Raw genomic sequence first — 136,252 nt, forward strand, 5'->3', positions numbered from 1 at the left:
ACCAACATGTAAAAAGAATAAAAAATGATTGAAACTTTAACCAGCCTGACTATGCAAGTAAAATATATCCCGTGGCATAGACTGATGAATAGAGCACTGTGACAGTGCTAATGCTCAAGACGGTAAAAGAAAAGGGAATGGTACCCTGAGAACAACGGGAGTGGGGAAGAAAATTGACAGGATTAGGACTCCTGCTTAGTACTACAGATTGTCATGTTTCTCCCAAATACATTAGTCATTATTATTGTTGATTTTGCTCTGCTGTCTTCCAGTAATACATTGCACACTTTCCCCCTACTAGCACAAAGGAACGAGTTCTTTAACTACATAGTTTTTGTGACAGCTGTTCTGAGATCAGTTGTCCATTCATTTTAGATGTAACAATTAGATGAAAACTTCAGGCCTTAAAATCTGTGAAAATGATAAAGCTTGGTCCCTGACAGTGCTGAACACAGAAATGGAAAATGTTCAAAAGAAATTATTGGACATTCTATTGACTAGGCTGGTAGGTAACCAGTACACATAATTGTTACAAGAGCAGGGAAACAGGCAAAAGCTGGATAATAAAATACTTGCTTTGTTCGGAGTATTTGAAATTTCTGTAGTTCTTACAAAAGTATGCTCATATATAACCATTCTAGGTTAATTTAAGTTTCAGAGAACACTGGACTCTAAATTGTCTTCTGGGAATTTTAGGTCAGAACAGGTAGCCATCAGAAGACATGAGAGATTAACTATCAGAAGCAGAAGTGACACTTAAAATGTCCTGCCTTGAGTGGTCTTGTACAAGAGGTTGTCAATCACTGTATAATTCAGACACTGTCCAAGGGCAGCATGTATTGCAAAGTCACCTGAAAAGTGCCAGTGTCCCTTCTGAATACTATTTATGATCTATTAATAAACTCACATATTTTAAATAAGTGGCTCTTCAATGTTTCCCACACACAATACCGAAGGAACACCTTAAAGGATATTCTTATTATTTTTTCTTCAAAATAAAAATATTTTCATGTTAAAACAAAAGAAAGTTTACCTGTTTCTCACTTTCTTTCATATGGCTTTATTTTTAACTTTTTTTTTCAAGATTCTTCCTTTCTCCACAGTGCCTATGACTTAGATTTCTTTGTAATCAATTAGGTGGAATATACACTTTTCATTTACATTTTGGAAGTTTTCTTCAACTTTTTTTTTTTTTTTTTCAGTACAGTCTCACAGAAAACCATAAACAGGAGCCACTGATTACTGAAGCGATTACTATTGATATCTGTAGTTGTCAGGACCTGCCAAGATCACAAGGCTCATCTAATGATCCTAGAAACTTTCTTCATTATTTACTAAATCTTGCTGTCTTTTCTTTACTCATTGCAGAAGTGAATCTTAACAAACATTTAACAGTGAGATATGCTTATCACATATACAGCAATGTTGTGACTTAACTGTACCTACAGATTGTTTACTATTAATTTTGCTTTAAAGCATTGCAACTTGAAGAAAGTGACAGAAGTATTATTGTTATAATATTGTGAATTATGTGAATGAGAAGGACATAGGAATGCTATGTACAGACATCTGCTGTAGCACTTGCACCATGTTTTCAATGCCGATGTCACAAAAGGAATCTAGACCTAAACTAGATTTTAAACCCAAACGTTCGCCCCAGATGTACTTTCAGTCTACATTAATGTAAAAGGTTACAAGAAGACAAATTAAAATAATAATAACAATAACACACAACATGACCCTTCATGAGAGAATGTGAAATCCAAACACAAATTGGTGATCTCCCACAGGAAAGAGATTTCAGAACATTACAACAAGTTACAACAGGTAAGTGCACTGTAAAGCTTTCTGATAAAGTGTCAGCTAGCCTTGTGAGGCATACCAGCACACAGAGCTCTGACCAAGCAACAGAGACCAGACATATCATAAAAATGTCATATTGGATTTCTATTAGGGGGAAAGTTAAATTTGGTTCTTAAAATACCATGAATGGTTGAACTAAGGATACCTTTCATACAGGAATAAAATGAGACCATCTTGCTCACTCAGTGTGGCTACTATGACTTTTAAACCACTCACACAGCAAAACTGATAAAAAAATAACTCATTTAGAAAAAAAATAAAATTTTACCTTCTACAATATGACTGAAGATCAATCTACTAAATGTGGTAAGCAACTAAGCATAAGCCATAGCTCTCAGTGCTGAGTGCTTCTTAGTTTACAGTGTCTCCTAAGTAAAAGTAACGTTAGCTGTATGGGCATTGAATTCCTGACATTTCATAAGCATACACATAGAACACAGCTGTACAATTTAGTACCATAAGTGGGAAACACACAAAGAAAAATGCTACATCTTGGTTGTAACTCATGTTCACAGTATGTTTTTCATACTAAATAATAATAATAATGATTTTTTTTTTTTTTTTAAAAAAAAAGGCAGCTTTTTGGAAGGATATGAGATGTGACAGAAGTAAGAGAACATCTTTTTAACTCTCTAGGTAGCCCCCTTTCTCCTTCAGAAAAAAAAAAAAAAAAAAAAAAAAAAAAAGGTACAAAATGAGAACTCTAAAAACCTAAATGTGCTGCAGAAGGGATAAAACCCTTGCATCTTGCATCTGAGATGCAAGAATGTACTGAGTCCTGTTCAATTTGTACTGAAGTCAAAAACATCACATGAAAGCAGAATTTCCCAATTATTAATTCAGGATTTCACCTCAAGTACTCTTTTCTCCCCCCTAAATATCATGCAGACAGCCTCAAAATCTAAGAAAAGTAGTCAGAGAAGGAGGTAGAAAACATACAGTATCATCTAAAACTGGAACTGGAAAGTGTCTTATAGAAATTATGGAAGAAGTAGATTCTGAGACTGAATTCTTTGCTTTTCCATTACTTGCTTCAGAGAGGAAAATAGATCATCTTACAGTATCCAGTGATGTACTCTGGCAAAGGCATTTTGGGCCACAATATACTTTCTATACTCAGTTTGCAAATAGGAGACCTTACTCACTAAATTCATACGCTATTTTCTTCAAGTATACAGAATGGAAGATGTGAAACCATGAAAATCATACTCAGACTACAAGCACTTTGTGGCAAGCAGCTTTACTGTTTGTTTGTCAGACTGGCGCCTTATGTGAAAGTCCTACAGATGTGATTCCTTTATAGTTTAAATAAATTTTAACAATTTGTCATTACGTATGTTGATCTATATACAATAATATGCATTTTTAAAACAACTCCAGAAAAGATAAATATGTTAAATCAATAACATATTATCAGATGTACCTGCTATCTGAGTAATGATGGATTCTTCTGTATTATTTTAAGAAGCACCAGCCTAATAGCAATATGCTCCTTCTGGCACCAGACTGGAGCCCTATCATATCTGCAGTGTGAATCTTTATTGCTCATTCTTCCCCAGTTCTGCATGCAGATGTCTCATTGACATCAATGAGCTCCATGCACAAAGCTAGCACAGAATACACAATAGAAACCTACTTGCACAATGCAGGAGGGCTGTGCAGTTTGAGTGCTTTAACAGTGACTTTCAATAAACAGTTCTGAAATGCACACATGATAGCAGTGAAATTCATCTACTGTAATGCTGCTGCTCCTTGGCCATTCAGGACAGTTTGTATCCTGTCACCTGTTTGTTTAGATAGAGTACTAAATGAGACAGGAAATATATTTTACTCTGTGCTTTACACACTGTAGATGCTGTCATTCCACCAATAATGTAAGTGAATAGTCGAATGGTCATTCTTAGTTTGCAGTTTAGTAACATTATTTCTAAAGCACAAGTATCTAATACGTATACAGTACAGACAGAAGTAAAATTCCTTATTCATATAATTGATAAAGATTGCTTTCATACTGTGAAAACTATACCAATACAAAAATTGAATCTTTAATTAAACAAGAATCACTGCTATGTTATTTTATACTGAAATATACTAAAACCATATCTACATAAAGCATAAACTTATTTTACCAGGAATTCAAATGATGCGGAAAAGTAAAGGGTCCCATATCCAAAATAAGGTCCTTTCTTAAGCATTTAGTGAATCTGGTGATTCAAAAAGGTACAAGTACATCCTTGATGACTGAATTCAAGAGAACTGCTACAGTATGTTGCAGGAAAGCAGTAAATATGTCCAGATTTGCCATGCCAGTGTGCCTAGAGAAATTACAACAGGCTCATTTTCCACAGATTATTAAGGACAGCACTCAACACTGGACAAGTTGAGCCAAGAAGTCCTCCGAGTTTCGAAAAAAATTTAAACAAGACAATAATCAGAACTATGTCTAGGCCACAAATCACAACATTTTGAGCTCTAGAGTGAAATAAAACTCAACTCATACATACTTTAATAACAGGGACTGTTTAAAAAAAAATGGATTTCACATCAAGGCAGGTGATATAGTTGAATATTTATGTGAGTTTCTAGCAAGTCCCTAGCTTCCAACTTTTGTCTGCTTTAAAATGTGTATTCTCAAACATTGTATATTCTCAAACATCGCTTCCAAACCTCAGCTGAATACACACACAAGAAAAAATTCTTGTACAAAATTGGACCTTCATATGGTATTCAGTAACAACAGTACACTAAGTGGCACTTCTTTTCTGTCCATAACACTTTTTAATCCTAGATATTTGTATATATATATATATTTACTGCCTAGTTCCTTGTAACTATTCATCAGAGTCACTAAACCAACATATCAAGCTTTTGAAAGTTTCCATTTAGAAACACTTCTGCAGATAAGTACATCTATCAGATAGGCATTTTCTGCTCTTTACCCATATTTTTATTACTAAAAACGTAAGCTTTCTGGCAGTGGTTTGCTACCCTCAGATGACAAACATCATAATCATATTTTTGTAAAGTTACAGTCATTCCTGCAAACAGTGGCCCATCCAATATAAACCATACAGTTCAAACAGAAGTAGATAAACCCTACAGCCATAAAGATCTTTTTTCCTTAGTAATATGTTCAGGTATAGCAAATGAAACAGATTTTTCCCATTGGTGGCATAAATAAGGTTGAGGAACGAATTGTCTTCAAATCAAATATTTAGTTTTCTGGAGCTGTCACATCTCTAGATAAACCAAGTATATAAGTATATCTCATAAAGTTCAGCTTCTATAAGCTTTGTTAGTGAGTGATTTATATTTAGCACATCATCTATTTGGTCATATTCTTTTATTTCCCTTTAAAACACACAGTCATGTATATATACATACATACATGTACATGTAGCAATTAACCCCACAGATGTATACATTCAGCTTTCCTTCAGGAAAACTAGAACTCATAGTCATCTCTTTACTTCCACAAGACATCTTAATGACTGAGATTTACAGAGCCACTTTTTATCATGTGACAGCAATGATAGGACAACAGTTCCTTTTGCATCCTTAGACCGAAGATGTTAATGCTATTTCAAATATCCTCTTCAGAAGGTCAACAAGACAAATCTTGCTGTTCAAATAGCAGTCAAAATATCAAGGGAAATTTAAACATTCTGGGTGTCACAACTCAAATTTTCAGTATACATAAGAAATCCAGACACAAAATATTATTTTTAATTTTAAAAACATTTTTCTGTTATTAAAAGGAAATACGTTTCAGCTCACAGTAGTGGTTTGGGCCATGAAAGGGGAAATACTTGGACTTTGGATCAAGATCTCAGTTCAGCTCTGCTGTATGCATATCCATTTATTTTCTGGGGCTTTGATGTAGGGACATTTCTAATGTAACAAAAGACAAATTTAGGAAAGTTTGTGTAAGGATATTTGATTATTTAATAGCATCCACTAGGAGAAAAAGAAAAAAAAAAGAAAAAAAAAAAGAAAAAAAAAAAAGAATCTCTGACATATATTTGTGGTTTTGTGATTGTACCAAGTGTTAGAGACAGCTTCTTATTCAAATTACTAGCTCCATTTTTTCTCACCTCTTCCCTCTTGATGTACGACAAAAACTGAAGCAGAGACAAAATTCAAAGTATGAATTTTGTGTAAAGCAATGAGGATAAATACTAGTTGAGCACTAGTATAAAATCATGTGTTTCAAAGATTAAATTCTTAAAAGTTCATATCAGTATTGTGAGGCATATAGAACAAAATGTACTGGTTGAATAACAAACAATCTGAGAGAATTCAGACATTCTGAACTGAGTCATTTTCAGGACATAAAATGTACAAAAGACAACTGAATTGGCAAATAAAACTAGCTATCTACTCATGCTGATATCAGTTATACCAATGTAGTAGTGATTAGTGTAGTAGTTATACCAATGTATGTAGTCCATATGTTCAACATCTACTGATGACCAGTGGGGCCCTGAAGTCTGTTTATTTCCATTTTCTACTTCTAACAGCAGTGATAACTGAAGCACATGGTGTATCTAGAAGATTAATCATCTACTAAGGTTAATGGCCATCAGCTGGGACTCAAGTCACATGCCACACCTAGCACATCATTTATCTCAGGGAAATATTAATCCCTTCAATTAATATTGCTTAAGTAACTGCATAAAAAAAATAAAAATAAAAAAAAAGCTAGTCTTTAAATTGTTTAGAGAAATTAGGACTTTTCCACTATTGTTGCTGCCTGCCTCTCAGTCATCTAGTCATCCTTCAACCTCATACTTCATTCGCTCTGTGGAGAGGACTCCTTCTACTCCAGTGAGGTTTTGTTATGACCCTGGGCAAGTTGAAAATATTCTGAGATGTCTAAACATCTGCCGACACTGTAGGAAATCCTTTTTATTTAGCTTTTTCTCCCTTGCTGATCCAGGACTCAAGGTATACCTGCTCGTTCTGTCCCTATGACTGCTTTTCTGACCTCCCTGAAATATTATCCATTCCTACTCTTCACTCCCACAGTGCTGTGGGAAATAAATATATATTTATTCCTGCCATGTTTGTGAGTTTTCCCTGGACAAAAAATCAGGTCCTCATAAGAAGTAAGCAAAGACTTCAGGTTTTGGTCTGTAGTACACATTTTTTCTGATATTATTAGGAATGTCATGTAAATGGATTTAGAAATCTTGCTCGTTTGGAGGAGGGTTGGGGGGGGCAATAATTACAGATATCAATTGAGTATACATAGTTTAAGTGGCTAAATTATGTGATCCTCACCCATCTTCCACCAATTTAGTAATTTGATGAGCCAGATGTTACATTTGGAATATCATTCGTACAAGCCATGAAATGATATTGCTTGAAGCTTTCTTTAAATGTATTTTTGCCAGTAGCCCTTTGGAGCTGTGATGGAAGCAAAATTCACCACTACATCCTGTAGGGAATGACAACAGTAAAAAGCCATCTTCACAGAGAATGAAACTTGTTTCTTTCAACTTCGTGTTCCAAAACTGATGTATGTAGGCTATTTAGCTCAGCCCTCTATCGAGCTTCTCTCTGTAGGCACCAGGCAGAAACATGTACCTCCAGGTAGTATTTTATGCCGATTGTTTTCATTACCTTCCTTCAAATTAGAAAAATCATGCTTTGGCAGAAGTTATTTCTCTAACCTGATTTTGGGAGTTTACTAAACAAGAAGAGTCCAAACTTGTAGGCAAAGGAATGGAATAAATGACTTCCATGTGAAAAGTGTCTTTGGATTAAGCAGCTTGCTTTTACTGCCTACCTGCCTTTGTAGGTTGTGCAGTAGAGAGCATTCAGAAATGGAAAAGAGTTTGGGCTTGTTTGTGATGGTAATTAATACTTTATATAAAAAGTTATTTTTTGTACTATGCAATGGAACAGAACAGAACTATCAAAAACAATCCTATCTCTTTGGATACATCCATTGACTTTGGAAGTAACAGAATCATAGTCTATTATTGTACCAAAACCAGTATAATTAAAGACTTTAATGGATTTAGGAAATCACTGATAGGATAAGTAATACATGCTCACTGATTCCCACAACTAATCCTAGATTTTTTTTCCTGATTATATCATTATTATATTCTCCTTAGTCTATCTCTGTAAAACACTACCATAAGTGGCTAAAATAAAAAGAATATCATGAAACATACCAATAAAGTAAGCAACAAAAGTAAACAAAAAAATCAAAACAACAAACCATTGGCACCGGATGCAGCCTATTCTTATCTAAGGCTGCATGTTGCTGGACTGTAGCATGCAGACCTAGCCCTGAGTACCTCATGCTTCTCTTTTTAAACAGGAGAGGGAACAACTTCTGCTCCCTCATTTCACCACCAGGTCACTCTAACTTAATAGCTCTCTAGTTAGGTGACACAGATCCAGTTGTCTTCATAGCAATTCCAACTGAAGTCCAGAGGCACAGACAGAAATCCAAACATTTATTTTTGGTAAGATTTGGGACCAGAAATGCAACTGGAGAAGGGCAACAACTGAAAAGATGTCTGGAAACTGCTACTTTTACTGTCCCTTAAAAAAAAAAAAAAAAAAAAAAAAAAAAAAAAGGCCACAGAAAAAAATTAATTGAGAACAGACAAAAATTGACCACAAGGTGTCCTTTTTCAAGTTCCTCAAAAACAGAAGGATGCTTCAGATAAATAGAGATTTATTTTTTTTCATTTCAAGACACAAAATACACACATATGTGTGTGCACAAACACAAAATACATTTCATAGAAAATGCTAGACTGATTTACATCCTACATCATGAGCTAATCCTAGAGCAACTGCAGTCAGTTGCAAAATTCAGAACCATACAGAGTAACAAATTGACATTACTACTCAGTAAAATAGTATACACACAGACTTGCCACATCTCATGCACTACAATGTGAGTTAGGCCTGTCTAATATATCTATTGACAAGTACCCACCTTCAGTACCTCCAACAAGCGAAGTGATACACTTCTCTTGCTACAGGAAGCACATGCATCACTTACACTTGCCTTCACTTAACAATTTCATTGTAGTCCAACACTTAGTAGGCAAGAAAGTTACAAGTTTGATGTATGCACTGAGAAACCTGGTGACAAAGACACCTGGCTGTGCTGTGCACTGTGTGAATGAAAGCACACAGGACTAAGATGTGGGGAAATTTACAATCTGTATTTATCAGAAAACAACCTGGCGGGCATGGGCTATTGGTGATTGTAACTCAAGACTATAATAATGTGCACTGGAAATTTTAGTAGGACAGTGTACTTGTGGACCTTATACATAAAGCTCTGATTTAGATGGATTTGAAATCCAATATTTATTTAAATACATATATATTTCAAGGCCTAAACATAATTTTGTACTAACCAAAGGAAATATGAAGAGCTTTGATTTGACATCTGTTAGCCATCATTGAATTATACAAACTGAAAAATTGTGGGTAACTGAAATGGTTACTTTTAAAAAGTCAACCAATATTTACAAAGGGTTTTCCTAGCACAGCCATAAAAAGTAGCCCAAGAAGAATGCAGCATCCAAACAATTAAAGTGTGAATCCATGGTAGGTCATGGTAAAATGCATTATAACAAAATCTGAAATGTACAATATAATTTTTTTCTCATTGGCTCAAGTTCATTAGACTGTATTTTCTTATGTTTTTAGCTCATTAGAAATGTTTTCAGATATATCTGTTACAGTATAAAGTTTCTTTATCTGATTTATTGCTACTATTTGTCATTTAAATTATGATGTGCCTGGAGCCTAGACAAGAACAAAGCACATTATGGTAGGTGTAGAAATAAACATGCAGGCTATCTCGGAAAGCCAAAGCCAAGCCAGAGGGGATAAGATAGAAGTAAAATTTGTGGTCTCTTGCTCTACAAGGCATATCGTCTAGATTTCTGATATGTCTTAGGCATTCATGATAACATGAAACAAATTAATGATTATTACTCATCAATATGGTTTACAAGCATCTTTAAAAAATAATAATAATAAAAGAATGTCTGAACCATTGTTTCTTCCATTCTTAGGTGTATACCTCACATTACAAACAAACAAAAACACTGTTTCTGAAGAAATACTGTAAGAATATTTTTTAACTTGTCAGTAACAGGAAATAGTTCTCACATAATCACAGGAGAGACTTTGTCTGTTTATACTCCCCCTTTTGTAACTTGCTAAAGAAATTGGTTTTAGCTGGAAGCAGCATGCAGTTTGAGGGTATAGCATAAAGTAACTGGACCCAGTTTTTCAGTAGGCACTCTTGGAAGAAATGCACTTCTATATTGGGTCTGGCTGGGATGTTAACTTTCCCTGCAGCAGCCCATACAGTGCTGTGCTCTGCACTTGTAGCTGGAACAGCAGTGGTATCACTCCAGTGTTGTGTCTACTGCTGAGCAGTGCTGGCACAGCATCGGGCCTCTCTCTAACCCTCCTGAAGGTTGGGCAAAAAGTGAGAAAAGAAACATTACCAGGGAAGCTGCCCTAAACCAGCCAAAGGGCTATTCCATACCATGTGATGTCACACCCAGCAATAAAAGGTGGAAACAGGAAGAAGAGGGGAGGGGTGGGCTCTCGTTGCAAAAACGTCGGTTCTCCTCCCAAACACTGGCTACGTGCATTGAGGCCCTGCTTCAAGAACATGGTCAATCATCACTCATTTGTGGGAAGTAGAGAGTAATTTCTTTCCTCTGCATTTCCACATAGCCTTTAGTTGTTTTGTTTGTTTGTTTTCCTCCCTTTTTTTCCTTTCCCCCTCCCTTTTCCCCTTTCCTTTTTTTTCCCCTTTAGTTAAATTGTTTAGTTCATAATAATCTTTCCTTAATTATTATTATTATTATTATTATTTCCCTTTAATTAAATTATCCTTATCTCAACCCGTGAGTTGTTCTTTGCTTTACTTCTTCCCCTCCTCATCTAAGGAGGGGGAGTGAGAGAGTGGTTGTGGTGTTTAGCTGCCTAGCACGGTAAAACCACCACAACTTCATCTGAGACACTTTGCAGTTTTGATTGTACCTTCTGTTACATTAAATCTAAACCCTTTTGCAGAAACCAGCACAAGGAATTTTGTTTTGAGATCTTGTGTGAACTTGAAATGGTATACAACCCTACAAAATAAACGTTGTTTACTTGATCTGTTAGTGATTATGGAAAGCCTAGAGGCTCTGCCCAAGAAAGAAATCCAACATAATGCACCAGGATGCACTAGAATCAAACACAAATGCTATTAACCCAAAAGGTATTCAGAGCAGACAATGTATTTTCTGCAGCAAATGAAGCCAGAGGAAAAAAGACCATCTGTAACACACTCTACTTCAAGGTAAAGCACCAAAGAAATACTGTTAAGGGTTAGCACTTGATTTGCAAGCAAGCTGGTCTAAATACTTTCCTATCATTATCACTGTTAGAAAATTATCTACCATAACTGCTATCTATGTAAACAAGAAGTTGCATGTTTCTCCTCCCTCCCCAACCCTAACTTCAGCAATTGTTCTGCAAACATTTCCACTCTACGTTCATAAAGTTAAAAAGGGTGTTTCTGATACAAAGTCATTTTCTCAACTCCATTTTTAAGAGACACACAATTTATGTGGTAATTTGCATGTCATCTTATTCTTGACAACCACAAAGCTTTAAAGTGAGATTATGAAAAATGCCCCACAGCATGTGAGCAGACAGCAGGATAGAAATGCTTATGTGCCCAGCCCTCAAATGGCAGTTCACAGACCTGAATCACTCTTTTTATATAGAGTCGTCATTACAATTAACGGGAACTTATTGGGAGAGGAATTGCAGCAATTTAAATATATATATATTTATATATATGTACATACACACATATATATGTGTGTATATATATATATTTGCCTTTATATTATAGTGTGTGAGCCCGTTCAACATCCATGTGCAATCTTTTTCATGCTACTTATATAGCACCCTAGAAATAAAATATTTAGCTACGTCACAGCATAAGTTGGACTGTCAGCATTGCAATTACCTGCAAGAACCTTGTTTGAAAAATTGTGCTTGTAAATGATGATGTAAATATCAAGATGTTCGTGCTTTTTTCCAATGACATTGTGGTGGTTTTATACTGCTGGGCAGCTGAACTCCAACACACTGCTCTCTCACTCCCTTTTCTCAAAGAAAATTAGGAGAAAATACAATGGAAGGGGTTAAAGGGCTGAGGTAAGGACAGGGAGATCAATCATCGATTATCATCACGGACAAAACAGAATCAGCATGGGAAGATTAATACAACTGCAGGGGAACTGCTGCTGTATGCCTGGAGCACCTCCTGCCCTCCTGCTGCACTGCTCTTGGGGGCTGCAGGGCTGCCTCTCACCCCTCTCTCCCAGCTGCTGTTGCCCAGCAGTTCTTCCCCTTCCATAACTCTGCTCTCGCAGAGGCCCACCCAGCATCACTCCCTGGCTCAGCTCTGGCCAGCAGCAGGTCCCTTTTGGAGCAGCTGGAGCTGGCTCTGCTCTGACATGAGGCAGCTGCTGGGCTCGGCTCACAGAGGGCACCCCTGCAGCCTCCCTGCTACCCAAACCTTGCCACGTAAACCTAATACAGACATTTCTCAGAAGTCCATAAAAGGACTTTACATTAGGTTTACCTTTATTACAGTAACTTTACAGACTATGTGACTTATTTACAACACCACCTTGCATAGAACAGGCTCCATTTGTAATTATAGAAATGTTCCGATTTCATCCTTGCCACAAAGTTCTAGCACAATCCTAGACAATGCTCAGTCCACTGCCCAGCCATATGAAGATTTATACAAAGTAGAAAATATTATCTGCCCAAAGCATTTTTAGAGACTCCTTTGGAATACCTTGTAAAAACAGATGAAATCCCCATGTTTGGCACTCCAAAACAAGTAGTCTGGTTATTAGATGCCTCCAGTAATTTGTTCTCACATAGTTTTTCTCAGCTGTCAATTTATCACCATAGAGTCATAGACGGGGAGAATATCCCGAGCTGGAAGGGTCATCAAGTCCAACTCCTGGCTCCACCTGCACCACCCAAAAATCATGTGTCTGAGAGGATTATCCAAATTCTTCTTGAACTCCAGCAGGATCAGTGACATGACCACTGCCCTGGGGAGCCCATCCCAGTGCTCAACCACTCTTTTGGTGAAGAACTGTAAGAAGTTTGATTACCTGAAAATAATGGAAAAGTGAGACAGCTCAAAACTTGAATCACAGCATTGCTTTAAATGCCTGTTGGTTCAGGGACTGATTTAGCGTTCTGGTAGAATTAGTTTACCAGTGATAAAGAGGATTACCATTTAATCTGGGAATTTTCATACCACAATATCCATTAACCTGTTGCATGTGTCCTGTGGGATGCATCCTCAGAGTATGGTCTCAAAAAATGTTCCCATAATACAGTCTCAGGGAGAATTTGTTTGTTAAGCTTCACTCTCGAAATTTCTTGAATCCCGAATAGGTTACTTGGATGGACTTAGTTCATAGTATGCTTGTGTACTTCTGTATACAGAAATTAAAAACAGTAAATTCTCCTTGTCTCCTTGTATGAATATCCTCTACCATTGCTACTAAGAGGAACTCCCACAGATAGAATAACTGCCTATTTTTCTTGGCCCTGAGTGGGATTTCATGGCACCTAAAACAAACAGAATTAGTAAAAAATCTGACATTGCCAAGTGGCACTAGTATTTGTCATAGTCCCAAAACCTGTCTTAATTCTACCACATTGGAAAGAAAGGTGTGATATCACAGGGAAGATAAATAGAAAGTCATTGCGAAGCTGCGACCATAAGCTATAAGATTCATAAATGTGCGATATTAATACAAATTAATACAAATATTAATACAAATTACTTCTGAAAAAATGAAGTCAGAATTACTTCTGACTGCATATAAAAAAAAAATACAGACTAGTAGACTATGGTGCAAGGAAAGCTGAAGAGTTCAAGGCAGATGATAAGTTTTTGTTTACAGAATTGCTAATTCATGGGTAACCTGACTGCACCACTGGAACAGGGTCAAGTAAATGTATAAACATTCCATGTGGAGGTATATCAAAATCTCTATTGCCTATCAGTCTGCAGGAGAAGAGAAAAGGGTAAATTCAGAAGAGCACAACAGCAAGAAAAAATGAGTTCTCCTGGAAACTGCTTCAGTGTAATTTATGAGAGATATGAGTCGTTTAATTTATATTTACATACTGTCTTTTTACAGTAAACCAGGAGAAAGCGATAGACTCGAATATTTCTTCAAATAAATATTCTCCTTTGAAAGCCTCAGTTTCAAACCATTAGAAGTATTATACTGTTCAGCTGTGAATCCAATACTGAAATGGTGAATACAGCATCAGCAATCCAAATAGTTAATCAAGTACAGAAATACTTGTTTGCCAATCAAAGCCACAGTACCTACATTTTGGGGTATAGTTTGGACACTCAGCTCATTTAAGCCAGTCACTATCTCCCCACCTCCACCTCACATCATAATTCATCTTTAAAGCATCCCTTTTCAGTAATTTATACCTAAACCAGAACACCTAGTAAATTTCATTTTTACATTTCCATCTTCATGCTTCAGTTGCATTCCTATTAGCATGCCTTTTTCTCTTTATATCACAGATAGAATGATTCCTGTGTCTGAGTAAACTATATTTACTGACAACATACAATATACATGGACTGTCTATGTACATGTTAGTAGCATTCCCAGTACTTTAGAAGCATTGATATATATATTTTAGAAGCACTAATATATATATATTTATGCGTATATATACACACATATACATATATATATGTTAAATATATACATATATATATATATATATGTTTATTAAAAAAAAAATCACCAAAGAGCTCAAAGACAGTTTTAAAGGAAGTATAAAAAATATTTATGCTTTTCAGGAAAGTAAGGTAATTTTTCAGATCAGAAGGGGCAATAACACTCTCTCTTTTTTAGTGGATTTATTTTCAAGTCCAAATCCAATTCCAATTCCAAATTGTGTTTGTGGGTGTCAAGAAACTATGAGCTCAGGTATAGATGTTACTGTTTACTGACTGAGCTTCACCAATTTCCTCTTACTTGTTTTCTCTGTCCTGTCAGGCCATTTGCTCTTTACCTTTGTGTTTTTGTTGATCTTTGGTACTTTCAGGTACCTTGGGAATAAGACAGACAAAATGGTAAAAATATCTTTTCACTTGTCAGCAGAGAATAAGTGACATGAGAATAACTAAAAGTCAATAAAACACAGGATTTTATGACAACAGCTTTCATAGCATTGTTTTTGACAAAAGACACGTTCCTGATGGTGCAGTTTGATAGCACTTAAATCAGTTATCTGTAGGAATGTCTACTTCAATTTGAGCCACTGGCTTGATCATAATGAAAGAAAGGTAAGGTCTGAATAGGAGTACTGGCTTCATAATTAACAAACAAACCATTATTAATAAGGACAAATGTTTGTTATGACAAAAAAAAAAAAAAAAAAAAAAAAAAAAAAAAGTAAATCTTGATGTCATTGAAGCAGAAGGGAAATCAACACAAGAGGTTAGCCAGGCTAAGGTTACAGCTGAAATATTTGAACTCTATGGAAGAAAAACAGTTGAGGCAGCGAGAAGGACAGGAAAAAATGCTTTTTCAAAAGGCCACATAAAAGATCTGAAAAATGGTTTCACACAGTGTGTTAAATTAGAGTTTTGGCTTGCAGAGTAGGTGTAGGAAAACTATGTAGGAAAAATAAAGCAGAAATTTAGAAAAATATATTCTGATTATTTTAGATTTTTTCCTTTAATTTCAATTAGACTTATGATTGTACATATATATTTTAGAAGTTTGAGGATCTCTGAAAGCAGTAGACAGAATTTTTGCCCTGACATTTCATCAAGTTTCTAGTGTGCAGAAGTAATTTCGTATTTTCAAAGGGACTTTAACAGTACAACCTTGTCATATACTATTTAGTATTGTTTTTCAAATTCTGAACAGTGCTGTGTATAAAAATAGTTATTACTATAATTTCCCAAAATCTTGTGACTTCTTACATCTGTAACTATTTCTTATCATCCTATCATTGGAAACATCTGCTAGGTATTTCAACGAAGTCGGTTTCTATTGATCTTGTTTCTAATTATGGCGTCCCTGCAAGCCAGCTGACTTAGATGACTGCATCAATAATTTGACCTCTAGAGGAAGTAATTTGGAAATTGCTTGTGACCTTTTGTATAAGTAGCATTAAAAAAATGCTTTCAATTAGCTTTTTGAAGTTTCTGAAGATAGTGAGTTGTAGTGAGTTTATGTGGCAGGGTTTGGGTAGTGGGGGGCCATAGGAATGGATTCTGTGAGAATTCAGAAGCTGCCCCATGTTAGATAAGGGGACTGCTGCTGGCCAAAGCCAAGCCAATAAGTGATGTTGTTTGTGCCGCTGTGGGAGCATATTTAAGAAAGGAAGGGGGGAAAAAATACTGCTATGGAGCAGCAGCAAGGAGAGAGAGAGGAGTGAGAAGAAGCCCTGCAGCTCCCAAGAGAAGTGCCGCAGGAGGGCAGGAGGTGCTGCAGGCAGGCAGGCAGCAGCAGTTCCCCTGCGGGCTGTGCAGGGAGAGGCCCATGGTGGAGCAGGCTGTCCCCCTGCAGCCCATGGGTCCCCCATGGAGCAGACCTCCACGCTGCAGCCCCACCATGGGTGGAGGAGCCCCCGGTGGAGCAGGTGGATGTGGCCTGGAGGAGGCTGCGGCCCATGGAGAGCCCCCGCAGGAGCAGGCCCCGGGCCGGAGCTGCAGCCTGTGGAGAGGAGCCCACGCAGTGCTTGAAGAGCAGTGCTTGAAGAGCTGCTGCCTGTGGGAAGCCCCCGCAGGCTCAGTTGGGGAAGGACGGCATCCCTGGGAGGGAACCCACGGGGAGCAGGGGCAGGGAGGGACTGTGAGGGAGCAGCAGAGACAAAGTGCTGTAGACTGACCGAAACACTCATTCCCCTGCACTGCTGGCTGGGAGGAGGTGCAATAAGGTAGATAGGGGGAAGTTGTCTTAATTTCTTTCCTTTGTTTCTCATTGCTCTATCTTGTTAGTAATGGGCAGTAAATTTCTCTAATCTCCCTACACTGAGTGTTTTGCCCATGATGATAATTGTTGAGTGATCTGCCCATCCTTATCTCAACCCCTGAGCCCTTTGCATCGTATTTTCTCCCCCTTTCCCTTTGAGGAGGGTAGAGTGAGCGAGTGATTCTGGTGGAGCTTGGCTGCCCGCTTGGATAAGACCACCACATGACTGTTATGTATCAGTGGCTAAAACTGTATGTGAATGTTTGTTAGCTGAAGAACCCCATGTAGAAATTCCATGGAAGATAGTTTGCAGTGCCTTGTCTATGTATCTGGTGAAATAATTAGGATGTAGTCATGTAATTTCATGTATTTTTGACAGCACCTATCTTTAGGTTAATGTTAAGGCCTAATAGGATTTAGATGAAGAGACCTGATACTTGCAGTCTATGGGGCAACTATGCTTTTTAAGGACACAAAATTTATGCTGATTTAAGCTGGTATACAACAGAATTTAGGATTTGCTAGTTATAACTCAGTAGCAACCATTTTTGCTTGTCTTGCTAGGGTTAACATTTGTCAAAGTAAATAAATAATTTTCAAAATAAATAACAGAATCCCTATGCAACTAAAACCAATAGATAGTCTCCATTTCCATTAATGATCCTCTGTGGAAAAATCTGTGAAAAAACTGAGAATCTAATTCTTGATGTGAAGCTGGGAATGAGCAGATTAATTTGGCTTGGTTTTCAGGTTTCAGACCTGGTACAGTGTGTGACTTCCAGTAAAAGTTACAAATACCTCTGACTAATATACACAGACACTCATTTGAGCGTAAGAAGGCTGCACAACACTAAATGAAGACATATTTGATAGACTTTAGAGAAATCAGATTCTGCTGGCGAGAATTACATGTCTATGTCACTTTCTACCTGGTGCTTCCTTTTAACTTGTTATTTAATTTTCAAATCTCTTAAAGGGGAAAAAGAACTGGTACTGATAATTTTGCTCAAATAGAAAATCAGAAGAATGGCTAAAGCCAGGCCATACTGCTATCTTTATTTAGGCATCAACAAACAGCCACACAAAATGACAAGTTCTTTTTGAAACTCAGCCAAATCTTCAAGAAGCATGCATAATTAGGTGAGCCTCTTTGTATCAGGACAGCTAATGTTTATTAGCATGTAGATGCCTAATTTTTTCCTGCATACAAATGCAAAGGGCCAAATAATTTTTACTATATAAATTATTACTCTGTACATTATTTTTTAAAATTTAAAATTGTGCTTCAAAATTAATTTGTAATCCAAATCAAAATGCACAGGATATCTATATCAATTGGTTGTCCATACATGCACCTGCTCAAGAGAGAACATGCATATTAGCAGGTCCTGTAGACTTAAAATACAATTTTAAATTATATTGCATTAAAAACAATTATGAATGCAGTAAAATAATGCAAATAATACCATTACTTTGGACATTTTTGACATTTTTTTCCTCCACTGCAGACACAGCTAGAGTTCAAGTAACATGTAAAAAGCATGTACAGTACTGCAACGGTCCAAATGCCGTGACTAGCTCCTAAAGGTTAGGGAAAAGACATAGGCACTGTCAGTTACTCAGAGAGGTCTCTGGCAGCACACTCATGCAGTTTCTCACAGCCTTTGGGAGTCATCCAAGTCTACTTCTTCTTCAATTCAACTAGGATGTTAGCACCTCACTATCCCTCAACAAAAAGTTCCACAGCTGAAGCATTGCTTATGAAAAATGTACCTTAGTTTTTTTAAACCAACTATTCCATAGCTTTGTCTGATGATCCACGTAATTCTTGCACTGGGAGGAACAGGAGATAACTGTTCCCTTTTAATCACTCCCATTCTTTTCATGATCTGTCAACCTCTATCAAATTCCATACTCCATCCTTTCCTGACTAGGTACTTAGTCCATGTAATGACTCTCAGCTACAGAAGCCTGAGCAACCTTCTCTTTCATGTCTTTCAGTATCTTTTTCGATCCTAATATACACTTTGACGATAAGGAGAGGAGGGAAGGGAATACAGATCTGCATGACTATATGCACCAGGTATTTACATAGCAAAATAGTTTTCAAGCTTGTTCTCTACTCCTTTTCTAAAAACTTTTACCATTAAACTTGTTTTCTAATCTGTACTCAGAGGACTTTTGTATAGGACTTTTTGTGGTAATGCCAAGATCTCTTTTTTCCTAAGTGATAAAATCGTGCAGGTCAGCATTAACTTGTCTACCCACGCTCTTTACAAAATTTCATGCAGGCTAATACCAATGATCCTCCATAAATGGTAAGCTTTAGTTAGAAAGCTTTTACAAGAATCTTAGCATGAGCACTGGCAGACTTTAGCTTGCATCTATTCCAGTTGTGAAGTATACAATATGCCAACAGCTCACCATGGTTCCAGGACACCATAAATTGCAGTGCTGGAGCTTTAGACAACAGACCAAGAATAAAGACTCCAGTTCTTTTAATATGGGTAAATTCAAAGAAAATCCACTCAGTGTTTAAATATCCATTTTAATTCTTCTCTCCTACACACATACCTGCACACTGACTTATAAATTCAGGTAACACACGGGTGGAAGAATAAGGAAACATAAATTAAAACATTTGTTAATCATTTATATAGACTCTTAATACCATAAAACTGCTTTGTCACATTGCTGCTACTGGCATTGTATTTCATCATAGTCCATAATAAGCAAGTAGTTTCATATGCATGGAAACTAATGAATTTTCATTTCCTGTAATGCACGGCTCACAAAGAACCTCTGTTCAGGTAGCTAAAGAACAACAGGTTTCAACTGAAACTTTTCCTAGTGTCAGGGCTTTGATTAAAACTTCTCCCTGCCTACAGTTCTTCAGATGTACTCATCTGCAAGCTCTGAATGCCCCTGTCTTTCTGTTAAAGTACCTGCATGGTCTCCTCCTCCACCCAGTCTTCACGAAAGTTTTAGGAATTTAATTTTTGAGAGTTGTATCCCCCTGATGGTTACAACTGAAATGCGTCACCAGCTTATAAAATAATTTAAACCCCATGGACACTATTTCCGAAACAAGTTTTGGGGGTTTTCGTGTTATTGTTTTTTGTTTGTTTTTGTTTTGTTTTTGTTTATATTTTTATGAAAAGTTTAGTCTTGTAGCAATGACAGTTCCCTCACAAGCTAATTGGGTTAGGATTTTGTTTATCTCTTTCTCTATGCTGCAGTAAAGAGAAAATAAAAACATTTTCGTTACCAGTAGGTCATGAGCTAACTGCTTACAAGTACTGCGACTGAAATGAATTTCCCTGCCTAGCAGAAACAGAAGACATCAGACTTTTTAGTGTGCTACCCCAGGGGGATATCTCCATGCCACAAACCATATCATATGTCTCCATGTAACTGGGGTAGAGATTTACTCTTTGACTGTTCACTCTTTCACGAAGATGGAATGCTTGAGCAAGCCTGAAGAATGTCACAGCTGAAGGCTGACGTGCAAAACAGCAGTTGAGAGAAAGGACCCTGGGCCAGTCTGGAAACTGAGCAGTACAACCTTGCTCTCTGTCAGAAAATTTAGGAGAACAGGCAATTGTCACTATACAACACTCAAGGAGCTAGAGCCTCCCTAAATGTAGAGTGAAGTGTTCCCCCAGCTGAAAAGAGACAACAGAAAGTGTTGGTTTCTGAGCAAAACCTTCTACCTCTATATGCAGTATGTATCCCCTGGAGGCTGGGGATTGATTTGGGTCAAATCAATTTATCTCTGTTGGCTTTGGAGGAATAAATACTACTTTTGTTCCATTCCTATAATTTCTTTTTCCCATGTATTAAATGACTGCCACGATACCTGCTTGTTTCTGAACACAGCATCACGGTAACATTGTGACTTTATGACTTTATGCAATGTCAAACTGCATCCAAGCAGCATCCAGGCAAAGTACCAAGGATAGTTTTGAATTTGCAAGTTCCAGTGTTGCCAGTGATACCAGTCGTAGTATGGGCTACCTGCCTACCATGAGAAACTAGGTAAGGGGTTTGATCTGTTTCAAACTCAATGAGGTTATATACTGCTGCAAATAATCAAACGAGCTGGAAACTGGCTGACTTGTGGCCATCAATCCACATGCTTTGTTTTGCTGTTGAATTTTGAAGATGCTTTTTTTTTTTTTTTTTTTTTTTTTTTTTTGCCAGGTCTGACAGCACTTTTTAGTTGCAGACATTTGAAAAAGAACTTTGCTCGGTGATTTTCAGTAATAGCATAAGTTCACAGAAATGCAGCTTCTTCTGTTTCATAAAAGTCACTACTATCCTCTTTCTAGTTTGTCATCCTTCTGTTTGTAAATACAACACCTTATGTTCCTGTTCATTTCAGTGAGTTCTTCTTTCCATCTCTTAATGCAATGATTGTGCCATTAGAATTCAAACCAGCCTGTAGAGAACCATTTTTGCATCTAGCAACAGATAGACAACTTAATCTGAAGAAGATCTACTTAACATTTCTCTTTCTACATCAGTTGGTTTGTGTAGAGAGCTGGAGTGGTAATACAGTTTCTGTTTTGCTGCCTGCTTTGGTTTGTTTTGTAATGTGTTTAGTTTGCAGTTTTACATATCTGTGATGGTAACTCATTGCTGACAATAAATTATATATCTGTTCCTAAAGAGACAGAGCCAAGACAGTATAATATTCAGACCTCCTCTTCCACATATACTATTCTCTGTCATCAGATGCTTCCTAAAAGCAGTGTTCCCTAAGTGTGTAAGCACAATCATGAAGTAGTGTCCTGTTGAGAAACAACTTATTGTAACAGCAACAGCCTCAGCACTACTGAACTGCATGTGATTGATGGCAAAAAGCAATTGCATTGAGGTCTACAGAAGACTTAAAAAAAAAAAAAAAAGAATGCAGGTACCGCACTAGACATGGTCACAAGCTTACACAGGGATAAGAATATTCATTACTGACATCATTTATACAACTAAGCAATAATAAAAGTATGAAAAATTTGGCTTTATGGAAGATAAAAAATAGTGAAGCTAAAGCAAATCTTTCTGCAACTGTATCTCATCATTAAATCATAAGCTCATTTGACTAATGCTTGGAACAAGATAAGGAAACACAGGACGAAAAGATATGAGAAATATTCTTACTGTCAGCATTACAATAGCTGACATTAAACTCCTGAAAGAGCAGGAAGCTTAATCTAATTAACATACAGTAGATAATAGGCCATGATGTGTCACCTCTCATGCAGTTCTTTTCTCTTTCATCCAGTGCTATGATATGCATTTGAATATTAGGTCAAAGCACCCAAATAATTATTTTCTACAATTATTTTTCAAGCTTTGATTGTAATATTTCTTAATTCTTGCAGATGCCCTCAGCAAAAGCAGTTTTTACCAGCTACGGATCATTGATTCTTCAACATTGATTCTTGCCTGTCTCCAAAACCATTAAGACGTCTCACTTCAGTCCTCACTGATGCTGAAAAGCAGTGTTTGAGAACATGACCACTGATAAAAAGTATTTTTATCTGTTAATACCACACTCAAAACATATTCTTTTAATATATTATTTCTAGGCAGATTTCTGCTAGTACGTGTCTCTGCTTTCTGATCAGCAGTGTGGGTTGCATCTTCTGCTCAGGTGCACTGTGAACCTGCAGAAGGTACTCAGCCTTCTCAGGCAGCTGAAATCTTTCTCAGATCTCCAAATTTTAGTCACAGATGTTACGGCTCAGAAAATAAGAAGGAAAAGAGATTGGGATTAACAATGATCTATGGATTTTAAATGTAATCTGCAGGAAAAAGATGGGGAAATGAAATACAGAAAGCAAACGCAATGAGTCTCAGTACACTGTTCCACACAAAACAACCATTGCCTAAAGATTTTCATAGCTCTAAAAGGGCAAGCAAAAAGCAATCACCAAATGAGCTAAATAAAATAAAATAAAATAAAATAAAATAAAATAAAATAAAATAAAATAAAATAAAATAAAATAAAATAAAAAAGCATGTCAGACATTATCAGTGTATCAGTGCACTCAGTGTAGGCATATGCATCTGAAAGATACTTATGCATTTATCAGGAATGCCCGGAGGTTCCAGGGGGCTGATGATCAACTCTTGTTTAGCAGCAGGACTGAAATAACTGAAAAGAAAAAAAAAATAATCACACCATTCCTAAGCAAGCATATCTACAAACAGACTGGGCATAAGGCAGTCTAGAAGAGCCTCCTTCTGCTAAGCTAACAACCTAATGACAAAACAATTACTAGGAAATTTAAAATTACTTTGTAATTTTAATTGCTACTTAAAACATCAGTAGCAAGATGTCATTTTAGACACCAATAATAATATTCATCATATTGCAATAGCAGACACTAGATTTGAGGCAAATTGTTTTTCCTCAGTTAGGAGTCAAACCTCTGGGTAGGGCTTTCTGCCCTTCTGTTAATTGAAATCAAGTCAAATTGAGGACATTCAGCACCTTGCTGGGATCCACTGATTTCTCAGATTCACAACCGCAAACTTTTTCCATTATCTCAATGAGTAGGTTGTATTCTTGGTTAGATTAATCATCCCCTACACCCCCTCCTCCAAGGACAGTTGCAAATATGATTTCTTTAGTTGCATTTTAAATGAGAAAGCCTAAATGGCTTCCAGCTATGGCTGAATATAAAGTTAAATAGATGTCTCTTGCTCTGTTTCCTGAGGATGAGTCACCTAAATTGTTAAAACAGCGGAGTGACATACACAAGTAAGAATAATAATGTCCTTGTTGGTGATAATTTAATGAAACAAGCTTATTAGTCACTAGGGAATGACTGAAGTGTTGTATATTTAAATTTTCTGAGTCCATTTTATTATTACTATTTGATGGGTGTGTATCCTCTCATTTCATTAACCTGGTTATAACAAAAATCAAAACTGGAGGACAATTTAGATTACAGAGTAGATTTCGAAGAAAACTGTGTGTACCAGCTCGGTGTTTGCATATACCCTCATGATTACAGAAGTCTGTAATTTAGCTGTATAGAGCAGCCAGTTAGTCCCTCTTGGTGTTCGTATCAAACTATTCTAGTAAGATAGATGTAAAAAGTCTAAGTAAATGAGACAACACCAACACAAGACTACTAATCCCATTGACTAATGACTTGTCTAGATGTTTACTGCATCTAGTCAGTACTCATTTGAAAAGATTGTCCTGTTTTTGCTCTTCTTTGAGATTCTTCCTGTTAACTTGTTCCCTCTGCATGTGTGCATGTTCCTGCTAACTTCTGAACTCAGCAGCTGACTTCAACCCAGTCTGCCCAAACATATCTGACAAACGTTTTTTCGGGTGGCAGTATCAGGCTGCACAACTCCAAGCACCCTTTTCTTCTGTCCTGCCCTTAACTGTACCAGTAAAATTGCTTGTGTGGCTGTGCACTGAAATAAAACCTCACAGGGATGCTCTGGGTATGTACTGGCTCGCTGAGCTTGCTTATTGTCCCATGCTACCCTTGCTAATAGCTGCACCAGCACAACTAGGTGTGAAAAAGTAGTGGGTACCTGTAGAAAAGAATGGATAGAAGTTGCTACTGTGCTAAATTTCTGCCAGCAGACTAAAAGATGGCAGCTGGGTAGAGGAGAGGGACACTATTAATATCCTGAACAAGGGAAACAACTCTGCATGAGAACACCTTTTATTGGACATGAAAAAAAAAGAAACACCTTGTTTCTCTGTGAACGTGTTTATAAAGGTTTTTATCTTTCTCAAGTTTCAGCATTCAAAGGGTTGCTACACCTTTACATAGTTTGCTCATGTCAATCGCAACCAGGAAGCTGTCTGTACGCACAGAGCCTGAAATGTCTCAGTTGGCAGAGTAGGAACGATGTTCAAGGTCTTCTGAAGGGCTCAGTGAAAAAAAAAATAAATAATAATTTTGTTTGTTTGTTTAGCTTGCTGATATGCACTGATCAAGGTCTGCTTAAATTTGGAGAGTCAGATCCAGGTGAGATTCTCTGTTGTCCTCTGAGAAGACTGTGAAGGGGTAAAGAGTGAGAATCAGAGCAGCCATCAGAACTCCCATTTCCTTAACACATTCCTTGGAAACACTGAGGACTTCTATGAATCCAACACTTCCTTTCCCTGAACCAACAGATCTCCTTTATGGGGCTTTACAGCCAATCTCAGCTGTATAGAGAGAAAGCTAGAAATAACCAGCATGGTATTTGAGTTCCGTATTAGCTGATTCCCATTGGTAGGGGCAGTCTTGCTGAATATCCATGATGTTAGGAAGGCTTTGCAGCATGAAAGCAGATTACCAATTCTTTAACCTTCAAAATACACAGTGTGTGTGCTTGCCCAAAACATGGACACCTAAATCTGGCTGGAAAGATCAAAAGCAGAATGGCTTTCTTGAATTTATTTTCACTACAGTCTGATAAACAGTAAAAAGATACCAGAACCTTTGCTAGTGCGGGAGCACTAAGCACACTTCTGATTCAGGCTTTCAGCTAGGACAGCTGTGGAGGCAGAGCAGGAGCTCTGAGTTGATTCTTCCAGTGTTCAAGACAGGACTGTGTATATGCTTGTAAAAAAAAAAAATAATAATAACAACAAAAAAACAGCAACAACAAAACAAACAAACAAAAACAGAAAGGCACAGGCTAACTAAATAAACAATTTCTTCTGTTAGTGAGAAAGTGACCTGCCAGACTCTGGGTTTTATACATTTCATAGAATCACAGAATGGTTTGTGCTGGAAGGGACTTTAAGACCACCAAGTTAACAGCCCCCTGCCATGGGCAGGGACACCAGGTTGCCCAAAGCCCCATCCAGCCTGGTCTTGAACACCTCCAGGGACGGGGCAGCCACAGCTTCTCTGGGCAACCTGTGCCAGTGCCTCACCACCCACAAAGCAAATAATTTCTTCCCAATCTCCAATCTAAACCCACCCTGTTTAGTTTAAAGCCATACCCCCTTGTCCTATCACTACACTCCCTGACAGAGTCCCTCCCCATCTTTCCTGTAGGCTCCCTTTGGGTACTGGAAGGCCTCTATGAGGTCTCCCCGGAACCTTCTTTTCTACAAGCTGTCCCCAGCTGTCTCACTCTGTCTTCATAGCTCCAGCCCTCTGGTCATCCTCGTTTCTCTCCTCCATATTTGTTTCAGCCAGAGGAAACAGATTCCCAAAGGATCGAGTAGTCCTAATATCCTCAGGCCATGCTCTTTATGGGGACCACTGAGCAGCAAATGTCAGTGATCAGTCTTGCTACAAGATAATTGACAGGAGATTCCAACATTCCTCCCAAACTTAGTAAAGAAGAGCATGTTTGCTGTTACAATGAACAATCTCACACACAACAAAATCTTTCTGCAGAGGAGAGCTGTTGGGGAAGAAAAATATGGCAGTTGGGCTGTCATCACCACTGCAATTATGCAGCAACCGGGTCTGAGAAAATGTTCAGGTCTACAGAATTCACAGAGCTATTGGCTAAAACTTCCCAGTTCACCAGAAACTGCATTTAAAAGTTCCCTTATGATAAGGAGTACATTTGCAAATCAACATTGAGCTGATTGTTAATACCCGTTATATTCTATATTTGCATGATTGTCCCACTGGATCATCTGACCATTTTTTTTTTTTTTTTCTTTTGAGATGAAGGAAGCTTGCCAGGACATGCAGCCTATGAAAAAAACACAAGTCCTCAGACTGCAATGTATAAATCACTCCAAAGTGGTAAAGGATTGGCACACACCCAAGCTGGAACGTCAATGAGTGGTGAATGGTGGTCTGCATGTCAGACAACTGTTGCTGCTGAATGTGGTGCATAGGGAAAAAAGAAACAGGAATCCCTAGTTTACAGTGTACTGGTGCTCAAACTGTCAGATTACTGTCTGACAGACACATTCCTTTTTCTTTCCAAAAACGATAAGAGGTACAGTGTGCAGGCACCAAATAAATCACTGCATAGCAGCTGCTCCACAGGGCTGTGTGCTTAGTCCCATACTGTTGTGGCTGACACCAGATAATTTCCAATAGGTTACCCCACCTTGTGACAAAGAGGAAAAACTGCCTTGTTTTTATGCATTGCTGTACTGCAGGGCTTGACATAATATAAGCTCACATCCTGTTTATCCCACTACAATTGGTAATGCCAACAACAAGTTTGAGAATGGGATCAGGAGTTAAGGTTTTATTTTTCTCCTCAGTACAAGCCAGAAATATTTCCAGAGTCAAGAGAGATCTTGATTTCTGGTAAACTCTTCAGCATGCCTCTAATTGCATTCAGCTTTAGTATCAGCTCACAAAGGAACACTGCACTTTGATTTAGCAAAATGAATGCTGGTAGATGGCCAGAATTTGAATTTTGTAAAATATCATTAGTTATCCTCAGAAGTGCTGTCTCTGTGCTATTCTGAGGTCTGAATATTCAGATGAATTAGAAGGAGATCTCAATTTGCTAAAAGACTATGCAGCTGGAGAGTGAGACTTGCTCATCATTGCCAAAAGAGAGAGCAGAGCATGGCCCTTTATATAATAACATGAGATTTTAATGGGATCCAGAGTTTGGTGATAAAGTTTTCTGAGACAGATGTTATCAGCTCATTTTGTGACAAACAGAAAAACTGATGGCAACTGCCAGATACTACCTAGGCTGCCTTTAGTCCATTGTCATTAGACTTATCGACCCCGAGCATTTTGATTGGAAGCAGTGATGTGCGCACAACTGACTCACAATGGATTGTGTGTCTTAGGTTTGCATTATGGTTTCTGTCTGTGGCATCCAGTCAGGCTTTGACCTTGCTCAGGAGACAGACAATTGGAATTTTCCAGCACTTTCCGTGCACAAGCCCTGTATAAATGGAAAATTACAACCATAGCTGGGGAGATGAGTCAGCCAGTCTTCACGACTCCCAAGTATTCCAGCAGAAGCAGACCCCAAAGCAGATTGTAATAAGAGATACAGAACATCATTTTTTTCACAAGTCTGAGAATGTATTTCAGTGATACTACAGGACAGGGTTGCCAGAGTCTGTAGAGTCAGGAAACAGTCAGTATAGAATATCCATTTCTTGCTGTAGTTGCTCATAGAGACTAGCAAAAATAGTTGCTAGAGTGGATGGTTGAAAAGTCATGGACATACATGTACACACCTTGTTCTGTCTGTATATTTTGTTTTGTTTTGTTTTGTTCTGTTCTGTTTTGTTCTTTTTTCTTTTTTTCCTCAGAGAAGTAGCAAGCATAAGTTTGTGCCTAGTATGGTACTAACACAGAGATCGTGTCAGACCAAGGAGATCCACCCAGGACCATTTGTGTTCTGCAGTCACAAATCTCACAGAGATAATAAGCAACCTTGCCAATCTTGGAGCCATGCAAATGTTCAGCCAACATATGAGAAAGGTCAAGGTCTAAGACGACTGAAATCACAGGTCTAGGATTGTCTTCATTCTGCCAAAAGCACATTGCCCCAACACTCAGCACTTGCAGGAATCACACAAGCGTCAGTCTTCTCAATTAATATAACTGGGCTGCAATTTCATGAGAACAAAATTGTGATGAAGAAAACGTGTTTCAGCACACAGCTGCACTGGCAGAATGTTACTCCAAATATTATGCTTTTGTTAGCAGTCATTGTTCATGTTTTAAAATCCCTGTGCCCTTACAAGAGCGAGATGAGAAGAGTCCTCTGACATTGGAACTATGGGGTCCTGATGAGCTTTGGCAAGGAAGAAGAAGGCTCGGTATAGGCTGGCCTGGCAGACCCAGTAGTGTCATGCCCTCATACTGCTCTTTCCTGGTTTACAGGAAAGTCTCCTGAATCATTCCTTGGCAGATGTAATATGTGATTATATAGCAAATATTCCTGTTGAAAACAAAATATTCATTCTTCTACATGAAACCTATCCACAACAGGTTCTTAACAAAGCAACATTTTATTCTGCAGGTATTCAGCACAATTTTTAGGTATGTGTATGTCTTATACTTTCTTATTCAGACAGTCATGTCACTATTACTGCAGTTACAAATTACGTTCTAAAAATAGCCACAGAGTTGTCAGTTATCAGTCACTATTTACAACACACAAAGGTTTATATTCTTTAGCACATTTAATACTTACTGGATTTATCTTTTCAGATCATTAAAATAAATGGCATTCATGTCTGAATTTATTCAGTTTTCTGTCACAAGTTTCTAGAATTGTGCCAGACATTTCACCAATAATAGCTACAATTTATAAGTTTTTTAAGAATTTTGTTTATATTTTGGATTTATGACAAATGAAGCAGAGAGAACACACCCAAACTGACCAACTATCACCTGAAGTAATGATTTACTTTCAAAATCATGCCTTCAACTTCTCAAAGGTTGAATTCTGAGTCTTCTCTATATGTAGTCTCTATTCCCTCTTCCCTCTCCAATAAATAATTTGTGGACTCCACCTATCAGTTTGCTCATATGTAATTACATTGCCGGCCAACATATATATTCACTTTTTACCACACCCCAAGAAAGTTCTCAAAATGCAGAAATATAGATAAAATAGCTGTGGTTACAGAAATAAATAAAATAAAATAAAATAAAATAAAATAAAATAAAATAAAATAAAATAAAATAAAATAAAATAAAATAAAATAAAATAAAATAAAATAAAATAAAATAAAACAAAACAAAACAAAATAAAATCATAACGGTATGTTTCAATACATTGCTAACGAGCAAGTGACACACAAACTGTGCATCATATGAGCTCCCGGTTTTCCTCTAAATACCACTTCCTGCTGATTATAGGGATTCTGAATTACCCCTCCCCGTTTTATTTTCATTAGTAAAAGAAACAAAATTAAACATGGCAAAAAACAGCTCAAGTGTAATGCCAGTCCTACTTGCTCAGAAGTCCTTGCTGAGCATCATTATACTTATCTCCAAGTCAGTTTTTCCAACATTATTTTTCCCCTGTGTGATGTAATAAGATACTCAGAAAAATGACTGAAAATTCTCTCCACATACTCTTTCCAAGCAATGTTTTCAGTCAGTTTCTAGCACTACAATTTTCCTTTTAATCAAATACTCATCTTTAGTCTTGTCTCAGTAGTGCTACATGCAGGTACAGACAAATCACAAGGACTATTGCCATTATCAGACTGGAAAAATTCAGCATCTAAAATTTAATCAGATCAGAAATCAGGGCATTCAACAGATGGGGTACACTTTCTAAAGTATATAGAACAGTAGGTAAGCAATGACTTTTGAGTAACTCTAGACTCTGGAGTTGTGGTGCACAGGAAAATACAGTTCCATAAACTAAGGTATCCTTTCACTGATGTCTTTTTATTTACTCTAAAAGAAGTATCTTTTTCAATATTTAAAAGAAAGGAATTAGAAAGCAGAATTCTCAGCAACCTGAAGTCTCAAAGCAGTTTGGAATCGTCAGGTAGGATTGATCCCTCTTCCCCATACTGTGCACAGAAATGGAATCAGGAGGGAAACCTACTTCAGCTTGCAGAGTAATTTTGTCTTTGTGAATTTTAAATTACATTTCCAACTTTAAAAATATGAATTGATGAAGTATCCCAGAATGTAAGTCTGACCTTTTGAATTACTTCCCTTGTCCTGCTTTTGTTATCTTGCACTCGTTGCCTAGTAGACTATCCCACAGACAATAATAACATTGGCCTTGATTTCATGATGGTGTAAAACCATCATGAAAGTTTGCTTAAGTTATTGTTTGGGCATCTGGTCAAATGAATGCCATTCTTTTTATTTATTTATTTATTTGCTTGTTTATAGCCTTTTTTTAAAACTTCACTAATAATACGTATGTTGACTGCTTTCTCCATTGATCCTTTCTCCATTTTACTGGATCATAATGATGCAAATGAAAGAATTTATCAAACCTCCAAGAAAGGCTATAATATATCAGAAATTGTGTTTGGTAAAATGGCACGTCCTTATAATGAACGATCTTTGAAAATATACATGCATCCGATGCCAAAATTCTTCTTTTATTTTGACTTTCTTTTTTTTCTTTCTTGTTGTTAATCTTTTATTTTTGCATTATCTTGCATCAACTGTGATGAATGCACCTGTCAATTATTCTCCAAAGTAAGAACAATAACGACAGTGCATAATGAAACATATGTGTTTGCATTAAAAGCAAGTTCCTTGTATTTAAATGCACTTGAACTGGAAGGAAAACAGATGCAGGTTGCAGGTATCCAGCTACAAACCATTAGTAGCACAGCATTCCTAGTATTCCCCATTGTACATAACATAATCTCCACACCTCAGCCTGTCTTGAAACTTTACTGGCATGATTACTTTAATTAGTTGTTGTTTTTTTGTTGTTGTTGTTGTTTGTTTGTTTGTTTGTTTTGTTTTGTTTCCATTGAACTATTATGATGATAACTACGCTCTAAGAACTAAGTATCTTTATAGAAATAGTTTCTCTACAAATAGTATCAAAAAATGCTAGTAGGGTCTTTGGACAGACAATATGCCCCTTATGCCTTGGAGTCAGATCAAGGCTGCAACTGCCTCAGAATACCACTGCTGAATAAAAGATTAAATACTTAATTACTATTATGAATACTGTTACAAATAAGTCCACCATTATCTTTTCAATTTGTGTTCTAAGTCACCAAGTGATTAAAAAAGGGTTGTAGGGTTCCTTATTACTGGACCCATCTCATTACAGGGTGAGCCTTTGAAATACCCCTCACCATTGGCACTGAACAGTTCCAGCAGAAGAGACCCAGAAGAACCACCGATGTCTTCAAGGACACTGGTGACATATCAGAACCAACAAAAAGTTGGGGGTAGCCTTAATTAACCAAACCTCAAGAAAATGAAGAGCTGGTATGAGGAACCACATATTCCCATATAATATTAGAACCTGCAGTAATCTAGTTTGTTTATTGAGGGCGTTAATCTGTACAGAAAAGCAGTACTGTAAAAAACAGCTAAGAAAATTCCTTTGGACCTAGTTAGTGCTAGAAGTTAATCACTTGTGGAAAAATCAACAGTAGTCCTTCTGATTAGAAATTTGAGTGTACAACAGTCCAGGAGTCCTGAAGCGTCAGTACCTGCACTCTTTCAGCTCACACCTCGTGTTTCCTTTGGGTACTATATTTGAAGTGTATGTGCCCCAGCTGAGCTACACAGCAGTGCTTCTGCATTAAAGTGATGCTTACACATCTCGTCAGCTCCTGTTTCAGTCACTGGCCATTCAGTTCTGCAATCTCAGTTTCTATACCTTCACTGTCCATGCTGTTCAAGTTGAACAGAATTCCGATTATTCAAATAAGAGCTTCTTTTATTGCCAGAGCGCAGCCATTCACATAGCTTAGTGGTGTGCCAGTGTAGAAATACCCCTATGAAAATAAGGCATCTCACCAAAAAAAAAAAAAAAAAGTCCGTTTCTAGTCCCGTCTATCAGCAAATAAATTTCAATAAGTATATTGCTCAGAACACTTTTCCCTTAAAAAAAAAAAAAAAAAAAAAAAAAACATTAGCATAGCAATAAAGCACAACACCTCCCCTCTCCACCAGCTATTCTTCTCAGCATTAGCAAAGCACAGCCAGAGGTCTCTGGACCCCCATCTGGTCCTACTGACAGTACACCTTTGAACTGCTGCCGAAACCTGCTGATAGTAACACAGGCCACATGTGGAGTTGATAACCAGCAAAAGTCTCTAGCTGTTCCAAGAAAAACTGTTATGCCCACTTAGTACTAAATTCCTTCTCAGTAGTGCTTTGGAAAAATGATTGCTTAAGTATACAAAATGCTGTTCTACATGCAAGCTACCTACCACCAGGGACATGGAAATAAAAGAGAGAGATCAGGGAGATTATATGGGAGAAACTGCAGCCAAAGAATGGAAGGGAAATGTCATTTTATTTTTAATTTCTGACTGACACTGTGAAAAGTTAGACTTTAACTTCTCCATCGCTGCAAACTAGAGGTACTCACATGGCCCTTATGTCTTCGGAAAACTAATCCTCTCTAGAAACATGAGACAGCTTCACATTTGGCATATGATTTTGATGCCCTAACCATTTGATTATCTGCTTTAATAGATAATATTTCATAGGGCCTCCTCAAGTGCCAAAATGACTGCAAGGTGGTTTGCACACTTCATTCTCCCTGTGTGATATGCCCCAAGCCTTTGGGAATTCTTCACAGAGACAGATATTTGCTAACCAAAGGTCCATGCTGTTTTGGTTTTGTTGTTATTTTGTTGTTGTTCTTTGTTTTTCTTGAGACAGAGGGAAGATCGACATTGAAAGACCTCGTTAATATCTCATTAACTAACAAAACAACATTGAATGATCTTTGTCTTACCCACAGCCAGCCAAGCACCCAGGTCACATTGTCATGGGTGCTGGTGGAGGGGCTGCATCAGGCAAAGCAACACACTAAGCTCCAGGAGGCAGGTCAGTCCCAATGGGCAAAGACTCTGTATGGCTTCCCTGGAGTACACAGCATAGCCTTTACTGGTTTTGTTTCTTTGTTTTTCCAGTTCCTCCTCTGGGTCTAGAAACAGTGTAGCTCAAATGTACTAGTGTCCTGGTTTCAGCACTCTTCTCATCCTAAGCCAAAACACAACATTCCACCAGCTAATAGGAAGAAAATTAATTCTGTTCTAACTGAAACCAGGACAACTAGTGCTTGAATTTTTTTCATGGAGCCTCACTAAAGAGAAGATAATTTATGAGAACTTTGATTTTGTTAGCTGGAACAAAAGCTTATGCCAGCTTATCTTACTATCCGAACTCAATCTTCTAGAGAATCCTAAAAAAATGTGCCAAACCACCAAGAGTATGGCTGTTTTCTAAAGCAAAGCTCTCAGGGCTACCATGTTGTCACCACAGGAGGCACAGCATGGGGCACCCGGTCATGGTGCCCATCTAACAGCCACCATGCTTTGTTTGAAGGCATGGCAGGGCCGAACCCGTTAGTTCTGCAGCAGTGCGGGTCTGCTCTCCATTCCCCAAACCGATGTCCTGGGACACAGGGCAGTGATGAGCTGTGGATCTTCTCAGGGCACTGCTGAGAGGAAAGGAGGAGACAAGTGACCTACACAACGTCTGCCCCTCCGTGGGGCTAGGGTCGGCCAAGTTTGTTATGTGAAGCCAGGGATATAACTCCATGCACCTTACTCTGTATTGTGCTTATACAGCAAGGTTTTGGTAAAAGAGCCCAGCAGCTGCCCCATGTCAGATCAGAGCCAGTTCCAGCTGCTCCAAAAGGGACCCGCTACTGGCCAGAGCCCGGTCAGTGAATGACAATGGTTGGGCCTCTGGGAGAGCTGGGAAAGGAATGAGAGAATGTAGAGAGAAACCAATCTGCAAAAACTTTGCATGTAGCCCATGGGTCCCCCATGGAGCAGATCTCCACACTGCAGCCCCCCCATGGGTGGAGGAGCCCCCGCTGGAGCAGGTGGATGTGGCCTGGAGGAGGCTGCGGCCCATGGAGAGCCCCCGCAGGAGCAGGCCCCGGGCCGGAGCTGCAGCCCGTGGAGAGGAGCCCACGCAGGAGCAGGGGGTCTGGGGGGAGCTGCCCCCACCCGTGGGGGACCCGTGCTGGAGCAGTTTGCTCCTGGGGGATGGATGGATGGATGGACCCCATGGGACGGAGCCATGTGGGAGCAGTGCTTGAAGAGCTGCTGCCTGTGGGCAGCTCCCCAGGCTCAGTTGGGGAAAGACAGCATCCCTGGGAGGGACCCCACGGGGAGCAGGGACAGGGAGGGACCGTGAGTGAGCAGCAGAGAGGAAGTGTCAGGGACTGACCGCAGCCTCCATTCCCTGTTCCCTTGCACTTCTTAAGGGTAGGAGGTAGAACAGGGTAGATGGGAGGAAGAGGTGGTTTTAGTTTGCATTTAGTTCTCACTGTTCTAGTCTGTTATCAATAAGCAATCAATTGCATTTATCTCCCTTATGCTGACTTTGTTTTACCCATGATGGTAATTGCTGAGTGATCTCCCTGTGCCTATCTCAACTCATGAGACTTTTCTCATTGTATTTTCTCCCCCTTGTCCTTCAGAAAAAGAGGAAATAAGAGAGCAGCATGGTGGTACAGAGCTGTCTACCAGTGTTAAACCTTGTAGGGAGTAGAGGAGAAACTTAATATTCATCAGTGCTCAAGGACCTTATGGTGAAAGTGCTATGGAGCAACAAAAAGCTATGCTACTGCAGCTTGTATAGGTTCTTGTCTGTACTAGTAAGGCAAGGGAAGAAAACATGCACAAAAACCCTCAGCTGTCACCTCTGACACGACTGTCAAGTAAGGTAACTCTCAGATCTTGTGTGACGAAGTGGTTTGAGTATCAATACACATTGAAGTGTTTGCTTTTAATCCTGCTAATTTCTGGCAATGACTCTTAATGTAATGAAGAGCAGAACCCCTCACCCCGCCAGCCTGCTGCTCCATCTCCCTAGCAAGAGATCCATTGCTAGGGCCAATAGGTCACGGCCATGGGGGCCCCCTCTGACACAGATGCTGCAGGCTGCAGATAACCTACATGTATATGAGCTGTGCTCCAGGCCTGACAGACCTCCCCCAACTTCCAGTGGTTGACAGAGGCATCTTGTGCTGCCCAAAGTGTTTCGTGATAACAAGAAATATTACTTTGCATCTGCACAAGGGCTCACACTATCTCATTGCTTGAACCAGCAATTCTTCAGTCCTCTTCACTTTTTTTTTTTTTTTTTTTTTTTTTTTTACAGGTGCCAAGCGATAAAAACAACCTTCTCAAGGTTACACAGCTAGCTGGTAACAGAGTCAGAGGAATAAATCATATTTTCTCAGTTGTCATCCTTGCTACCTCCTGGCCTTTCTGCTGCTCTCCAGCTTTCTCTCAAATTTCAGCAAGTGTCTCCTTAGTGAACCTGTAGGATCGTGACTACTGGAAAGGGCAAGCAAGAGCAAGCTAGAGGCAAGCACATGACAAAACAGAGGGATATCTATAACACATCCTCTGTACAACTATATGACTTTGTAAGTGCAGCAATGCAAACAGTATAATGACCTCAAATTCCAACCTGTGCACTCTCACAAATACTCTGTGAAACCCAGTCTAAGGGTGGGATAGAAGCCATTGTGCGTGGACAGCAAACACAGGCATCAGTACACATTTCTTTGATCACCTGCAAATCCCTCATAACTGTCTCAAAGCATGAATGGGTTGAAAGAATGGGAGCTCTATCTTGTAAAGGATGGACAAAAGCAATCCCATATACTTCTTAAAGGATTATGCTAAATAGGCTTTACATAAATATGAAATTTTTACTAGTTACTTAAGTTATATTTCCATTCACAAACTCCTCATACATACACTTTCTTAATGAGCTAAGATTAGATTTTTTCCATTTAATATTTTGTCTTATATTTTGCAACATAAATTAAACAAATTCTGATAACTAATAAATACCATCCATCCCTACACCAGCATGAGAATGTGAACACATTCAGTCACATGTGTGCTGTTAATACAATACATCCATACAACCTGCTGTGACAGTGTCTTTCTAGATTCACATCTTCTCTTACTCCCCTATAGCTGTGCAGAGACCTGTAATCTGTGATCAGTAAATCAGAAAAATGTGTTCTGTTACAAAGGTCATTCACACCCAGAGGAACTCTTGATTTTTTTTCTCTCACTCCAAAATAGCAAGTCATTATAGCTAACATATTATATGTAGCATGTATATACATCAGCATACTTTATGTCCCTCCAAAATATACATACATTGTATATTAGTACATTATATATACAATAGCTCAGCAGTATTTTTGTATGCTTGCTAGTATTTATCTTAACTGAACACTAAGAAATGTGTCATAGTAATATACAGCACCCTGCCTGCAATTTCAAAGCTAACAGTCATGCCTGTATTTCAGTCTGGCCTTTGGCAACTCAGCTCCACTTTGCTTACTAGCATTAATAAAATACTCTCAGACAAACACAGCATGCTTCAAAAAACAGCCTATGTACCATCAGCACTCTCTGAGTTAGGTACAAAAATGATTTAATCAATTTCAGTAGTGCAGGTTTAAAATTTATTCCTTCCTACATGTGAATTTATCACCTTAGTGGGGTTCCATTATATACTTTGTTTTGGCAGCTTCCTGAACAATATAAATAAAACTAGGCAGAAACTCACAGGATTAAAAGAATTTCTCAGATCAATATTTTGTCTAAGAAATTTAGGACTTTGTCACATAACATCTTTTCTACAGGTGTTTATAATTACATATATAGAGATGGATAAGTTTTATAAAACTTAAGACTCCAAGTTCATCTCTGATATTTTATCTAAGAAGCACATTCTTGATGCCTTGTGTGTATGACTATGTTTAGATTTGCTTGCAGTTAGGAATAAATTAACTCCTCTTATTTTGGTTTCACAAAATCATAGAATCACAGAATGGTTGAGGCTGGCAGGGACCTCTGAAGGTCATCTTGTCTAAGCCCCCTCCTCAAGCAGGGACACCCAGAGCAGGTTGCCCAGGACCACATCCAGATGGCTTTTGCAGATCTCCAAAGAGAGAAACTTGAGAACTTCTCTAGGCAACCTGTGCCAGTTGCATGGGTTTACCATGCCTTCTTTATCTGCATGATAAAGCAGTGTTCAGATGGAGTCTCCTGTGCTCCAGTTGGTGCTGATTGCCTCTTGTCCTCTCACTGGACACCACGGAAAAGATCCTGGTTCTATCTTCTTTGCACCCTCCCTTCAGGTAGTTACACACACTGATGAGATTCCCCCTGAGTTTCCTTCTCTCCAGGCTGAACAGTCCCACAGCTCTCAGCCTCTTCTCACAGGAGAGGTGCTCCAGTCCCCTGATCACCTTGGTGGCCCTACATTGGATTCTTTCTAATATGTCTAGGTCTCCTTTATACTGGGGGGACACAAAACTGGACCCAGTACTCCAGCTGCAGCCTCACCAATGCTAAGTACAGAAGAAGGGTTACCTCTCTTAATCTGCTGGTGCCTGGTGCAGCCAAGAGTGCCATTAGCTTTCTTAACAGCAAGGGCACATTGCTGACTCTTGGTCAACTCAGTGTCCACCAGGTTCTTTTCTGCAGAGCTGTTTTCCAGCTGAGTGGCCCCCAGCATGTCCTGGCACCTGGGGTTGTTCCTTCCCAGGTGCAGGACTTTGCCTCTCTTGCTAGTGTGGCTCTGTAGTTCGTAATTAAGGCAAACATTCTAAATTATGCACTTCTTAATATCCAAGGGATTCTTTGGTCATGTATGCTACATGTCATGTTGCTGTCATGATACATGGTGTATGTTAAACCAGCTGACACTAGAAATTGAACTGGCAACCTGTATAAACTAATATTCAAGATACATCACACACACTGTCCAATAAATTAGGTAAGTGGATTTTCAGGGAATATGAACCAGTAAAAGCATATGTCATACACCTTCCAAATCTGTTCACTCTCTACAGTAAGCATTGCTGTGCAACTACCGGTGCCAATGAGAACTGATCAGAGGCTCTCCTATCAGCATGCCGTGCAGTTTAGCCTCCAGTTCCTTTGAACTGCTGTCAAATTGTCTTCCTTTCTAGGTCTCAAAAGAATCCTTTTGCAACATGGTAGGTCTTGAGGAGCAGCCAGAATATGGTGAAATTCTCCTACAGATTCTCCGTGTTTCCACATCAATAAACCTAAGCAAATTTAGAAAGAGTAATACATCCGCAAACAGAGTGCTGTCATCCAGACAGAAATGCCCAGGCCATGGGAGTCAGGAGCACAGAGCTGTAGGGGTTGGAGGGCATCATCCCACAGTAACACTGCCTTACTGAGCATGGAGTATGTTGTGGTATGTAGCTATATGACTAAATTCTTGAGATGAGTCTGCCCTGCTACTAGCCTAAAAAGTATGTCTCTGTAGTGCAACAGGGAAAGAATGGGACCTTGGGAATATTTCTCTCAGCAAAATGTTCGTGGCAATATAGAAATAAAATAAAGAACAACTGAACCTAAGGGAGCCTGGATCAACCCCTTCCGTTCCAAAATAATAAAGGCTGAAAATGAGGATGAGAAAGAGAAAAGTGAAAAGACGTGAAATCCACTGCCACAGAGAACAACAGTTATATAAAACTTGCTTGGAGGTTAAAGAAATTTTCTGGTTGCGCGGTGCTGCTGACAGTATCCAATTACAGGCAGGAAAATGAAAATTTTGGAGCTTGAGGCAATAGCTGATTGCCATTACCCTTGCACCCTCTCCCAGGAATTTTCTTTTTAAGCTTAAGCATCAGATGAAGGGTATAGCAGATGTTCTGCAGCTGAATATAGCTGTACTCACCAGAATAGGCTGAATAACCTCTTTTTTGTAGTCTTTGTCCAACTCAAAAGGTAAGGAGAGCTTCCATCGCAGAACGACCGCTGCTGGACCTCCAAATGCAACTCTGTGCCTGCGGAAACTTACAAATTAAAGGTTCTAAAAATGGCCCTGATTTTATACTTCACGTGCTCACCTTTCTAGAAATTTAACGCTCCCAGTTAAATTTTAACCTAAAGGGAAGAAAGTCACCTAATCAACAACACCATTTTTTTAAATCTTTTCTAAGTTTTTTGTGTGTGTGTGTGTGTGTCATTGGTTGTTGTATTTGTTCCTTTTTTTTTTTTTTTTTTTTCCCTAGATGTTGCCCACAAGGACTCTTACTTAATGACAGTGTCTCAGACCACAGCTCAAATAGGTGTGATCACCAAACACTTGTTTAACAAGCAGTAACTTCCATTCCCAAGACACAGCAGGCATTTTCTTCTCAGTTCTGTCTGCTGTTGTTCCCTTGCCTTGTTGACCACCTCTGGTGGTCTTAAAAATTCTCTGTGGTTTCATTCTGTTAGCCACAAAAAAAGTGCTAAAAAATAAAAAAAAAAAATATACCGATTAACTATTTTAACCATTTAAAGGGTCAGAATAGTGGATTCTCCTAGACACCAGCTTGAATAAATGGACTAAAGTGCCCTCTTGTGTTCCACAATGCTAAGAGAGGCTTAAAAGCATTCTGATAGAATACAGTGTTGAGACAATTTTCTTAAGAAAATACTAAATAGCATATCAACTATTAAAATATGAAAGAACACAGAGACATTCAGAAAATATTTTCAGGACCCAGATAGCTAAGCTGCTGTCACATTTCACAGTGCAAAAAAATATGCTAAAATAGCCTAAGGTTGATCACTTGTCCTGTACTTGTCATGTATTGTACTGACTCCACACTGCAACATTTATATCAAAGTTACAGCATAAATCAAGAAAACATCAGCGGAACAGAGTTACAAAAATAAACCTGTACTGAAAAGCCCCTTACATTTTTGCTTTGTTTCATTTTCTGAAGTAGTAACTTCAGATGTGTAAGCAATACAACAATTTTTTTTTTATGTTAAAAACAAACAAACAAGCAAACAAAAAACTTTAAGAAGTTGCAAATATTGGTATTAAACTTGCTTCCTTTTTTTTTTTTTTTTTTTTTTTTTTTTGTCAACTACATTTCTCTTGTGAGAAGGGATTGTCCTTGTGAATGAAGTCTGAGGGGTCGGGTACTGAAAAGTTTCTGTAGTTTGCTGTGCTTTTTCAGGATGATATTGTAGCACATTAGATTTTAGTGTTGATGCTCAGATCCTGCTTCATCTGTTCATTTTATGGAGGAAACGGCATGAATGATAACAGCAATTTTATTGTTTATTTATGAGGGAGGAAAATATTTAAGCACCACATTTACTTTGGAAAAATTAGTCATAATTTGTATACGCACTCAAACCTTCATGTGTCTTTCCCTAGGAATATGCCTGCCACAGCCAGCTTGTCAAGAAGATAAAAATCAGGAGCTGTGCGCAAAGCCCATGCAGTAAATTCAGAGGATTGCAGCAGGAACGGGCACCCTAACAGCATCCACCAACTGTCCTTGGCTGGCAGAGGCACACGGCAGTGCTCATTGCCCAGGCTGTTCTGCTCGCGGCACAGCATCCCTCTTCAATTACTCCTGCTTTGCTCTGTCCCCACATTTTTGACAGGCAGCTCCCTGCAGATCTTTGTTTTAATATTTCACGGCTGAACTGGAGCAGTTGTTTAGGGAAGGAAATGGCGGTTTTAATATCTGGGAAATTTTTGCCTGGAGGCAAAAGGGACTTTCCCATTAAAGTGGTTGGCTTAGAAATAGTTGCAGAGATCTAAATGTTCATTTTTTAGGTTTCAGTTCTGACATATTGAGATGGATGTAGCACTTGACACCTTTCACTTGAATTGTTTCAGTTCTCGGGAGAGCCAGGAAGTTTGCCTTCAGCTCATGATTTTCCTTCAGATTTTCATATTCTTCACAACTATAAAGGCTCACTCTGAAATGAGAGAGTTCTGCTTCAAGAGACCTACACAATGCCCATCAAATTATAAGCTAGAAGAGTCTCTAACCACAAATGCAAAACTTGTTTACCTATAGCAGGCAACGGGATTGGGGGATTTCTCTATTTTTTTTTTGGATCTACCAACATTCAGATCTTGGCATGTGTGCAGAACAGGGCTGTTAAAGCCTTTATACTTCAACATCTTTGCTGTTTTGTTTTGTTTGTTACGTTTTGCTACCATTTCTTTCAGCTGTTGAAGAATTGTGCATGTCCTCTGGACAAAAACCTGTCTGAAAGTCCAGAAAGCATGAAAGAGCAATTCCTATCATTTAGCTTACCAGCATGACCTAATAACCTGCTTTCTTCTCCCAAAGTTGGACATGTATAATATTTTCTTGCTATACCCTCACTAAACACTTGACCCAAAGCCTTCTGACTTCATCAGAACTGCTCCCAGTGATGTGTTGAATGAAACCCTGACATCCCTCTGAACTAACTGCCCAAGAGACCAGAACTGCCAGCGATGGCAGACTGGCATGTGTACATCCAAGGGAAGAGAACACAAGAGAAGTCATCCACAGTCACTCTTGCAGGTGAACGAGGATGAATCTTAAATATCTCTGCTGTCCCCTTCTCTCTATAAACACCGTCACTGAAGTAAATAAATGGATATTATAACTATTCATGAAAAAAGGCTCAGATGTGAAATATGGTTTGAGCTATAAGATTATTACAATGAAGCAGTGCACTGTCCTGAATACCATGAAAATAAACACATCTTGCAAGACTGAACAGTAAGAACATACGATGAACTTAAAAGCATACCATTTTGTCTGCTTTGGATTAAAGTATTAGCAAAGTTTCTGATGACGTAATTATGAAGAATTTTCTAAACCTCAGTTTCTTTTTATTTAAAGAAGTTACTAGATATCTTTTATATCTACTCAATATGGATAATAAAGTCAGGCTGCAAGACTTGGCTATCTGTTGTCTTTTTGTTTGGTTGGCTTTGCTGCAATATATTAGAAGACACGTAATAAAAAGAAATAAGAGATGTCAAACAGGTTTATTTCTTTTTCACTGAATGCATTTTACTATGGAGGCAATACCAGTAGAATTCTCATTGGCCCTAATTTGATTGTATGCTTCTATTGAGATAAGTTTTCACATGCATTTGCAATCAGCAAAACTTTTAGGCATGTGCTTAAATCTCACAGGCTTACAAGACATATTGAAACTTTACTTCAATTCCATATCTCTGCAGGAATCTCACTGGAATGCTCTAATTTTAATGCCCTAGATAAATGTTGTAAGTTACACTTCCAAAGGGATTATCCTTTCAACTGTTTTAATTTTGTGTATGTTTTTACTCCTCTGGCTGTGTCAAATGCTGGTCTTACAGAGCTGACAGAATATCTGACTGTCTTCATATATTTTTGTTTTTATTCTGTACTAAAACACTACGTATAGTCAAAGTAGCAGTGAAAAAAAAGGCCTTGAGGTCTGGGGCCTGAAGAAAGGGTACATAATTTATTTCCCTTTTGTCGTGTTGGGATTTGAGCATTGAATTACAGGGCACTATGACAAATGAATCTAGTCAGCCATGTTAAGAAACGATAAGCAAAGAGTTTACTGAAGTCAGAGGGAAGTCAAGAATTCTGTTTGTTCCCAAGAGATGCCATGTCTGCTTTGATAAAAATTTTCCATTTGATTCTCAATATAGTTACCAAAGATAGGTGAATTTCAAGTGCTTGCCTTACTTTGATTGACATTCTCATAAGCAAAATTAAACTGATGTTAATGAGTATAGCTCCAGCTAAGTCAATGGTACTAAATAAATCCTTAGGAGCTGAGCATTTAGCATAGCATATATCCTAATATGATCTCAGATATTTTGGTCAAGAATCAGACCTGAGAAGACAAGTGCTTCTGTAATTAATGGTAGGTGCTTCCTGCGGTAGGTTTGATTGGCCCATAAGTGTACTAAATCCAAATCAGCACAAGCTACAGAATGGAACTGAGCACCTTCTGCCAGAAGCTAAAGAGTGGGGCCAATCTATATATATGGAGAAAGGCACCAGTCAATTGGCGTGAGCATCCCAAATGACTGACCATTTATCTTAGCCCTTGAGAGGACTGCTCCAAGTGTGTGTTTTCTGGTTTTGACTTTTATGCTTTCTCATGATGATTTTGCTTACAGTTTAAAAGAATAAAAAGAGAGATACAACACCCCAAATAAGCACTTTTGCAATATAAAATAGTGAGAGACCAAGCTGCTAAATCACCTGTTGTAGGACCATCAGTCAGACTTGTAGTGTTTTCCCAACACTGCCACTAACATTCTTGTAGTGTTTCCCTAACTCCACACACATTTTCATAATTCATTTCAATTGGAAAGCCTCTAAACCCAGTTTAACCTAAGTCACCAGAACAACTTACATGACTGCACCCACAGTCTCTAAGAAAAAAGAAAAAAATATATATGTTGACTACATAAAAAAACAGCAACAACATCAAACACGTCTATGCTGCAGACACATGAGCAATCACTGTGCTCCAAAGGGCAGCTCATTCTGTCTAGCTGAGGTTCTCAAAGAAAATGCATGTGTCCTACAGACAAGGCTCTCAGGTCAGCCGCATGTCCAAGGGACAGGCAGCTGCAACTAAAAGCCACCAAACTGAGGACAATACCTAAAATCAACCCAAAATCCTAAAACAGAAAATGACCAAGGCTGTGGGAGCAATACTGTGGACTGGCATGTGTCCAAAAAAGGGGAGCCCAAGAAAACCATTATACTTTCACCATCCAAACCTGTGATCTCAAGCAATTAAATTAAGTACCTTTGACAAGACCTATTTTCTTTTAGGCCATATTGACTGACATTAATTATACTGCAATCTTTTAACCATTCCATTATTTTTTTTTGCCACAAATCAATGAAATATTGACCTAAAATTACTCACTTACCTTTCTAAAAATAATTTCATGACTTTCGCACTGCCTTAGTCTCTTGGAATGCACCCAGTGATAAATTTACAGAAGTTGTAGAAGTGGCCCAGAGATTTCTACTATAAACAAGCCTTTTTCAGTCATCTTTGTACCATTGTTAGACTTTAAAGGATATAAGAGGCCAGAGAAAATGGAGCCTCCAAGTTACACATTTCCTTACCTGGGGGTGTTTGACAGCTCCATATCAATGGCTGCAGGTGGCTGGAGCCATCAATCTCATTAATCTCAGGTGGCCCTCTTGGCCATTCTCTCCTCAAAATCTTAATGAACATTAGGGTGCAGTCAGTCCTAACCTGAGAAATTTTTCCTCAGGCTTTTCAGTTGTCCCTATGAAGAAGGCCCTGGGTGTTGGGAAATCAGTGTGTCTGTATATCCAGGGGAGGGAAGAAGATCTGTCCTACAAAATGTGCTGCAGATTAGGGGGAATATGAGACCATTAAGTAAAACAGGCATGTCACCCTCCTTTTTGGCCCAACTCTGGATTATAAACTGCTTGAACTGTGCTCCTCTGCTGAACATGAATCTTAGCATTTTACAGCTTTGTCAGACCATTTATTCTTTGATTTACCCCTCTCCATACATCGTTCCTCTTACTGAAGCAGTTCTGCATTTCTGGCTTCTTATAAATTGATTTTTCTTTCAGGACCCTGGGTTTTATCTCCTCTTCATTCTGAACATCATCTCGTTGCTTTCAGAAGAGCCTTTTTCATGATTAATAACATAACAATCATACCCCTCACAACCCTTCTTTCTCCAGAGATGAACATGATAGTGATGGTGATGATGATGATAACTATAATAACAAAAATCTAGTGTATTATAAAAGAGTAATAGAGAGGAGGGAATAGGCTGCAATAGTAGTTAGTCTCTATAACATAATTAATCCTTATAGCAAAATGCTTGACAGGCTGGTAGAAGACTTGAAAATCCCAATCATAAGAATTAAAGTGACTGAAGGTAAGTGGTATATCTTCAGATGAGTGTAGCTGGTGAGTTTCTTTATGCAGTGATTCTTCATGTAACAGCCTTATCTCTAAATTTCAGGACAATCCAGCAAACTAAGCGCGTTACTGACATCTACAGAGGGAGTTTTCACAAGTCATACTTGCTTTGCTATGCAACATGAAAGCAAAAATGCACAGAGTCATGTAGCATTTCCAGTGAAGATACGCCAAGCAGTATATGAATCCCAACACTGAGATGGTCCTTGGCTAGAGGGAGAACAGTGAGGAGCATCTCAGGCACACTGAAGTCAGAGGTAAAGCTATTTGCAAGGCCAGTAAGAACCAGATTTCATGTTTATTTTGCCAGTATTTGATGACTGCAAATAAAATGCATTTTTTCTTCGTAAATCATCGACCATACAGCAAGGCTTGCTGTCTGTTCAGCACTTTCTCCCCCATGGTCCAGCATCTTAGCCAGTGGAAGCCATTGCAAGAAACATCTGGTTTAATGGGTTTATTATTATTTTGTTATCAATCGTTTTTTTTAAAGATAAGAACTGTATTGACAATTCTGCACTAAATATGTACTTAAATGTCATGTCACATGTATCCTTTCAGACTGGAAACTGTCTCACTTGAAGTAACCTGTAAAGTGCTTTTAGCTTGTTCCTTTTAGCTTGTCTACTAGACCACAAAATCCTTCATCCAGGCTGGATATCTGAATGCAAAAGAAGTGCGACAGTAGCCAAGTGTGCAGGAGAGCTGGGTATTGGAAGCACGTACGTTTTTATCTGACTTAAAAAAGATCGGTTTTCACTCTCCATCCAGCTATAAGAGTAAACCTAACAATACAAGGAGAACTGAAATCTAACAGTAGTGATGGTTTCTGTCTGTTTGCTGTGATCCTGGCTGGAGGAAGCCTTCTCCTTACTTTATTAATATTAATTCTTATGTTTCCAAACAGCAATAGAATGTATATTTCATTCTGTTTTCACAAAGACAACCAAAAGAATGAATTTCACTTATCCAGGCTGTGCAAGGAAGCAAACTAAGGAGCAAAATGGTCCAAGTTGGTCAGGTTGGGTATTCAGATACACATCTCTATTGCAAGTTGTCTTTTCCACTTGAACTGTGGCAAGATGATCCAAGGAAAATGACGTGCTAATAATGGATTGAGTGCCTGAATTAGGAAATGTGAGACATCAGCATAGTTTCACTTTACTTTAGGCAGAACTGGGAGTAAGAACAGAACTTTTTTTCATTTTTTTTTTTTTTCTGTACTTAAAAAGGAGTCTGAGAGTACTGCCAAATATAGAGAGAACATCAGCATCTGAACTGGGGATCTGTCATACAACAGGCACACAGTCATTAACGAAAGAGGGTCACGTTCACAGTTGATGTAAGTGGACACAGCATTTTGTATCTCAGTGAATCCTCATTTAATCAGCAGAGTAAAGTGATATTCTCAGCATCAAGGACAAATACTCAGCTCACAAAATCACCATTACCTCCAGCACCCTTGTGTGCTAATTTTCAGAGTGTAATCAAAGTTAAGAAATCAGACAAGAAAGATGTTGCAAGTCAGTGTGCCAAAAGGGGTCTGCCTCTTCTAATAGGAACTTTGACCCTATTGGTTCATTAAAAAAAAAAAAAAATAAGAGGCAAGTTGGCCGTTCCATTACCAGCTGGGTTTCTGTTGGATATTATGACTGGAGGAACCAAATCCAAGGCTCAATAAACATATTCCAAACTTCATAGAAATCCATCTAAGCCTTAAGGCTTAGGGAGACATCTATGTAGCTGCACATAACGCCCAAACACAATGCATTATAACATAAGGTAGATACTGACAACAAAGAAGGAAGAGTTTCCATCACCTTTATTGCCCAGAGAAACCTCCTATGAAATGATACAACAGAATACTCCAAGGTGAGGAAGCTGAAGCACAAGCATGAACATGAATGCACATTTTCTGTCATTCCTCACGCATGTTAAGAAACACCTTTAGCCTCCAAAACATTTTATTTTATTTTATTTTTTATAAACAAGAAAAATCATTGGGGTAGACTAAGTCCTTAAAAAGCATTTTAGCAAAACAGTTATTACCGTCATGTATATCTTGCTCAATCCCCAAAATACCAAAATACCTTGCTAAAAAGGCCCTAACACAGACCTGGCTGCGTTCTCAGCAAGGCACTATTTGGTTGACAAGCAGTGATTAAGAAGCACGGCAACAACCTTTTTCTGAGCACAGGTAGACAGCTGCTTGGTACACACAGGTATTTGACCACAGGGCTACAGTCAAGCATTTATGTGGTCTGAAACAGAGTCTGTTATATTTCATCTGTGAATACACATAAGAGATAGAATCATGGAATAACAGAATGGTTTGTGTTGGAAGGGACCTTAAAGACCACCCAGTCCCATCCCAGACCAGACCAGGTTGCCCAAAGCTCCATCCAGCCTGGTCTTGAACACCTCCAGGGATGGGGCATCCACAGCTTCACTGGGCAGCCTGTGCCAGTGCCTCACCACCCCCAAGTGAAGAATTTCCTCCTAACCTCTAATCTAAATTTCCCCTCTTTTGGTTTAAAACTATTCCCCCTTGTCCTGTCATTATCTGAATGAGCAAAGAGTAGCTCTCCATCTTTTTTTTTAAGGCCACTTTAAGTATTGAAATGTTGCAATAACGTCATCCCAGAGCCTTCTCTTCTTTAGGCTGAACATCCCCAGCTCTCTCACCCTTTCTTCATAGGAGAGGTGCTCCTTGATCATCCTTGTGACCCTTTTCTGGACCTGCTCTAACAGCCCCACATCCTTCTTGAGCTAGGGGCCCCAGACCTGGACGCAGCACTCCAGGTGGGGCCTCACAAGGGCAGAGCAGAGGGAGACAGTCACCTCCCTACACCTGCTGTCCACCCTTCTGTTGATGCAGCCCAGGATGCAGTTGGCCTTCTAGGCTGCAAGCACACACTGCTGGATGATGTTGAGCTTTTCTTCCACCAGATGAAACCTATTTCCAGATAGATTGGAAACAACCAGTGTATATGTCCTTCAGAAAAGGAACTTCATTAAATCTTCTTCTGAGGTAGTAATATAGGATGGATTGAAGAGACTGAGCTTGGGATGCTTCATTGCAATTCAAAACAAAGAGCAAAGTGTCCTTACACAAAATTAAAACAAACAAATGAACAAAAATATCTAATTTTGTTCTTCTTAATAGTTACCTTCACAAAGCAGTAACTATGATAACATCAAGTCCTGAATCACAGAAATAAAGTAATGTTTCTAATGTCTCCTTTGCCCAATATCTGAAATTAGAGAGAACTTTCTCATGTCAGCTGAATGATAAGAAAAATAAATAAATAAATAAATAAACATGTTAAATGAAGTATTTTATAAGCTAAGGGCCATTATTAGGGTATCTTTATAAACATCCAGGAAGAAACAGATCTTAGAGAATGCTTTCCCTAAATGATGCTGTAAGTAAATCAGAAGTAATGCACAGGATTTGCTGGATTAAATTCTGCAGCCTAAATTAGTCTGTGTTCCAGGGTTAGATAATCGCAGTGATTTCTTCAGGAAAGGAAACAGTTTCTGTTATGGATTCATTTATTATTTTAAGAGGATGAAAGTACAGTTTAATAAATTTTATTAAGTACTGCTGGGAAACACAGATAGAAGTTTAATCTCTTTAATTTTTCATGCAAGTTTTTATTAACAATGGTGTGTAACTCTGATACATATTTTTTCTAAGCTGATCTCTTTTATTAGTGGTATTTGAAACAGCACTGATTGAAATTTGTGTAGTTAACCAGTGAAATTGAGTAGGTCTAGGGTAAGTAAATGAAATATGAGTAATATTAGAACGTTTGCTTTTAAAACTTCTTTCTTTTTCTTCTTTTCTGGAAAACATACTTATACCAGCAAATCCTGAAAGAAAACAAAATCATTTTAAGACAACAAGAAGAGTATAAAGGCATATGAAATTGCTTTTTGATCTTCATTTACCATATGTGATTAAATTAAACTATAAATTTTGGCATTGCAGTTAAGTAGACAAATTTTCCTGAACAGAACCTTTACTTCAAGTCACTGTCATCTTCTTGACATAATGTCTAATACCATGCACAAAATCAGAAGAAATGGGTTAACTGGAAAACAAAGAATAGGTTGTTGGGATGGTCAGGGAAGTTTTATGACAAAATTGAGTAAATATCTCAAATACTCATATGCAATATTAATACATGTAGATAATAATCGTTACCCACATGTGAAAATACAATGGAATTGTGTGATATATTGTGTCCTTTCAATAAATATATATATATATTTTTTTCTTTTTCTGTTCTTGTAAAAGCTGCAATGCTCTTGAAAAACAATATATCATTAACAAATGAGTGAGTTTTGTCTTTTGACCGTCTCTCTGTCTGATAATCTGGTAATTTATCACTGAGGGGACAGTCAAGCACTGGAGTGTGCTCCCCAGAAAGGTGTCACAGCACCAAGCCTGCCGGAGTTGAAGAAGGTTTTGGACAGCACTCTGAGAGATATGGTTTGATTTTGGGGTGTTCCTGTGTGGAGCCAGGAGTTGGACTCAATGATCATCATGGTTCCCTTCCAACTCGGGATATTCTATGTTTCTATGATTTACATACAATCGTCTGTGCAATTGTGTAGGCAAAGATGGAACTTGGCAAAGGTTTTGTTGTTTCCTGGTGTTACCTGGGTATAAGGTCCCACTCATGATTCAGGCTTGTGGGAGCTTGTAGAGTTTGTGTGCTATCTCGCCCTCCAGTCTGGATTACTTTAACTGTAGGCACCAACATGAAAAAAACTCCTCTGTAGAGAAAATTCTCTGCTGCACCCTGATTCAGAAGCAGGCATTGGCCATGAAAACCCATCCATTATCTGATGAGCAAGCATCAGCAGATCAAAAGAGTAAGCCACCTAGTGATAAAACTCACTGCCAGAAGAGACTTTTAAAACATATCTGTAAAAACAACTCAGGAAGTAAAATCAATTGCCATTCTATTATGCAATATATAAATACATATTTTTTTAATAAAATGCTGGGCACTCACCCTGCTGGAGGAGACTGCTCTGGAAGTCAGGACTGATCAGTAGTGCTCAGGCTCCCAATAAGCTGCTTAGCATGGCATTCAGAAAATTGCTTATCTTGTTAAATTACAGCGTAATCGTGGGCAGAATCCCACAAACTTGGCAACATTTCTTATAGCTGATGCCAACCAGAAGATACTGAGGCTGAAATAAATCATGCAAGAGAAAATAAATGAGAAATAATATATCACTGTACGCCTCTATTGGTATTTGGATAGCTATAAAGCATCTAGCACATAATCATGCATTACATTTACTTAATGTAGCTTCATTGCCAAAGAGGTTACCCTTTTCCCACTGCACATTGCTCATTCACATCCATGCAATATCAGCCATCATCCCCTTAAAGAAATGGCCTGGAGGTGTGATGAAGGGTCAGCTGCTGGTGGCAGCATGGCCAGAAACATCTCACACCAGCTCTGGGGCTGAAACATTGCAATACGGGACTACGTTGTTATTCTTTACAGCAAATGTGACTTAGCAGCCTTGACCTGAAACAGATCCCTTTTTCACTTAATCATGTCACAGTGCTGACAGCAGAGTCCTTAAATAAGACACAGATGCTCCAGAGAAATGAGCATGCATGTGTCAGAAAGGAAGAGATGACTGCAACAATTTCTGAGTTAATTGTAGGGTAGACTTGTGATGCTCCTAATTGGGGCTAAGGAAATAAGCTACAGAAAAAGCAGAAAGACAGGAAAAGCAGGTAAAACACAGAGAGCAGGGGAAATACAGAGTCAGCATGTTGGATCACACGGATATGTGAATCATGCAGGACCAAGGGACACTGCAAAAGGAGGACCTGTCAAAAAAAACTCGTCTCCTTTCCTCCAGCTCTTCTCAAGCACGCAGTTTATGCAAGCAGGCGTATCAAAACCCGGATGCTGAGAGTCTGGCTTGGTAGTGCCAGGTGAAATAACAGTTCTCTTGTCAACTGCGTCAAGGACATCATTTTTTTAACTTTCATCTGTTCAACTACAAGGTTTCTGATTTGCCTCCAGAAAAGCAGTTTCCTTCTTAAATTCATATTTTTTCCTGCTTATGAAAAAAATATGTACATTTATTTTCTGAAATTTAGGTACAGGAGGTCATCAGGAGTATGGGCAAAAAGACATCAATAATTCAGAATGGATCCACAAGCTCTCATGTACAAAACTTGAAGCAGTTCTGGGCTCTCCCCAGGCCTGGATTCAGTCTGGGGGCTGTCCTCCCATAAAAATAGGAGTTTCTTGTGAGGGTCTAGGGTTGGGGTTGGGGGAGCAATTGACATGATAGAAAACATGACTTTTGGAGGTGAATTAAAGAAATTGGAGAGGGGGGCTGTATTTAAAAAAAAAAAAAAAAAAAAAAAAAAAGAGGAGATGAAGGAGGAAGGGATGTAATAAGCATCTTAAAAAAGTCAGGGGACTTCTGCATAGAAAATAGAGGAGTTTTGCTCTTCACATCCACCATACATATCATCTAATCAAGCAAGCTGTGCTGTCCCAGGACAGGGAGATGCTCCAGGACTGCCCAGGGACCCACTGGCGACTCCCACTCTGGGTAGGGCTAAGGACATGTTAACTAGCTCTTTGTCAGGGCATAGCTATCAGTGCTGCCCCTTCACAGCATGGCTGTCACCCTTTTGGGTAAATTGTTGGAAAGTTTAAGTCACTATTGTGAAGCAATCACTTACTGAGCTGATCATGGACAAAAATAAAAATGTATCTTCTATGTGTTGAGAGAAATAAAGTAAAAAAAAAAAAAAATCACAGATATTCTTGCTGCCATGCTTGTTGGCTGGCAGAGCCGGGCAGGGCTACTTTCCAAACCTGAGCAGTTGTGCTGCTTGAACAGGAGATTCAGCGAGACTCAGATACCCAAGGAGTTGCTTTAGCAGGCCACGGACGCCATCTAGGCAGCAAATGTGAAAGTTGTTCTCTCAGCTGCAGAGCCTGCAATGCAAATGAGGGCTGTGTCCCCTTTACACCCGTTTTTTTCCTTAGAGGCCTAAAAAAATGTCGGCGGGGCCTTCCCCAGGCCCCTGTGTTGCTGATGAGTGTGTCCTGGGGGAGCAGCTGGCACCCTGGGCAGGACACTGCTGCCCTGCCACGAGGGGTGCAGCAGGGAAGGAAGCTGGTACCAGTTCAACTCCCTGCTCTTAAGTGAAAAGAACGGGGTTTCAAAAGCACTGCTCGTAACTCAGCACTCCTACAGCACAGGGCAAGGCGTGGGTGCTTTTTGGGCAGCTCATGTACCCACATGGGCACCCGCTGACCTGCGGGGGAAGGCAGGAAAAAATCTATTTTATTATCAACTGGCTTACTCCTCAGCAAGGCCAAACGAGCACACGATTTTCCTCCATTACAGCGTCCCTGCTGTGTATGTCCCACATGCTTGCGTGCTGGCCAGCCTTTGAAATCTCTGCTAGCCAAATGAGACAAGGTACAGGAGCATTTTTTAACCCCTGTAAGGATGTATCCTGCCTGGTACTTACTGTACAGCCAGTGCATGCATCCCGCAGGTGGTTCGCGTGCTCAGAACCGAGCATCTCAGCACCACCACAGCAGATCCGGACCGGGTGCAGGATCTGAGACCCCGCACCTCCCGTCACACGGGTGAAGAAGCCCACCCAGCCTGGGCAGCAGACCTTCCCACGCCCGCAAGCAAAATTTGGGCAGCTTTTCGGCTACAAAGGGCCGACTTTGCCCCTGCCGTGGTGTGCTGGCCGCCTGCCAGCCCTGTTCCCCCCTCCCGGTCCCCCCGGTGCTGCCGGCGGAGCGGGGCTGCCACCTCCTGGCTGCGGGGCCGGGCCGGGAAGGCCACATTTCAGCAGCATCCTCGGGATGTGGGGGGATTTCAGTGGGGGCACTCCCCACCGAAAGCCGTTTTCGGCCACATCTATATGTGCTGGCTCCTATATGGGCGCCTTTCAAAGTCATTGGAGGGTCACGTCCCTTAAAAAATCACCCACCTCGGATGGATGGCCAGGCATGCCGAAGTTAAAGCACACCTCACACTCTGGAGAATCATTTTTTAAAAATGTTTAGCACTGTGGGCGTTTGAGACCAGATACCCTTTGGAACAAACTATTCAGACTATTTCTAGCTTTCAATCTGCTAAGTATATTTGTTCATTTTTTTCCTACTGCCATTTAGAAATATGCTGCCGTTATAGCAGCTAATTTATATTCACTTTCAATGAAATATATTGGGACTGCAAGGGGGTTCCCTCCATCCATACATCACAAATTTATACACCAGCTTTAACATCTGCAGCAATTCAGCATGTGACTTTGAACAGTGCAGCGTATTGTGCATAGCTACAGACTTTATATTTAAACACGTGCTTTTTTTTTTTTTTTTTTTTTGTGGCAGGGGGAGGCTCTAGGGTGACCTCATTGCAGCTTTTCAGTATCTAAAGAGGGCTTATAAAAAAGATGGAGAGCAACTCTGCTTTTTCAGATAATGACAGGATAAGGGGGAATGGTTTTAAACTAAAAGAGTGGAGATTTATATTAGATGTTAGGAGGAAAATCTTCACTCAGAGGGTGATGAGGCACTGGCACAGGCTGTCCAGAGAAGCTGTGGATGCCCCATCCCTGGAGGTGTTCAAGGTCAGGCTGGATGGGGCTTTGGGCAACCTGGTGTGGTGGGAGGTGTCCCTGCCCATGGCAGGGGGTTTGGAACTGGGTGGTCTTTAAGGTCCCTTCCAATCTGAGACAATTATATGAATTATTCTATGATTATTTTCCCAATTCCCTTGTACCTGGTACTCCAAGTAGAAATTCATGTTCCTTAGTGGTTTACATGATGTATTTTTTTTTTTTTTATGGCATTATGCTCCATAATCAGATTTAACAGAAGGAAGACAAATCTAAACCGCTGTTGCTTGTCAGAATAAACCGACAGCCTTCTTGATCTCCAGTTGGCAGAGAAGCAGCACCCGCTGCAATGCTCCCTGTGCTGCTGGCCAGCTGCCCCAGGGCTGGGATGCGGGCAGGGCCCTGATGGCACGCAAGGAGCCCTGCCTTGCCCCTGCCCTTCTTCTGGGAGAGGTCCTGCCATAGCCCCACCTAGTTTTTAATTTTTCCCTAATGATTTGCCCCAGGCTTCTGCCTTATGGACGCCCTGGGAGGGCAGCCAGTCTCATCCCCTCAGACCATGTGTGTCCAGCGTGCCCATTCAGCTATTCCATGCACCACCACCACCACCACTGTCAGCAAAGCACTTAGCACTGCCCTCTGCTCACCTTCAGACTGGTAGCAAAAAACAAACCAGGCCATGGACTGCAAACGTTGTGTGCAACACGTGATGTGCAATGGCACTGCCCAGTGGCCCAGAAAATGGGCTCTGGTGCATCAGGTGGATGTGCTTCGTGCAGAATTTGCTTCTTGCTTCTCTTAAAGATAGATAAAAAGAAGGTCACTGACTAATACAGCTTTCCAGTATTTAATGAAAATGTAATAGCTTTGAGGAATAAGAGACTGAATGCCTTACTTCGCTACAAATTCTGTATAGGAAGAGTTCTTTCTGCTTTGTACACACAGGTGTTGCAATGGCCAGCTGCACAGTTTAATGACGGCAACTTAAAGGGTCTGAGTTCATGATTTATCTCCAGGTCTGACAATTATATTAATTATTTTATTAATTTTATTAATTGAATATATTAAATAACTATATTACTAAGACCTGGAGATAAGCAGAGCTGCTTCTTCCTGCTATCCCAGCTGCAAGCCTGCCAATTTTCAAATTAGGGCCTGCGCACTGGAAGACTGACGACTGCACAGTGTCACAAAAACCTGGCTTTTCAGCTGCAGAAATACTTATTTCAAACTGAATCTGAGCATTTAGGCAAAAGCAGAGGCCACTATGCTAATTGCCCAAAGCAGGAGGTTGAAAGTCCAGCCACAAGCCTGAAACCCACCTGAAGTCACTGCGTGTCACAAGGGTTATGCAATGAGAAGCAAAACACACCCAAGAGTGAAGAGGGGCACAGCAGAGAGTTGTGGAAAACAGAGGAGTCTAAGACTTTATTTGCAAGAATCTAGTGTGTTTTTTATTAACATGGGACAGATCGTGGCTGTTGTTAAGTAAAGGTCTTTGTAATTCAGCAATATCCATGTGGTCCAACATTCATATCCCTCCAGCAGAAAGTTAATCTGGAGTTGAAAGGAAAGTATTTTCCTTGGCTTCTTTCAAGGGTCTTTTCCAGAACTGATGAAACTCTGTGATGAGGACTTGAACTTGTGCAAGCAAGATGCATTTAAATTACATTCTCAAACCTGGTTTTGTTCCATTTGCTCCTCTTTGTCAGCCTTGTTGTATGGTACATGTGCTGCAAAAGCAAATGACAACTGGCTGTTCTGTCAGTGGAGTACACTTTCTTAAGCATGGGGAAGCTGAACTTTGCTGGATTAGCTATATTCCAAAATGAGAAAGACGATGTGAAATTTTCTGATTCAGACCCAAAACACATTTTCTTCCTCTTCTTTCTAATCCTACAATGAGTTTTATTAATTTGATGTGCAAAACTTAACAAAAAGCAAAGAGAACCTGAAGTTTGTTAATATTAATTTTGTCAAATGACAGCTATCCAAGGATCAAATCAGATCTTGTAAATGAAGGTGTAGAACACCTCTTTGATATGTAGTTTGATATCTTGTAATGTTTCCTATCTTATTGCTTTGATAAGATAGGAAACCCAGCTGCTAAACCAAACAACCTAACATTGATTATCTGCAAATATTTCTTCCCATATTTATGTCAACTACACAGTATTTTGTGTGCATTTAGACCGAACCTACTATAAGAAGGAGAAGGGCAGAGAGATAAATGTTCTGGTCAGTAACTCAATTGTGGAAGAGGGAAGTAAAAATTGGCAGGCTCCTGTATGACAAGATTATAACGTTCACTAAAATTTCTGTAAAATTTATGGTAATATCCTTTTTTATCTTCCAGTTTCTTGAGAGCTGCTCTCCTCTGATTTCAGCACGCCTTGGAACAAAGCCCACCTTGTGACTTCAGCCCATTTGGCTTGAACATGACTTGGCTTATTCACACATGATGTAAACCTGCGTGAAGGAAACCTAAGTAAACTTTGTAAACTGGATAGATCCAGATCATAACAACAACTATGCAGGGTTCAAGAGCATGGTTAAAATCCCATCTGCATTGAAAATGATAAATGATTATACCTGGATGAGACATCTACTTTTTTAGTGATAGTTCAGGAAGGTGCAACCTAAAGGGTATTGAGGTCCCCCCTTAGTCTTTTGTCTTTTTTTTTTTTTTTAGTGTATTTTAATATTGATTTGAAAATAGAGAAAGTTGGGGGGTGAGGTAGTTCTTTTGGTTTGATTGATTAATTGATTAATTATTTGTTTGTTTTGCAATAAGACTTGCTTGTATTGTCACCAGGAATGAAAGAGGCAAAGGGAAATCACATTTTGTGCCTTTTTAAAAAAGAGAGAAGTAAATATAAGAAAATTGGTATCTTGCTTAAAGCATAAAAATAACAAATGTCAACAAGTGACTAAGAAGGGACTTTTTCTTACTGATAAAGAATATTTTTATTAAAACAGAGTTCATCTTAACGACAATTTATGAACTTACAGCAGATTTCTCAATAATCTGTGTAGAAGTTGGCAAAACCAAACCTAAATTTGTCATTGCAAACACATTCCAAATGTGAGCAGTACTGACCTCAGCCGTGAAACACGGTATAATCATGACTCTGAGTAGCATTGGGGAAGTGCAAGCTTTTGGCTTAATTTCCAGCAAGTCGGTCCCCGCAGACCTACTCTCTTTCAACAGGCTAAGTGTTCCCTAGCATAAAAGATGTTGAAAGTAAGAATGTGTTTTCTCTGGTCCTTTGCTTCTCAAAGCCTTTTGATTGTCACTCTCCAACATTCATTTGCATTGTATGTGTCATATCAAAAGGAATGGCAGCCGGAGGAGAAGTGGCTTCTCCACCAGGTTTGCATTTCAAAGAAGAACCATTTCCCAGATTAACTTCAAAGCTGCCAGCCCTTGTGCCTTCGCATTCATAAATGCTCCACGGAGGATAACCCGATGCTACCAGCGGTGTCGGAAAACACATTAAAACCCGGGCTGGTCCCATGTCAAAGAGCACCTCACGGGTCTTAAATCCTGTGCCTCTCCCTTGAGAAGCAAATAGGTGTTTGTGAAACTGCGGACTGTACAAAGCAAAGCACGCACTGACTATACATGAGCTTCACAAAGCAGGCCGGGCCTGTCTCCCAGGAAATGCCGCCAATGGCTGCTGAGGAACCACACAGCCCATCTCCCCTCATTATTTTAATGCCTACTTCTCAGTCAATATGCCTCGATTATGGGCGCTTTAAAACATCTCCTTGCTCCCTCCTGCTGCCCTGGTGCACGGTCCAGCCTCACAAACACGTGCAACCAGCCCTGTGGGGGTGCACCCACAGCAAGGGCTCCCAGGAGGACAGATCTCCCCAGAAGTGCCCGGGGGTGAGCTGGGAGAAGCACAGCGCTGCAGCACGGCTGCAGGAACTGGGGCTTAGCACTGGGGTAATGCTGGGTGCCGTCAGCCCCTCTTCGGAAAGGAAATTGGTACGGCTAACAGCTGGACTGGAACTAAAGTCAGAGTGAAGAAATCAGGATTTCTTAAGCAATACAGACAACAATTTTAAAAGGTAGTGATGGGTCTTTAAATTTGAAAAGAAAAAAAAAAGCTAGGCTTAAGTCTTTTTTATTCTTTCCTTGAGTAGCTGTAAATAATGAAATACTAAACCGGGCAATAAGTAAGCAAGTAAATACGTAGGCTTTTCTCCTTACCATATGTATCACCCTACAAGTGGTTATGTGATCTCCAAGGGCATGTTCTTTGCACTGCCTCTCTAAAAACATCATTCTGTTTGCATTAACGTTAGAAACCCAGCTACTAACTAGATAAGAAAACCTGGGGAGAAGGAAAAAACAAATAAAGGGGGAGATGCTTGGAAGTCAGTGAAAGCAAAGCCTGCCTGCATGGTCAGGGTCTGCCCTTTCAGTGCCAAAACCACTGCCATGGACCCAACACAAATGATGGGATGGCCCCAAGGAAGAGCCCCCTAGGCCCATGCATGCTGGTTTACTGGCTGCTCGCACGACAACTTAAAAGAGGGGTGCAGGAAGATAAACTCATGTTTAAATGCCATTTGATGTATTTACACCACAAATCTGCATGCTGTGTGCTACTGCCCTTTGATTGAGAAGCAGCAGCAGCAAGCCAGGCTGAGCACGGCGCTGCCAGGCGCTGGCTGCACACCGGGAGCTGGAGGGGGCAAGTGTAAGGGCACGATGCTAGGAACATCTCTGAACGGGCAGGCGAATTGGGGTATTTAAAGGAGAATTAGGATCTGCAGAGAGACGTCTGACCAGTACATCCTTTCCTCGCTAGTGTCTTGACAATGCTCTTTTCGTAATGTTTTGTATCTAGAAGAAACAAAGTGCTCTGGAATGAAATTAAAATGGTGCCAACGTGGTATTATAACTTACTTGTTCTCATAACAAGTCCCTCTTCATCCCTACTTTTATATCGTACTAGCACTCTGAAATGGACTCCATTGTCATTGAAACGAAAAAGCAACAATTAAAATTTTGAGCTGGATTCGCTTTGTGTAACTATTTGCCTATTTCCCTGTCAGGCAGGAAAAAGACACCTGGAGCAAGACTGAATTCACACCTGCATGAATACCCTGCAACTTCAGAAGGTACCTGACAGTGCAGATGCCTGACAGGTGGGGAAATCCTGAAGAAAACCATCCTGTTGGCTCTGCTGAGGTGTGCTGACACTCCTCCACATCCCCTCTGGCTTAGAGCTCGCAGGTACCGGAGGAGTTGCACCGCCAGCATCACCTGAGGTCCTCGTGCCTCTAGGGCGAACAGCCCCCTCACCAAACACACCCCCAGGAGCACCCAAAAAGGATGCTTCTCTGCCACCTTGCATATTCCAAATAACCGGGTGCAGGGCGTGTGCTCGGCCCAACAATGTGCGACACCACAAACAAGAGGGCCCTCAGAGCTGCCAGCATCGCTTAAATGTCAGCGTTTCCTAACACTTTATCAATGAGTAGCTTAGTTCCAGAAACAAAGGGACATGTGCAAACATGTAAATGCATATATCCATATGGCTACGTACAGGCAGGTTCAGTGGTAAATGAAATGAAGTGCTCCCAGTTTTCCTTAGCCAAGTGGCTGGCTCAGAGCCTTGCAATTGTCTCATGAAATGACTTCTCAAATGAATTCTTCATCTTAATTTATCGCTTAATTTGGTTTTGGAGGAGTATTTATTAGGCTACATCTTAACGGAACTTTTTTTTATTATTATTCTACTGGTTTAGTTATGATGCCTTGCGGCATAATATAACTAAAACCAAGGATGACGACCCGTTTATATTGTATTAATACAAATAAGCTCATACTGCAGTTCTTTTTTAATACAGGATGGAGAGATATCTGTGCAGTGATTCAGTAAGTTTTTCATTGTAGATGGGCATTGTGGGCTGCCCAGAGAAGCTGTAGGTTGCTCAGGGAAGTTGTGGATGGCCCATCCTTGGCAGTGTTCAAGACCACGTTGGATGGGGCTCTGAGCAACCTGGCCGAACTGGGGGTTGGATCTAGGTGGTCTTGAAGGTCCCTTCTGCCCCATACCATGCTATGATTCTGTGATCTTCAGCTGGCCAAATATAATCGTTTTACATTATGACATTTATGAAGGAATGCACTGAACTTCCCTGTTTTAGCCTACCAGGTCACAGCAGGTTCCCGACCCCAGAAATAACCATTTCTGACCAATGTGCCCGTGGGCTGTATGTTTTCAGCAGCACTAGGCAAGAACCTCATCTGCCTGCTCTGTTCAGCCACCCACACAAAATGGTCAGTCACAACCCCTGGGGAAGAAAATAGCCATTTTCTGTCTCCTCTGACACCTTCTATTGGATGAAAGCTTTCTGTCTACCTGCACTTTCTCTCCATTTCCCTCATCAAGGTTTAAGGACAACCGTATTTTCCCTCCTTCCCACATTAGTTACGTTGCATGGAGGAGCAGAAGACACGGCTGCTGCTGCTGTTTCCAGGTCTGAGAGCACATAGCAGAAAATGCAGTAACTGCATCACAGCCAAGTTGATGTGGTTGTAATGGAGCAGGAGAAAGAGATGGGCAGAACTTAACTGACAGGCAGGAAAGACCTGATTTAGAAAAAAAATGCTATTTTCAACTGTTCCAGCCTCCCATTTCTTCTTCACCGATGTCTTACTGGAAGGGAAGCAAGAGGCAGGAGAAATGCAAGGGTTAAGAACAAGGACTAAGCCTGTCAAACCAGGCAGGCTAGCTAAAACAAACAGATCCTTTCATGCCAAGTTGGATTTCCCAGTGCAATGTTTATAGTTGGGCAATAAATACACAAAAAGCCTTATTATTTCGGCAAGGAGCTAGAAATATCCTCCAGGCCAAGTCAAAGCCATTTCTTTCTAATTTGAGACTCCCGTGCAAACTGAAGCTCTCTCTCATGCCGTTGTGCAGTTTGTTTCTCTGAACCTTAAAATAAGCTTTCAGAAAACTGGCGCTGAGCAAGAGCTGAGCCAAAGACCACTCACTCAACACCTTAGCCTGCCCCTCAGGGCAAGCATTTCAGGAAGTGTCAGTAAACTCCTTATTCATGTGCTGATGTGCCTCCAAGAATGTCCTTCAGCCTGAGTCTTTTTTCAAGCTTCCTTAGCCACCCTTCTAGTCTTTACGGTGTCAGTTTTACTCAAAGAGATAAACAAACCTGTCATTTTTACCTTTGAACAACGTACTTGACAATGGCTGTTGTATCAGGAAGTTGGGAATTTTCAGCAGCACATTGCCTTTCTTTTTCAGTGCTCCTGCTTTCCCAGCAGTGTGAGCCCTTTTCTCATAAAAAAGCGTGGACACACACACCGTAGCTGTGTTTTAACCACATTAACATTGCTCACAAGACGCTCACTGCAAACAGCCTCCAGCTGCACACACAACACGCCCAAAGGCAGGAACCAACAGAAGCTGTAACTTACAGCACCCTGGAATCAGTAACATCTCACAGTGCAAACACTGAATGAACGTTCAGAGATGCAGGTTTGAGCACTGGCACCAGTTTTCAGAATTGCAGACCAAATCAAGCACGGTGCTGGATCCACCCAACCTCACTGAAGTTGCTTGGCTGGGCTGCTCACGCTGAACAGCCTTTCTTTCCTGATACTTCTCCCCTCCACTGACTGAAGAGGGAGTCTTGGGCACCCACATTCCTGACACCTCAAGAACCTGATGTGGCAGATGGTCCTACCTAGACTCCTTCCTTCAGCAGCTGAAGAACAGAGGTACCAGGTAGGTGTAGGTGCAGACTTGAAAACCACAAGCACTGCTTTCTTCCCCCAAGTCACTTGTTTTCATCTACTCCCAGAAACGTTACTTCAGCTGAGGTACTTCAGAGATGGGATATAATAATATGAACAGCCAAACTACTGTATTTTCAGCTTTTATTTAAAAAAAAAAAAAAAAGGAAAAAGACAACACATTTACATTTCAGAATATTTTTAAATAAGGCCTTTTTGTTAAAGCTTTAGATATTTAAAAAGAGTCTACAATATTCACACCTGCATGGAGCTTTGCAAATCACACAGTAGTCACCAACAGCTATATTGCACAAAGATCCACACAATATCACACCATTCTTAGCTTAGTCTACATCGTAAAGTGCTGTTTTGTATGAAGAAGCTTGTTTTGGAAAAATAAGTATCTGTATAGGCAAGTACCACTGAATTGTATTTCTGAAAGGTGACGCTCCCACTGGAGAGGAAAAACATCATTTGCCTCTGACATTAAGTTTCTATTTAATAAGCTGGAGCAAGCACCGTGTAGTACTGCAATGAACACATCCAAAGGATTCAACACCAGAAGTGTTATCAATTTTTAAACTCAGAATGAGATAAATACAAACAGACATATCAAAAGGCAGATAAATGTTAAAAGTAGCATCAGTCTGTGTCCAGTAAAATAAGTAATTGCATAGCAGGGCACACCTTAAATGAATGTAAGGTAAAGCTACAGCAGAAAACAACCCGGAATTCTTCTTCCCTTACTTCTGTATTCTCAAACCAGTACTTTATTTTATTTTTTATTTTTTTAAGTAAGCAAGCCTTAGGGACAGTCTCTATGTATCTAAGATGATGTGCATAGTTTATGAATATTTTCAAGAAGTAACAAAATGCTAAAGCCTGGTGATATTGGTCCAGATGCTTCCAAAGAATCCAAATGTGGAATTGTGGAGAGCTAACTAACGCAAAACCTGTAATATAGACCAATTTCTGAAACAGAACAATATAAATTAATGACATATTTGTCTGTAGAAAGAGATTTGATCTGGGGACAAGATTGGGAAATCCAATCCTATAATCTGTAGCCTTAAATTGATACTAGATTTGGCAGATAAATGGAAAAATGACAATTATGCATTGGGACAAGTCACAGCTACTGAAAACAGGATCTGGTCTCCTGAGTCTGTTTGACTTACTGAGCTCACAAGAACATGGATCTTCGAGTCAGAGCATACTAAAATGTAAGGGTTTTCAATAGCTGAGTAATTAACTACGGTTTAATAAATGGAAGGAACGGTACATGTTTAACAGAGAGGAAGAGAATTGATGTCCCATTACAATATAAATTGTTGCAAGATCTGGAAAAGGAAGCAAACAAAATGGACTGCAGTTGTGTGCCCTATAAAATTTCTCCAAACAATCAAGACTAGAAGTGACTGGAGAATCAACCCTTGGTACTTGCAGTACTTGCAGTACAAAGTGACTAGGTAAGCTGGCAGATGAAACTCAACCTTAAATGCAAGCTAGTGCCTCAGGTGGAGAAGCCCTGCATGTGCACATCTTGTTCACAGCTAACCATAAGGATTGTGTGGAAAACACTGCAGAAGTAAATCCATGCACATCAGCTTAATACTTGGCCAAATATTAATATTGGCCAAAAAAAGGCAAATACAGTTTTAGGACTACAGAAAGAAGCAAATCCCAGGACTTTTGTCATTCTTCACAGAAGTGTCTGTACAGAGTCCGTCTCAGAAGGCAAGAGAAGGAGAGGGCAGCAGGATGCTCACATGGACAGAATTGCTTCTATTTAGTGAGAAACTACACAGGCTACAAAACACAAAGGGATGGGTACAACAGGAGAGAAAGGCTATGACAATTATTACAAAAGGAAAAGACTTACAGAGTAACAGCTAAGGGACAAGTTGCCATTTCTCCTTCAGGAGAAAGTTCCACGAGACACCCGCTGCTTCAGCACTGCTGCCTGAGGTATCAAAGTGCTTCTCTCATCAGCAGGCAAAAAGCTCTACAATTTGCTCCTACATGGCATTAATAAGGCAGAAAACGTTTGTGGTGAGACACACGCAAGAGGTTGCCCTTGCTGAGCCTTTCTAGCCCCCAAAGAGCTGTCGTGCTCACCTCCCACCAGTTTTCCCCTCTGCCATTTTTTTCTGACAGTGGTCACTGGATGGAGGCTTAGGAGAGAGGACACTGAGCGGGGCAGACTCGTCAGCACAGCAGTTCAGACAGCAAAGCACAGCTAAGGTTTTGCACTACGACTTACATTCATTTAAGTGTACTGTGATTTTCAGGTCCCAGTTCATTGCTCTACAGCTATATACAGGTACTTAGTAAGCATACTTCACACACATCCATCGAGATGCGACATGATATCCCCAATTCAGAAAGCACCAAGTGTATATTAGAAACATCCTTCACTTCAGATGTTATTTTTCCACAGTGCAAATTAACAGTGCAAGTACTCAACTGTTTGGTTTTTGTTTACATAGATTACTTCCAAACAGATGCAAGCACTACTTCATGATACAGTTTTTAAACATAAGAACAGAAATTTGAACAGAAACATCCCTTAAGGCAGAAATTGAGTCTCAAAACTTAATCAGTGCATTTTTATCGTTATTACTAAAAACAAGCCATTACTAGATTAAAAATTTAACTTAAAAACACATTAACAGAAGTACCTGAATTTTTAAAAGTTTGCATGTTACTAGTGATGGTCTTTGCTTTTGTCCTAAATACCAGGTTACTATTACTCACACATGCAAATACTTCTGATTTTGGACTCTAAAGTCTGTTTAAGGTCAAATTGCACTTTATATATTTTATGTAGCCTACACTAAAAACCTGGAAGAGTACAGAAACTTACCATTATACCACCAACTATACAACAGGTGTCAGAACTAGAGTTTCAGCTTACAGTCACATTAAACATATACGAAATACAGCTTCTAATGTAATCTCCTCCTTCCAAAAACAGCCTAAATGTTCCGCTGCAATTCTCATTTCTCACTGCTTTGTATTGCATTTGTGCAAGAGTTGTAGAGTGCTCACAGAACCACCTCCAGGGTGCTCACTGGTTAGTCAGAAACCATTGCACCCCTCAGAGGCTTCAGGCAGATTTCTTAAAAGAATAATGGCAATCACACATTGTCAGCTTTGACTTTATTAAATGCAAAGCTGACTGTGTAAGGATTTAAGTTACATAAAAGGCAGATTTTCACCCCAACAAGTGATTTTGGTTGCTAGCTGAGCTTCCTCCCCACCTCCCCCTGGGAGGAAAGTCTGTGGAGATCAGCATTGCACAGGTCATAAGGAAGGCAGGAGAGCTCCTGGAAGAACATTTCCTACTGGTGGAAGTGTCTGGATCATTTGCTTGGAAAAAAAAAAAAAAAAAAAAAAGAGCATGAAAAAAAAAAAACTCAAAAACATGATCCAAAGGCTTGTGTGCAGCACTTAGGTATAATGTAATTAATCAGGACTGAAAACTAGGGTAGGACACCTCTGCTCTCATATTCCATCTCAAAACAGCCACAGGAGGAGATCACCACCCTACAGGTCATCCTGGTACTCCAAATACTTTGTTGCGATGGCTTCCTCAAGGTGAATTGCTGCGCTACCCATTAAGGCAAACGCTGGGTACATTAAGCCCGAGCAGTCCACCTCGCACTCGTAGAGGCATTTCATGCGGCCAGCGTCGTAGAAACCCACCTTGCCGCTGTCACAGTCAAGGCAGATCCCCAGGCACGAGGGCAGGGGGAGGACTCTGCTCGCTGCGTCCTTGGGGTCAGCAGCGGCCTTGGGGATGAAGAACTTCTTCATGCCCAAAGTGACCAGCGTGAAAGGCTGTGATGAGTCAAAGCAGGCATCCTCACTCCCGCTGTCATGGCCACTGTCTTGTTCATACCTGGAATGGAAAAAACAACCATTTGCTTGTCAGGTTTGGGCAGCACTTGTTCACACTGCCAGCTCTGTGAACTAGAGAAAACATTTCTGTTAGGCAGGTAACAACCCGTGATCACTAACAAAACCTCGCGGGGCAAAAATACACCTATGCTGGAAGGGAAGATGCATTTCATAGGGGAGCGCTCACTTGGGCCGCTTGAAACACCTAATAAGAGCTGAACGCTAATTGGAATGAGACCACAGAAGGCTTTACTAAGGAACTATTAAGTAGCAGATTTATCTGAATGTATCTACGCTAGGTAATCATTAAAGAGCCTATAGGTGTAGCAAATTAGTTAACTTGGGAAGTAATTTAGCAAATATGACTCACCAGTACAGGCAGGATAGGTTTAACTTTATTCACACTATGTTAAACAACATCAATAAATACATTTAACATCAATGTTGTCTGGTGAGTTTTTCATGCTGCTGCCGTACTTTATTGCCTTCACAAAACAACAATTAATATTTTAAGTTTTAAAGAAAATCACACTCTGCCTGGAGGCTTCCCTGAACACCTGTGTCCCAGCAGGTAGCTGGGGGAAATCTGTAGCCAGATCTGCTCAGTCTACATGTTTTCCTCCAGCCTCTGTCACCAGATAAAGATAGACCAGAGAAGCACAAGAGCCGATATTATTCTGTGCAGACAAGTCCTGTGTAGATTTGCATTTTTGGTGGTGATTTATTTACTTTTATGGATGAGCAATAGCTGAAAGTCACAAGAATATCTGGAAACCAAGGAAGAAAGGAAATCCGGAAATCAGGATTGGATTTCTCACTTTGCAGAAAGGCTCCATCTGACTAAACAACTCGAGACACTGGCATTTTTGTATGTTGTATAGGAGAAAGCAAATACATCTGTTACATTAAAAGTTAGAGTCCCCACGCAATACTCTCCCAGCCTTCAGCTCCTACATACATCCAAGCTTACTACAGATGTAACTGAGAGCTGGAAACCTTTGTGTTGGCTTGTCCTCTGTACTTTGGCTTGTGCTCAGTAGCACTCCCAGTGCTGTATGTAAGCGTATAGCCTGAGAGAAACCAGTGGCTTGGAATGCATCGTGAGTGACGCAAGCTACAGCGAAGACACACAGATACGCACGGTGAACGTTGCACCTCTGACTGGCTGCCAAATCCAGCGTGCTGAGGGAATTACGCTTAGTGACAATTAAGCACTGCTTCAGCCTTGCAACTGATGGATTTTTCCCCCATTTAGCTTTAACTAACACATCTTGACATCTGTACAAACCTGACTCCTTTCCGAAAAAGAAAGATAAAAGGAACCTGGGTAACTAGAACACTTTTCTACTAATGGCAGGGAGCAGGGAGAGCAACAGCACAACCAGCACACACCATATTGCTTCAAGCTATTTTCCACTGTTTTGGTTCATGTTAGTTATTAACTGAGACTAGATTTGCTCTTTAAAATAATTTTTTTAAAAGTCATCTCCTTATATAAAACATATAATGCACAAGCCTGCAATTTACCTTGGGCTGGTCACATCATGGGTATTATGGAACAATTTCTGTATCTTGGCGCTAGAAACGACTCCCACTTTCACCAGGTAGGAATAGGCTTCCACACGAAAGGCCCAGAAGTGCTTCCCTTTGGCAATCCCAGTGTCACCAATGATGTAATCCAGGGTTGTGTAGCATCCAACCTGTATGCGTTCAGCTCCTAGCAGTAGAGGAAATCCAGCTCTACTTTCCACAGCAGTTCTTCTTGGGTTGAGCAGTAGACGTTCACTGTTGTACCCGCACTTGTCATCAAAAAGAAAGCTAAAAACTAAAAAAACAGTATTCCAAGAATTTCTTGTTAGTTATGTATTTCTGGCCTTCTCCCCTTATAAACTACATTCTAACACATTAGCATTAGAAATTCTCATTTCTAAAAGCTACCAGGAATGTCATGCACGCTAATAGTTTCGGTATGCAAATTAACCTGTTTATTAACAGTGCTTATACACATGTATGCAACCAATAATGAAACAGAAGTCTGGGAGCTACTGGAAATCAGCTAACAGCTCTTAATGCCTACAGATTCAGCACCTTGTGGATATAAGAAAACATAATACCTGGAGCGGGAGGTGTATGCAAAATAACTACTTTGCTCCAAGGGCTACAGATGGACCCTTTGTATCCTCGAACTCTAAAAGCATAGCTGCTGTCGTCATCAAGATCAGATATGACTTTGCTCTTGCTGCAAACTTCGATCTCCTGCCACATCACATTCTCTTCTTCTCTATTAAACTTACGATACTCGAGAACATAGATATCAGCTGCGTCTGTCTTCCCAGGGGACTCCCAACTAATCACAGCTTTGTTGTATATTCTGCTCTGCTCCTCATTGATTTCTGGTATTTCCAGACCTGGAATGCCAAACATTAAGGAGAAAATTCCTGAAGTTTAAATACTTAGATATACATTATTTTAGAATTTCCACACAAGCCTTTGTTCAGCAGCTTAGCACAGTGGAGAAAAAAAATAATCTGGAACACGCAGGTAAAGAGTGTAATTTACCATTGGAATAGAAGGACAAGTCGCTAAGGATCTGTTCTTGCTTGGCAGTGTCCACCACAAAGTCTTCAAAAGAAGACTCAGCTGCTGGTCTGAAGCTCTTCAGAGATTCAGTAGCTTTTTGAATTCTGAAAGTACACGAATGGAGACACAAGAGAGAAAAGAGTTTGTGTGGATTTTTAAAAATAAAAACGCTATAAAATAAAAAGCGCATTCCAATTGTTCTGTTTTCATGTACTTACTGAAGTCTCCCAGGAATTTGTCTCACTAGACAGAATTTAAATTCAAAATTTAAAAGCCTTTTGTATACACATGTGAAGATAACAAACAGATGACAGAGTATTTTTGACTGTTTGGGGCATTATGTTCGAAGAACAAAGTAGATGTGAAGTGCTAATGGAGAACAACTACTAAGATCAAAAGTTTAAAGCCAGAAGAGACCTGTTTGATTAACTTGCAAATAACTGATATAATCACTGAACAAAGGAATGTGTCAGTGAGCTGAACGGACCACCTTCCCATTGCAGTTTTACTAAGCAGGACTGGATGTTGCAGAAGGATAAAACCCATTCAGTGCACACTGTAACGTGGTAATTTCTTCTGAGCTGTACCTGGACCGGTCACAGGGCTCTGCAATACAAGGTACTGCACTCAGAACCTTGCTAGCAGGTGTCAAGAGAATGTTTGACCAGGCATCCTACAACAGAACGTGCATCTAAACCAGGAGATAATTGAGGTACCTGACATGAAGTTGTTTTGCTGTTTGAACAAAACAGGACTGATCTGTTTCTTTAAGTACTTCTTGAGCATATCCAACGAGGCCATTATTTTCCAGGAGACCTTGATATTCTTCTGCCTGGGTTCTCAATTTGTCCAGTCTTAAATTCTTAGATGCTTCAATTGCCCGAAGAGCTGCAGATTTCTTCTCCTCCAGAACATGAATTAACTTCTCAAAACTCTGAGATGCCTCTTCTTTAGCTCTTTCCCCGTTGCACTACGAGGGAACAAAATACATTTCAGACTGATTCCACAGGACTGTGGCTTTGTATAGAAATATACCTAAGGTTTCTCAAGCTATCACAGCAATCTAGTCATCTGTTTGAGTGACAAGACTTAAGAGCTCTGTTAAGCACTGAAAATGCAAGCAACAGTGCACCCAAACTAGTGAGCGTTTATCATCTTAACACAGCCAACGAAGGGGAGAAAAATATTCCTCTGATTACGCCTTGAATTATGCAGGACATTCCTCTGCCTAAACAGCCCATGGAAAAGCACTATAAAAGCAGGTCAGCCTCTGAAGTCTTCTTGCCCAAGAGGCTGGTGCTCTTCCATCTTCCCTTATCATCTTGCATCAGGAGCCTGCACCCATTTCCCACGTATGCCCTTACAGCAGCAGGCCCACCCCAACTACGAAAAAAGAACTATAAAGCACAGGTATGGTCTACACTAAGACATGGGCCGGGACATCACCTCCTGCAATTTCTGTCACAGAGTTGTGCAGCTTGTATGCAGAGAACGACCCCAGCTCTGACTCTCTTGTGGGGAGTTTTTGTCCTTAATTCTGACTTTATTGCAACATCCTCAAGAGAAATAGAAAGCAGGAATCGTGCACTGCCATTAATACACAGACCTTGAAGTTTAACCCAGCTTTCCCTGGGTAAAGTATCAAATAAGCTTTATTTCAATTAGATTTTCACTAGCACCTAAAACTTGCTTTCCCTCCGTATGTCGTCTAAATTTTTTACCGTAGTTTTTTACTGACTAACACAAACTGTACAGAAATTGTTTGTATTTTCAGTTAGCTAATAAAAAGCTGTGCTAGGAACAGCTCCCGTCCCCGCTGCATCCCTTCAAGGACCATCCCCTACCAACCAACAAATCACTCTTACCTCTGTTTCTTTCAGCAGCAGATCCAGCTGTGAGATGTGAGCTTTCACCTGGCTCTCTTTACTGATGAGGTACTCTATATCTTTTGAAAGCTTTTCCTGTCAAAATAAAATGGCAAAATGGCAGAACAAAAAGGATTTCCCACCCAAACTGACCACCAGCACAGGTGGTCACCCTGCAAGCGTTCGGTTTATCTTGTTACAGGGCTGACAGCCTGCCAACAGTTACAGAAGGCAACACTGCAGAGCACTGCTAGATAAATCAGGATGAGCAAGGAGGGAGACCAGGTGACTTTTCTGAGCAAAACAGGGAGCACATGCAAGATACAGTGACCTAAGTTGGCTCACTCCTTCCCAAACTTCAGGAGCCTGAAGGACATTACTACAACTTACAAAAAAGCCTTGCTATTGATTAATTCATTTTTCAAAACATTTGCTAGAGAAATTAGAGGTATGGAGCACTATCTTATGCACTTCCCATTTGAAAGAGTTTTAATCGGTACAGGAGCAGCCTTGCAAACAGGCAAGGAGGCCAAAGTGCAGAAGGCAGGAAGGTTTGGTCTCCCCCCAGCTACATCCTCTCTCTTCCTTTTCTTTCCCCTCTGTCCTCTCTCATCCTTTCTTCCACTTTCTTTTTTGTTTCTTCCATTTTCTTTTTTTGTGAACAAGGGGAAAAAGAAAAGGAAGAAGAGAAGGTAGCTGAAATCATTCGCTGATAACAAGATATTGCTTGCACATCTTTCTTGTTGTACTAGGCTTAGGGAATCAATAGCTATACAGCTTCAGAAACACACCATGTCCCAACAGATACTTCAGTTTCATATTTTACCAGGCTGCCTTTAAGGTGTCAGCTCACCCAACACACAAGGAAACCAACCTGAAAACACTGAGTGGCGTGAGCTAGGCTGTAAAGCACTAACATCTTAAACTCTCTGAAAGGGTCAGCGCTGCTGCACAGATGGCTAAATTAAGGTGGAGGCCCTTTGAAGTGGTTTATGCTTCAGCCACCATAGAATATACAATTGCTTTCTCAGGCATGTGCCATGTCATGTTAATAGGCACATTAACAGACGTTGCACAACAGCACGCCTCACGACTAGCTCAGTGTCCCCCAAGCACACGTCCAGGCTTCCTGCCAGAGGCAGTTTGTCCTCACAACAGAAGCTCAGTGCTCTTCCCATTCTTAAGGCTGGGTCAAACAACATTTACTTTTACCTTCAGTGTTTTATAGGCAGTGCTCATCGTTGTTACCCTGTGGTTTGCGTGAGATCCACCCAGTTTACAAAGATGACAGACAGGCCTTCTGCAGATTTCACAGTACATGTTTACTCTTTCCATTTCATGTTCTGGGCACATCAAAATCTGAAAAAAAAAAAAAAATAGAAAGCAAAGAATGAAGGTGTGTTTCCAAAAGCAAAGCATTAAAACAAACAGCAATCCCACAGCATCTGACTGCCACAATGGATTTTTATTTTTATGTTCACTTTACCTGCTGTCTTTTTATATTTGTTCATCCAGGAGATGAAACACAGTTTCAGTCAGGGCTACAGTAGGTAAATATGTAGCAATGACGATGTACACATCCCATAGCCTCCATACTGCAATTAACCCTCTTGCTAATCCCTGAAGTGGTTTGCATGCCTTAAGCTCCCTGTACTCACATTCAGGGCTTCAAATGCAATATACAACACACCCCACCCTCTCAAATTTAACCATGTCCAGGTCAGCACCTCAGTTCTGTCTTGAAACTGACGTGATCCCTTTCTTAAAGCAAAGAGTTGCTCTAAGACTGTGATGATTTACATCTAAACTAGACTCGGCTCAGCCACACGGCCACTGGTCTTGGAGCAACGAGTGAAATACAACCTCCGCCACCAGTCCCTGTCTGTTTAAAGACAAAAGGCTCCAGTGTTTCATTTATTTTTTCTGACTCCAATTACAGGTTGTTCGTGCCAAGTTGTACGCCACGTATCAGCTTGAGCAGTAGCCTGAAAAATCTGGTGCTCGCGAAATCATCTTTCAAAAACTGAACATGTATGTTGGAATAACTACTCAGCGAGGGGAGGGGAAGCGCAACTCAACTCCAAGCTCAAACAACAGATACACACACCTAAAAGGGGGGAAAAGATTAAGAAAATCCTTTTGCCTCATTCCAAAGCACTGCAAGACAACATCTGGGTCACAGGAACAGAAAGGACAAGACATCATGGCCAGCAGCTGAGCCACTAAAAATATCATCTCTTAATTTTAACATAAAAAAAAAAAAAGGGAGGGGAAAAAAATTGCCAGTGGCACAAACCTGGGCACACTAAACTAAACCGCAGACCATCCGTGAAACCAACTCTCAAACCCCAAATGTTATCTGAGACTATGGGGCAGAAGCCAGAGACACCAGTCTCACTAGCACCTTGGTTCATCAGGCTTCATTAAGCAGAACACAATAAGCCATCCCACACATGATAAGGCATCTATCTCATTGTTTAGTTAATTTAAAAAAAAAAAAAAAAAAAAAAAAGGAAACTGTTGGGAAAATCAACTGTGCCAGGTTATCTCTAAGGAACTGCACTCATCTCAGTCCATGGAAGTCCTTTTTCCACAGCAGCGTCCAGCCACGCTCAATAGGAACCACACATTTTTATTCACCTCCTGGGTAAATCTAGCTTACAGCCTGCAAGCTGTAAGAGGTAGAAGAGGTAGATGACCCCCTCACGCCCCCAGTGTTGCAATTTGCTCTGCGATCTAGTTTTAAGTTATGACTGGGAACACTGCTTAGGAGACTAACAAACACTCCGCATACTGAGTTCTGGCCTTGAAAATGGACTGTAACAAAAAATGCACTTTCCTTAGACTAAAATCAAACACTCCTCAAAAAAAGTAAAGTTAATTTGCTGCTGCTAGGACATTCATTTTTACACAACATAAACGTACTTTTGTATCTACAATTTCATTTTTTAAAAAAATAAATCTGTTTCCACCCATAATTTTAAAGAGCTACATCAAGCGTTTCTGTGATTTATCAAGGCCACGGATATCAAAACTGTTTCTCCCCCTTTTGCCCTCCTTCAACAGAATTCAGAATTCAGCTACTGATTTTTAAACCTAGTTTTAATCTAGACGTAGTTTAACAACATGTGGTACCTGCAGGAGTTCACAGAGACCATCAGATGGCTTTGGCATTTTGAGTAGAAATACTGCTGCAGTGAGGGCTGAGATACCACAGAAGCAAAGTTTAGGTGTGGTACAGCATTTCACATCAACGGGTGGAAGATAGCACACAAACTCCTAATTTCCATGTTTCACTTTTACCCAATAAAGTGGCGTTTCACAAAATTAGCCACCTTCTAGCCCATTTCAAAGCATTTCAAGCACAGGCTTGCTGTTAACTGGAACGGGTATGCTAGAAAGAACTGCACCATTCCAGATATCCACCATCTCCGAGCTCACTACTTCTTGAGTCGCAAATTCTTCCAGCCTCAGAAGACAGAGCGCCAGTAAAGAGCTTCTTATACCACCCACAACACTGAATTTAATGAAGTGAATCAGCACTCCCTGAACATGGGGGGACCATCAGGGACACAGGGGCACCTGGGCCAATGCACGCTGTGCATCAGACCCTACTCTCCTCACCACCAGGGTCAGCCTGCTCGGGGGCCATGCAATCCTTCCCCCCTCAGGACAGACCCTGGGAGCACCTGGAATGTTTGCCTGGAGTAAAGGTATGTTAGCTTCACATTAAATGCCTCTCCTTATGCTACATCCCTTCTAAATTAGGGACTGGAGCTCTATGCTAGAAACTAGCTCATTACTGGGGCTGCTTTTAATTGCCCTTGCCCCTATGCCCTGCCCCAAAATGTACAAGTAGAGCTATGCACCACGACACCACCTGCATGGGACCAAGACCCAGCAAGCCGTGAGCACAGCTGGTCTGCTCCAGCAAGTGCTAGCCCTGAGCACCACTGCCACTAGGAAATCCATGAAAATCAGCCCACTGCACTCTCCTTGTCACCAGCCACAGGTATGCAGCAAATGCTGGGACACCAAGGTCTGCTGTGGTCTTTTGCCAGAGGGATGGCAGACGTGACAATTCCTCTTACCACGCAACTCAAATCCACCAGGGCACAGCCTTGTTCTGCATCACACTTTGCAGGAGAAACAACATCAATTTGCAGGCACTCTGTTTTGTCTGAACGCAGCAGCAGTGTGTGAAGTAGAAATTTTGCCATTACATCAGTCTCTTTTACTATAGCTAGAGAATTGCACGGTGTAATTTCAACTGAGACCTGAACTCCCATCCTGAGCCACTGCTAGATGCAAGAAGGAAGGCCAGAAAAAGATGTTTGTGTTGGATCAAGTTCAGGCTCAAAATATCCAAAGGGACCTCAGACACTCCTCACATACCTGCTATACCCTTCACCATCTTTGCTGCCCTCCTTAGGGCACTCTCTGATAGTTTTACACCCTTATACTGGGATGCCCAAAACTGCACTGAAAGTGAGGCCACACCAGCACAGAGCAGAGCAGGACTATCCCTTCCCTTGACCAGCCAGCAGTGCTGTGCCTGATGCACCAAATCCCACACGAGCTCAGGGCCAGCTGGGAGTCTGTCATTCTCACAGTCACACCCCTCTGAATTAAGGCTCCTGATGTCCCAGGGCCCATCTTCGGTGTTAAAAAGAATGGGAAGAAGGCATTAAACATCCCTGTTTTACTGGCATCCCCATCTGTGAGGTGCCCAACCTGCTCCTGCACTCTGAACAGGTGGTACTTAAAAAGTGACCAGCACTGATGGACCCCAGCGCCTTCAAAAGCAGCTCCCAAGGGACCTTACCAACTCGTCCCCTGAGCAGTCGCAAGTCTGCTCGCCCCACACCCAGGACTGAAGTTTTGGTGGCAGTTTTTCTCCTGTCACCAAAGCCTTGAAGCTCAGCTACTTCACGGTGGCTGCGACCAAGATGTGACCAATCACTACTTCACCCACAAGACCTCTCCATTCACAAGCAACAAATCCAGGGGGCACCTCTCCTGGTCGGCTCCCTTAGCGCAATTCTAGATACTCAAAATCATTAAGTCTTAAAAAAAAAAAAAAGGCACAAAAAGGCACAAAAAGCATCTCTAATGACAATTAACACAATCCATTACCAAAGTAAAAAAAAATAAAATTCCAAACCCTTAAGGATTGTCTTTAAGTGTGTTCTCAATGTATGTTTCAACAGCAACTACTTTAAAAAAACAAAAGCTTACGATTCCCTCCAGAAATGACCACAGGACTCAATAAAGCAACGCTGGTCCTTGAAAGGCCCTGCCGCAGCACAAACACGTCAGAAGCAATCCAAATTCCAAAAGACACAGTGTACTCACCTTGGGTCTGAAATTGGTGGTTGGTCCGACATACTCGTGCTGGGCTTTGAGGGTTCCCCAGGGGTGGTGAACTTTGAAACACTCGTTGCAATAGCTTGCGCTGCAGTCCATGCAGCTCTTGGTGGACTCTTGAGGTGGAGGTTTGCAGAAGTCACACATGATAGCTATGGCTGCCCTGGCTGCCTGCCTGTGCCTTTCCACAATGGTTTCCAACGTTAAATTGCGAAACAAGCCATTGATGCCACGTTCTCCAAGGTCAATATCGTGCTGACAGCCAGGACAAGGGAACAGAGTTGTTCTAGGAGTCAGTGAATTGCGCTTTCTGCCTGTGTAGACAGCAAATCCTGATTTAGAAGGAGCACAAACAGAAGAGTTTTAGGTTTTAAAGGTGGAAGCGCGGGAGCTTACGAACCAATTCCAAACTACGGTAGCACATCATCCAGACCAGTACGATCAATACCAACTCATACACACTCTGCCAAGCCAAAGAGAGTAAGCTTGCCATGAGAAGGTGCTGTCACGTTTGAGTCCGGGGGACGCTACAAACTGCTCTAAAACTTAATCCTACGTGCAGGCAGATTTAACTATTCCAATTCTGCCTTCTGCTTCCTGCAGCTTTGTTTCTTGCAATGCCAGAACAGTGACACCTCCTTCTTCTTCAGAGCAAGCACTGCACTGCCAGGCACGAGTGCAAACAGGTCCTTTCCTGCTCAGAGCTCATCCTTGGTGGAGGGGACTGCCTCAGCTTGTGGCCTTGACCCGCCAGAGGCTTTGCACAGCAGTAAATCCATGCCTTCCCACACCTAAGGAACATCTGTGTTAGCTACACACAGCACAGGGACTAGCCCTTCCCTGGATGAAAGGCCATGATAAAGGAGGACTGCTAAATAAGCCCCAAATACCAAGGGAGACACTGAGATGAAGAAGTTGGAGAGTTTCCTCCACCCTGAATTAGGGAACCATAACTACGGACAGATAACTACAGACAATTTTCTCCTCCTCTCTCAAATAAAGCGACTGAAGGCTTGAGTCAAGCTGCAAGCCGAAAAGAGCCTCTGGAGCCTCACGCAGACCTGAAAGCTATTTACAGCAAGCACAATGCTCTTAAAGCTACCTGAACCCAAGAGGAACGACGATCACAAAGCAGTCACTTAAGGATTTCTGAAACAGGCTAAGCCAGCACATAGGCCTAATGTGTACCTTCTCTGCTTCCCCTTGTAAAGAAGCAAAAAAATCATCCTCTGCAGCTGGACCATGGTTTTTAAATCCCTTTGAGAGGAGTGCATGCTGCTGTAACTAACAAGTTCATGAATGGAGGTGACAAACCTGAATTCTTAGTCTTGAAATGGGTTCTTCTTCAGGAAGGGAAATTTGTTCTTATCTAAACTTAGTCATTACCTTCCCTTCAGAAATGTTGAAGCCTTATTTCTTTTTGAAGCATCCTTTGACACCAGACAAAAAGACACTTGCTTTGCACTGCTCTTCTGCCGCTGCTTCACCCAGCACTTCACAACTCCCTTTCCTATCGTGCCCTTTCAAGTCTCTCTAATAAGAAAAAAGAAAACCAACACGCACAAAACCCAACAACGCTCCCACAAGGAACTAGCTCCTTTGAACGCCTTTGAAATGTGCCCCGTGATAGTTATGTGTGATCGTCAGCTTAGAAACCACATCCAGAAGCATGAATAAGAGCGCACAAGCTGGCAGTCTCACACCTCAGCTGGTCCCACACCTTTCTGCAGGTTCTGAGCAGAACCACCCGATCACGTCTACAGGACACCATACACATGACCCAAGTCACCATGCACAACTCTCTGGCTAAGGGAAGCAGAGGACTGGTGGGTTTAAGTTTTTTTGTTTTTTTTTTCTGGTACTTACTTGCAGTGAATTAATTACCCAAACTGCATGTCCTGCAATACCTGTAACTTGGCATACACAGCAACACACACATGCAATGCACAGAACAGCAGTGAAACACAAACTGGATCTTGAACGTATGCTCCAAGCGAGCACTGTGCACAGAAACGCAGAGAGACCTTCTACACAGACTTGTACAATGGCCTCAACAAAAGGATGATTTTGCATGCGGTGCCATGCAGTCAATCGCTATAGAAAGGGATTCAGAGCACTTACATTTGCTGAAGCTAAGAAAATAATGGCACAGTGTTGTATGTACAGGGACTGCCTACAAGCAGTTCACTACAGCAGAGAGCAAGCAATGACAAAGCAAGAAAACAAGGGAAAAAAACAAAAAACAAAACATGGTGCAGTGGTCAAGTTTAAGAATACAATCCGAAATTCTTATCCAGGAGCATGCTTTGGAAGCCTGGCCCAGGCGGCTCACGCGTGGGACTGGTGTTTGTCAACGCAAAGGTGAGCTCAGCTGCAGTCCAATTGAGGCCTTTCATTCTGCCAGTCGTGGGACAAAACCGGACTGTTGACACGAGCCATGCTCGGCAGCAGCTGGTGACACTCTTCTTCACAGGGAAGCCCCACACAAGCCTTAAGATGTCTCATCCCTTTTCTCTGAGAGCCAATTTTGCTGCTTCCTGCTCTAAAACCTGCGTGCCCGGCCACTTCTGCAGTTCAAAGTAGGGAAACATCCTTTTTTTTTTTTTTTTTTTTGCCTCCAACAAGTGTTAATGCTAACATGCAGCATGAGGTAGCCTGCTTTCTCCAAGCATACGAGGTTCATATGCTTGTATTTTAAAAAGAAAGTGATGATGAAGTGATAAATTACTTGGAGCACACCCCTCCTATCTGCCTTGCATTCAGTTTCCTAAAACTGAGCTGCAAGCACTTCACAAAGCAAGAAACTGGAGTTTTGTACTCAAGATGTGTGGCTCAGGGAAACTCAGATCCATCCCATATTGTCTTTTACATTTTGCCAATCCAGGTTCCAACAAGTATGTATTTTGTACAAGTATTAGGAAGCACCACAAGAAATCTCCCGTTGTGGTTTGTCAACAAACCACTTCACTTGCAAAGAGTAACTCTATGAGCAACCTAAAAAATAAGCACAGCATGTGCTCAGACTTAGACTCCAAACCCACAAATACTAGAATATGAAGACTCGAGTCAAGGAGCAACCTTGCATATGCCTTACGCTTAAACTTCCTCTTACCGAGCAGAGGTGCCAACACTTCAAAGGCAGAGAAGCCCAACCTGAACCTCAGGGTTTGCAAAGGGATAAGACATCTTAACGATAAAATTGTGTTTTCCAAGTGAACAGTATCACCAGCATTTCATGATAATGGAAGACATGAAAGATAAATGTGTGAGTTAAAAAAAAATAACAAAGGAATATTTTAAAAGTCAACTGGATTTTTCATAAAACTTTTTAAAAATGTAAATGTCTACGGCCACCCCAAACTCAATTAATGCTTTTGGATGGATGCTTAGGAAGAAATTAAAAAAAAAAAAAAAGATACTAAGTCAGCAGCTGCAAAGCACCTTTTTCCGATACTTTAATCTTCCCCATATCCATGGTGCTTTCTCCAAAAAAAAGGTAATTTAGGACAGTTTTCTCAGAACTGTCCGTGTCCTGTATTACCTTTGGTTTATGACACTTCCAGTCTTCACCTGAGGCAAACGAATGCCCACGTCCTACTAGCCCTGTTGCTGTTCACACTAAGTATGAAATTTGGATTTGTATTTAGTTCTGTTCATTCCTTTCTCAAAGGACACAGTACCTTTAACAATTGCTCATGTGTCTGCCAATATTATGGTAACGTGAAGCTTTTTTTTTTTTTTGACACCAAAGAAGAAATATTTACGATAGTAAGCCCAAACAGTGGCTGAGATGCTCAGACTAGCTCAATTTCAGTAACTAGATATATTTCAAACCAAGAGACACTGGCTATTCCCTCAACCTGACTGTGTCACTAAGCACACCAAACACTACAAGGGTATCAGTTTGAAATACTTAGTTTTCCTCATGCATTCAGGCCTTGTACTGAATTGCCAGATCCAGAACTACCTACTCGGATTAACAAGGTGTAAATTTCAGTCTGCTTCTTTATCAGAGGCAATTAAAGAGAGCTCAGATACAGTGGAAAACTGGTTTTACCTTCCACTTAGAAGTGACAGCAAACCATGACCTCTTAATAGTTAACAATCAATAAAATAAGTACACTTCACTACTAGAAAGACACTGAAACTTGAGTGTGTAAAGTCCTGAAAATTAAAAATTATAGGCATTGGCTGCTGCATTTTTGTTTTAAGGGGAAGAGAGAACCTTTGTTACTTGCGCCTATCAAAGTATGTTTAGCCATGCATACACACACGAAAAAAACAACCCTTAATTGAGTTTCAGTCCAGTTGACCTTTAAGTCAGCGCTAAACAGAATGAAAAGCTTTCCTAATAGAAGTCTGTTGCTTTACCTTTGCTCACTGCAAAAGCCATTTTGTGGACTTGACCACCGACAGAAAGCTATATGCTAACCAACAATATTTAACTCTAGAGTTAAACACTAAACTATCTAGAGCCAATACAAGAAGTGAAGCATTTCTACCTCTCCACCCAAAAGACCTCCTCTGTGAGGCTGCGAACAATGAACAGAAAGCTGTTAAGAAATTGGGAAAAAAAAAAAAAAAGAGATATACCATTGGTTTACAATGGCTTAAATGAAGAGCATCAACTGTTTTCCCTCCTGGAGCTGATAAAACACTGCAGGGCTGAAATGAAAGAGTGTTTAATTTCCTAGAATGACGACACAGCTGTAGCATTTAGGCAGAAAAGAAACAGGGAGAAAGAAGAGACGGGAGAGGAAAAAAGATCTATTTCAAACATTCAATTTCTGCATCACCCATCAATTCTGCACAAGTGTCAACATAACCACATCACATGCTTTATTCTAACTACACCAACATTTTAATTACACTAACATTACGACAGATTAGCAGTAATACCCTTCATTTTCATTTCGTATACAGCAATTTTTTGTCAAAATTATTTTATATACAACACAGGTTGTTTTTTTTAACCAGCACATTAGATTTTAAGAACACACACTCCATTTCAACTATGAGTTGTGGCCTTTTTAAGATAAACTGTACTTGTAAATGCAAGTTGTGCGTGCACAAAAACCACAGAACGTGGACCAGTTCTTTCTGGCACTCAAGCATTTAAATGCCCAAATCATTTTTAATAGATTGTACTCCTCATGAAGGTAGTAAGGATTTCTTATGTGAAAAAAAAAAAAAAAAAAAGAAAGAAAAAAAAAACACAACAGGAGAAAGATGTCACACGTTGTCAAATGTGATCACTAGACAGTGACATGCCCTGCACACCGCCATGGGAAATTCTTGTGGTTTTTGGTATACATATGAAGCCCCACTTTGGATGTTGCCTTGTGTCTCTGTGCTCTTATGAAACTGTTCCATTATCAACCCCACTGAGGATCACAGAACGCATTAAGCGAGGGGATGTAGTTTCTTCAGACGCAGGATGTGAGTGGTACAAATGTAAGCTGCAAGCTGGATGAATGTTATCGGTACCAAACCTGTGAGGGCAGAGCTCACACTCCACAGAGTGAAAGAGCTATAATGCCTGTAACATCAGAAGCAAGACAGCATAACCTGAATGTCCAAATGTGTTCTTTAAAGCTCCCATTTCCATATGCTTTTCATTTTGCAAATCTGAACTGTCTAGGATGGTAATTCTCCTATGATGTGCCTCTGCCCAATGCTCTTTGGGGGAATGGGGTGAAGCCCATTATTTCGAGGGACCAGCACTCCCCTGCTGCTCATCAAACGGGGACAAAGATGTTAGCAAAGCATTTCTCTCCCTCAGCTAACAGGTCAGTTCAGGAGATACCACACATTACTGCCTATCAGTTTGTTGGGACGGTGGCGGACAGCTGTGGATTTGAAGAGGACAACGCCTGCAATAAACTGATTGCACAGATCTCAGGGGGCAGGAGCACCAAAAATGGGTCTTTCCTACCCTGCTGTTAAGGATGTAATAAAGCCGTGACACAAAACCTCATGAAAAAGGCTGTCAACAACTACTGCAGAACTGCAAACTCTATTCTTCAAACCCTAATTGTCAAGTCTCTGAGATTCCTCGCTCCTCCCTTCCACTACAGCCACACAGGAGGATGCGACAGCATTTGGTTCCTTGCAGTAATTCAGTGTCAGCTTCTCAGCAGAGCCTCTGCCTCCTTCAGTGCACAGGGTGTGGGCTGTGCCATGCACCACGGAAGGACCGCAGCGTGTCAGGTCCTCGCTGAAACTGGCTGATGGGGAGCAAGCTGAAGGCAGGTTTGGACAGGGGAGAAAGGACCACCTCCCAGGCTGCCAGGAGCCCCTTCAGGCAAAGCTTGCGTCAAGCCGCAGCTACAAAGGCTGGGTGCACTGCGTGTAGTGGCCACATCAACCACAGGGCTACCCATCCCACTCCCTGAAAACAGGGCTGGGACGGGGATACCTGCCCACCCCATCTGGGGATTCCTTCACCTTGTATAAGCACCAGTCAGCCAAGCTATGGCAGACGCAGCATTCGCTTCTTAGACTCATTGGAAAGAGTATCTGTATAAATGAGTTAAGTGTTGCTTAAGAGAATACAGTGATTTTGAACTTTGAGAATTGGGAAGGGGAAGATGATTGTTTGTGATCTGTGAAGTGCAAGATACAGATTTAGGGCGTGTCTTGCGAGTGACTTCCCAGAGCACTGCAGTGGGGTTTTATAGCAGATGACTTTTTCAGCACGAAGCCTAAAAGCCAAGGTGAGGTTTCTGTTCAGCATAGCACACACAAAGTACTTCCAATGTATGTGTAAGAGCCGATCATATTACCGACGGATTAGAGAGCTGAGCAGAGTCAAAATCTGTATATTATGGTATCACAAAGAGCATTATGAATTCTCAAGCCAAGTGTTCCTTAAAGGCTCAGGCAGACCACGCTGAAAGAAGCTGCTAGCACTTGCTTCTCACAGTCAAGTCCTCCAGTTCTTCAACCACACAACGATCACCATCTGTGGAAAACAATTTACTGCAAATATCAAGAAATGGGTAGGGAACACTGTAATTTGTCAAGTCTGCAAAGACTCGGAGGCAGGTCCAAACTGCAGAATTTGGACTGGCCAAAATCTGGGAGAACGGCCTGAACAGTGCTACCGACAACATTGCTGAAATCTACAACTTGATGCTCAACAGAAACTGAAATAAAGGAATAAACAAACACAGTGACTACAAGCATTTACGAGATGCCACAAAGACAAATGTATTCTGTATGAAATGGAGTGCATTGTCCTTAAAATTAAAGCATTCCCATTGTTCTTTCCACAGAACGCACAAGACCTGCACTATCCCCAAGTCATCTACTCAACTGTGTCAGCAGCAGTGAGAAGAGATTTTACCAATGCAGATACCTTTCATCTCGAGTCAGCCTAACACGCCGAATGGGAAAAACGTGCAAAATTCAGATACATACCTGATCTACTAATCCTGTCAATCCTATCCATGCTGGGAGAAGAGATCCGGATTCGAGGGCTGCTCTGATTAGAGGATTCAGACCCCCCATCAGCGAAAGAGTCCTCAAGTGTGAAGAGTATTTCCTTCACGCATTTGTGACAGACGTTGTGCTGACACGGCAGGATCAGCGGGTGGGTGAACAGCTCCTTGCACGCTGGGCAGATGAGCTCTCTTTCAATACTCTTTGTGGCAACCTTCATGGCAGAAAGGGGGAACAACAGGAGCGAGTGCTGGAGGCGTGAGGGCTCGCTGCGTGTCGCGCCCGTGCATGCCCCCAAACCCCAGCCCTGCCGAGCGATGGTTGCAGGTGCTGCGAGGTGCTGCGAGGTGCTGCCCTGCTTATCGCCGCCAGCAGAGCTTTATTGAACACGGATGAAGGCAGTGGCAGCGCTCCTTCCAGGCCACACGCACAGGCGGCTGCCCTGCGCGGTTCAGCTCTGGGTCACGTCTGCATTGCAGGGGGAGGCAAGCCGAGGCGGGGAGCAGCCCGGGTGGCCACCTAGGGACCTGCTGAGCTGCAAGCCACCGTGTCGCCCCTCAGCAGCAGCCCCACTCGCCCGGCCGACAGCCCGAGCCCTGCACGCCTGCCCCCCGATGCCCGCAGTACCTCCAGCACCGACACCCCCCCACCCCCCCGCTGGCACCACGGGGGCCACCTGCTCTCGCTCGTCCCACCAAAAGTCAAAATAAACAAATAAATAAACGCACAAATAAATACACAAATAAATACATAAACAAATAAACGCGTCAAAGCCCCAGCCGCACAGCACGGGACGGGACGGGACGGGACGGAGGGGATGGGGGGGGGCACGGTGGCGACACGGCGACACCGCCGCCCCCCGCACCCGCACTCACCTCCGGCTCCGGCTCCGGCTCCAGCCCGTCGCCCTCCATTGCCGGCGCCTCCCTGTGCGGCTGTCGGGGCGCCGGGGAGGGCGGAGGCCGAGGAGAAGCGAAGGGAAGCGAAGGAGGGAGGGAGGGAAGGAGGGCGGCGGAGGGACGGAGGCCGCCCGCCCACTGCCGCCGAGCGGGGCGCGGCGCCGCACAATGGTGGGCGGGAGGCGGCGGCACCTGGAGCCGCGGGGGGCGGCCACGCCCGGCGGCAGCGGCCCGGCAGGGGGCAGGCGCGGCTCGGCTGGGCTCGGCCCCCTCCGCACGACCCCTGCCGTGTGGACACACGGCCGCGGCACCCCGACATTTGCCCGTTCACCTCGGGGTACAGCGCCCAGGGACCCCCCCACCTCGGCGGCAGAGCCCCCCGGGAGCACAGCGCCCTGTCCCGTCCCGTCCCGTCCCGTCCCGTCCCCACAGCCTGCCTCTCGCCTCAGCCGCACCCCGAGCGCGCCCCTTGTTTTACCAGGTAAAACAATTCTGAGTAGACTGAGGCTGAATAACTGCAGGGGTGTTCATGTGGCTGACTGCTGCAAAAGGAAACTTACACACGGTGAGAAGTAAAGAGAAGGAAAGAAGCCTGAAACCATTTCTATAATATTATGGCACTTTTATGACAGTCCTTTCCTGTGATTTGAACTGGGATTTAAGAGTCCTGAAAGTCATACAATCTCCTAATGCCTCGGTGCCTCTGCTATAAAATGCACTTGATTGTTAATCTGTCTCACAGGGATATTTGGGAGTGCTCAGATGCTACTGTGACGTTTGTGACAGGTGCGTTGGGGGCCTAGGATATCTCACAGAGCATTGTACTGAGCCTAAGCAGATGTCGTGGGTGTATGGATTACAGGAGGACTGCCTTCTTGGGGCTAGAAGTGTTACACGCGTCCCTGTGTCCCAGGTACAACGTGCAACTTGTGAAACAGAGTCACAGGGGAATAATCAGTACAAATCATTAGGAAAGATAACGAGTTGGCGAAGTGATGTCCCCCTGGGGGACAGCAATATGCAATCATTTGCCCTGGTGTGAGGGCTGACAAGCTAAGTGGAAAAACATTGTGACTGCCAAAAAAGATAACGTGCCCAGGGTGCAGGCACTGGTGTGCAGGGAGGGAATTAATACCTGTTGGGATGTCACACCGCAGGGACAGGAGCGTGCGGGAATAAGGAATTGGTGATATATCCTCTTTCCCTAACAGGAGCTCTTTGTTTGGAGAAAACCAGATGCTTAGCAGTTAATGCAGAGTACGCTAGCGCTCCCCGGCTTTGTTGCAACAGCTTTATTGATGTGAGAGGTTTGGAAAGGCAAAACTGGGGTAATGGGATCTGTAAGCAATAATACCCTGCTCCTAAGCACGTACGGTTTACCACACAGAAGCATCCTTTCGCTAGCATGATTTATGTCACCCGAGAAAGAAGCTTCATTATCGCAGCAGAATATCTCTCGGCTCCTGGATAACATCAATAAATTACAAAGGGGCTGTAATCTAAACCCCGGGCTGGAGGTAAAGACATGCAAGCGGAAAACACGGAAAGCAGGAGGCCTCCAAGGTGGCCCCTGGAGAGCCGGGGGCAGAGTGACCGCCACTACGGAAAGTCTGTAAAGGTCACAGGACAGCTACTGCTCCGCTTTCCTTCACACACGTCAAGCATCCCTGGGGCTGGGACTTGGCAATGCGATGCTCTGCGTACGAGGAACAGCACTGTTTGCAGTAAACATGCACATTTCACTCCGACGTGCGAACTCGGCTGTCTATCGAGGCATATGCTCTCGTGGAGGGAAGTCTGATCCAAGCTACCAGCACAGGCGGCACAGGCTGTCACCCTCTCGCAGGGAAATCAGGGGCAAAAAGGGGTTTCTTGACTGAAACCCTTCATGATTTTGTGTATCATGTAAAATGGATGGGACGGGAACAAGACCCGGCCATCCAAATTGACCCAGGCGCCCTGGGCGTGGCTCCTGCTGGGCCATAAGCAGATCACTGGGGCAGGCCCTCTCTCAGCCAGGCCCAAGGGGCCTGCACTGGGAAGAGGGGAGGGGGACGGGGAGTCTGTGGTGGGCACGAACAGCAGCGTGCAAAGGCACCTCTGGAGCTGACACAGGACGCATGCAGAACACGCAGACTCTTCCAAATAACCCCTTTGTTTGTCACTCTTGGGTTTAAGGCTAAAAATGCAGCGCTTGCTTCGTGTTTTCTAAACCTGTCAGAGCGGAGTCTCTGAGGGGAGGGGAGAAGAAGCTCCTTCTGCTTTGTATATGCACCAGCAGCTCACAAACACGAGAAGCTGGATTTATGACCCCCTTCTTGTGAGCAATGCACTGGCTACTTTCCCTCAAAATATTTTCAAGCCCTGAATCATTTCCTGCGGGTGCCACTTCCCGCTCCGGCGCTGCCCGCAGCCAGCCCAACCGTGGGTGACAGGAAAAGCACCCAGCACCCTGCCAGCCCGCGTGCGGCCCCGTTGGAGCCCCACGTCCACAGGTCAGCGCAGGGACGGGCCGCACGAGTGCCAGGCGCCGAGCTGGTGGGCCCAGCAGTGCCCCGCACAGCGGGGGTTTTGTTGGGCCTCCAACCGGCGGCCGCAGGAGTGTGCTGCGAGGGCGAAGCGGGCGTACAAAATGCATCGCGCTCAGAGGCACGCCAATAAACAAGCAAAATAAATAAATAAACAAATAAATAAATAAATAATCGAACAATGATGATGGTTATAATAATATAGGATGATATAGTCAATAATAACGCATTATTATTTATAATGCACGTATATTATTTATAATAATGAAATAGCACAAAACATAAAGAAATCGTATACATAAAATAAATAAAAATAAAAAATAAAATTATATAAAATGAAATGAAATGATACAAAATATAATGAAATGATATAAATAGAATAAAAATAAAATAATGAAATGAGATGAGATAGAATAAATAAAACTAAAAATAATAATTTTAATGAGATGAGATAAAAAATAAAATAAAAATAAATAAAATAAAATAAAATAACGTAGGATAAGGTGAGATAAAGGCAGAGGGGCCGTGGGAAACGCCGGGAGGAGGAGGAGGAGGAGGCGGAGGCGGCACCGCCCGCCCCATCCCAGCCCGGCGGCGCCCCGGGGGCGCGCCCCTCGCCCCGTCCCCGGCCGCAGGGGGGTCCCGGCGCGGCCCCCCGCGCCCCCCTCTCCTGCATGCCTTACCTTTCCTCGCTCCAGCAGCTCCGCGATGTAGCCGAAGCGGCCGCCCTCGGCCGCCCCCGCCATGCCGCAGCCGCCGGGGGCGTTGCGGGAGCGGCGGCGGCCGGGCGGCAGCGCCCCGGCCGGCGGGGGGGAGCGGGGGGCACGGCGGGGGGCGGGCGGCTGGGGGCGGCGGGGGGAGGTGGGCGAGGGGCTGTGCACGGGGCTGCTGCTGCTGGCATGCGGTGCAGTGCGGTGCCCGGCCGGCTGCATGGCTGCGGGGGGCGTCAGGCAGGGTGGGACCGGGTCTGCATGGGCTGCCTGCCGTGCTGCCGCCCGGGCGGGGGGGATGCGGCGTGCCCGGAGGCTGCCGAGGCGCAGGGAGGGGTGCCGGCACCCTGCTGCTTGGGGAGGAGATCCTCGGGGTCTGATGAGGCGTTCAGAGGGGCGGCCGGCAGGGGGGACTCTGCAAAACGCCGTCCGGAAGAGCTGGGCAAGGGCACCCCGTGGGGTGGCCGGCGATGGGTGCTTGAGGCATGGCAGGTGTCGCAGCCCTGCTCCGTGAGGGCCTCCGCTCTGCACAGCTGGAATCACCTGCTAGTGATGGTGGAAGCAGGACGGGGCACTTCAGATGACTTCTTACTCCCCTGGTCCCTCGCCAGCTCTCCCCCGGACCAAGGGGTGGAAGGGGACAAGCCGCGCTTACCCTTCGGATATCGGGTGGCCCATGGGGCACATCACCCCGGCGTGGTGAACGCATAGCGAAGGGTGTTTTATAACGGGATAACATATCCCTTCGGAGGCTGTGTTTCCTAAGCTTGTTGATGCAGTAGTAATGCTACACCGTATTCTCTCGGCAGGTTACTCACAGAAACAATATACCTTTCTTTCTCAGGAAATGGGACTCATGAATAGCCACCGGACTTTTCTGTTACTAGATACGGTAGAATTACATACATCAGATGACTCATTAATCAAATAGCCTGTTATTGGGGTATAGGGAGGCTTTCAGCATTCCCCGTATTGCTTTTGTGCAAGCAGCAGAGAGTTTATCGGAATAAACGATGGGCAGTGGCACGGTGGAGAGTCAGTTGTCATCGCCCACGCAGCTGAGAAGCCTGTGATATATAATTTAACTCCAACTGAGATGTTTTGCTCCTCTGATCTAATTCCAGCTCACCAAGTGGCAGCCATGTGGGGAAGCTTTGATGCTGTGGTTTCGGAGGGTATGAGCACGGCCAGGGGCTGGGTATGAGGGCTGTGCAGCTCCTCACCTGGCTGCACCCAGGCTCCCTGCCAGCCGCGGCACCCCGGCATCAGGGAGGGTTGCACCGTGGCATCGGCATCAACCTCTGAACGATAACCGGAGCCCAGCAGCAAACATACCTTTGACTGTGCTGGTCAGCAATGACAAGCCATGCAAAAAGCTGAGGAATTTACAGCCCTTCCTGCTCTATATAGGAAACGATGGCTCCTCACTGCTGCCTTCAGCTGGAGGTGTGTCTGCACCCGCACCTCATGGCAGGGCTGTCACATTCGTGATAATCGACACCCAGCATCCTGCGAAGCCGTTCTCTGACGTGGCATGCATCTGTCCAGCGTCCTTTGGCCATGAATCACACCGGTATTTTGACCTAGCTGCTGCTTACAAAAGAGATGTAAATGTAGCCCAAGTCACGAAGGGCACAGAGGATACAGGAGAAGAAGGACGAAGCTGGTGGTTCTTTCATGCCATCTATTTGGAGCGGTTTTGTTTCAGCACTAGCTCTGTTAGCATCCCGGGCTCAAGTGGCTGTCAGTGACAGGCAAGCAGGACAAGGTCACTGCCTGCTTTTGCATTGATCTTGCATCTTTGGCAGTGGCATCCTCCCAGGTGGCTCTTTGTGGAAAGATCCATGTACAACAGCCCTGTGTGCCATCAGCCCTGCAGAAGGGGGTATTCCCACAGACTGCTGCGAGGCTTGGGGGCCTCATGGATGGGTCGGTATCACTCACATGAGCTATCCCCACAGATCTAGACTGGCCAGGGGTTTGGGACTGCTCCCTGCAGCAGGTATCGATTCTCCTGGCCACCCCGAGGGGTCCCATCTACCTCCCCCAGGACAGAGGAAAGTTTGCACCAGCCTTTATCTCAAGCGGCTGCAGGCTGACAGAGGAATGTGTGCTTGGAAGGCCGGGGACAGGTGGAGAAGCCTCATGTTGTTGCAGCTGGTGGCCCAGGGGCTTTAGCCCCACTTGGTATCTGGTTGCTGTGTTTCACGCAACCTTTGCAAGGTAGGCTGTACGGCAGAAATAGTGGGGAATGCCTCACCTGCTCCGCATAAATCGCTGGTATGAATTTGCTTTCTCTGCTATTCCTCCCCCAGTTTTCTGTCTCAGGTTGGTTCCTTTCTATGGAACATCGACACCCAAAAATGCATCCAAAACTTTGGTGATCAGGAAATTATCAACGTCAGAACACTTCATGTTTCTTGAAATGAATCAGTAGAATGATTTAATTTCCTTCATATCACTTAAACTGGAAGTGTCTCCAAAAAAGCAAGGATCCTTGGCCCAATTATGCACTGATTGTTTTATACCAGTGGAAAATCTGGTCCTGCATTCTTATCCTGAAATGTTACACGGCACAATGCTTTGCCTTGACACACTAATGCAGAAAATAAATTGTAAAGGAAATTTATGTTTCCTGACCTGTGAATTACATTGATTCTCCCAGGACAGCAGTGACAGCTCTAGATTTTCTGGTTGATGTCCTCCATCTAAGTTTCTAATTCCTAACTAAATCTGCACACTATATTCTTTTTGCTCACCCAGGATTGTAAAGTGTTTTCCCATTTACACAGTACAGATGATACACTCAAACATACACCTGTGGTAGCAATCCAGTATCACCCTCAGGAGGGGCCTTGCCCTGCTGCATGCCACATGTGAAGTTGTTGGCCATCGTGACCTGAGGAAATCTACTCAAAGGTGGGTTTGAAACCAGCTGCAGGTGGCCATACAGAAGGGGCTAATACAAATATTTCAGTACTAAGGAGATACAAAGTGCTGTGCTTCTATTTTACAGTATTCATGGGGGAAATGGATCTGTGTAGGTGCATTGCCATCTCAGAGGACTCAGATGTCACCAGCAGTGTCAACATCAGCGATGGCAAGAAAGATGATGTAATAGGTAGTGGAAAAGTGTGCCGACATTCACTAGGACCTACATCAGTGTTAAAGTGTACATTTGGGCAAACATTTGAAATCATGAAAAAACAAAACACAAAACATGAATATCCAGGGATGTCTGCCTGTGGTAAGGACTATGGCGTGCATTAATTCTCCTAACAATTTTTAGAGGCCTACGTCCGAATTGAGTAATAATGAAGAGATTTTCTGTAAATAGTTTATGAATTTTATGTAAACTGTTTCCTTCCATGGGGAGTAATGTTGACGGGAACTGTTGCGAAGAAGAAGAAAAATTGCCTTGAAACAGATGAGACCTGATGATTGGAAAGATTTTGCAAGCAGGACAAATGTGACCAAATTGTATTTCAAAGCTTGCAGTACCTGCATGCAGATCTAAAGCTCTCTCTGCAACAAAACCCATCCCTACTAGTTCTGTTTGGGACCACAGGGTTGTTTCCATTCCCACCTTCATTGCTCTGAGGATAAACCCCATGTAAGCCTTTTAGTAAGCAGTCAGGGAGCTGTCTGCTTCTGCATCCATTCTGTGTTCAGCTGAGGTTCCACCGAAGCCACCCCAAGAAGACAAACTCCTGCCCCACTCTCTGACACCAGTGTTAATGGCCCCTGCTCTGGGTCTGGAGCGAGTCTGTGATTCCTGGGAATCCCCAGATCCCTTTCCACACTGCAGCTGACTATTCACATCCATGCTTCATGTTGGGGAATGTGATTTTGCCTCCTTCACGTCTCCAGTCTAGACTTCCTTAGTGATCTGATTTTTATTCCCCACCAACACAGTCTGAAACAGAGTTTTACTGAGTTTTGCATACCTCATTCTGATAGATACTGGCAAACCCCAAAAGATCGCTAAACATGTAGCACTGAATATAGCACACAAACAGCAACAAGCCACACAGATACTGAGACAGTTCTGCAGCTGCTCTGAGGCTAAGTGTGATGTTGTCCATCATTGATGGCCAAAATAACCAGTCTCACCCTCAGCCTGTACCTCACATTTCCTTTACTTCTGGCTGCAAGTCCTCTGGCTAAGGCAAATTTAGTAAAATTAAAATGTGAATTTCAAATCCACAACGTTTTGGAGCCAGATGTTTTGTTCTGCTATGTTCAACAGAGAGCAGCTGCAGCTTGTGTTCAGACTTTTTGTCACCTTTAGGTATCTACAGGTATAATAAATCTGTATCAGATATATATCTCTCTACATCTATCTATACAGATACCTAGATATAGGTACAGGTAGGTATCTACTTCTAGGCTCTAAATGGCAATGCTCCATTTAGAGAGCTCCATTCAAATACCATGAACATCTCTATCCAATACTTTTCAGGTACAAACACACAAAATAAAGCACAGAGCTAAAAATGCATCCATGCCACATGAAAATTTATTTTTATGTATGATTTCATCTAGACTTTCCCATATGACTCTAACACAATATCACACACCCCTGGGAAAAAGCTTATTTAAGAAATATGGGTTAAGTACGTAGATTATTATTAATATTTAATGTATTGAGTATGTTATTATATATTTATAAGGAATCAGCTAAAGTACATAATGATACATACCATGAATATATAATGCAATTGCCATTTTTTGCTACAACTACAGTTAATCAAGTTTGACAATGTAACGAGAATTTTGTGTATATGTGGAGTTTTAACAAATATTGAGTAAAACAGCAGGCTTGAGCCTGCTAATTTACTGAGCCTATTGATTTACTTAAAAGAGTTTGTCTAATTAAATCAGAGACATGGAAATTGGGTGAAGATACGGGAAAGATGAGCCCTACCAATCTCTGCATACAAATGCAGCGATGCATATTTCAGTAATTTTGCATGTGATAGGGAGGGGACATGTCTGAAACAGTGCAGGCACTGAGGAGGGGGCAGAGCCCTGAAAGCTTTTCAGACTCAGCTGGCCTTCAGAGCATATCACATCTCTTTGCAGAGCTCGTCCAATTTGTGTGCCCAGGGTTTGAAGGCAGCAGCTGTGCTCTGACACTTAACTATGCCAGGGTTGGGTTGGAGCTAACTTTCCTTTCACAGAGTAGCGTGCCCTGTGTTCATTCAATGACTCTGCCCTTTGCTTTTACCAATCTTTAATCCCTCCTGACAGTGGGTTCAGTTTCACTGTGGAGTGGCTTTGCACATCTGTGCAGGCCCTGAGGCCTGCTGGATACCTGCTGCCCGTCCCCACTTTGCACCAGGCCAGGGTTGCCGTGTCCCTTTCCTTGCCTGTCCCGCAGGCACCTGAGGTCCTCCCGGCCAGGCCCTGCCACCTGCTTACAGCACCAGCGTAGTTTGCTCATGTGTATACAGGGATGGGCAGTGCTGAGCTAAAGGCCTAAAATGCCACTGGCGGGAGGTTGTCTGAAGTCACAGCAAGGCAAAATGTTCCGGTTGTATTGACAGAAAGCCAAGGGTCAGCACTGAAGAGCAGTCACTCTCCTGCTCCCTGGTCCTGCTGTGAGGAGCACACAGGGGACGGGGGAGAGCAGCTCCAGCCCCAGCTGCGAGACAGATGCCAGGGCTGGGCAGGGACTGTGTGAGGCCAAGCCTCCCGCTTCTGGCTTGTTCCCCAAGTGCAAGTGCAAGCAGAGCACCATGACGAGCTGAGACCATGCAGTAAGATAGCTCGGCAGGTCCTCTGGAGGATGTTCTGCAGGGCAGAGCGAGGCACCACAAACCTGGTCACCACAGAAAGGTCCTGTCACACAGATCTGCAGAAGCACAGCCCCTCCTGGTGGGACTGTGGGCCCAACCATGGGCAGACATCTGCTTTAATGTGCTACCCTATAGCTCCTAAAGGTTCGTTCCTTTGACTTGATGTCTTAAGCAGTTCTCCGTGGCATGTTTAAAGAGGCCTCTGCACTGCAGCAGCCTGACCGAGGGGAGCGGGTTTCCCTCTGGTTCAGCTGTAAGGCACAACTTACACGTTGCCCCACTTGCTTTGCCTTGCCGTGAATAGAGGAAAGTCAAAAGCACATTGCTCTGCCAGGGGTGGCTCCTCCCAGAGTCCTCCCCAGACAGCGCCCAGCCCAGGATTTCAAAATGGTTAAAGACCAGAAAAACCTTTCTCCCACTAGTTAGAAATATTGCCTTATTTGTTACCTTTATGCTGTCTTCATGTAGAGCCGTGCCAGGCAAAATAAACTATGTTGGTGAAAAGGACGTCTTTGTCTGGTGTGATTCCCGCTCCCCCAGTTTAAATTAATCAAGAATAATCTGCTCCTGATTGAGGTCTTCCCTTACTAGTGCAGTGCACAGACTTCCACCAGTGGCTGACATCAGAGCATTTATTTCTGACAGGCAAAAAAATTAAAATAAATAATAAAATAAAATAAAATAAAATAAAATAAAATAAAATAAAATAAAATAAAATAAAATAAAATAAAATAAAATAAAATAAAATAAAATAAAATAAAATAAAATAAAATAAAATAAAATAAAATAAAAAAAATGAGACTTCCTTCACTGTGTTTCTGCTCGCTCCAAATCTAGCTGGCATCAAAACTCACCTCGAGGCTCAGCTTGTCCAGAGGCAGAAGCAGGCCCATGGGTAGCTGCAGCAGGCTGGCCAGCCAGGAAGGGGACAGGAGGGGGGCTCCAGCCCAGACGGGCTACCAGATCAGCAGCTGCTGCAGAATTTAATATCCTTTTATAGCAGGGAGATCGTGGGAACGCTTGCTCCTCATAGCCCATGGAGTCCTTAGCTTAAAAAGCTGCCCTCCCTGGGGACTACATGCCACGTAATATCCCAAATATTACTGTGCGTCTGCTCGGGTTTCTGCCACAGCCAAAATCAGTGTGTTTTCCTTTGCTTTGTACGGGGACCTGTAAACACCCCCCCTGTTCTGGAGCTTGGGAACCATGACTTGGAGTCACACAAGGTGTGTGAAAGCCTGCAATAGTGAGGGCTAAAGCCCTAAGGCCTGATGAAGGACAAGGGGCACCCAGAACAGGGGGAGAAGCATGCTAAGAGCGCACACCACAGGGCATGGAGCAGGCTCTGGTGCTTGCTGGGGTCACCACCTACACAGCAGCCTTCCTACCAAGAGATGGTTTATGTCTGCTGTCACAGGCCCTACTACTACCAGCAGTGCCAGATTCTGCAAGAGGAAGTTGGTCAAGGCTGGGGCTATGTACAGTGAAAACAAAAGTCAGGGCACGGAGCCATCAGAAAGGTTTGGTAGCAGTAACAGTACTGGAAACAACCAGTAAGGTTGTTTCCACGGCCTGCGTATGAAGCTATCTATAGCATCTGGGGAGCCACAGAGGGCATTTTTTATCAACACTGCAGGATGTGTGCTGCCTGGCCATACACTTCAAGCCATATAGAGAGACATACACAAAAATAAAGAAAAGTCCAGTGATCGTGTTGGAAAACCTCATCCAGACACATCTCTGGCAGGATCTTGCCCTTGGCTGCACCATCAGAAGGATGCTGGGCAGGCAGCACTGCCCGGGGGCTGCTGATCTGTAACGTGTGAGCACAAAGGCTGGTGTGCAAATGTGCTCAGTTCTTCCAAAACTTCTGATTTTCTTTAGATTATCTTCATATTATTTACAGAAACATCCCCCACTCATCTATGTACCTTGCAGTTCAGTATTTTAAGTCTTACCAGCAAAAAATTAGTGTGTTGAAGCAGCACTGAATAACTTGTTTTGGTAAAAAAATAGGCCAGGAGGGTCCTTAAGAGTACACCAAACTGTCCTGAGGCAGGATAAGCTGTCCCTGTGTCATTCTTGGCTTAGTCTGACCTGATGTGAAAGGACAGCCTCACTGAAAACTCCACAGCTTCCCCAGGGCAATAGGTTTACAGAGATGCCTTTCAGGGCAATGCTCCTCCAAAATAAGTTTGAAGTTGAATAAGGTTTTTATGGAAATGTTATAATAAGCAGTAAAAAGGCTGGGCTCAAGATTAAAACGTAGTTTTGTAAAGTGAGCCTGTTTTTGTAAGGCATGGTCATGATTTAAAGAAAGTTGCTAAATGGGCAGCACAACACCAAACAAATATAGCTCTGTGCTTAGGAAAACCTTCAAATTACCCAGGGGCAGCATGCAATTTTAGCAGCGTTCCAGCATATTTGGCTTTCCAGGCAGCATAAGCACCACTCCTTTTCCACAAACACCGAGGTGATGAACAGTGAAAAGCTGTGTCTTGATTTCTCTTCTGTCATTTTCCTGCAAAGTCATCCCTTTTGCTGATTCCCCATAAAAAAGGGATAAGGCAGAGCCTGTGTAACATGTGCTGTATCAAAGGGGACGAGGGGAGAGATCCGGATGAAATTCAGCGACGGCTCTTGCAGAATTAGCTTCATGAAGGCCTCCAGGCTATCTCACAAGGGTATTTGAACTCTGTCATTGCTAGCTCACAAAGTGGTTGTTTAGCAGGACACAGGGCAGCCTCCTGGTCCTTGATAACAGGAGCCCAGTTGTCACCACAACTGTGTTAACACTATGAGTTAACACAGAAGCCACCTTTGCATGAATACACGGCTGCCAAAACACAAGCTTCTCTATATAGACACATCTCCCTCCTTTCCCTTGCGAGCTTAACATAAACAGCCTAATCTGGCAAGTCGAGCGCAATGTCCTCACCACAAACCTTTCCCCTCCCAGCCACATTTTGAAATTCTCAGATTGCTGCTGCAGATTGTTCTCATCTAGATTTTCTCTTCCTTGACGAACTTCTCGTTTTTGTTGAGACAGAGCTTCTTCCTTCCTTGGGATCCTGCGCATTCTCCAGCAATAGTAATTATTTTTATCCTGTCCCTAAGTACGGGATCTGTACCTACAAAAGTACATTTTAAAGGGTGGTCACACACTTCAGTGGTCAAACAAGGTGTTTTGCCAGTGCTTCAGAAACTAAGGTAGTGTGGGATTTTTGCTGCCCTTGGTGGTGCAACTTGAAAGCCTCTGGACATTTTCACGTTCAGTGCCCAGAAGAAGGTGCTGTGTGGGCAGTCGTCACTCAGAGCATGTGACTGGTTTGGAAAAACCCACCAACATGAGTTTTTCCTGTTTCACAAAGCAACAGGTCATTGATTTTTATTGAATTCAGAAACTAATTGGACAAATAGAGACAAGTAAGACAAACTTTAGAACAGTGTGTTGAAAGTGTAATTCCATAGTGTACTGCTATCACTTGGTAGAGTGATTTAGTAGTCATTTAGTATAGAGATAGTGACACTTACTCTGTTTCACCCTGCAATTGCTGAAAGTGAGAGGAACTGCTTAAATGGTGACTACTTGCAATAGCAAACCGAGAATTTTTCAGGACTGCAGTATTTAACACTAACCAAAACAGACCAATATTCTCATTCAACAGATGAATTTCAGAGACGTTTCGTGTTTTAGATGCTCCAGTTGGATCTGCTTACCTGGGGGTTCTTTCTCTTTTTCATGTCCCAACAACGTATCTTCTACCTCATCAGTGGCACCAAAATCAGTTACCAATATCAGAGTTCTTCTTGAGCTGTCCACAATAGCTCTTACTTTGCAAATCCTTCACCCTCTACCACAAGGGAACCCCGAACAGAATGGCTAAGGACTCGCTACAAAGCTGAAATGTATTTTTCTGGGGACACTACTGTTTCAAAGTGATATTTCATTTTTGATACTGGCTTCCACTAAGAGCAGAGTATTTAACTTCTTCAGCTCCTTTTAGGTTGTCTTTTACTTTGCTATGGGGCACTGAACACAGAGCAAGGAAGCCTGTTATTACGTTTCACATACATACTTCAGATGTTCCTCCAATGTCCAATTTACTTGTTAGTCATTTTTTTTCATAGCATGTAATTGTTCCATTTAGAACCAAATTTTCTCTAGATGAAAAGCCCATAAATAAATATGTACACACTTAGCAACAGTTCTCCAAAGTGGTTCTATCATGTCTGCCAGCAGCTACGTACAAGAGATTAAAGTTGCTCTGAAAGCCTTAATGATGATGTTTAAAATCTCAGTCCTCGGATCCTATTGAAAGGATGCATTTAACTCCCCTCGTTCAACCAGCTACTTCAAAGCTATTCTTCTAGAACAGGAGTTGAAGACATTGTTTGTGAACAATCAGTGATAGGGGCATCCAGCTGACATATATTTGTCAGCTGAGCCAACATCACCGAGCTTTGAGTGCTGATGAGGTTTACGTAAGGCATTAATTTTATAAATACAGTCTTGACAGGCAGGCAGAATAAAGGAGTGGGTCTGTTGTACCACACCACTGCTGGAACATCAAAAGGTTGTGGCAATGTAGCTGTTCCACATAATTAATGCAAGCCCTTATAGCCAAGACATTTTACACCCTCAAGGACATGTTAAAGTCACTGAAGTAATTAATCTCTTATTTAGGTTCAGCCTCAGCAATGTAAAGCTGTGGTTAATGCAAAATTGTTACAGGTGGGAAGTAATCTGACGGATAGCTTTTGTAGCTATGCTACATTTTACATTTCACATACAAGTTTACATGCATTTGAACTTCAGTTTTTAAAGGGATTTTAAGTCATTACCTATGAATTTTTTGTCTATCAACTTATCATTCATTATTTTCTAGTCAGAAGACATGGTAACTGCAAAAATGTGAAAGGCAATGCAGTCTAGTGTTAACCACACAAGTCTGTCAGGATCAAAACAGCCACTCCACAGGCACACTCAATGCCCACCACCTGCTTGTTTGATGTTGAGTCGGATGGCAAATCATGCATGCAGAGTTGGTTATTAACACATATTTTTGTCAACTTAAAAAAGATTAAAGATTCCAAAGCAGTCAAAAAATTCTGTTTATACCAGAGAGGTGTAAGCAGTTTGCTGGCTTGAGAAACAGTGGGAGTTAGTGGGAAACAAATACGCCTTCTGCAGTTTCTAGAAAAGGGAAACTTCTGTCAACATTCAGTCTGAGAAAGATGCTGCTATTTAGCCAGGAAAAAAAAAAAGTTTTAGAAGAACTGGGGCCCAAGGGGAAATGTAAAACACATATTAACAAGCCATATAGGCATAGTAGCTGACAGATCAACAAACAACAACAAACAAACAAACAAACAAACAAAAGAAGAATTAGTTGCTTTTGCCCTATAAAACATGGTTAAATTACTTGCACTGAGAAATCAACTAGTTTTTCCACAGAATATGATTTTTCACTGTTGTGTCATGACTTCTGGTTCTCTACCCTGTTATTCTTTAGAATTGAGAACACGGTAACAGGCAGTGAAACTCAGGAGCCACAGCTCAAGATTTTGCAAGTATGGATTTGCTCCAGGATAATCAAATGCAGTGTTCCTCACGCAGCCAGAAAAGTATCAATACTGTGTCTGTCTGCCAGCAGAGACTTACTTAGAGCAGCTTATTTTGAGCATAATGCCATATATCAAAACACCACACACATTAATATCCCATGAAGATGGTATTTCAGATAAAAACACTTTGGCTAACAATCCACCGCATATGTATAGAAGGTACCCAGGAGAACCATGAAATTCATTTAGTGATGCCACACAACTTTGAAAGTCCAGTATATTGAATAAAATAATTTTATTTACTTGATTTTATTTTTTTAACAAAGTTTATGGAATCTGGAAGTAGACGATAAAAGGTAATTTTTAACTGAGATTTAATATGGGAATATTCTCTACCCAAAAATATGTCAGACATCAAGATCATAAAGAACTCCAAGGTTCTGTGCTATACTGTATGATATGTAAACAGATTTTGAAAATACTTTCCCATTATATATTTTGACACAGTATGCACAAATTTAAAAAAATAAAATAAAAATGAAGTTTAATTGCCTCAAGGGATTTCTTAGACATAAAGCCATTTGAAGAGCCATTTACAGTCTGTGGTTACAAGCATCTACATAATCAAAATATCCCCTTTTTCATAATGCAGAGTAACCTGCTGAAGATAATCCCCTATCAAAGTGACGCCAGCAACACAGATCTGATTGCATGACTCCAGCACTTAAAAGAGCACGTTGGTTATACATGGCTTTTAACCTTGGGCTACAATTATATTACCAGAACTAAATTCAAGTGTAAATCAGTCATGTAGAGATGTCTGTGTTGTCTGAACACTGTTTAGAGTCCTTGTTTTCCAGATCTGGTGAAGATGGTGAAGGCGCTCTGAGGTTCTTGTGCTTACATTCAGGGCAGGATGAACTTTGCAGATGCCAGATTCTCCGATTAACGACAAGCCACAGATCCCAAAGTAGGCATGTAAAGCATCTGAAACGAGGACAGAATATGAAAAATAGAATTGTGTGTCTTTCAGTTGTAGCAGTCAAGTATTCTGGGTTTCAGCCCCCCTGAATAATCACAGCCAAGGAAAACACACAGCTGTTACATTTTGAATTTGATATTTTCCACAGTAAAACAATTTCTGCTCAAACCTGCCAGCATGAACTGACGGTCTACGATCTCTAAGACTAGAATCATTTTTATTTTATAACAATTCTTGCCCATTACTATACTTCCGAGTGCTCAGGCCAAACAGCAAAGAGTTTCAGGAGCTGGAAATAATTTCCTTCAAGACAGCAAATGTTTTTTCCCCAAATATGAAAGATTTTTTTTGGCTATGTGGTGGACTGATGACTAAAGAAATACTAATAGCTGACAGACAGCAAGACTTAGAAGTGCAGACTTACCTATCTTCCCCGCTTCCTGAGCAAATATCCTAAGAACAGGAATTCATTAAGTGGCTTGATCAGCTGTAACAGATGACTAACAGCTGTTCTTTCCCCTGCCCCACTCTGCTGCTGATGCCTGCCTTACACAGGGACTAAAGCTTGCTGAACCTCCATGACATACAGCAACTCAGGAAACATATAAGCAAGTGTAAGCGGACAGTTTTCTGACATTTTAGTGAATGAAACTGCTTTGCAGAAGGGTTCAATATACACCAGTGTTAGTGCAAAAACATGAAAGGAGAATGCACCTGTACTTGGGCCAGCTGGGAAGAAGAGAAGTGAACCTCCCCACCCTGTGCAACAGCACGTCCAATATTGGAATATCTGACCAAGAAATCACAGACTACATTTGGAGAGTATTAACAAATTAATGTGTACGTTAAAAATTCTCAACATGCAGTAATCTTTTACTAACGTGTAAGTGAAGTCGTATCTGACTACAAGGACAGGAGGGCCTCTGGGAGAACAGATTTACGAAAAGGGGGAAAAAAACTGAGCTGCCGCCCACCTGTGGGGGACCCGTGCTGGAGCAGTTTGCTCCTGGGGGATGGATGGATGGACCCCATGGGACGGAGCCGTGTGGGAGCAGTGCTTGAAGAGCTGCTGCCTGTGGGCAGCCCCCCAGGCTCAGTTGGGGAAGGACGGCATCCCTGGGAGGGAGTCCACGGGGAGCAGAGGCAGAGAGGGACCCTGAGGGAGCGGCAGAGACGAAGAGTCAGGGACTCACTGCAGGCCCCATTCCCCTGAGCTGCTCAGGGGAAGGTGATGGGAGAGGGTGGAAGGGGAGGGTGGTTTTAGTTTCTTTCCCTTTTTTCTCACTTCTCTAGATTGTTAGCTATACGTAATAAATGTTATTAATCTCCCTGTGCTGAGTCAGTTTTGCCTGTGATGATAATTGTTGAATGATCTTCCTGTCCTATTCTCAACCCCTAAGACCTTTGCATCGTATTTTCTTCCCCTCTCCCTTTGTGGAGGGGTAGTCAGATAGCAGTTGTGGTAGAACTCAGCTGCCCAGCTGACTAAAAACACTGCAGTTAGGCAAGGTGAACTCAGCTTCAGGAGGTAATAAATGCACTGAAAATCATATACAAACCTAGTTACCTGTACATGGTGAGTTTAGCTATGAAGTTCAACTGTTCTGCAAACCCATACCAACTTAACACTCACAATCTAGAAAGAAAAACCACAATTATGGAGTCTATGTACTACTCTGTTACAAGCTATGAAAGAACACATTTTTTCACTGCTGAAATACGTTTGCCCAAATGTTTCATGAGCAACTCACAAGCATAGAAAACAACAAAGTGTATGCACTAGGACAGCAAAAACTCACTTTAGCGTTTTACATTTAGTAATTGCACACATTTACAACTTCTTGCTCTTTTTTTTATTAATGTTAAATCTTTTCATCCTTCTCTTTCAACATGTGTAATTCATACATGCTTCCATTTCTTTTCTACTGCCTATCATTTACAGATAACAAACAAGATGCATAACAGTTGCTGCATGACTTCCTGGGGCATACAGCGGTGCATCTAGCAGCTTAAAAAAAAAAGTTTATAGGTTTATTAAATCCAGTAGTGATTTATGCTCAAGTTAAAAAAATATATGTTTATGTATATGTTCTAGCAAAATGTTGCAGTTTAACCTGGGTAGGCAGCTAAGCATCACATGGCTTCTCCCCCTCTTTCCCTCCTCCACCTCCAGCAGAATGGGAGAAGAGGAAAAGAAGAGCAAAAGTGAGAAAACTCCCTGGCTGATATAAAAATTTCAACTGGTAATGCAAAGGTGCATGTGCCTGTAAAGCAAAACAAGGCACTCACTTAGTACTTCCCATCAGGAGGCAGGTGTTCAGCCACTTCAGGAAAACAGGGCTCATCATACATAAGGGTTGCTTGGGAAAACAAACACCTGAAATGCCACAGTCTTCCCTTCCTCATTCCCCCAGCTTTTATTGCTGAGTATGATGCCATATGGTAAGGGATAGTGTGAGAAACAGAGAAGACCTTGTTGCTGCTGTGTAAGCACTGTCTGGCAATATCTAAAACACTGATGTCTTATCAGGACTGTGTTGGTCACAAATCCAAAGCACAGCATCATACGGGCTACTGCTAAGAAAATTAACTTTATCAAAGCCACCAGACCCAGTACAAAAAAGGAAAAGTTCTGTAGAACTGTAGGATTTGGGGGTTTAATGTTTGTTTCAAGTGGCATTAACCTCAGATAGCAAATCTAATTACTAAGAATGAAACTTTCAAAAAAGAAAATATCACTTTCATCTGCCTCATATATGAACATAAACTTATGTTCAAATAAGTTTATCAGACAGTTGTAAATAAAGAACTGAGCAAATACAGTAGGTATGCAATTCTGTTTTGAACTATGAATCTCCCTAGAAAGCCAGTGTCCATATCCCCTTTATACAACAGTAATAATGCTACTACAGTGATATCCAGAAGATTCATGAGATAAAAACCTTTCCTTGGCACATTCTCACATTCTTACTACTTACTTACTGAACGTTGTATCACATCTGAGTTTTGTAACAAAAACAAATTGAAGCCACTATTATCAAATACTTAGAAACTCTAAATACTTCAAGGCGAGTGAATTATTTCATACTGACCCTCACCAGATGTATTCACTTGTTTGCAAGATAACTCATACCATTCTCATTACCTTCTCATTTTGAATTTACATTAAGTCAACATGAGTGTGTACACTTAACCACCAACTTTTGACAACAACAGAGCTGCACAGATGCTTCATGTTAGCAAAGTGTGAAATCTTAATTGTGGCAGACATACAACATTCAGAAAGACAGCTTCCCTTCCAGTTTCTAGACTGAACTTGTAGGAAACTTAACTGTGCACATATGACATTGAAATTACAGATCCATAGAAAAAAAAATTTGCATTGCTGCATTTATAGTCATTCTTCAGATTAAAGATGCAGTTAGCTTTTTTTTCTTTCCTTCAAAACTTGAACACAGACTTACAGTCACTAGTTGCCTGAGGAAAGAATCCTGTAATAAACCTACCTATCACAAAAGTGCAAATCTTCCCTGCCCCTGAAAAATTCCTGCAGCACTTAAATTCAGTGGTACCAAACATAATACCACCCCAAAAAATCCAGGAAGATAGACAATTTTATAAGACATGTGTTGTATGAATTGTCAGAGCAAACCAGAAAAAAAGTCTGGAATAGCAGCAAAGTTTCTGTATGTTCATAGAACAACCTAGTTAATCACTACTCTACTTTAACCCTTGTGTTGCATTTCTGTGACCAGCCAGGACGTTCAAGTAGTAGCTTATTCAAAAGGACATTCAAAAGGAGCTTACTCTCATGAGAAAATGTAAGAGATAGAAAAAACTTGTTATATAGGAAACAGCAGTGTTCAAGCAGGAACATCACACAAATCAAAGCAAAACAGCTTTATAAGAAGTCCTGCCTTTTTCAAGTATCTCAATCACAGCTATGTTAAAAGCTGGGTTAAGGAACTTTGCACATGACTGGCATTTTAAGCAGGTACGTTCTTCTTAGCCTGCTAAGTAAATGGTTCATCAACATAAACAGAAATATTTTCTCCAAGTGATACTATTTACCTACTGTAGGAAAAATATATTTAGTCCTCAGGAAACCTAAGCAGGTTTTCAGGGATACAGGGGGAACATATCTATCACATACATTGTCTTGGTCTACCACAACAAATTCTCAACTGTTGCTCAAAGTGAAGTGAAGTGAAGTGAGGAAAGGATGAAATATCTGCACAGATTCAAAACGGTCTCATCCTTTATTACGTCTACATTTTTCTTTTGTTTATTAAGTTTACAGGCTGTTTATCTTCCCTGTACAAAATGCCACTCAGCAACATTACTGGCCCAACTTTTACAACTTTGCAATACCTTTGTTGCACTCTAGCATCTTGCAAAATTATTTCAAATGAGAAGATTTTTTATCTTTTCAAGCTTTTTGTTATTTCAAATTACACAATTGCAAGATGATAACAATAATTGACTTTCAGATATGCTACTTCTTTCTGAGTCACTATAATATATAAATCATAACAATCTATGCTTCAAGTTGATTAAATACATCAATGACTTCTGCATAAGCTTAAGGGATTCCCTTATTAAGAAAGCGAATGGTCTGAAATATTTTAATCAAAACATTTATGAAGATACCCATTGTACAATGCATTCCTTAATTGGAACAGTTAAACACATTCAGAAAGGCTTGTCCAGCTCTGAACAGAGAGTGATACTCTTTCAGTGTTAGTCTAAACAATAGCTCACTTGCTCAGTGGTTCAACAAGAAAAAAATACACCCCCTGTCTTTCTTTTAAATCATGAAAATTCCACTATATATTTTTTTAATTTACTTTTTGAAAGAGACTGGGGAAAAAACTTCCCTTACACCTCTCAAATATCTGACTGCTGGAAACATACTTCTAGCTTTTAATACACTTGCATGATTTTGAAAAGTAAATATACCTGGATGGCTATCTGGCCACTTGGCAAATCCACCAACAAGGCGATCTTGAGTTGACAGGATGTAATTTCGGTTTTTCTCAAAATTTGTGTATTGGAATACGTTCAACAGCTGAAAAGAAGAAGGTAGACTGTTACAGTAATATACTAAACCTTAGTGTATTTTTAATACTAAAATACAGTGCCTACCTATGTAGATAAGCAGTGCAATAGAGCACTAAGCTGGTAAACCTCCAAATCCTGCGTTCTTGCATGATATAAAACCTTTACAGTATTCTGTGAATATTTACACACTGATGCCAAAGGTGTAACTCTTTGAAATGGTATGATGTTTAAGGAAACCAAGACAAAACAGGAACTATCCTGTGGCTGTTTTGTACACTACCTTCAATGTGGCGCCCACCCAAAAGGAATAGCAAGTGTCTACGGGTTTGTTGGGTCGTCCATGGTAGCCATTCTGTTGTCTCATTATACACCACCTTCTTATTCTGTTCAGTTCTTTTTCTGAAAAAACTTCTTCCAATTTACCCATCAAACACAGAGATGCAATACCACAAAATGTAGAGCCACCTGTGAAGAAATGGTTGTTAATGAGCACTTTTTCAGGGAAGCCTGTTCAGTCAGAACTTCAATTAGAGTAGTGACAATTTCATCAATAGATTTCTGCAAGTATGAAAGCATCTTTTACATCTAAAATCCAAACAAATAAAAATACTTCAGTACATATATTGAGGAAACAAACAAACGAATAAACAATTCTTGCACAAATAAACCTGAATTCATTTTACTGAATTTGGAGGCTTTCAATGCTGCATAATTTACATTACACAGCAGCCTGGGGATGAGTAAATGCAGCAGAAAACATTTCTTCATATTAAACTTACACAAGAAAGCTATTGAGAAGCTAGCAACTGAACTGAAGCAGAAATGCCAAATGCAATTTCAGATACAATGCCCAAGAGAAGAAAACCAGAAGTGTCTGATGATCAGAAAGCCCCAGAAGTATTAGGAAAAAATTAAGGCATGGTTAATATGATGAAAAGACTGCTGGATTCTCATGGTTGTCACCAACACAAATTATGTTTCTACAAAATTTTTTGTTGTCAAGGAATCTGTAAGCAATTGGAAGAGAAATTCACGTTGTTTGTGCATCATTGCTATCACTTTTTAAAACCCACTAAAACTCATTCTGAGCCTATTATCTGCAATGATAAAGTTACAGCCCGGGGAAAGAACGTAGGAGAGATGTTGATATATGACTCAGGGCTCAAAGTTCTTTATACAACTCCGGTGCTAGAAGACCACAGGCAACTGTAAGGTTATCTTCTTTCTAATGCTGAAATGCAGGAAGGGTAACTGAAATAATGCTATGTGTTATCAGCATTCTACAGTAATTTAGTTAAGTATGTTGGGGTATAGTTTAAGTTTTTCAACGTCTTCCTTCCTGCAGGAAGAACACAGTTGGAATACTTCAGAATTTCAACTCCAAGGATAAAACTAACAAACATCTGAGAGATTTAGTATCAGTCACATAAAAGTAAGAACTTTCTTTGTCAGGAAGAGACCAACTACTTCATAGCATAGAAAAATACTTTGCTTAAAAATATCAGTCTCTTGGAAATTCCTATCTTCGAAGTTACCTCTTTTTTACAAAAATGTGTGTCTTCAAGATTTGAGCCTCCAGCGGGTGGTGCAGTCTGTCAGGGGAAATGCTTCTAGGTTTAACTAAGAGGTGCTGAAACTGGAGATTATCAGGTGCATTGCATAAAATCTCATGCAGATAAATGCACAGAGTAGCAATGGTACACGATGAAAAGGTTTGCTCTGTCATCAAGACATGAGACCTAACACCTTTCAACAAAACATTCATGAGGTAAAAATATCAGAACTGGTATATCAAGTGTCTATCTGGTCTGATATTAAGCAGAAACTAAGAGAAGAAGGAAGATAGTATGGTGAGGCATGTTCTAGATTTGTTCCTCCTCATCCCACTTCCTTAAAATTAGAAAAAGAAGGAAAGGCATGACATACCCTGAACTTGTTACAGCATTTCACAATTCCAGTCTTAAAAAGAGAGTATTTTAACATTCTTACCATGAGATTCCAGTCCAGCTCCTTGTGCCAAGCCATTATCATAGGACTGAAGAAAAAAAATGTACAAACCAGTTACTTCAGAGCCAAATCACTTTTACAGACATTGCAATTTCTCAGTTTACTAGCAAAATTATCAGACTATAATGACCATTTAAAAATAGTTAAATTCTGAACCTATGCCTCAAGAAAATTCTTGGCACAATGTTGTTAACTGATCAGCTTTGTTTCAGTACAATTAAAGACAGCTTTTATGACTTTTTACCTCATTTTAGTTAAGTGTCTAGAAATAGGTAAATATTTCTTTGCCAAAAAGGGAAAGCATATGATGCAGATAGATATCCATTTTCCTTTTTTGTAATGAAAAAGCTTCATTTTGTCTTTAATGCTCATGTAATTCCAAACAAAATTAAACACATAAATGAAATCTGTCTCAAAACCTCATTAACATACTAAAAAACAAAATGCAGGTTAATACTGTATACACAACACTGAAGTATAAGAAATGTTTTAGTTAGGAGCAAGAACACCAGGCTGAAGTGAGGGGAGACCAGAAGCAGCAACATAAAAAGGCATGCTATTTTACTAAACTTAATCTATCCTGTAAAATATGATTGTCAAAAAATAATTCACAATGCTCTAAAACCACTTTGTTAAGTGAAAGAAGAATCAGGAGCTTCACTCTGACAAACAAAGCAGCAGAAATATTATAGTACAGATCTGTTATGAGCAAGAATCTAAGAATGGGTAATATTGTAAACGTAAGAATAACAATCTCTCTTCACTACAAATTCACTAAAGGATTCTGCATGATAAGGAACAAGAGAACACAGTATGTTATTCATAAAATGGAACTACTACTATTAAAAAGAAGATCAATATTCCTCTAAACAATTGCTTAAGCCAAGAAAAGTTGGGTAACCAAAAGGTTATTTTGTTGCATAATTCTCGAAAACCCCAGGAGGTGTCATCTTGAATTACCTTATGTAATCACCTTAGACTAATCACCTTATTACCTTAGTCTTTCCCCAAATGTTCTCGTGCTCAGTCTCAATTTCCAGCTAAGTGAAAACTTCTCAGCTAACTTGTTCTCAGCTAACTTGTTCTCAGCTAACTGAGAACAAGTCTCACACGGCATCCTGTTTGTTTCTGCTGTGTACACATTGGCTGTGCTGTGGTGTGACTCTCCTGCCAGCCAGACAGTGGTTCAGTTCAGGAGACGAGTGCAGGATGCAAAAGTAGTGCAAACAAAACTGTCTTGGAAAATTTGGTAGTGACTTTGAGCATGGCTGCTGAAGGCAGTGAAGGCGTTGCCAGGATGTCCTGAGCTCTCTGGGTCAGGTCTGTACTGCTTAAAAAAAGTGCAGGACCCTGATCACAGACCAAATGCTTTCAGAGAAATGCGGGATTTTTCCAGCTAACTGAAAACTTTGCTCATCTTTGAATTGCACTGATAATTAATGCAGATGAGTGCATGGGAGAGTGCTGGGTAGTCCTGGTTAAATGAACGAGTGAATTCAACCTCGGGGAGGTGGCAGAACAGGGGTGACAGCCCCTGCTCCCCTCCAGTTTCAGCTGCAGCTCCCAGCCAGGCCCCCCAGCTGAGGGTGGGAGTGAGCTCTGCAGGATGGGCTGAGCCACCTTCATTCTTTACAGGGATTCCTTGGTGTAAAAGAAAGCCCTTGCTAGCACAAGAGGTGTCCAGCTGATGCATGCGTGTCTCTGGAAGCAAAGCAGACGAGCAGGGCCGACACCTGTGGCCACGCTGGTCTGACCATTCCCTTCCGCAGAGGCCAAGAGCAGGAGTCCCTTCTGGCCGTGGCTTCTGCTCTTACTTCTTTAACTTACCAGTGATCCCTAACTGTTCTCCTTTTCTCTCAGCAACTCAGTGCTAATGCAGCTTTTGGCACATGTCTTAACATGGTGGTGGAGTAGGAGGAGGTGGTAATTAAAATCCTGCTCTAAAGTACCCTGAAGCCAGAGCAAACAGACACAAGCAAGTTAATGCCTTAACGATCTGTCAGGGGATTGAAGAGTCACCCACATGTCCTGACCGTAAAAGCAGCTGGCACGGGGATGCCCCTGCGGGGCTGCGGGGAGACTGGAGCCAACGCGTGCCCCAGGTCTGCCTGCCCTAATGTCAGCCTTTGCTGGCACCACACCACTGGCATGTGGAGCAGGGCGGTTTTCCTGGCCCAAGGCAAAGTCCCTGACACTCCTGAAGGCAGCAGCAGAGCCAAACTGGCTTCATTCTGGTCTGCGGAGGAGAGTTTGCTCATTTGGACCCAAGTTGACCACGTCCAGTGTCGGCAATGAGCAATGTGCTAATGCAGTAAAGGGCTTCTTAAAAGCAACATCCTTTAAAGCCTGCCTGTAACATTTGGGGATAATAGCGGAGATTTGGGGATGACATTTTTACTCACAAGCTCACAGATGGCTGCACAAAACCCGGTGGGGAGGCGGACAGCCCAGCACATCCCTGCCAGCCTGCTCTGCCCCCTCGCTGGTTAGGTGGCGCGTTTCGGCCTGGATACACACAGCGCCCATCATAGCGAGAGCACCCATCTACTTGGATGAATTTGGTTCTAAACTAAATGTGAAATCAAATTTTTTAAGTGTGTTCTCTAAATAACGTTCTTTGTAGTGCTGGCTACGTGAAAAGATCACCTCTGGCTCCGTAACTCCAGAGTGAAATTTTCCGTTCAGACCTCACGGCCAGGCTGCTGAAGCCGCCATGAACGACCAGAACCCAAGCGAGCCTGATTTCAAGCCCGTTTTCCTGACTGACACAAAGTGCGACTCTGAGAGCAGAAGCGAACTTCTTCTCCTTGCGCCTGGCCTCTCAGGCAGGCTATGCAGTAACGCGTGGGTCAGGGTTAGGGCTTGCTGAGTGGGCAGCGTCTGGAGATTGCTGCAGTCCCCCTGTTTGCATGGACTGAACCTCCGCTTGTGCAGGGCAAGGACACCACACGCCTCAGCTTGGAGCCTCAGAAATAGCCTCGGCAAGGCGGCTGAGGGGACCGCAGAGCCCTGTTTGCCCAGCTGTGGGTGCAAGGGGCGCGCTCGGGGTGCGGCTGAGGCGAGAGGCAGGCTGTGGGGACGGGACGGGACGGGACGGGACGGGACAGGGCGCTGTGCTCCCGGGGGGCTCTGCCGCCGAGGTGGGGGGGTCCCTGGGCGCTGTACCCCGAGGTGAACGGGCAAATGTCGGGGTGCCGCGGCCGTGTGTCCACACGGCAGGGGTCGTGCGGAGGGGGCCGAGCCCAGCCGAGCCGCGCCTGCCCCCTGCCGGGCCGCTGCCGCCGGGCGTGGCCGCCCCCCGCGGCTCCAGGTGCCGCCGCCTCCCGCCCACCATTGTGCGGCGCCGCGCCCCGCTCGGCGGCAGTGGGCGGGCGGCCTCCGTCCCTCCGCCGCCCTCCTTCCCTCCCTCCCTCCTTCGCTTCCCTTCGCTTCTCCTCGGCCTCCGCCCTCCCCGGCGCCCCGACAGCCGCACAGGGAGGCGCCGGCAATGGAGGGCGACGGGCTGGAGCCGGAGCCGGAGCCGGAGGTGAGTGCGGGTGCGGGGGGCGGCGGTGTCGCCGTGTCGCCACCGTGCCCCCCCCCATCCCCTCCGTCCCGTCCCGTCCCGTCCCGTGCTGTGCGGCTGGGGCTTTGACGCGTTTATTTGTTTATGTATTTATTTGTGTATTTATTTGTGCGTTTATTTATTTGTTTATTTTGACTTTTGGTGGGACGAGCGAGAGCAGGTGGCCCCCGTGGTGCCAGCGGGGGGGTGGGGGGGTGTCGGTGCTGGAGGTACTGCGGGCATCGGGGGGCAGGCGTGCAGGGCTCGGGCTGTCGGCCGGGCGAGTGGGGCTGCTGCTGAGGGGCGACACGGTGGCTTGCAGCTCAGCAGGTCCCTAGGTGGCCACCCGGGCTGCTCCCCGCCTCGGCTTGCCTCCCCCTGCAATGCAGACGTGACCCAGAGCTGAACCGCGCAGGGCAGCCGCCTGTGCGTGTGGCCTGGAAGGAGCGCTGCCACTGCCTTCATCCGTGTTCAATAAAGCTCTGCTGGCGGCGATAAGCAGGGCAGCACCTCGCAGCACCTCGCAGCACCTGCAACCATCGCTCGGCAGGGCTGGGGTTTGGGGGCATGCACGGGCGCGACACGCAGCGAGCCCTCACGCCTCCAGCACTCGCTCCTGTTGTTCCCCCTTTCTGCCATGAAGGTTGCCACAAAGAGTATTGAAAGAGAGCTCATCTGCCCAGCGTGCAAGGAGCTGTTCACCCACCCGCTGATCCTGCCGTGTCAGCACAACGTCTGTCACAAATGCGTGAAGGAAATACTCTTCACACTTGAGGACTCTTTCGCTGATGGGGGGTCTGAATCCTCTAATCAGAGCAGCCCTCGAATCCGGATCTCTTCTCCCAGCATGGATAGGATTGACAGGATTAGTAGATCAGGTATGTATCTGAATTTTGCACGTTTTTCCCATTCGGCGTGTTAGGCTGACTCGAGATGAAAGGTATCTGCATTGGTAAAATCTCTTCTCACTGCTGCTGACACAGTTGAGTAGATGACTTGGGGATAGTGCAGGTCTTGTGCATTCTGTGGAAAGAACAATGGGAATGCTTTAATTTTAAGGACAATGCACTCCATTTCATACAGAATACATTTGTCTTTGTGGCATCTCGTAAATGCTTGTAGTCACTGTGTTTGTTTATTCCTTTATTTCAGTTTCTGTTGAGCATCAAGTTGTAGATTTCAGCAATGTTGTCGGTAGCACTGTTCAGGCCGTTCTCCCAGATTTTGGCCAGCCCAAATTCTGCAGTTTGGACCTGCCTCCGAGTCTTTGCAGACTTGACAAATTACAGTGTTCCCTACCCATTTCTTGATATTTGCAGTAAATTGTTTTCCACAGATGGTGATCGTTGTGTGGTTGAAGAACTGGAGGACTTGACTGTGAGAAGCAAGTGCTAGCAGCTTCTTTCAGCGTGGTCTGCCTGAGCCTTTAAGGAACACTTGGCTTGAGAATTCATAATGCTCTTTGTGATACCATAATATACAGATTTTGACTCTGCTCAGCTCTCTAATCCGTCGGTAATATGATCGGCTCTTACACATACATTGGAAGTACTTTGTGTGTGCTATGCTGAACAGAAACCTCACCTTGGCTTTTAGGCTTCGTGCTGAAAAAGTCATCTGCTATAAAACCCCACTGCAGTGCTCTGGGAAGTCACTCGCAAGACACGCCCTAAATCTGTATCTTGCACTTCACAGATCACAAACAATCATCTTCCCCTTCCCAATTCTCAAAGTTCAAAATCACTGTATTCTCTTAAGCAACACTTAACTCATTTATACAGATACTCTTTCCAATGAGTCTAAGAAGCGAATGCTGCGTCTGCCATAGCTTGGCTGACTGGTGCTTATACAAGGTGAAGGAATCCCCAGATGGGGTGGGCAGGTATCCCCATCCCAGCCCTGTTTTCAGGGAGTGGGATGGGTAGCCCTGTGGTTGATGTGGCCACTACACGCAGTGCACCCAGCCTTTGTAGCTGCGGCTTGACGCAAGCTTTGCCTGAAGGGGCTCCTGGCAGCCTGGGAGGTGGTCCTTTCTCCCCTGTCCAAACCTGCCTTCAGCTTGCTCCCCATCAGCCAGTTTCAGCGAGGACCTGACACGCTGCGGTCCTTCCGTGGTGCATGGCACAGCCCACACCCTGTGCACTGAAGGAGGCAGAGGCTCTGCTGAGAAGCTGACACTGAATTACTGCAAGGAACCAAATGCTGTCGCATCCTCCTGTGTGGCTGTAGTGGAAGGGAGGAGCGAGGAATCTCAGAGACTTGACAATTAGGGTTTGAAGAATAGAGTTTGCAGTTCTGCAGTAGTTGTTGACAGCCTTTTTCATGAGGTTTTGTGTCACGGCTTTATTACATCCTTAACAGCAGGGTAGGAAAGACCCATTTTTGGTGCTCCTGCCCCCTGAGATCTGTGCAATCAGTTTATTGCAGGCGTTGTCCTCTTCAAATCCACAGCTGTCCGCCACCGTCCCAACAAACTGATCGGCAGTAATGTGTGGTATCTCCTGAACTGACCTGTTAGCTGAGGGAGAGAAATGCTTTGCTAACATCTTTGTCCCCGTTTGATGAGCAGCAGGGGAGTGCTGGTCCCTCGAAATAATGGGCTTCACCCCGTTCCCCCAAAGAGCATTGGGCAGAGGCACATCATAGGAGAATTACCATCCTAGACAGTTCAGATTTGCAAAATGAAAAGCATATGGAAATGGGAGCTTTAAAGAACACATTTGGACATTCAGTTTATGCTGTCTTTGCTTCTGATGTTACAGGCATTATAGCTCTTTCACTCTGTGGAGTGTGAGCTCTGCCCTCACAGGTTTGGTACCGATAACATTCATCCAGCTTGCAGCTTACATTTGTACCACTCACATCCTGCGTCTGAAGAAACTACATCCCCTCGCTTAATTCGTTCTGTGATCCTCAGTGGGGTTGATAATGGAACAGTTTCATAAGAGCACAGAGACACAAGGCAACATCCAAAGTGGGGCTTCATATGTATACCAAAAACCACAAGAATTTCCCATCGGGGTGTGCAGGGCATGTCACTGTCTAGTCATCACATTTGACAACGTGTGACATCTTTCTCCTGTTGTGTTTTTTTTTTCTTTCTTTCTTTTTTTTTTTTTCACATAAGAAATCCTTACTACCTGCATGAGGAGTACAATCTATTATAAATGATTTGGGCATTTAAATGCTTGAGTGCCAGAAAGAACTGGTCCACGTTCTGTGGTTTTTGTGCACGCACAACTTGCATTTACAAGTACAGTTTATCTTAAAAAGGCCACAACTCGTAGTTGAAATGGAGTGTGTGTTCTTAAAATCTAATGTGCTGGTTAAAAAAAACAACCTGTGTTGTATATAAAATAATTTTGACAAAAAATTGCTGTATACGAAATGAAAATGAAGGGTATTACTGCTAATCTGTCGTAATGTTAGTGTAATTAAAATGTTGGTGTAGTTAGAATAAAGCATGTGATGTGGTTATGTTGACAGTTGTGTAGAATTGATGGGTGATGCAGAAATTGAATGTTTGAAATAGATCTTTTTTCCTCTCCCGTCTCTTCTTTCTCCCTGTTTCTTTTCTGCCTAAATGCTACAGCTGTGTCGTCATTCTAGGAAATTAAACACTCTTTCATTTCAGCCCTGCAGTGTTTTATCAGCTCCAGGAGGGAAAACAGTTGATGCTCTTCATTTAAGCCATTGTAAACCAATGGTATATCTCTTTTTTTTTTTTTTTCCCAATTTCTTAACAGCTTTCTGTTCATTGTTCGCAGCCTCACAGAGGAGGTCTTTTGGGTGGAGAGGTAGAAATGCTTCACTTCTTGTATTGGCTCTAGATAGTTTAGTGTTTAACTCTAGAGTTAAATATTGTTGGTTAGCATATAGCTTTCTGTCAGTGGTCAAGTCCACAAAATGGCTTTTGCAGTGAGCAAAGGTAAAGCAACAGACTTCTATTAGGAAAGCTTTTCATTCTGTTTAGCGCTGACTTAAAGGTCAACTGGACTGAAACTCAATTAAGGGTTGTTTTTTTCGTGTGTGTATGCATGGCTAAACATACTTTGATAGGCGCAAGTAACAAAGGTTCTCTCTTCCCCTTAAAACAAAAATACAGCAGCCAATGCCTACAATTTTTAATTTTCAGGACTTTACACACTCAAGTTTCAGTGTCTTTCTAGTAGTGAAGTGTACTTATTTTATTGATTGTTAACTATTAAGAGGTCATGGTTTGCTGTCACTTCTAAGTGGAAGGTAAAACCAGTTTTTCCCCAAAGAGCTCCCCCAAAAAATTACCTTAGTCTTTCCCCAAATGTTTTCGTGCTCAGTCTCAATTCCTCCTGCCTCATTTACACACATACGGCAACTAATATTGATTAAAGTGCATCCTTCCCCTTGGGAGGCAAATAAAAGGTCTAGTGCCTAAAACAGTGGCAGTTTTCCAGAAACAGGAAAAAAACTCTTGTATCAGTTTAAGTTCTGCACAGTGCATTAAAAAATCCACTAGTCCATGTGATCAAAATCTACAGAGCTCAATTCTGAAGTGTGAACTCATGTCAGCAGGCAAATCTGTTTCCAGTATAAGCTTACAGCTTATAGAGACAATTGCTTTTGTATCCATTCATCTATTAAGCAGAACTGTAAAAGCATTTGTTGAAATGGTTTGATAGAAGTGTATTAGATTGTCTTAGATTGTTGGCCTGCGAGAATCTGAACGTAAATTACAACTGCAGACTGAAGAACAGGAAACGAAGGTCATAGACCAGGAAAATATAATACGTGAATTGGAATCTGCACTTGAGCACATCAAGTTGCAGTGTGACAGGCAGCTGACGCTACAACACAGAGAACATGAGAAAAAACTACAGTTGATACTGCATCATTTCAAGGGTGCTTGTTTGTTTTCAAAGGGGAATTGTACAGCAGATATTATCTTTAGTCACTGTTGAGAAATACTGTGTTTCATATGAAAGAAAAAAGAAGGTATGAGGTAGAAAGATAACATTTTGGCTGTTACTAATTCTGATGTCGTGTAGGATGCTGATGAACAGACACAAGGTGCTTGTATAAAAGAAAAAAGCTGACCATTTTTAAAAAACGGTCAGAATTGTCATATTTTTATATTCAATTTGTTGACATTGGAAAGGTGAAAGATAGCAATCCCATTGATCTTTATCCTCTAAATGCTCCTATTAAAATGGAGAATTGGGGTTGGCATGGGCTTTTTGCTCCTCTGTCATACTAGTTTAAATGTACACCCTGAAAGCAGAGTGTCGGCAAAATACAGGGCATTCTCTAGCTGGGCATCTTGATTTTGGCACAGAGAAGTGAAGTGAGGATTTGATTCTCATACTAGTTTTACTTGCCCTAGAACAAGATGGTGAAGGTATTGCAGAAACCTTGAAAGAGTATGAAGTAAAAGTCCAGCAACTGGAAAAAGACTTCTTTTATTCTAGAGAAAACCAGCAGAGAGCTGAAGAAGAAATTGAAGGGCTTTTTTGGAGAGTCACCCCATCAACTAATGGCACCTACTAAATGTAAGTACATGATCTTAAAATGCTTTTGTGTTCGTCAGTAGATCATTTGAGGGGTAGCAAACAGACAAAAGTATATCAGATAGCCATAAAAATCATATTTTTACTGAACTAACTCTTATCCAGGAAGGTACTACATCTCCCCACACTTGCAAAGGAGAGACAACATCAGTTTGTAATAGAGGCAGTGGTATAACACTGTTCTAAATTCATGTTTGGTTTTCTGTGGATTCGAGCATAATTTCAGAAGCTACAGTCTCACACTGTTGTGGTTGAGAAAACGGTATTTTATTATCTGAAAGACTCTGAATGGCATTATAATTAACAAATGTGTAATATGCTATGCTTTTAGATGCCAGTATTTTAAACAATCAACTTGATTTTGCTGCCAGCACTTGATTTCAAAGAAGTTATTTCTTGGAAGATTGTCAGTGAGGAGGTCCATACTTCCAGTTAACTAAAATCATTCTTTATTAAGGTTAAAAGACCTAGATATTTGTAGTAAGAAGATAAGCTTCCTAATGTGATATATGCTTTGACCAAAAAAAAAAAAAAAAAAAAGGACCAACAAACAACTATGAAAAGTTTTTGATTGTTCCATGTCCTACTAACCACAACTCAAACTTAAAATGAAGTAGTTCTAGTGTAGAAGCAAAAATGGTTTAAACATTGTCATTATCTTGGTTGTCTTACACCTCACACTGCCACCACCACCACTTCACACGCACAGTGCAGCCTTCTTGGCCCCGTGTTTCGTCTTAAGGCTCAGCGTGACTCATTCTTCCTCTTAACTGATGGTTCTATTTCGTCACACTTGAGGTAGTGCCATGTCTTTGTAACACATAGATGCTGGTCACATATGCATCTGTTGCTACCAGAGTGAATTGAGGTTTAGCTCTCCAGGCAGGATAATAAGCCTAGAGGTTCATTACTCGAAAGTACGCTGTGGCGGTGTGACCGTGAGTATTGCACAGGTTGGACCATAAATGAGCATGGGGAAGATTATTCTGTGTCTAATACACAAAGAAGCATGTAGTCCAGGACATGTTTTGCTGTGAGGAAACATCCATCCCAGCCAAACTGTAGCGAAATGTAGAAGGGTGAATGTCCCTGTGAATTTCTAACTTTTTCAAATCCATATGTTTGTAACGTTTGTAAGAAGCGCTCAGTATTTTTGTATAATTACCTTTAGTTATCTTTCCTCTGAATATATTTTGGGGCATCATACAATGTAATAAAAAAGTGATGAGCTTTAAAAATAACAAAAATCCCTGTGTACATTAAAGTCACATTCAAAGAATATGCTTTGTGTGTTCTGCTAATGAAATTGCAGACTACTTTTGAAAATACGAAGAATTTCATATTTTACTGTCACGGTTCAGTTGTTTTAAGATTGCCTAAATTGCAAGTTAGAAAGGTGAAGCTTGTATTACAAGCAAAGAGCCAGAGGAAAGTAAAAGACACAGTCTTTTACTTCCTCGTCTTTCGGGTCCTTAACATACAATGGTGCTAGCTCAGACCTAGGAATCACCAGTCTTTATCTTGTTCCCTGTCTCAAGTCCCCCCTTTTCTTGAGCCTAAGCAAATTCTTTGGCTTATTACAATCCTTCTTGATTAAAAGTTTTCATTAAATTCTTACCAGTTTTGACTTGGTGCTTGTTTCAGTTACAATTCCAGGTATCATAATCTAGTCCTTCATACAGCACCAAAATGCACACTGTACCACTACACTAGTCAAGACTACTACTATTAAAAAGAAGATCAGTATTCCTCTAAACGATTGCTTAAGCCAAGAAAAGTTGGGTAACCAAAAAGGTTATTTTGTTGCATAATTCTCGAAAACCCCAGGAGGTGTCATCCTGCGAATCAGCTGGCAATTTGCTTTGTGGCTTTTCTCATGAATTCTGCATGCTTCCTTTCTTTGGAGATACTTGACTTGTCCATCCTCTTGCTCCTTCGGCATCCCTTTGTCCTCTCACAGAGACAAAGAAACAGGCACCCAGGGCAGCTGCTGCCTCCTGACGGCGCTGCACTCCTGGGAGTGAGCACCACGGGGGCTCGGGCCATATAAGTCACACCGTCACCATGGGGACGCTTGCCGTGTCACAATGGTCTTGTGGCCTGACGCCGCCCCACGTCACAAAGCCTGAGTGCTTGCTGTGGAGCCTCCTTGTTCCCGGCAGCCTCCCGTCAAGACACCAGCTCACAGCAAGGTGGGGGTCAGGAGACACCTCTGGGCTGCTCTAGTCCAGGCCCGCTCTGTCATCGTGGCAGCCCTCTGCCGGACATTTCTCCAGAGGCGCTGTCATCATCCCGCACAGGCTCACTCTTGCCTGCACTGGGGCTGTTGGAAGTGCCTGGAACTACACTGTGCCTGGCACGGGGCAGCCCTTCTTGTGTTAGATCTTTTCCTTTGTCCGGCATTTGGTAAGGCCTGCCATCCAATATCTCCAAAGGGGCTTAGTTTGACCAAGTTTGCTCCTGGGGGATGGATGGAGCCCGTGGTAGGGAGCCGTGTGCGAGCAGTGCTTGAGGAGCTGCTGCCTTTGGCAGCCCCTGCAGGCTCAGTTCGGGAGTCCCGTGTGAGGGATGAAGTTCTGTGTTTTTTGTTTTGTTTTGTTTTGTTTTTGTGAAGAAAGCGGGTGTTGAAGAAGGAAATGCAGAGTTGCCTTTGTTTGTCACTCGATGGTCTTGAGGTCTCTTCCAACGTAGACATTCTGTGATTCTGTGAAGTCACAAACGCCAAGGCGTCACACTGGCTGGCTCTGCAGCACAGATGCCAGGAGTGCCGCTTGGCATGGCGGCGGCGGCGCGGTGCCCCAGCCCCAGGCCCGTCCCAGCCCCAGCGCACGTCGCCCTCCGCTCCCCCATGGAGCCCCCCGCCGCCTCAGCAGCCCCGCAGCGGACGCCCCATGGCGGAGCCGCCCCCGAGGAGAAGGAGCCCGCAGCCCTCTGCCCGCACCGCACCGCACCAAGCGCCGCGCAACGGCTGCCACCGCCGCGGGGGCTCCTGGTGTGAGCGCCAAGCGGTGGCAAGGGGGGGCTGCGCTTCCTGCGTCGAGCTGCTGGACACCGGCTTGCCTGGGCAATTGCCCATGTTGCTGAGGAGGCAACAGAGCCAAAGCCCTTGGGGCTGAAGATCCAGCACGGCTGGGGAGGCTTTGGCGTTTCTGCACAATGCTGCTCAATCCTGCTTGGGAGCCCAGCCTCAGGTGCGGAATGAAGCCAAGCAAGCTCGAGGGAAACTGTGTGCTGGTAACTGGTCAGTTCTTGCTTTCTTTTTCATTCCTCACGCCTAAGAAAACCTAACTCTTTCAAGCACTTGTTGGATGGACTTGATTCTGGGTGTGCTCCTTAAGCTTGTTTGGCAGCTGTTGAACCCCGCTACACTTGCAGGAGACCTATGCTCGAGTTGATGCTTGCTGTGATCAAGCGCTGTTCTTTTGCTCTTCTTTGCTTTGGGGATGGCGGGTGAGGTTGCAAAGAGTTTTCAGGAGGATTCCTCTTTTCCTTTGCAGAATGCCAGACTGCGTATTAGAGCTGATCTTCATCTCTGCTCGGAAAAGCTTCACGGGCCAAAAGAGAATGGAGATGAGGAAGGCAATGGAGAATGATGAGGACTATTTGCAGTCAGCACCCGTAAGCTTTGTGAAAGAATCAGGTGCATTTCTGTAGTGGTAGAAAGCGTAGCTGGAAAGACTTCCTAAGGACGTCAAGTCCAATTCCTTGTTCTCAGTTAGAGCAATCCCGTAGTTTAGACTCCTGATAAGGTATTTGTCTGTAGGCAGCTGCCAACTTGTCCAGCTAATCCAATTCAGCCTGGAAAACAAGCAAGCAAGCAAGCAAGCAAAAAGCACAGAAACCTGCAGTTTATGGAGTGCAACTGTCTCCTTTCCAATCGCATGGGTTTCACCAAGTTTGGGGTGACTCCAGGGCTGGCTTGCCAGGGAGACTTTCTTGAATTGCTGGCAGATCAGCCAGAAGGGCAATACAAGGCCCTGGCTAAACACAATCTGTAGGCTGCTTCTAGATCAACAGTTTCCTTGGTTACTCCACAACCTCCACAATCTCCACTTGCTTCGAAGCTCTGAAGATTGCAAGTCCACTTTGTGTTTTTCAGCCCCTCTGTGTCAAACGGTAAGAGTTTTCCCTGGCTGTTAAAACAGAAAGGACAACAGCCCCTCCTCTGGGTCTTCAGAAGGCTCCTAAGATCCCCCAGACTGGCTAAGTAGCGACGCTCTAGTATAGCTGCATCTAGATGCAGTAGAGCTAGATGGTGGGAGAGATGGTATGCTAGATGGTGCTCTAGCATGGACGTGACACGCTTTGACAGCATCTTTTCTCTGACAGCAACTTCTGCCTTGGCTCTTCCCATCAAGCCAGAGCAGTTTCTTGGCCTGCGCAACCTGCAGACTGACCTCTCGTGTGTATCCGTGCTGGACTGAGGGTAATGTTTGGAACACACACTGATGCTGTATTCACTAGAACTTTGAGAAGAGAGAGCAAGAAGCTAACCTGCAGACGAGTTTCTTAGGTTTCTGTAGAGAGAGGGAGATATACATGCATACATATTTACTTCTGTCTTTACTTCTTTCAAGATAGCTTTTGTTCTCCAAAATGAATCCTCTGACTGTTACTAATGTATGGGACACACCTTGACACTCTAATGGCATAGAAATACTTTTCAGCTCATCCTTGCTATTGTTTCTGGATTGAAAAAATAATTGTGAATATGATTACCTGCTTGGAATCTTTTTTTTTTTTTTTAATATATACCTATTCTATTATGAAATCCTATAGGAAGGAGTGAACTCAAGAGGAAAAAAAAAAAAAAGAAAACAATTTTAATTCCACTTCTAAATTAGATATCTAATCCTGATAGATTCACTCCCTTCCAAACAGAGCTCAACAAATGAAACAGTAAAAAATGCACATAATATTTCTTCTATGCCAAGATTTCATGGCACAATAGTTCTTTGCCTAACCCTGCAATAGCCCCATAGGCATTGCAATTGCTTACTTGTTCTTCTTCTTTGCTTGTGTTTAGTGTTTGCTTTTCTAATGTTACAACATTGGATTGATTTCCCTCCTTAGGTATCAAGAGAAGAAGGCATTTGCTTCAGAGGACAGTACTTTGATGCTTTCCAGGGCTAATGGCCAAAGTTCTCCAAGCACTTTTTTTTTTTTTCTTTTTTTTTTTTTTCCCCATCAGTGATTTATACATTTGTCAATCTTTCCATCTTCATTTACAACTCCGAATTTAGGTTTTAGGTGAACAAGAACCCTGAAACCAGCTGAAGCCATATCAGACATGAAGCCATATCAGACATAGTAAGGACATGTGTCTGTGAGGAAGTAATTCCGAGTGATTCTCTGGTGTCCTTTGGACAGCTTTCCTCTGGTCCTCTGCACTAGGCATCCCCAAGGGATATTTCAAAGCTCTCGGCATGATCTGTCATTCTCTCTTCCACTGGAGTTTCCATTAGAAAAGCGTGACTATTCCTTGCCCATGTGGAAAAGAAGTCCTCCTTGAGTTGTTTCTAACCAAAACCTCTTTCTTGTGTTCTATGGACAGAAACCACTTGGCTAGACAAACTCAATCCTTGCAAATGGAAGGAGTGGAAGTACTTCAGCAGCGTGCTTCGGCTTCTAAGCAGAACTGTAATGTAGGTGGGGACAGAGCAAGAGGACATGGCCAAGCCAGGGTGGACTTGAAAGTGCCGTGTCCGAGCCACAGCAAGAAATCCGTGATTGCCACTTGGAGACGGCTGCTCACCTAGTAGCACAGCAGCTGGAACGCTTCTGGATCCTGCTGATGGATTGCCACGAATCAGGCAGTGACACAAGCTACGAGAACGACGGAAGTGACTGGAAGTGATGCTTCTCCCTGTTCTCCATTGCAATTTGTGAAAGAAAGGAGAAGAGAGGAGAAGAAGAAAGGAGAAGACGGGAGGGAAGGGGAGGGAACGAAGAGAACGGGAGGGAGGGGAGGGAAGGGTAAAAACGAGAAGGGGAGGGGAGGGAAGGGCAGGGGAGGGCAGGGGAGGGCACGGGAGCAGAGTGTAGTGGAGTGTAGGGTAGTGTATGGGAGTGTAGGGGAACTGAGTGAAGGGGAGGGTAGGGGAGCAGAGTGTAGGGGAACTGAGTGAAGGGGAAGGTAGGGGAGGTGTGTCTAGTGGAGTGTAGGGGAGCATAGTGTAGGGGAGTGTAGAGTAGTGTGTGGTAGTGTAGGGTAGTGTAGGGGAGGGGATTGTAGGTGAGGAGAGTGTAGGGGAGCGTAGGGGAGGAGAGTATAGGGGAGTGTAGGAGAGGAGAGTGTAGGGGAGCTTAGGGGGGTGAGTGTAGGGGAGTATAGGGGAGGAGAGAGCCAGGGAAGGAAGTGGAGGGGAGGAGAGGGAAGGGGAAGGAGGGAATATTGCCTTATTTGTTGCCTTTTTACTGTCTTTGTATAGAGCCATGACAGGCAAAATAAACTATGTTGGTGAAAAGGACGTCTTTGGTGTGATTCCCGCTCCCCCAGTTTAAATTAATCAAGAATAATCTGCTCCTGGTTGAGGTCTTCCCTTACTAGTGCAGTGCTAGGACCTACGTGGTCAATGTGCTGAGGATGTGCAAGAGTCTTAGAAAACAGTCATGTTTTCCTCCCTCCTTGCTTCTTTATGAAATAAACATGATATCATCCAGCACTGGGCTGTTTTTCATGACGGAAATTCACTTCTACCCTGCACAACAAAGCTTATGATATATCCAGACCAGAGCTAAGCCGTCAGCTTGGGCAGCCACTGTCAGGCGTTCGCTTCTGTGCAGTCACCCCTTGGGGAAGCCACTTGCACTGGTTGCTTTCCTCACAAGTTTACCAAGTTTGCGTAAAGCTCCAAAGCTCAGGCCTATGCAGACACAGCCCTGCTGCTCCTTTAACACACAAGAGGGGGCTATTGTTCACAACAGCTTTTCCAGGGCTTCTCTCCGTTTTTTGCTGGAAATCCAGTCCATGCTTGCAGATTGGCTTTTTCAATTCAGTGATTAGTGGGTACTGGAAGGTTCAAAAACAACACCTGACAATCTTGTCCATATGTAGGTAAGGAGAGATCTAAGGAAGGAACAGGTTGCAATACCTAAGGCTTATGCATGGCTCAAGCTTCCAGTTGAGCTGTGAAATCCACGCCTCAGGTCACTTGAGGTACCAGGAGTCCCTGTAGAACATACAGGGGTCTCCAGCAGTGAGGTTCCCTGAGCAGAGGGCTTCAAGAGCTCCACAGGGAATGAAAAGAAGACTTGTGATATCCATGAGGAATGTGGCTTGCTCTCGGCAATGGAGACAAATTCCTTTCTGATTAATGCTCCACCCTGCTCCACTCCAGGGACAGACGCCTATGGCAACCTGGTCCCAGTACGTCGTACTAGGATGAGGTGGCAGGGACTGTCCCCATTCATTTTCTTTCTTCACGGTGGCCATGCCTCCTCTCTGGCTGAAGGTGGGCTTCATGGCCCGTGTGAAGGCGAGAGGTCTGGGGAAGGACTGAAAAACTTGAGAAATACTCCGAGGATAAATCAAAAGTTGGTTGCACTGAAGTAGATAGGAAGTGCAAATGATAGCCTGGGTAGATTTGCTGCAAAGAATCTGAAGAGTCTGGGTCTGCTTGCCAGAGCACTCATCCCAGTGGCTCATGATTTCTTTTGCACAGTTTTGGTTTGTTGTTCCCCAAGTCAGGACGGAATTTTGGGAATGCTCTTACACTTAGCTCATGAAAGAAAGACATGTTCTTTTGTTCTTTACTAGGTATGATTTTACCTGCTTCGATTGAGGGTACTTAGGCTATGCTATACAACTCTTCTTCACAAGAATAGTCTTCTCTATACAACTCTGTGTAGTTGGTCTAATGAAATGAAAGGAACAGTGTCAATTTACAGGAACAGTGTCAATTCCAGCATTTGAAGCAGTGCTGTGGCTTCATAATTAATAGACAGCTTTTAGAAGAACAGACAAAAATGATTCTATCTGTCTTTATTTCCTGTGTAGACTTACTTATGTGGTTCTTTCCCATTCCTACTAATCCAGCTATTCACATACAGACCGGAGTTATGCACTAAACAATGATGTCAGTCTGTCACTTTCTGTCATGATGTAATTATTGCTTACAAGCAGCAGTCAATTGAACAAAGCCTTTCACATGACTGGCTGTCTAACAACTATGCTGCTGTTGTATTTCCCAGGTGAACCACTTCAGAATTTCATAGAAGTGAAGAAGGATACCTATATGGTATGCTATCTGGCTACCCAGGTGTAGTCTGTTGGTTCCAAAACTGCCTGTCTTCACCTTGGGCAAAAGAACACAAGGTACTCAATATTGAAAAGATACCAGATAAGCATTAGTACCTTGAGTGTCGTAAGTACTCCAAGCCCGAAGGGAATTGCCACATTTCCTCTTGGCCAGCACAGCAGTGGTGTTTTTAATATCTTGGAAAACAAAACGATCAGGTATGCTGTGAATCAGCTGGCAATTTGCTTTGTGGCTTTTCTCATGAATTCTGCACGCTTCCTTTCTTTGGAGATACTTGACTTGTCCATCCAGGTCTTTCTTCTTCAAGAAAGTAGAAGCATCTCAAAAAGCAAAAAGTTACCAAGGTGTTTGAAAACAGGAGTCCAAATCTAACAGATGTAGGGATTTATAACAGAGGAAGTGGAGACAAAGATCAGCCATGAAATAGATGTGAGAAAAACACAGGTAGCAGTGTCCCGTGCGGATAAAGGAAAAGAGATAACCAAATGTCTTTCTTGAAGTGGAATAAGAATGGGGAAAACAAGACTCATGGGAAAAGCAAGCATCTTAGCTGGGATTGACACTAAGTAAAAAGCTACTACGCAGAAGTCTGTAGCTGTTGTAAAGTTGCCATGCCATTTTGCAGAGCAGAACGCAAGCACATCACCGTGCATTCTGGGCTTAGAGGAAGAAGCTCGTGAATTCTTGGTAGTTCTCATTCTGAAGTGAAGGGTCTGTAATGTGCATATTGAAGCAAAAGTCACACTTGTACAATATGTATAGAATTCCCTGGAGCATTTAACAAAAACGCCTGACTGGTAAGGTAGGACTGGTTAGAAATGCTCGCAAGTTGGGTGACAGCTGATGACTAGGTTACAGTGCAGAGTAACCTTGGATTTCAGATGACAACATTGCGGTTGTGCCAGAAGATAAGCTGTAGATCACCTTATACGAGCATGACATTTATTTCATCCATTCTTGTAGAAAAAGGGAAGGATTAATTCATTAGGAGGAAAGAGGCACAAGAATACAGTATGCCTCTTTGATTTGTTCCATACCAAGTGGACATCAAGAAATACAGGCCTAGAAACCCAATGACAATCTTCTCTACATCTATGTCCAAAACCTAATTTGATGGAAATCTCAGAGCATGTGCTACTACAAGACTAACAATGAAGATCCTCTGCCCAGAAGAGTCTTTCAGAAAATGCTTCTCTCTACTCCAAATTGTCTCAGAGCAGAAGCCCCTGAAAGAAAAAAGAGCCTCGCTGCAGAAACACATAGCTTTCCCAGTGAAGATTGCTCAAGACTTAGTGCTGGAAGCCTGTTGTCGGAACTGAGCAAATGACTGCTTGAACAAGAATTGGTTTCCAGCAGCCTCTGCTCCATAGTGGCAACATCTGGCCAGAGGAAGACAGCAAGCCAAGAGGAGACTTGCCTTTGGATCTGTGCCAGCCTCAGTCAATCCTTCTGCACACAATTCAGCTGTCACCCCCATGGAAGACAAACACCTGCGAGGAAGTACAGAAACTGCTGGGATTGGAGGTGGTGGTATTGCAACCAGCTTTGGCTGCATTCTTCGACAAGAACAAGGACAAGATCATATTTTGACAGATTTGTTGTTGCATTGCTTCACTCTCTCCAGCACAGTAAAATGGTGACACTGATGGACAGTAAAACCAGTTCATTTTCTTCCTATGAAAGTTTCTCTTCGGGTCTTCTTCCCAGACTCCACTCTTTTCCAGTGGCTATGGCTTGAAAGCAAGACCAAGGACATAAAGACAAGATTCTCTTCAACAATCAGGTTTGCTTATGGACAGAAGAAGTAAGGTTAAGACACGGCTGAAGATGCGTGAGAAATTACCAGAGAGGTGGGCTCATCAGAGAAAGGCTGTAGCAAAAACCAGTCTGTTGGGTTAGCTCTTACTCTACATTTTTAAGCACTTGTAACTCATCTTGGTGCCAGGAACTGCAGTTTACTTTTCAACTTCTTTTTTATAATTTGTGATAGTTACATATTTTCAGTCCAAAAATAAGATAAATTGAAAGCTGACTCTAGGGTAAAAATACATAAAAAACAGAGCTGTGTATAGAAATTAAAATAAAATAAAATAAAATAAAATAAAATAAAATAAAATAAAATAAAATAAAATAAAATAAAATAAAATAAAATAAAATAAAATAAAATAAAATAAAATAAAATAAAATAAAAAAGGATTCTGACCTACTTATTATGTATTTTTAATTTCCTTCATAACTTACCAAGGAACAGACTGGATTTGAATAAGAGCTTTCTTTCTCCACCTCTCAGCCTTTCCTGTCTTTGACAGACTTCCGCAGTCAGCCAGGTCTTGCTGTTTCCGTGATCTCTGCACAGAGTCTTGTACTCCCTTATCTTCGGGTGGGTAACCTGCAATGGTGTTCGCTCAGACCTAGGAATCACCAGCCTTCATCTTGTTCCCTGTCTCACTACAGAGCTCACCCTGACATCCCTGTTGGAAGGAGAAGGCTTTCTTAGCGGAGAGGACTACTGTGCATGGCTGCCCTGTGTCTCCGTTGATCAGACTCACAGCAAAGTAAACCACATGAGGATGAAACGGATTTCCCTCTGGACGGATCAGAGTATGGATTGAAATAGGACCTGGAAGAACAAAGGGCGTTCTCAAGAGAGTCCTTTCCCATTCATTTGCTTAGTCACTGGGAAACTCTTCCAGAAAATTCAGGCAAACAATTTCCCTGCATGGAAACCTCATTTTGTCTGTCGAGCTAAGATTTTATCCCAGGATATTCAGGTCTTTTGACATGGTATAAACCTTTCTGCTCTAACTTCCCTCGGATTTTCTTTTCTTCTAAAGTTCATTTCTCTGGCAAAGCAATGCAATCCTTGAATTCAGACACCTGTGGAAAACTTCGGAAACTTCCTGGTCAAGAACTTTCTTCAGACAGCATCAATGATATCACAACAACGCAGACTTCTTTAACTCTTTCTTTAAAATACCCACCACAGACTCAGTATCATTTTCATGCAGACCAATCCCCAGCTTGATCATCTACATTGAATTGAAAAGCACAGAAACCTGCAGTTTATGGTGTGCAACTGCCTCACCACCCTCTGAGTAAATAATTGCTTCCAAATACCTATTCTAAATCTATCCTGTCTTAGAGTAGAACAAGCCATTACTCCTTGTCCTATCACTACACTCCCTGAAAAAGAGTCCTTCAGCTTTTCTGTAGGTCCCTTTAGGTACTGGAAGCCACAATAAGGTCTCACCAGAGCCTTCTTTTCTCCGGGCTGAACAATCCTAACTTCCTCAGCCTGTCTTCATAGGAGAGGTGCTCCAGTCCCTTGATCATCTTCATGGCCCTCCTCTGGACCCTCTGGCTCTAACAGTCCTACAGCCTCCTTGTGCTGGGGGCACAAATATTGCTTTTTGAAATATTGATTTTGTATAAATGCCACATGGATAATCTTTGGCTGTTATTATCAACACAGCACTGCTGAGATTAGTACTTGTAAATATAGAGGAATTAGAAAGAAATGTAGACAATATAATTTGATTAAACTGAAACTGAACTTGGCAAGAGATGAAAAGACTAACATGAAGGGGATTGTATAGGTACATTGGTCAGAAAAGGAAGACCAAGGAGAGTGTACCCTTTGATGGATGAGAAATGATAACTGGTAACAACAGACATGGAGAAGAGGTACAATTCCAGGAGGTCCAATGCCGTGCAATCCAGTGTCCTGACGGAACCGGGTGGTGGAGTTGCAAATCTTCTTTCCATCATATTTGAAATGTCATGGCAGTCAGGTGACATCCATGGTGACTTGAAAAAGGGGTGTCCGTTTCCATTTTTAAAAAAGGTAGAAAGGATGACCAGTGAGCCTCACCTCTATGCCTGAAAAGATCATGGAACAGATCCTTTTGAAAACAGTATCAAGGCACAGGCAAACCAAGAAGGTGATCTGAGACAGACAGCAAGGGCAAATCATGCCAAAACTCTCTATTGGTTTTCTGTGATGGAGTGACGGCATCAGTTGACAAAAGAGGACCAACCAATGTCATCTACCTGGCCTTCTGTTAGGCCTTTGACATGGTTCCACATGACATCCTTATCTCCAAAGTGGAGAGATATGGATATGATGGGTGGACCACTCGGTGGATACGGAATTGGCTGGATGGCCACACAGAGTGTTGCAGTCAAAAGCTCAATGCCCAGGTAGAGGCTGGTGACTAGTAGTGTCCCTCAGGGGTCTGTCTTGGGACCAGTGCTTTTCAATACCTTTATCAATGACATAGACAATGAGATGGAGTGCACCCTCAACACATTTTCAGATGGCACCAAGCTGAGTGGTGCAGATGATACAACAGAAGGAAAATAGCCATTCAAAGGCACCAGGGTAAGTTTGAGAAGTAGGCCCACATAAAGAAAGATGGAGAGTGACTTTTTACACACTCAAATAGTGATAGTTATTTTAAAATACATTATCAGCAGCCATGAAACTTGATGAGAAGTAACTTCAGGTCTGTTATATTGGTAGATTCGGACTGATTGATTCTGGAAAATATTGCAAACATTTTCTGCTGCTTACTTATTCTTTGACTGTCAATGACTCTATCAGAAATCAAATAAAGTATCCGTTGGAACTGGTATTTGACTGAGATATTTTTCATACTATGAAATCTTATTAGAGCCACTATATGTACATTTGACCATGGCAAAAAAAAAAAGTTTTTGTGCACATGCACTCACATGTATGTGAGTGTGTGTGTGTGTACAATTTCTGTTCTTTATATATGCATACAATTTCAATGTTTCAGGTATGTAGAAAGTCTGTATTTCACAAATCATTTAGACAGAAAGGAATCTCTGGAGGTTTGTCTCCCATCTTAGGCAGGGTCTGCTAGAGCAGGCTTTCCAGGATTGTGTTCCGTCCTGTTTTGAATATCTCCACAGCTGGAGAGTCAACAATCTGTCTGGGCAACCCACTCCAGTGTTTAACTACCCTTACAGTAAAGAAGTGTTTTTTGGTGATAATTTCATGTGTTTTACTCATTGCCCACTGCCTCTTATCCTGTCAGTGGGCACTGTGGAGAAGAGTCTTGCTCAATCTTCTTTACAAAGGCAATATTCCACAGCATATCAGCCAGCTCGCTCAGAGCTCATGGGTGCAATCTGTCAGACACTTTCTATATAAGTACATTTAAGTTTTTTAAGTGCTTCTTAACCTGGTACCCCTCCACCTTGGGTAAGTCTTCCTTGTTCTAAAGTTTTACATGGCCTCAGGAGCCAAGGATATGTACAAATGGATTTAAAAATGCATGCATTAAAGAATTAACTGCTCTAGAACAGTTTTTTACTTTGTTACACCCACAGAAAGCTCTCTCATTTCACCATATTTGTAAAGGATGCCAATCAAGAATGAGAAGTTTGAACAACTTCAGTGTCTTTTTAACCTGAAGAAGGGAAGGCTCAGCATTCATTCAGTCATTATCAGACTTTTCAAGATCCCCTAGATTGCACCAGCTTTGCATATTTTCCTTTTTTTTTTTTTTTTTCACTAGTACTTTAAGAAAGATTTCACAAACCTAAAATAGCCCGCGTACACAGAATATAAGCAAGGAAAACACATAATAAGGCATGTTTCCCCAAATAAACCAAGGTAAAATAAACTGGTTATAAAATATATTTCAATTTATTTAATGCATTTAAAACTAAGTTGTGTTTCAACTTCTAATCACTGGAGCTTCAAAATTTTGGATTTCTTAATGTCATATGAAAAGAGGCCAAGTCTGTAAGGTAAACCCTGTCTCACATTAATATTAATGTGTTTGAAGGAAAATGAAGATTAATACCAGTCTCATAAAAATAACCGATTCCTAACAATTAAACATACCTTTTGCATTTTTTTTCTTTCTTTCTGTTAATGCAGATCAATACTAAAATATTATTTTTTTTTCTGCTTTTGATACAGTGATATAGAAGAAAGCAGAACAGAGCATCTGACAAGTACCAATTAGACTTACAGGTTTGAGTTGAGATAGGCCTGTCTACTCAAAATGAAATGTACAGATTACATTTCAATGCTTCACTGCTTCTGGAGATAAGATAGTTCACTTAGGTTTCTTCTGTCCCATGTTAATATCCATTTTTCAGTTTCACTAGAGGCCAGTCCAGCCGTAATACAGCATTTTGAAAATAGACTGTGTGGATTATTTTGAGTTGCTACTATCTGAAATGAGGTAAATCCAGAGATCTGAAGTATTAATATCAGTCCTTGAAGAAAGCCTTCTACAGCTTGTGGAAAAAAACAGAGTTGTTTAATGACTTGGAGATAGGTATTTCTTCCATTCGTTTCCACATCTCTTTCATTTAATTTTAATTTTGTCTCCTTTTAATTTTCATCAAGTGTTTTAGCTTCCATTTAGAGTAAATCACAGTTTAGAATATTAACACAATGATAGATTGGAAAGAGCTATATGTAGCTTTTTTTTTTTTTTGTCTTTATTTGGAGAAAGGGAAAAAGAAATTGAATAGAAATCACAGTGTCATATTGTTTATTTTCAAATTGCAGAAGAACTTTATATTGTAAAGTAGGAGGAAAAATTGAAAGCAGTACACATACATGTATTGTTCAACAGCCACACACAGTCCTTATCTGAAAACTAAAATGAACTGAGGTGCGGAGTGTTTAATAAAGTTAATATTTCCTAAGTTTCAGTGCTAGTATAGCTATGCAAAACACTTTAAGCAATTTAAATTAAAATAATAATAATAATAATAATAGACAATCTCCTAGCAATATGATCAAAAGCTTTTTCATAAATTGTCCTTAAACTGTCCATGAATTCTATTCTTCATGTGAAACCACATGTTACTTGAATAGCTACTGTTGCACTCATAGGAGGTGGGGCTTTAGGGCTGTCTAGATAGGATGAGTCCCTACAGTTCTTAAACCAAAACCCCGTGGGAAGAAAGATGTAACAGACTCTCTGAACTACAACAAAAAAAGTAAAGAGATAGCGTGTCGTTATGAAGCAAATAAACCACCACCATCACCACCAACACAACCAAACAGGGGCCACAAGAAAATTAGAAAGAGCTTGTTTCTTTTCCTTTGTTCCATGACTCAGGTAAGAAAGCAGTCAACTACGAAAACAAGATCATCGTAATAGCATATGCTATATGCTGTTGAACTTAATAATTTAAATATCTTTACCTTTACTCAGTTAAGAAGGTTCATTCCTAAAACTTTTTATTTAATAAAATTCCTACTTTGACAGTCATCTTGATATTTGGTCCACTGACCTAAAATTTGTTTCTGAACAGTTAGTTATTTTGCCAACTTGACCTTTTCTATTATGAAACATTTTGGATATTATTTCATTTATAGTAGTGGCTACAGCATAACGTGATATTTCAATTGAATATGACAGGTTTACTATGTCTCCTTCTGTCTAGGATACATTTTATGGACACACTGCAAAAGTTAATTTAAAATGTATAATAAAAACAAAACTGAGCAACTTTGTCACTGAGATGTATTAAATTGCTTCAGACAGTTACTATTAAATACAAATAGAATGTTACAAACTCCCATATTATGTATTTTTTCCTGATAAATTTTAATGAGTTGAACAATCAAATTATGCAGAATAAGTATGCTGTTGAAATGGAGTGAGGAAGCTAGGGAATACTTGACATCTGTTCAACAGCTGTGTGCTCATGGGGGTCTCAGGGTATGTTTTCCTGTGTCTATGTAGCTTTCGTTGACAGAAGAAAGATTGACAAAGAGTAAAAAGTAGATATAATATGACTGGAATTATGGAAACATATTTACATATAGAATTCATTTCTTGAGCAGTACTTTTAATGGTGTCTCCAAAAAACTTAATTTACAAGACCGGGTTAAAATGAACAAGGTAACGTCCTATAAGGGGAATCAGGTATTGGACTAAACTGAAATCTCAAATGGCTCTAGTTTTAACATAAGTATGAGATGACATATAAATTGAGCAAGGCCTGCTCAAATGAAAAATGCAAGAAAATTAGTGGGAATTAGGGTAATATATTTTTTTAATGTTCAGAAGTGTATTTATCATAACTGCTGTCTTTTAAATTTCCATTGAATTTATTCAGAACAAAAAATTATTTATGCATCAAGATGCATATGTCCTAGTTTCAGTAAACTGAAGATTTTGCAGTTTTGTATTCAAAATAACATCCTGATATTTTGACAATATGCTGTGACTTTTGAAAGGCACAATAAGATTTCAACACGGAGAAAAAGCTCCTGAAAATATTACTTCTCCCTAAGAAATATTTGTGAAGTGAAACACAGTCATATTTGTAAAGTTGTAACGACAAATCCTAGCCATTGGCTATATTTATGCTACATTATTCATGTGCAGGCTATAACAAGGGATACAGGTTGTCATTAGCAAGATCTCTTGCCTGCAGGACTTACATTAAAGTTTTGTATGGCAAGAAATTTCAATCAAGTCAATACAGAAAAGGTAACAGCTGTGCAATGGATCTTGCATAGTATTTCATCATAACTTCACTTTTAACCTCAATTGCATTGCATGCAATTCAGGTTGAAATCTAAACCGAGTATCTGTTGACTTTAACACTTTTCTAAGTATTTGAAATCAGATCAGAATTACAGCAATAACAGAATAATTCATGAATACTAGTCCATTTTAATGTAGTAAAAAATTAAAACACAAAAACAAACAAACAAAGAAAAAAACTTTAACCCCGAATACAATTCAGCTTCATTAAGCGTTAAACAAAAGAACCCTTGTAAGAGAATAACTGGAAAATACTATTTATATTACTAATAATAGAACAAGTTAAATTTTAGGAAGGTGGGAGTCAAAGGAAAGAAATGTGATAATGGGAAAACAGATAAAGAAATGAAGGGAGGCATGGGATGTGTCATTATACTTATGAGAGTATCTGTGATGATTCTCAGGGTTTTTGTCTTATTGTCAGCTTCTAGTTTTTCCTCCATCTAGAGCATTTCATTCATTTCTATGGACTACTTGCTTTATTTTGATTATGAAGTTTTTGCATTACTATATTGTTAATCCCTTATATTAAAAAAATAGAAAAGAAAAAAAAAAAAAAAAGAGGAGACTGGGAGATTGATTTTATCTATGCATCTCTGCCTGATATCAAATCTTGCTGATAACATGATAGATGACAACCTGGGCTCTTTTCACACTCAGTCAAATACAGTGGAAGAACTCATTTTAACAGGGACACAACCAAATCTGTTCTTGGTTCACAGGACTTCAGACTTCATCTCTATTGAAAATCATTTGAAGACACGTTAACAGAATCTAGAGTTTATAGAACTAGGGTTCTATAAAAGGCAAGAAAATGCAGTGAAATATACCAAGTCACTCACTGAAATCATGAGTATGAATACATGACTACGTGAATCATGAATACATACCGAACAAAATGTACCCATTTAACAGTAGTCCTGTGATAATGCCTTTTCACTCCTCTGCCAGTTCAGGGTGGCAGTTCTGGAGTTCAGAGGCATTTCTAATCCTGTATCATAATAATGAAGTTAATCAGCACCTGTGGAATCCCTAAAGAAGCCCTGGACTTTTGACATTTATATCAAATACACGCAGACTGATTAAAATGAAAACCAATAGATACTAGTAGAAAATAAGACTCGTATTACTTGAATGCATGACTACATAATTCAACCATGTTTTCAATATATATACATATATTTCAATAACAAAGAGGACAAAACCATCGGGGTTTTTAGAAGTGCAGCTTTTAAATGTTTGACGGGTCAAACTCTTTTATTTTCCAGCAAGACATGTTAACAATACTTGCACGAAGGAAAAAATGAAATGAGGACAGCATTGCAATTCTAGCACACACACGCACACACAAAAACACAAAGAATTCATACAATATTGATGTCAATACTGAGAAAAGCCTTACTGTTCGTACTCCAGCTATATTGTTTTGTATGTTGAACTCTCATGAAATAATTACCTTAGCATAGCATAAAGATGGAGTAATAACTCTCCTGAGAGAAAATGATTTTCATTACCTACTGTTGGCAACCAAGGCATAATCTGAAAGTTTTTTAACATCACGGAACCCAGTATGTCTTCTGTTGATAGAGTTTTATACTTTGGAAGATGACCTAAAGTGATATTTTGCATCTTTTTTTTTTTTTTAATTTTAGTTACACAGACATGAATAACATGTAATTCACAAATCCAGCAAAGCATTGTTTTTCCAAAACAATGAATATTTTAACAACTGTATTAAGGGATAAGTTATTCACACGAGTATTAACAAAGTGTAGCTGAAACACCTAGACTGGTGCAAATAATTCAATTCAATAAAAAATGAGGCTACAACTGTAAAGTAACATGTTGTAAAATGCTAACACATTTACTAATGCTGTGTTAATCAAATGTTCTATTTTTAGAGCTCTGACAGTGAATAATCACCACTAATGTTTTAATCATCTAAAATACTTGAAGTCTTTAAGCTGCTCTTTGTAATAGAAGTTCATTACCTTGTGCAAGAAAAATCTTTCACTACACTCGCTAAAGTGTACTGCCATTAAAAATGTGTTTAATACATTGATTTCAATTGCATGGTAGTTTTATATAAGATGCAGTATAGTTACATAGTGAAAGAGTTATTTTTTGTAAGTAACTCCAGTTCACAGAATTGGAAAGATGTTTATATGACAGATGCCTTTATTATTTTCCATTTGATGTTTTTTGTTTGTTTGTTTGTTTGTTTTTAATAACTATTACAATTCAGGTTTGATTCACAAGATTATAATTATGGTGGTGTTTTGTTTTGTTTTGTTTTTTCTTTAGTTTAAATTTTATTTATTTATTTATTTTCCAGTAATTTAATTTCTTTCTGGTCAAAAAGTATAATTGCAGTATAACTGTTCCGAAATTTCTGCTTGCACATTACAGAGCTGAATTGAATGTTTTGATCGCTTACAAAATTATTTATGGTAATGATAAGAAGCAAAAAATAAAAGAAAATCTAAAACTTTTTAAATATAAGAAATTATATTCATACATCTATTCTCAAATAATAGAGGAGTAAGAACAACTACACTAAACAGCAGTGATTATCTTCGAACTGAATTGAAAAATATTTAACAGAACAATTAGATTGCTGTTCATCCATTGCTTCTGTTTTTAGATTGACAGAAAAGTTATACTGAATTAAGAAACTATCAACAAACGGAGGCTTCCTTTGATATTTAAAAGATCATCTTATCTAGACAGTCCATTGGCTAAAAAGTTTTATCAGAAGTGGCTCATCGTAGAATTATGATGCCAAAATCAGAGCCGCTTTATTTGTGTGGAAGACCAAATTGAGCTGAAGTTACCATTTATAACAGGGTCAAACAAAAGAAGTTGTAGTAGAAATCCAAAGCCAACTATAATATCCTTTGTCTGGAAAATTTATCAAGATGTTCCTGGAACTGCAGAGTGTTATATTATAGAAAAATAAATGTATCCTGCATCTTATCCAAAAGGCATCAAGATTTGATGCACTTTTATGTTGCACTTTTTAATGAGCAGAGAAAAGAGAGCATTTCATTTTACTCAAAACAAAACAAAATAAAACATTGTATTTGTTGGATTTTATTTTTATTTTTCTGCTGTACAAATCCCTTCTGACAGAATGAAAGCTAACACTGGAATCTACATCCCTCTTTGCATTGTATTGAGTGATACAATATTTATTGGGAATAAAAAAGTCTTCAAAAAGTGTCACATCTGTTCAGCTGTCTAACTAATCTTTCACTGGCAGGTTGACTATCATCTGCTCTTGTAAGTATCAGCTCATGAGCCAGAGGTTTCCACAGGATAAGTTTCAAAGTGAAATCATATTAATTATTTTTCCTGCTTATATTCATTTAAATTGTGCATCAGGTCACCATAGGTTTTCCAAAATTCCATTGAAGCAAGACCAACTCAACATAGAAGTATAGAAACATATCACATACACAGAAACAACTGAAAAATGTGGAAATGGACCTAAGCTGACAGGTGAGAGTACGTGTTTTAGCATTTAGTGGGAGAAGAGAGGATGCAGAAGGAATAAGAAGGGAGAAACAAGCAGCATATTAAAGCAAACTTGAAGTGATTTTTACATTATTTCCTAGTAGGTTTTCTTAAAGAGAATGTAATATAAGAAGATATTTAAATAAAAGTTGTCTTTCTTGACGGTTTTTTAAATTTCAGTTATTCGTTACTACTACTATTTTTTCTTGACATACTATAAATCACTTTGTCTGTCCACTAATAGAACATACTATATAGACCTGTGTGAGAGCTAGTTTTAGCTAAATGGACACTGCTGCTGGAAACCTTTGCATTTGTGTTTAATGGCTTATCATTATTATTTATTTTATTTTTTTTTAAGATTTTACAAACACTCATTTCACCTGAAAACAGAAGCTTTTGAA

At 41.6% G+C, this 136,252-nt stretch overlaps 2 protein-coding genes and 2 long non-coding RNA genes across 23 annotated transcripts; 1 reads left to right on the forward strand and 3 right to left on the reverse strand.

Annotated features, from left to right (window-relative positions):
* Nucleotides 1–61,845: 61,845 nt before the first annotated feature.
* LOC101791978 (E3 ubiquitin-protein ligase TRIM36) lies at nt 61,846–87,606 on the reverse strand. 5 transcript variants are annotated; one of them, XM_072031274.1, is made up of 11 exons: nt 86,984–87,605; nt 82,853–83,087; nt 75,419–75,762; nt 71,276–71,422; nt 70,064–70,159; nt 68,915–69,168; nt 68,178–68,302; nt 67,733–68,026; nt 67,146–67,443; nt 65,424–65,619; nt 61,846–65,087 (listed from the first exon to the last, which is right to left on the reverse strand). In XM_072031274.1, the coding sequence occupies exons 1-11, from the start codon at nt 87,230–87,232 to the stop codon at nt 65,022–65,024; spliced, it is 2,304 nt and encodes a 767-aa protein (XP_071887375.1). In that variant the 5' UTR covers nt 87,233–87,605; the 3' UTR covers nt 61,846–65,021. The 5 variants fall into 5 exon arrangements, with proteins under 5 accessions (XP_071887375.1, XP_071887376.1, XP_071887374.1 ...); XM_072031275.1 differs by lacking the exon at nt 61,846–65,087 and having other exon boundaries at nt 65,093–65,619; nt 67,913–68,026; nt 86,984–87,606; XM_072031273.1 differs by lacking the exon at nt 61,846–65,087 and having other exon boundaries at nt 65,093–65,619; nt 75,419–75,744.
* An 8,249-nt stretch (nt 87,607–95,855) lies between these two features.
* Nucleotides 95,856–97,135, reverse strand: LOC140000801 (uncharacterized). The gene is made up of 2 exons (XR_011806025.1): nt 96,532–97,135; nt 95,856–95,942 (listed from the first exon to the last, which is right to left on the reverse strand). It is a non-coding gene; the product is annotated as an uncharacterized lncRNA (long non-coding RNA).
* A 1,557-nt stretch (nt 97,136–98,692) lies between these two features.
* Nucleotides 98,693–108,281, reverse strand: LOC119714384 (uncharacterized). 2 transcript variants are annotated; one of them, XR_011805830.1, is made up of 5 exons: nt 108,257–108,281; nt 106,412–106,457; nt 104,703–104,887; nt 104,321–104,429; nt 98,693–99,366 (listed from the first exon to the last, which is right to left on the reverse strand). It is a non-coding gene; the product is annotated as an uncharacterized lncRNA (long non-coding RNA). The 2 variants fall into 2 exon arrangements; XR_011805829.1 differs by lacking the exon at nt 108,257–108,281 and adding an exon at nt 107,425–107,517.
* Nucleotides 108,282–109,520: 1,239 nt separating this feature from the next.
* Nucleotides 109,521–121,477, forward strand: LOC119714385 (E3 ubiquitin-protein ligase TRIM36). 15 transcript variants are annotated; one of them, XR_011805825.1, is made up of 6 exons: nt 109,521–109,955; nt 110,617–110,851; nt 115,333–115,498; nt 119,014–119,632; nt 119,846–119,942; nt 121,071–121,474. XR_011805825.1 is itself a non-coding variant. In XM_038170006.2 (4 exons), exons 1-3 carry the CDS (start codon nt 109,917–109,919, stop codon nt 115,494–115,496), a joined length of 438 nt encoding a protein of 145 aa, XP_038025934.1. In that variant the 5' UTR covers nt 109,521–109,916; the 3' UTR covers nt 115,497–115,498; nt 119,014–121,477. The 15 variants fall into 15 exon arrangements, 5 of the variants coding, with proteins under 5 accessions (XP_038025934.1, XP_038025935.1, XP_038025936.1 ...); XR_011805823.1 differs by having other exon boundaries at nt 119,014–119,134; nt 120,590–121,474; XR_011805826.1 differs by having other exon boundaries at nt 119,014–119,134; nt 121,071–121,472.
* Nucleotides 121,478–136,252: the final 14,775 nt, after the last annotated feature.

The sequence above is a fragment of the Anas platyrhynchos genome, chromosome Z (assembly GCF_047663525.1).
Source record: "Anas platyrhynchos isolate ZD024472 breed Pekin duck chromosome Z, IASCAAS_PekinDuck_T2T, whole genome shotgun sequence".
Taxonomy (NCBI): Eukaryota; Metazoa; Chordata; class Aves; order Anseriformes; family Anatidae; genus Anas; species Anas platyrhynchos.

What these genes read in the sequence shown, in the direction of transcription:
- LOC101791978 (XM_072031271.1), bottom strand. Translation starts at nt 87,232, where the DNA reads ATGCAGCCGGCCGGGCACCGCACTGCACCGCATGCCAGCAGCAGCAGC. An exon ending in GCATACACCTCCCGCTCCAG is followed by an intron (nt 67,444 to 67,732) that starts GTATTATGTTTT and finishes CTGTTTTTTTAG; the next exon opens with TTTTTAGCTTTCTTTTTGAT. An exon ending in CATGATGTGACCAGCCCAAG is followed by an intron (nt 65,620 to 67,145) that starts GTAAATTGCAGG and finishes TTTCCATTCCAG; the next exon opens with GTATGAACAAGACAGTGGCC.
- LOC119714385 (XM_038170006.2), top strand. Translation starts at nt 109,917, where the DNA reads ATGGAGGGCGACGGGCTGGAGCCGGAGCCGGAGCCGGAG. An exon ending in AGCCGGAGCCGGAGCCGGAG is followed by an intron (nt 109,956 to 110,616) that starts GTGAGTGCGGGT and finishes TCTGCCATGAAG; the next exon opens with GTTGCCACAAAGAGTATTGA. An exon ending in TGACAGGATTAGTAGATCAG is followed by an intron (nt 110,852 to 115,332) that starts GTATGTATCTGA and finishes TACTTGCCCTAG; the next exon opens with AACAAGATGGTGAAGGTATT.